The sequence below is a fragment of the Hibiscus syriacus genome, unplaced genomic scaffold (genome assembly GCF_006381635.1).
Source record: "Hibiscus syriacus cultivar Baekdansim isolate YM2019G1 unplaced genomic scaffold, ASM638163v2 tig00117034_pilon, whole genome shotgun sequence".
NCBI lineage: Eukaryota > Viridiplantae > Streptophyta > Magnoliopsida > Malvales > Malvaceae > Hibiscus > Hibiscus syriacus.
The window spans coordinates 10,303,564-10,447,742 of NW_024063533.1; the positions used below are offsets into that span (position 1 = coordinate 10,303,564).

The 144,179-nt window shown below is 34.2% G+C and overlaps 2 protein-coding genes across 2 annotated transcripts; one reads left to right on the forward strand and one right to left on the reverse strand.

Annotated features, from left to right (window-relative positions):
* Positions 1-25,858: 25,858 nt before the first annotated feature.
* LOC120196596 (pentatricopeptide repeat-containing protein At5g61400-like) lies at positions 25,859-27,907 on the forward strand. Its single transcript, XM_039198366.1, has one exon. The coding sequence runs from the start codon at positions 25,863-25,865 to the stop codon at positions 27,876-27,878; it is 2,016 nt and encodes a 671-aa protein (XP_039054297.1). The 5' UTR covers positions 25,859-25,862; the 3' UTR covers positions 27,879-27,907.
* A 21,139-nt stretch (positions 27,908-49,046) lies between these two features.
* Positions 49,047-69,622, reverse strand: LOC120196949. The gene is made up of 20 exons (XM_039198617.1): positions 69,437-69,622; positions 69,242-69,311; positions 68,987-69,029; positions 68,526-68,603; positions 68,307-68,391; positions 68,134-68,216; positions 67,064-67,121; positions 66,584-66,694; positions 55,744-55,801; positions 55,418-55,514; positions 54,571-54,606; positions 53,440-53,576; positions 53,194-53,264; positions 53,030-53,083; positions 51,809-51,951; positions 51,293-51,433; positions 50,523-50,753; positions 50,320-50,379; positions 49,733-49,993; positions 49,047-49,343 (listed from the first exon to the last, which is right to left on the reverse strand). The coding sequence occupies exons 1-20, from the start codon at positions 69,555-69,557 to the stop codon at positions 49,218-49,220; spliced, it is 2,064 nt and encodes a 687-aa protein (XP_039054548.1). The 5' UTR covers positions 69,558-69,622; the 3' UTR covers positions 49,047-49,217.
* Positions 69,623-144,179: the final 74,557 nt, after the last annotated feature.

Genomic DNA, 144,179 nt, shown 5'->3' on the forward strand with positions numbered 1-144,179 from the left:
GAACTTAATTTTTTGTTTAAATTTGCATCCATTCAATCATACTTATTTAACAATTCTCATCTTGAAAAGATTAAATCATTTCATGAAAAGGTTAAGCCATTTCATTAAAAAGATAAGTCATGTAATCAAAAGGTTAAGTCCTTTCATCGAAAGGTCTTAATCCTTAAATCCATTTCCTCCTCTATAAACAGGCTAGTTAAGGCACAAATCCTAGAACAATTCACAATGTTGAATTAGGAAGACACTTAGAAAATTCCTTCCAAATTCATTCTTTCCTATGATAAAGAAAGACAAAATTATGTTTGACTGATCACTACGGTTGTGTTTATTGTTGTGATTGTTTGTTGTTGTATCCTGGGAGACCGACGTCCAACGTTACTCAAAGTACCTAGGAGAGGACGAATGTATCTTAAGGAAATTGTTCATACAAACCTTAACAAAAAATCCTTCATCAATTTATCTTACTTTACTCATCTAATTCAGTGTTTACATACGAGTAAACAAATCACGTTCCTTTATTTTAATTCTTTATTTATTTGTTTCATTCGATTATGTAATAATATTTATTTATCGTTATTATTTTTATCTCGGATTAATATTTTGTCTAACATGCCTCTCGTGGATGTATCAATTATGTCTTATAAAGGATGATGTTTCACGTATAGGATTCGAGAGAACATACCAATAACTATATGCTGCAGAGAGGAAGCTGAGGCTTCTCAACTCTTTTATTGACCATTACTATAAAAAGGATTAGGGTAGAGGTTTCTCTAAACCTTTAGTGAGAGAGGAGGTAACTAAACAGCCTCGGGGAGGTCCAATTGATGGGTAGAGACATCTTTTTCATGGTGAAAATAAGGGGAAAAGCCAACTCTCCCCTTACCTGGGCAAAGGTATCTTGAAATCGCAACAGAGGCATCTCAACAATCTTTGAAGGTAACTTCGAGCTATATCGGTAAGATTGATAGGTGTCCCTACATCAATCGGGCTTCTAGAGGCATCTAAATAGATTTAGGGTTGGGCCATCTCAACATTAGTTAGAGTGGAGGATCTTAACTCTTATGGCTGGTTTATAGGATGTAATCCAACAGAAAAGCATGAGGCATCTCAAAGTTCTTCGATCAGGTAGAGAAGGAAACTTAGTCTACAAAAATGCACTATGGTAGGGGTGGAGGCATCTCAATGTCTACCATTCAGAACAGGTAGAACTGAGGCATCTCAACACTCTTTGATCAGGTAGAGAAGACAAATTAGTCTACAAAAATGCACTATGGTGGGGGTGGAGGCATCTCAATGTCTACCATTCATAGCAGGTAGAATTGAGGCATTTTAACGCTCTTCAATTAGGTAGAGAAGACAAAATAGTGTACAGAAATGCATTATGGTGGAGGTGGAGGCATCTCAATGTCTACCATTCATAGCAGGTAGAACTAACGCATCTTTGTCTTGGCAAAGGCATCTCACACCAAAGTGGAGGCATCTTAACCCCTTGGGTAAATCTATAGCCGTAAGCTATGGTAAAGGTAACTCAACACCCTTATAGGCAATTCACATAACTTCAAAGGTAAATCAACAATTTTACATTTAACAGATGAAGTCTTATCCGCCTTCGGAGGTATCTAAACATTTTTTGCCAGTCACTAGTGACAACCATATTTAAGTACATGGGAGAGTGAAGACACCTTAACACTCGGAGAGGAGGTAGCTCAACGGTCTTAGCCAAAAAGAGAGGCGTTCATACTATAACAACACAGAGGAGGCATCTCATGTTGTGGCAACACATTGAAGGATAACGAAAACTTGTTAAAGTGAATGTATCAAAAAAATCAATACATGCATGTATTAGATGTTCAAATATTGCATGTTGTTTTAATATGAGGTTTTTATTAGTACCTGGGCTAGAAGTACCTTGACAGTTTTTTGTGGGGGGTATTTCTGCTAGAACTAGTTAGTTAGAAATTATTATTGTTACCTTCTTGTAAGACGATGCTCTTGAGGTGATGAGGAGGGTCGTTGTAGAAGCTTTCCATGCTTTCCCATGTTGCCCTCAACTAGATTTCGTCTTTCGAGGTGTGTCTCCTTGTGCTTCCAATGGCGTTCCCTTGACACTTTATTGATTCTCAAATGAGACAACATCAGTCACTTCTTGGATGACATGCTTTGTAGCAACACAGACTCTCTATTCATATACTCGGACCTCTGGACATGCATAGGTGTGCTAGGTCTGAGCTGGAACACTCATTTGAAGAGGGGTCTTGGTAAAAGGGACAGACAATATCACTCGTATTATCTCTTTTTTCCTTTTCTTCTCTCCATCATATGCTTGTCTAACCCTCTTAAATGGACTGACCAGAGAAGTCAAGTGCATTTTGGATATTTTGGGAAGAAGATGAAAGCTAAGGATGGTTGTTTTGATTTTTAGGGTAAATCTCGATTGATTCTCTCAGTTGTGAGGCTTACCAGAATCAGAGTTTTGTTGGTATTTTGGTTGAGGAAAATATTTACAAGGGTGATCAAAGGTGTCATAAAAGGCCAAAAAGGCTTCATAATATACTAGGATGTTTGTGTTTTGATGTAGCTCTTTAATGGATTTAGAGAATGACTGATTTAAAAAATTCAATGCGACTGATTCTCCTCTAATGGGATAGTCCACGCTCATCGCGTCAATTTTTAATGAGAACAAATAAGTTGCATCTGTCGTTGACAATTCATTCCTTCTTATTTGGGCGGAGAGCCGCAATCGATAAAGGGACGACCATTGGTTGGTTGTTTTCCATGGAAAAGATGAAGACATAAAGGAGACTATCCGAGTGAATGAGGAAAAAGTGGAGACGGATCTCCCCCTCAATCGTGAATGAGAGATATTTATTGTGACTCTAGTTGATGATGCTAGACGTAGGGCCATTATGACTACTCCTAGGCCAACATACTAAATAGATCTGGTTGTAAGATTCTTAGTTTTTATTTTGATAGATTATGTGAACTTGTCAGAGTATCTTGTTTGTGTACTTTAGGTAAATCAGGAACTATGATAATCATATTCTCGAAGGGTATGAGTTCCTTGGAAACTCCAGTAAACGAATGAATTTATGCAAAGATATTGATTGACGATGAATTAACGATTTTCGAAGAGCACCTCCAAAAATATTACGGACATATTTTGGACAAAAATATGGTTTAATTGCCATGACATATGTTAAAGTCTGTTCATATGTCAATAAATCCCTCAACTATGGCCTCATCCTAATTTGATAGCTACAAAGTCCACATTCAAAGCTTTACCATTAATTTGGTTTGTTTAATATAAAATAAATAAATTACATTAATTTTATAAAAAAAACATGTTAATTACAACATTAGTTTTCATTAATTCAAATATCTTAATTTTTAAAAAATATACTTATATATTTTAAGTTAGAAAAATTAAAAGAACAAGGAGAACGATATCTTTTTTAGGACGCATACATTTGTATTATTACTATTTATCATTTTCATTATATGTATAAAATAAATTATATTTTTAATATATTTAACTAATTTTATAAATTATATTATAATTAATATATATTTTTTTATAAATTTAATGTAATTAATTTCAACTTTATTTTAAGTTATGTATATATATATTCAATCATTTAACAATTTAATAGTTTGGTGCAATAGATAAGCTTTAAAGCTGGGTTTTGAAACTTATGGATTTGAACTCTAACACCAAAAAGTAATTTTTCTATTATTAATTTAAAATATGAATAATAATTTTAGATCTATTATACAATCAATTTTAAAATGTTTAAGAATTAAGTTAGAAAAGATTGGACTCAATATTATTTATTTCAATTTTTACTAGTTGACTAAAAATTGAAAAAAGAGTAGATAATATTTCTTTTAAAATATTCATGATTATAAGATAATATTTGTTGAAAATTTTTCTTAGGTATTAACAACGAACACTCTGCGGAGGCAATTGTTTAAACTCAAAATCTTTATGAAAAATAACTCTTTATTACTACTAAGATCACTCAATGAATTTAATGAATATGAATTTTTATTAATAGATAATGGATGATGTGTGTATTTTAAGTTGTTAATGTTATGGTTGAAAGGTAGTATTTGAAGATGTTTATGGGTGTTAAAAGTGTTTTTCCACCCTTAAGTTTATGTCAAAGACCCAGGTTAGTCATAAAGTCATGGTTAGAAAAGTGATTTTCCACCCAACCGTGTAAGCTAAAAATTTTAGCTTTTGCTGTCAAAAATCATTTTTGGACTACAATTATATTTCTATCCCAAATTATTTAATTTGTTGCGATTAAATATTATGCAAGCATAATTTATAGTCCAAGACATTTTAATTACTTAGAAATATTTAAACATATTAAATTCGCGCAAAAAATAAAAAAAAATTAAAGACTAATTCTTCATTTATATCCATATTCATATTAAATACCTAGAAATATTTAAAATTTATATTTTATATTAACAGTTATTAATGAAATGTGTTAATTTTTTAATACTTTATTATAATTTAACTTGATTTATTTTATATATCACATACGTTTTTTTTTTTGAGGAAGGGGAATTTTGCTTCTAGTGGTATTGAACCTAGAATCTAGGGGGAGAAGAGGTGTCAACTTATAGTTTTTAGACACTTATTCTAGAGATTATTGAGAAGTTAATTTCTTATTAATTTAAAATATCATGTTTAAAATGAATATTTTAACCTTTCAAAAGTATTTTTTTAATAACAATACTAAACACCAAAATTCTAAAGGATAAATTACTTGAATGAACACTTAACTGTGGGTAGGTGTCGAAATGACCACCATTTTCAAAATTTCGTCAATATGACCACTTAACTAATTAGGTTCAATATAGCCACCTGCCGTAAATATTTGATGGAAGTACTGACATGACAGTTAATAAATTGGTATAATTATACAGTTGGTCCTTAGTGCTTACATATTTTATCAATTTAGTCCTAATTTTAATTTAATTCAAAAATTAACCCTTCAATCAGGATATATCATGTGTCAACCGTTTATTGAGACATATTTTGATAGTGACATGTGTCATAACTTGGTTGGAAAGTTTTTTAATTAATTTTAATATTTTAACTAAATGAATTTTCCTACCAATCATGTGGCGAGACGGTCATCACTTGTTTAAAGGGAAAATACAAAATATTGATGCTAGGGGAATCAAACTTGGGACATAGGATTCAAGGTGGGCACACCTCAACCACTAAGGCAAACCCAATGTTTTTTATTTATTTGTCAAAACTTTTATATATCTTGTTTTACATTACACATAAAAAAAAGAAATAATAATATTTCAATAAATAAACTAAATACATTTTTACAATTACTTTTAAATGATTCAAAATTTTTAATAAATAAATTAAATTACTTTTTACAATTATTTTAAATAACTCAGAAATTCTAATAATTAATTAAACTATTTTTCTGTTTTACAATTATTTTTAAATGATAAATGAATAACAAACATTGTAAAAAATAAAAAAATAATTTAAACTCATTTAAAAATAATTACAAAAAAGAAAAAATAATTTAATTTAAAAATATAAAAAATTAAAATCATTTTTATTTTTAAACATTGCTGTAACACCCCAATTTAGGGGCTAAAATTAAGAAATTATAAAGTGGCGGATTTAATTGATATTTTGAAAGAAATATTGGGGATTAAATTGTAAAGTTTTAAAGTTGGCAGACCGTTTTATAAAGTGCAGGAAATTCAGTGGCTAAACCCATGATTTAACCATTTCTTATATATGATGAATTATAAGCTCCTCCCCGTGCGCAGGTTTCATATTTTCCAGATTTCCCTTCTCCAACAACCCAACTTCCAACTCCGATCTACTCGCCGTCCGACCTCCAAACGACGAGCCGAAACCACCATCGTGTTTGTTGTCAATCGAGGAACAAAACCCCTCAAACCTTTCATCGTGAATCATCACCGTTCGTCGTGAATTTCAGTCGGAAGTATCATCGGTAATAACTCGATTTTAGTTAGTTTTTCATCGATTCACGACGATCGGGTCATCTGTTTACGACACCTCCCACACCATCGTGTTCGTTGCATCGTTCCGAGTTTGCCGGTGTCATCCTTGGTCTCCGTCGACGGCGGAGCGTGAGGAGATGAAGCGGTCAAAGTTTCCGATTTGTTGAAATCGAGCTCTCCGTCGTTCAAAATTGTGAACCGAACTTTGTAAGTATCTCGAAATCGCTCAAAATAATTTCTAGAAATTTTTCTGGGATTTTAGCACTATTCACGCGCCCCCACGCGCCGCCACTACGCGTGGGGAAGAAAAAAATGACCGATTTGACCGGTTTTGGTGCATAGTTGACCGGTTTGACCGGTCACAACCCGACATCACCCGTTGACCCGACCCGACCCGTTGACCCGACCCGTTTACCCAACCCGACCCGTTGACTCGACCAGTTGACCCGTTGACCGTCGTTGACCACTGTTGACCAAAACTTTGACTGACTTTGACCGGGCATTAAACGATCTTCGACTTCGACCGAGTATACCTATCCTGACATTTTTCGACGTTCCCAATCCGATTCTGCTGTCCGTTTTTTGAAATTTGAACCCGAAGGCCTCGAAATTGCCGGTCAAACCCGTTGACTTTGATTTTGACCTAAAATTCCAAATTTCTGAAAAGTCACATTTTATGCTTTCGACGTCCTGAATCCGAATCCGAAGTCCGTTTCGCCAAATTCGAACCCGGTAAGCCGTCTTTCACTGATTTATCACCCGATTTGATCCGTTTATCGTAATTAAGCTCCGTTTCTGATATAATTTATGTTGATATGTATCTGATGAATTATTTGAAGTTGAATTGAAGATCAAAGGCATTCGAATGGAATTTTTATGGTCGATCGGTATTGCACGGAAATCGAGGTAATACTTTACTACCTCTTTATACTTTATGGAACATGTTGATATTGGTAAATGCATGAATAAGATAATGTTGGTCACTTTTGTGGAGTTGAATCATTTATTCACTCGATATGAATGTGGTAGAAATTCTGTAACTGAATACGGATCGAATGACTAAGATAAGAGATTGATAATTGTTAGAATTAAATTACAAGTTTGTGATTGGTGATAAAGAAATCAGCTCTGGATTTGTAACTTATATTTTATATCATCAAGGGTTAAATGTTAAAGATACTTGGATGAAAAATTATGAGAATACTCCGATATGGTAAAATTACGAAATTACCCTTATGTTGGAAAATGATAAGAATTGCCACTGGAAGTTGGTTAATAACTCTGAAAAGACATATTGATCCGATATAACTACTGATGTGCATAAGAAATGTTAGTTTTATTTGGAAATTATGGATAACCGGTTTTAATCCTATGAGAGATTGTGAAGGAATCATTTCAAAATCAAAGAATGTTCGGGAAAGTAATTGATCATAGGATCTCTAAATTATAATTATTTTCGTTAAGAGCTAATATTGAAATTACCTGGTTAAGAAATTATGAAAATGCCCTTGAGAGATAAAATAGTCTGAATTGACCCTGAATGAGAGAGTACTTTGAGGATTTGTACTTAACTCGATTAAGTATGAATTTAATTGTTAAGATCCTGTCTTTGTATAGAAAAAATTTATAATATTCCGTTTGTAAAATCTGAGAAGACACTTGACCCGAAAATATTCGAATAAGGAGTAAATACTTGAAGAGTAATTTATCAGAGGTATTCTGCTGACAGAATTGTTCGAAATGACTGAAGTAAATGATAAGATTGAATTAAATAATAAGACCGGATGGAAGGAAATGATTGAAATATTCTAGAATTACAAAATGACCAAATTACCCCTGGAATGGAAATGACTCAAGAATGTCACCAAGCTCAGGAATGAATGGATATACTCAAGCTTTGAAATGAATAGAAAAAAATGTTAAGCACCAAAATGACCAAAATGCCCTTATGACCTAGAATAAGTAAATGTCTTGGATTAATTAAGAAATCCAAATAAACATGGATGTTGTACTACCAGTAAAAGTTGTGGAACGCAACTTAAGTGATTAACCAACGTTAGTACTATATCATTACCTGAATGATATAAGTATCACTTGAATGTTTGTTCATCTTCTCAAATTTGGATCGATGATAATTCTGGAAGTACTTGGCGCAGCTCAACTCTAGAGCGCATACAGTACTAATAAGTGGGTAGTCATTAGTCAAATCAACCACGAATACCAGAATGACTTTATTATATGAATAAATTGAAATGAAATGAAGTACAACGTGTATTTGAAATTCAGAAACGTCTGAATTATTCTGGAAAACTTTAAAGTAATCGGGATAGACTTGCTTACTAAACAAACTAAGTAACATCAATGACTAAGGATTAAATAGGTGATTTGATGAGTTTGAAAACACTGTTGAACTTACATGATGAATTGTCATTATGGGTTATGAGCCATGGATCAAGTACGTCAGTATTTCCTGATATTGTTATCACGTGGAAATGAAATAAAGACCGTTGGAAGATTTATTCAGTGATGATTATGGGGATGATCTATGGATCTGCACTATGGTATTAAAGAGTGAATACACTGGAAGGATAATGAATTGACTTGTTGACATGCATCAGTTTGAGAGTTGTGTAACTCGAGTTGTTTAATAATATGATCGATAGTCGTAGATTGTAAATGACTTGAATCTTCAATTCTATATTTCATCTAAAATCAATTCGATCATGTTTGAAAAAAAAAACAAGTAACGCAGATGGAAAAGATTCTGAATATCTCATTTGGTTCAATTGGGCTGAAATCCTATGAATTTAAAGTATATTCCTGAATACCCCTGATTGTTTGGGTAATAGAATCACTCGCAGTAAATCTGAATTTAGAATTATTATGTATAAAGGTTCCTGAACGTTTTCCTAAAGCACACGAAAATATAGTGGGATTCTAATGTATCAACATTAAATGTCTGGCTAGATCGATTAGTAATCGATTCTCCTCAATAGGACCTTGTTCCAGGAATTCGTTCAAATTTCATAAGTTTCATGTTATCCAAAATGATAACTACAATGGCCTCTGGAAATACTTGGATTCTCTAGTGTGTTCCCTACTTATTACTGAACTGTTTTATTGGTTTTAATATGTGGTACACCGAATTCATTGGTTATTGTTTTATGGATGCACCAATTTAATGTGACAATTTATGGAATATGGCTGCTATCTAATTTTTGTTTTGAAATGGTATATGATTACCATGTTTTTGGATTTATGGAATTTATGTCACGGTGCAATTGAATTTTGGAATTGAATTACGATGGAATAGCTCTGATCAAGCTAAATGGGCCTAATGTGACTCTTGAGGGCCCCAAGATGTTTCATTAGGTCAGCTTTCCTTTGCTGTGTGCTTAGGGTAAGCTATATGGACTTATTGACTTGGGCTTAAGGATACAAGCTTCATAGCCTATCCTTAAGTCGGCTTTCTTTTTGCTATGTGCATAAAGTAAGCTATATGGAAAATAATTTTTGGGAACTACTGATGGTGTACCAGAAAAGGGTTTAAACTATGATTTTCAAAAGTTAAACTCTTTTACGAAATTGTGAGATTTACTGGACTATGATTTGTACCTATTATGATTTTATTATACTATTGGAACACACTAGACATCCTATTCGATCTCCTGAAAATGTCATACTTTGAAAGGTTTCTTATGAACTGAGATTCATGGCTTCACTCGATGAACTTCTAAGGGAACCCCAAATTATTCTGCAAGCTGGTATACGTATGATTCAATAAGGAAATTATATGGCTTTCCATTTATCTACATGTCATGTAGCATCATCTGGTAGTTCTGTATTACTGAACTTTCCAAAGCTCACTCTATTACTCACCTTTTCAGGTTAAAACAATTGTACCAGTGCATCTATCGACTTCAGTAAGGGAGTTCTTCCGGCGTGGTTGCAGAGTATGGTACTTGTAATTAGGGGGCATGTAATTGTATTTTGATTTATATACGAGTTTGGAAATCTATTTTATTTTTAAATAGTGATAAATGATTTTATAAGTTTACATGTTCTGATAAAAAGTTTTAAAATTTCCGCTATTTTTACGGTGGGTCGCTCCGGTGGCCCTAATGTGACTTCCCGAATCGGATCGGGCTACCCGCATCGGTTTGGGGTGTTACATTTAGTGGTATCAGAGCTATGGTTTAAGTCAAAATTTTTCAAGATAGACCGGCCGGTCGAATGTCAAAATATGTCTGATCAGTACATGCCCTAGACTGCAATCGTACCTCTCTGAGCCGGAACTCCAGGGTTGAGTCCCTATCTGTAATGAGTAAACCAAAATTTCTATCTGTTAAGGTTATTCTTATACAAAAAGGAATATCAGTAACATCTGTCTAAACGTTGTGAAGTACCTCACGATCCATGTAAGAGTTATTTATTTGAAAAATTCTGACTTGACTCCGGAAATGAAATTGGGATATGCTGCTGCTCTATGAGCCTATTCACGTAACCAAGGCTGAATTGATTTCACAAGGATAAAGTTGTTTTGATTATTTACTTGGACTGAGGGAGAATTTTGATGAGATTGATTACTCGAGGAAATTTTCGTTCGGATTCTTTTATTGAAATGAGAGAGAGGTCTGATGAGAATGTATACTCAACTGGTTAAGGATTAGTGGAGAATCCGTATTTCTATAAAAAGCTACTCGAAGATATGGAAGAGTTGATGAAAGTTTCATTTCTACAATTATGTGACATGAATGAATTTCGAGGACGAAATTCTTTTAAGGAGGGGAGAATTGTAACACCCCAATTTAGGGGCTAAAATTAAGAAATTATAAAGTGGCGGATTTAATTGATATTTTGAAAGAAATATTGGGGATTAAATTGTAAAGTTTTAAAGTTGGCAGACCATTTTATAAAGTACAGGAAATTCAGTGGCTAAACCCATGATTTAACCATTTCTTATATATGATGAATTATAAGCTCCTCCCCGTGCGCAGGTTTCATATTTTCCAGATTTCCCTTCTCCAACAACCCAACTTCCAACTCCGATCTACTCGCCGTCCGACCTCCAAACGACGAGCCGAAACCACCATCGTGTTTGTTGTCAATCGAGGAATAAAACCCCTCAAACCTTTCGTCGTGAATCATCACCGTTCGTCGTGAATTTCAGTCGGAAGTATCGTCGGTAATAACTCGATTTTAGTTGGTTTTTCATCGATTCACGACGATCGGGTCATCTGTTTACGACACCTCCCGCACCATCGTGTTCGTTGCATCGTTCCGAGATTGCCGGTGTCATCCTTGGTCTCCGTCAACGGCGGAGCGTGAGGAGATGAAGCGGTCAAAGTTTCCGATTTGTTGAAATCGAGCTCTCTGCCGTTCAAAATTGTGAACCGAGCTTTGTAAGTATCTCGAAATCGCTCAAAATAATTTTTAGAAATTTTTCCGGGATTTTAGCACTGTTCACGCGCCCCCACGCGCTGCCACTGCGCGTGGGGAAGAAAAAAATGACCGGTTTAACCGGTTTTGGTGCATAGTTGACCGGTTTGACCGGTCACAACCCGACCTGACCCGTTGACCCGACCCGTTGACCCGACCCGACCCGTTGACTCGACCCGTTGACCGTTGACCCGTTGACCGTCATTGAGCAATGTTGACCAAAACTTTGACTGGCTTTGACCGGGCATTAAACGATCTTTGACTTCGACCGAGTATACCTATCCTAACATTTTTCGACGTTCCAAATCCGATTCCGCTGTTTGTTTTTCGAAATTTAAACTCGAAGGCCTCGAAATTTCCGGTCAAACCCGTTGACTTTAATTTTGACCTAAAATTCCAAATTTCCGAAAAGTTACATTTTATGCTTTCGACGTCCTGAATCCGAATCTGAAGTCCGTTTCGCTAAATTCGAACCCGGTAAGCCATCTTTCACTGATTTATCACCCGATTTGATCCGTTTATCGTAATTAAGCTCCGTTTCTGATATAATTTATGTTGATATGTATCTGAGGAATTATTTGAAGTTGAATTGAAGATCAAAGGCATTCGAGTGGAATTTTTTTGGTCGATCGGTATTGCACGGAAATTGAGGTAATACTTTACTACCTCTTTATTCTTTATGGAACATGTTGATATTGGTAAATGCATGAATAAGATAATGTTGGTCACTTTTGTGGAGTTGAATAATTTATTCACTCGATATGAATGTGGTAGAAATTCTGTAACTGAATACGGATCGAATGACTAAGATAAGAGATTGATAATTGTTAGAATTAAATTACAAGTTTGTGATTGGTGATAAAGAAATTAGCTCTGGATTTGTAACTTATATTTTATATCATCAAGGGTTAAATGTTAAAGATACTTGGATGAAAAATTATGAGAATACTCCGATATGGTAAAATTACGAAATTACCCTTATGTTGGAAAATGATAAGAATTGCCACTGGAAGTTGGTTAATAACTCTGAAAAGACATATTGATCCGATATAACTACTGATGTGCATAAGAAATGTTATTTTTATTTGGAAATTATGGATAACCGGTTTTAATCCTATGAGAGTTTGTGAATGAATCATTTCAAAATCAAAGAATGTTCGGGAAAGCAATTGATCATAGGATCTCTAAATTATAATTATTTTCGTTAAGAGCTAATATTGAAATTACCTGGTTAAGAAATTACGAAAATGCCCTTGAGAGATAAAATAGTCTGAATTAACCCTGAATGAGAGAGTACTTTGAGGATTTGTACTTAACTCGATTAAGTATGAATTTAATTGTTACGATACTGTCTTTGTACAGAAAAAATTTGTAATATTCCGTTTGTAAAATCTGAGAAGACACTTGACCCGAAAATATTCGAATAAGGAGTAAATACTTGAAGAGTAATTTATCGGAGGTATTCTGCTGACAGAATTGTTTGAAAGGACTGAAGTAAATTGTTGAAAACATTTTGATATTTCGATATAACAAATTAAGTTAAATGAATTTTAAGATTTTCCAAAATGATTTTCTAAGTATATTCGATATAATTATTCGAATATCAAAACATTACTCAAAATATTTCAAAAATCATTTTTAATCCTTACTTAAGTGTAAAATTAAGTTTTAATCTTAAAAAAATTTCAAAATAATCTTTCAAAGTATTTCGAACCATTTCAAAGCCAAAAATTCCAGATTGCTAATAGGGAACCGATTCCCCCCCAAGGGGGTACCGATTCCCCCCTGAATGGTTTGGCTCCGAGATTTCCAGAATGCTCGGAGGGAACCGATTCCCCCATAGGGGGTACCGATTCCCCCCTGTTCAACGGTCGAAATATTTGAATTTTACACTTAGGGACCCGATTCCCCATAGGGGGTACCGATTCCCCCATGCTCCAAATTGTTTTATTAATTGTTTTCACACTAAAACGGCTATATGATCTTCACTAATCATCCCCAACGTTCAGAAGAGATTCAAGGTGTATTTAAACAAGTTCTGAAGCCCTTGATCAAAAAGAAATCATAGAGAAACAAGAGAGAAAGCATCAAACACCAAGTTTGTGCAAATCAAGCCAATTTTCCTTTCAATATTCATTTTGCTTTCAAGAACACCATTTGTGCTCATTTGTAATTATCTTTGAGTGTTCTTTTCTTGTTCTAGAATTGTGCAAACATCTTACCTTATGAGGTTTTCTTGTAAGTTTGCAAATTTGTAATCTTCTCTTTGGGAAAAAGAGTGTTCTCAAGAGTTGGGGTATACTCTTGAGGGATTTTGTAAGGTTATCTCTTTGGCCTCAAAAGAAAGAACAAATTAGTGAATTTGTTAGAAAATCCTTAGTGTGGATAGCTAAGGTAGTGGACGTAGACTTTGTTTGAGAAAGTCGAACCACTGTAAATCGCTATGCAATTACTTTCAATTTTTCTGCAAAAGCTTCCACGAAATTTTTAATTGCCAATTCACCCCCTCTTGGCCGATTCCGTCGATCGATTAACTCAACAATTGGCATCAGAGCCTAACTCATTTGAAGGTTTAATCGCCTCTTGAGTCGATTCGGGAAGAGTTATATCGATTATTAAAGTCATCAATGGCCTCCGATTCAAACTTCGACTCTGGTCTCGATTCGATGCCCGTCAACAAGCCTCCTTTCTTCAATGGAGCTAACTATGCCTATTGGAAGAATAGAATGATGTACTTCATTCAAGCAAGTGACATGGGAGCATGGAATACTGTAGAAGAAGGATACATCAAACCTCTCACTCATCCAATGTTGTGGAGTGAATGAGAGACAAGAATGTTCCAGCTCAACTCCAAAGCATCCATATTATTTTTTGTGCTCTTAGACCAGATGAATACGGAAGAGTTTCATCGTGTACAACCGCCAAAGAAATATGGGACAAGCTTCAAGTCACACATGAAGGTACAGATGAGGTAAAGAAATCAAAAATTAGTATTCTAACGCATAGCTATGAAAATTTCAGGATGAAACCAAATGAAGACATCAAAGCTATGACGGATAGATTTTCAACGATTGTCAATGGTCTCAAATCATATGGAGAGATCATCTCAAATGAAAAGCTTGTGAGGAAGTTAGTCTACTCCCTCCCAAAATCATGGCAATCAAAGAAGACGACAATCATCGAGTCTAAGGACCTATCGTCCTTAACTCTTGAAGAACTTATCGGTTCACTCCTCACTCATGAGATGATGCTTGAAGATGAGGTGAACCTTGATAAAGTTGAAGAGACACCAAAGGAAAAGGAGAAGAAGAAAAATATTGAAGTTGCTCTCAAATCCATAAAAGATGAGAGTGATTCTAATAATGATGATGATGACGAGGAAATGGCATTGTTTGCCAAACGGTTCAGAAAAATGATGAGACCTTACCAAGGAAGAAAATTCAAACAAAACGAAGGCCTCAAAAATGAACCAAAAGAGATGGACCCAATCATTTGCTATGAATGCAAAAAGACGGGGCATGTCAAATATGATTGCCCATAATTAAAGAAAAAGGGTCAATCAAAGAATAAGCACAAGGCTCATGTGGCTACATGGAGCGATGAAGAAAGTTCCGATGAAGAGTAACAAGAAGTAACAAACTTGTGCTTGATGGAATTCGGGGAAGATTCTAAGGTAACCTCTAACTCATCCGATTTTGATGATTTATCTTATGATGAGTTATTTGAGGAGTACAATGGGTTGGCTTCGGATTATGAGAAATTGTTTTTAAAATATAAAAATGATGTTTCAAAATTGAAAAATGAAAACAAACTCATATCCAAAACCAACAACGATCTTGAAAGTAAAATCAAAGATTTGCAAATCAAACTAGAAGAGTTTGAAAAGAAAAATTTAGATTTGAAAAATTTACTTTCAAAGATCAATGATGATCATCAAAAGAAAATTGATGATCTTAAAACTTCTTTTGATAAAGTTGGAACAAAACATTTTGAAAAATGTGGAAATTCAAAATCCAACTTTGTTAGAAAAAGTTTTAGAAACTACAATCATAGAGGTCCCCAAAGAACCTCTAATGGAAAAATCATTAGAAGTATGTGGGTTCTTAAAGAACTCATTACTACTAAAGATAAAAATATCCTACACAAATGGATACCTAAGGGGACTAGGATTTTGGAAACTAATGAATATGGACCCAAAAGAATTTGGGTACCAAAAATCAAAAATTAATCTATGTTTGTAGGGAAAGGAGCATTGCTACAAGGCACGGGAAACAAATTCAAATTCATGGTACCTTGATAGTGGATGCTCAAGACATATGACCGGAGACAAAAGCCAGTTCATTGAGCTTAACGCCAAAAATGGAGGAGAAGTGACTTTTGGAGACAATTCAAAAGGTCACATTGAAGGTATTGGTACAATAGGTAATACCTCTTCCATACAAATTAAGAATGTTTTATATGTGAATGAATTAAAGCATAATCTATTGAGTATTAGTCAATTATGCGATAAAGGATTCAATGTCTTATTTGAAATTAATGGTTGTAAAGTCATTGACATTGCATCTAATCGGATTATGCTTGTTGGTCATAGAATAGGAAACATTTACATGGTGCATTTATATTCTATTGATATGACTAATTTATGCCTAGTTGCTAAGGATGAGCATGATAGTTGGTTATGGCATAGGAGACTAGGTCATGCTAGTATGAGTGTTTTGCAACGGTTAATTCAAGGAGACTTAGTAAGAGGGTTGCCTAAGCTTAAATTTGATAATGATAAATCTGTGATGCATGTGCTAAAGGAAAACAAAAGCGAGTTTCTTTTAAATCTATTAATGATGTATCAACTAGTAGAGTATTACAATTGATCCATTTAGATCTTTTTGGGCCAACTAGAACTACTAGCTTGGGAGGAAAACAATATGCATTTGTCTTGGTAGATGACTATTCTAGATACACTTGGGTTCTATTCTTAAGTACTAAAGATGAAGCATTAGAAAATTTCATCACATTTTCAAAAATAATCCAAAATGAAAAAGGTTACTCTATCACTAGTGTTAGAAGTGATCATGGAACTGAATTTGAAAATCTTGGATTTATTGAGTTTTGTAATTCTAATGGTATTAGCCATAATTTTTCAGCACCTAGAACCCCTCAACAAAATGGAGTTGTTGAGAGGAAAAATCGAACTTTAGAAGAAATGGCTAGAACCATGCTTTGTGAAAATAATTTGCCAAAATATTTTTGGGCGAAAGCCACAAATACCGCTTGTTATGTTGTAAATCGAGTAATGATTAGGCCAATTTTAAAGAAAACTCCATATGAAATTCTCAAAAATAAAAAGCCTAACATTAGCTATTTTCATCCTTTTGGATGTAAATGTTTTGTTTTAAACAACGGTAAAGAAAACCTTGGCAAATTTGATGCTAAAAGTGATGAAGGAATTTTTTTGGGTTATTCCTTAAATTCTAAAGCTTATCATGTATTTAATAAAAGAACTTTAGTTGTAGAAGAGTCTATACATGTTGTTTTCGATGATAATCCCCTTCCGAGGAAGGATTCTTCTGTTAATGATGATGTAGGTATTGTACAAGCAAATGACGTTAGACATGACGTTGGAGAATCATCATCAAAGGAAGAAACAAAAGATGAGGAAACTCATGATCCCCTCGAGAATCCAACCAATGAAGAAAGGGAAGTATCTTTTCCAAGAGAGTACAACTATGTCAAGGATGGTGAAATTATAGGTGATCCATCAAAAGGGATAACTACTCGATCTTCTCTTAGAAATATCTGTAATTATGTTGCATTTATTTCATGCATAGAGCCTAACAACATCAAAGAAGCATTAAAAGATGAACATTGGATTATGGCTATGCAAGAAGAATTAAATCAATTTGAGAGAAGTAAAGTATGAACATTAGTTGAAAGGCCTAGTAATAAATCTACTGTAGGTACTAGATGGGTTTTTAGAAATAAACTTGATAAAAGTGGTAATATAGTGAGAAACAAGGCTAGACTTGTTGCTCAAGTCTATACTCAAGAAGAGGGCATAGACTATGATGAAACATACGCTCCCGTAGCTAGGATGGAAGCAATTAGAATGTTATTAGCATTTGCATGTTTCAATGAATTTAAATTATATCAAATGGATGTTAAAAGTGCATTTTTAAATGGTTTTATAAAAGAAGAAGTGTACGTGGAACAACCTCCAGGTTTTGAAGATTCAAATTTTCCGGATCATGTTTTAAAATTGACAAAAGCTCTTTATGGTTTAAAACAAGCTCCTAGAGCTTGGTATGAAAGATTGTCAAATTTTTTAATTGAAAAAGGTTTTTTAAAAGGAAAGGTTGACACTACATTGTTTTTAAAGAGAAAAGGTAAAGATTTATTAGTAGTTCAAATATATGTTGATGATATAATATTTGGTTCTACTAATGATGTTCTTTGCCAAGAATTTTCTAAGCTAATGCAAAGTGAGTTTGAGATGAGCATGATGGGGGAGCTCTCATTTTTCTTGGGACTCCAAATCAAGCAAAGAAAAGATGGCATCTTCATTAATCAAGCTAAGTACGTCAAAGATATGCTCAAGAAGTTTGGACTGGAAAATGGGAAACCTCATAACACTCCAATGAGCTCTTCAACAAAGCTTGACTTAGATGAAGGAGGTAAATGTGTAGATGTTAAATTATATAGGTCAATGATTGGCTCTTTGCTTTATCTAACCGCAAGTAGACCGGATATTATGTTTAGTGTTTGCTTGTGTGCTAGGTTTCAATCATGTCCTAAAGAATCACATTTACTAGCTGTTAAGAGAATCTTTAGATACCTTAAGGACACTCCTAGTTTAGGACTTTGGTATCCTAGAGACTCTAGCTTTAGCTTGCATGCCTTTTCTGATGCGGATTATGGAGGATGCAAATTAGATAGGAAAAGCACCTCCGGTTCTTGCCAATTCCTTGGAAATATGCTGATTTCTTGGTTTTCAAAGAAACAAAATTGTGTTGCATTATCTACCACTGAAGCGGAATACATTTCAGCTGGTAGTTGTTGTGCACAAGTTTTATGGATGAAACAACAACTTTTTGATTATGGAATTGAAGTAGGTACCATTCCTATCAAGTGTGACAATACTAGTGCTATTTGTCTCACTAAAAATCCCATCCAACACTCTAGAACTAAGCACATTGAAATAAGACATCACTTCATTAGAGACCATGTCACTAAGGAAGATGTAGTTCTAGAATATGTTGATACTTTGCATCAATTAGCGGATATCTTTACAAAACCCTTAGACAAGGAAAGGTTTTGGACACTTAGAAGAGAATTAGGTTTAACTAACCTATCTTCACTTAGTGTTTAAAATAATTTAGCACTTTTAATAAATACTGAAAAATGCTTATAAGAATAATTTTTGATTGCATTCTTGCTATTAGTTAGGGGGAGTTTATGATTCTTAGTGAAAATTAATTTTATGTTCAAATAATGTTTAAAGATTAATTTAATTGTTTGAACATAATTATTTTTCAATATATGAGTTGCCTATACCACTAGAGAAGATTAATTTAGCATTTTATGTGCTTAAAAGTCGGATTTTAGCATTTTGGTGCAGAGGGAATCGATCCCCCCATGAGGGAACCGATTCCCCCTTTGAAGGGGAACCGATTCCCCCCACAGGGGAATCGATACCCCCCTGGGGTTCTGTTAAAATCGGGCAAGAACACCCAAAACCCAAAACCCCAAAACCTATTCCGCCATTTCTCTCCCTCAAACACTCAAATCTCCATTCTTGCCTCAAATCATTGATTTTAATCGGAAATCACTTCAAATATCATCTCCTAAACTTGCAATCATCATTAAAATCATGCAAACAACATCTAAATCCCCTCAATCTTCATCTTTCAAGGTAAATTTTTCTAAACTCTCTATTTCATTATTTTTGAACATAGGATTAGTTTTAATTAGTTCTAGGTTGAAATAGTGATCGGGCATTGATTGTTTAGTGATTAGAAACTAGATGTTACAACTAATTTCATCAAAAACACAAGAATTTTCCAAAAATTAAAAAAAAAATTTGTTGTTTTTCAAATCATTGTGTTTTGATTAAATTATGTTGTTGTTATGAAAACTATACATATATTATTTCTCAAAACCATATTTTTCAAAAGTTTTTCAAAAACTTTGCCCATTAGGATTGATTTAGAGAACCTTGAAATATTGAGGACTCAATTGAGTTTTGGGATTAATTAAATTGCATACATTTGATTTTAAAATTGCAGGTTATCCAATCTATTCCGATTTCCTTCACCATGTCTAATCCTAAACGTGCTAGGTCTTCATCTAGTCGTTCACACCGACAACCAAATCCACCTCCAAATCCTCCACCTATTCCAATTTCTAATCCTAATCCTATTGATCCTAATTTGACTATCCAAAATTCTTGTTTCAATCATCCTGGTCCTAGAAATCATCGTTTTTGGTATTATCAATATTTCGACTCTTACAAAATCCGGGAAGAACGTATTCCTTCTCGTCAAGCTATGTTAGCTATCAATTTTAAATATCTTCCTCTTTTACAAGAGTGGAAATTTGATAAACTCTTTGACATTGAACCCATCGTTTACCATCAACTTGTTCGTATTTTCTATTCTAATGCCGTTTGTGTTAAAGACCAAACTGAAACCGAAACCATAGGAATTCATTCCTACCTTCTAGGACAATTCTTATATATTGACTCGGCTTACATAGCCAATACATTCAGATTAGATAATGAAGGGATTTCAAATGAAAAACAGGTTTTAGGATCTCGTTATAAAAGAAGGGATAGTGCAAGTGTCCTAGACCTTCATGAACGTTTTCTTCATCTAATGATTTCTTGGTGGTTTCAACCATCTGGAGGTCGTTATTCTACTCTTAGAGCCTTAGATCTTTGGTGGTTACATTGTTTCGAAAACAATATTAAAATCAACCTACCTCAGATTATTTTTGCTGAAATTGTTGAAACCGTAAATCTTGTTCCTAATAAAAAACTTTGTTCATCTCTTGTTTACGGTTGTATTTTGAGTAATCTATTTTCCAAAGCTGGGCTTAGAGTCGGTCTAGATGTCGTTTTTCCTCTTAAGAAACAAATTAACCTTCTTTCCTTAACGAGAGCGGGATGGATTAAGGATAAGGAAACCGGGGAATGGGTTCGATCTTCTGCAACTACTCCGGGAGCTAGTTCTTCACAAGCTCCACCCGAAGCTGACGAAGATCTCGAGCTTGAGCAACTAATGCGAGACATCGATGAAGCTGAAGATGAACCTGAGCAGGCCGAGGAGCAGCCCGAAGAGCAAGCACAACAATCGACTCAAATGCCTCCATATTTTCAATCTTTTATGGAGACATTTGATTACCGATAGAGTCCCATTTATCCACAATGGGAGCTCAACAATTAGAAATTCTTCGGGAAATGTGTGCAAATAATGAAGCAACCAATGCACGTATTAATGACCTCACTAACAAAATGGCCGCTATGCGAGCTCGTTTTCCTCCTCCTGATCCGGATATATGATTAAATGTTTTACTTTGTTTTCTAAACTTATTGTTTTAACATTTTGAATATTTTGGGATGTTTGAATTTGAGGATTGTGAATTTGTTTGGATTTATGGATGGTTTGAACTTATATGTTTGGTGTGATTTATTTATTATTGCATCATTTACATCATTATTAGCAATATGACCAATTTTGCCATATCACATTATTTATGAATATTGATTACGGAACTAATGGCTAACGTTTCTCTTAATTGTGATCTTAGCAGCTTATGCATACATATACCTAATCAATTGGCTTAATATTTTTCACGTTTATTTGAATCTTTTTGATTTAACAAAAAGGGGGAGAAGTGTGTTTTAAGTGTGTTTTTAAAATGATAAATGGGAGAAGTGTTAAAGTAAGGGGGAGTAATTTCAAAACTTGATTTCAAAATCTTAAAATTACTAAAATGTTTTGTTATATCAAAAAGGGGGAGATTATTGAAAACATTTTGATAGAACAAATTAAGTTAAATGAATTTTAAGATTTTCCAAAATGAATTTCTAAGTATATTCGATATAATTATTCGAATATCAAAACATTACTCAAAATATTTCAAAAATCATTTTTAATCCTTACTTAAGTGTAAAATTAAGTTTTAATCTTAAAACAATTTCAAAATAATCTTTCAAAGTATTTCGAACCATTTCAAAGCCAAAAATTCCATATTGCTCAGAGGGAACCGATTCCCCCCCAAGGGGGTACCGATTCCACCCTAAATGGTTTGGCTCTGAGATTTCCAGAATGCTCAGAGGGAACCGATTCCCCCATAGGGGGGTACCGATTCCCCCCTGTTCAACGGTCGAAATATTTGAATTTTACACTTAGGGAACCGATTCCCCATAGGGGGTACCGATTCCCCCCACGCTCCAAACTGTTTTATTAATTGTTTTCACACTAAAACGGCTATATGATCTTCACTAATCATCCCCAACGTTCAGAAGAGATTCAAGGTGTATTTAAACAAGTTCTGAAGCCCTTGATCAAAAAGAAATCATAGAGAAACAAGAGAGAAAGCATCAAATACCAAGTTTGTGCAAATTAAGCCAATTTTCCTTTCAATATTCATTTTGCTTTCAAGAACACCATTTGTGCTCATTTGTAATTATCTTTGAGTGTTCTTTTCTTGTTCTAGAATTGTGCAAACATCTTACCTTGTGAGGTTTTCTTGTAAGTTTGCAAATTTGTAATCTTCTCTTTGGGAAAAAGAGTGTTCTCAAGAGTTGGGGTATACTCTTGAGGGATTTTGTAAGGTTATCTCTTTGGCCTCAAAAGAAAGAACAAATTAGTGAATTTGTTGGAAAATCCTTACTGTGGATAGCTAAGGTAGTGGACGTAGACTTTGTTTGAGAAAGTCGAACCACTGTAAATCGTTGTGCAATTACTTTCAATTTTTCTGCAAAAGCTTCCACGAAATTTTTAATTGCCAATTCACCCCCCTCTTGGCCGATTCCGTCGATCGATTAACTCAACAATGATAAGATTGAATTAAATAGTAAGACTGGATGGAAGGAAATGATTGAAATATTCTAGAATTACAAAATGACCAAATTACCCCTGGAATGGAAATGACTCAAGAATGTCACCAAGCTCAGGAATGAATGGATATACTCAAGCTTTGAAATGAATAGAAAAAAATGTTAAGCACCAAAATGACCAAAATGCCCTTATGACCTAGAATAAGTAAATGTCTTGGATTAATTAAGAAATCCAAATAAACATGGATGTTGTACTACCAGTAAAAGTTGTGGAACGTAACTTAAGTGATTAACCAACGTTAGTACTATATCATTACCTGAATGATATAAGTATCACTTGAATGTTTGTTCATCTTCTCAAATTTGGATCGATGATAATTCTGGAAGTACTTGGCGCAGCTCAACTCTAGAGCACATACAGTACTAATAAGTGGGTAGTCGTTAGTCAAATCAACCATGAATACCAGAATGACTTTATTATATGAATAAATTGAAATGAAATGAAGTACAACGTGTATTTGAAATTCAGAAACGTCTGAATTATTCTGGAAAACATTAAAGTAATCGGGATAGACTTTCTTACTAAACGAACTAAGTAACATCAATGACTAAGGATTAAATAGGTGATTTGATGAGTTTGGAAACACTGTTGAACTTACATGATGAATTGTCATTATGGGTTATGAGCCATGGATCAAGTACGTCAGTATTTCCTGATATTGTTGAAACGTGGAAATGAAATAAAGACCGTTGGAAGATTTATTCAGTGATGATTATGGGGATGATCTATGGATCTGTACTATGGTATTAAAGAGTGAATACACTGGAAGGATAATGAATTGACTTGTTGACATGCATCAGTTTGAGAGTTGTGTAACTCGAGTTGTTTAATAATATGATCGATAGTCGTAGATTGTAAATGACTTGAATCTTCAATTCTATATTTCATCTAAAATCAATTCGGTCATGTTTGAAAAAAAAACAAGTAACGCAGATGGAAAAGATTCTGAATATCTCATTTGGTTCAATTGGGCTGAAATCCTATGAATTTAAAGTATATTCCTGAATACCCCTGATTGTTTGGGTAATGGAATCACTCGCAGTAAATCTGAATTTAGAATTATTATGTATAAAGGTTCCTGAACGTTTTCCTAAAGCACACGAAAATATAGTGGGATTCTAATGTATCAACATTAAATGTCTGGCTAGATCGGTTAGTAATCGATTCTCCTCAATAGGACCTTGTTCTAGGAATTCATTCAAATTTCATAAGTTTCATGTTATCCAAAATGATAACTACAATGGCCTCTGGAAATACTTGGATTCTCTAGTGTGTTCCCTACTTATTACTGAACTGTTTTATTGGTTTTAATATGTGGTACACCGAATTCATTGGTTATTGTTTTATGGATGCACCAATTTAATGTGACAATTTATGGAATATGGCTGCTATCTAATTTTTGTTTTGAAATGGTATATGATTACCATGTTTTTGGATTTATGGAATTTATGTCACGGTGCAATTGAATTTTGGAATTGAATTACGATGGAATAGCTCTGATCAAGCTAAATGGGCCTAATGTGACTCTTGAGGGCCCCAAGATGTTTCATTAGGTCGGCTTTCCTTTGCTGTGTGCTTAGGGTAAGCTATATGGACTTATTGACTTGGGCTTAAGGATACAAGCTTCATAGCCTATCCTTAAGTCGGCTTTCTTTTTGCTATGTGCATAAAGTAAGCTATATGGAAAATAATTTTTGGGAACTACTGATGGTGTACCAGAAAAGGGTTTAAACTATGATTTTCAAAAGTTAAACTCTTTTACGAAATTGTGAGATTTACTAGACTATGATTTGTATCTATTATGATTTTATTATACTGTTGGAACACACTAGACATCCTATTCGATCTCCTGAAAATGTCATACTTTGAAAGGTTTCTTATGAACTGAGATTCATGGCTTCTACTCGATGAACTTCTAAGGGAACCCCAAATTATTCTGCAAGCTGGTATACGTATGATTCAATAAGGAAATTATATGGCTTTCCATTTATCTACATGTCATGTAGCATCATCTGGTAGTTCTGTATTACTGATCTTTCCAAAGCTCACTCTATTACTCACCTTTTCAGGTTAAAACAATTGTACCAGTGCATCTATCGACTTCAGTAAGGGAGTTCTTCCGGCGTGGTTGCAGAGTATGGTACTTGTGATTAGGGGGCATGTAATTGTATTTTGATTTATATACGAGTTTGGAAATCTGTTTTATTTTTAAATAGTGATAAATGATTTTATAAGTTTACATGTTCTGATAAAAAGTTTTAAAATTTCCGCTATTTTTACGGTGGGTCGCTCCGGTGGCCCTAATGTGACTTCCCGAATCGGATCGGGCTACCCGCATCGGTTTGGGGTGTTACAATTGCATTAACTAATAATTTATTTATTAGAATATTATTATTTCCTTTTTATGTATAATTTAAAACAAGATATATAAAAGTTTTGACAAATAAATAATAAACATTGGGTTTACCTTAATGATTTAGTCGTGCCCACCCTCAATCCTAGGTCTCAAGTTTGATTCATCCAATCAGGTGGTGAAATATGTTATTATTAAATTATGTCGTAATAATCATTTGACACATGACACATCTTGATTGGGGTTAATTTTTTGATTAAATTAAAATTAGGACTAAATTGATATAATATGTAAGTATTAAGGACCAACTCTATAATTATACCAATTTTATTAACTGTCACGTCTAGGGGCGAGCATAGGTCGAGTTGACTGACCCGACCCGACCTGACTCAAAAATTATATATCCTCCACCCGACCCGACCCGACCCGACCAGAAAATATACACCCTCCACCGAACCCGACGTTTTGAGATAAAATTCGAACCCAACTCAACCCGAACTCAATTTTTTAAAAAAGAATCTGACCCGATCGGGTCGGATCGAAACCCGTCAAGTTCAATTCTCATGCTCATCCCTAATCACTTCAGCACTTCAAATATTAATAGCAGGTGGCTATATTGAACTCAATTAATTAGTTAAGTGGTCATTTGACGAAATTTTTCTAATGGTGGTTATTTCAATACTAATCCCATAATTAGGTTTCATTCAAGTAGTTTACCAAATTTTAAACTAAACTTTATATAATCACTTTTCAAAATATTTTCTAACAGCGCTTTTAAAAAATATTTTTCAATGTAAAATAAAGTGAATTTGAAGTTGGTGCACATTCAACGGCTTCGCGCATAACCCTATCAGCTGCGGCAGGTCCTGGATTCCCAATGCGTCATGTAAAATACCAATTCCACTGCTAGGATTTTTGCCATTTAAATTTATTGAACAATGTTGAAGCTATTCCAGCGTAAACAATCGTCATGTCTTTGCACCAAATACCCTTCAAATCTTTGTAAAATACCATCATTCTCATCATCATCATCTCATCGTCTGAATCTGACAAAGGATATCCTCAATACCCGAAACCCTCAACAAGCTCTCAAGCTTTTCAATTCTAATGCCAATCTCTTAAACCCTTTGAAGAATCTCGAGCCTTATTCAGCCATGATTCATGTCTTGACTGGTGCTGGACTTTACGCGGACGCCAGGTGTTTGATAAAATTCCTACTCGAAGCCCTCCAAAGCTCTTTGAAACCCTACCGTGCTTGCCCCTTGATTTTCAACGCCCTTAACAGATTACAAACCTCAAAATTCACTCCCAATGTGTTTGGATCCATAATCATTGCATTTTCCCAGATGGGTTTAATCGACGATGCATTGTGGGTTTATAGAAATATCAAAACTTTCCCTCAAATGCAGGCTTGTAATGCACTTTTACATGGATTAGTTAAGTTGGGCAGGTTTAACTCGATGTGGGATCTTTATAAGGAATTTCTTTCACGGGGGTTTTTGCCTAATGTTGGCACTTATGGGGTGTTGATAAATTGTTGTTGTTATCAAGGTGATGTTTTGAAGGCACGCGACTTGTTTTACGATCTGTTGATGAAAGGATTTCCACCCAATGTTGTCATCTACACGACTGTCATAAAGTTTATTTGTAATGAAGGTAAGATGCTGGAGGCAGAATGCATGTTTAGATTGGTGAAAGAGTGGCATTCCCTTCCAAATTTGTACACTTATAATGTTTTGATGAATGGATATTTCAAGATGAACAACGTCAAACGAGCCTTTGAAATATACCAGACGATGATTACTGATGGTTTGGTGCCAAATATTGTTACTTACGGTATCCTGATTGATGGACTTTGCAAGATGGATGAATTGATAGTAGCAAGGAGTTATTTGGTTTGTATGCTTAAGTATGGTGTTTTGCCCAACATTTTTGCATACAATTGCTTGATTGATGGCTACTGTAGGGCAGACAATGTATCTGAAGCAGTGGAGTTGATCTCAGAAATGGAGAAGATGAAAATTTTGCCTGATGTTTTTACATATAGTATACTAATTAAGGGTCTTTGTAGTGTTGGAAAAGTGGACGAAGCGAGCTTTTTATTGCAGAAAATGAAGAAAGGTGGAGTTTTAGCTAATTCTGTGACTTACAATTCCCTGATTGATGGGTACTGCAAAGTAGGGAACATGGAGAAAGCTTTGCAGATATGCTCTCAAATGACTGAAAATGGTATAGAACCGAATGTCATAACTTTCTCTACATTGATTGACGGTTATTGCAAGACTGGAAACATGGAAGCTGCCATGGGTTTTTACTCCGAAATGATTATCAAAGGTCTTGTTCCGGATGTGGTGGTGTACACAGCTTTGATTAATGGATATTGTAAAAATGGTATTATTAAGGAGGCATTCCGGGTGTTTAAGGACATGCTGGAATCAGGATTAATGCCCAATTCTTTCACGTTAAGTAGTTTAATCGACGGCCTTTGCAAGGATGGAAGAGTTTCGGAGGCTTTCAGCTTTTTGTTGGAGAAGACTAGAGCTGGTATCAGCGAAAACGAAACTGATGGCTTGTTTTGCTCCCCAAATCATGTGATGTATACAAGCTTGATTCAGGCAATGTGCAAGGAGGGACAGGTATTTGAAGCAAGTAAAATTTTCTCAGATTTGAGATGCAGCGGTTTGATGGTAGATGCAACCGCGTACATTGTCATGTTAGAGGGCCATTTTCGAGCAAAGCATATGATCGATGTGATGATGTTGCACGCAGATATGATAAAGATGGGAGTCATGCCAAGCATTGCCATCAACATTATCATAGCCAGGGGATATCAAGAGATTGGAGACTTGGGATCAGCTCTAAGATGCTCTGAGGATCTAGCATTTCAGAGGAATCTAGGTGACCAAAAACAACCTAACTATACAGTTAATAAGGACAGTAGAATGAGTTTGTGATTAGAGATTGACTGTTTGGCGGGTGAATTTTCCGGCTCTCTGACTTCGAAGCCAGAGATGAATCGAGGGAGGACCGGTGGGGATAGTTGCTCCCCTTGAAAATATAAAATTATCATATATTTATTTTTATGTATTTTCTACTGAAAATATATTTTTCCCTCACCTAGAATTTTATAAGTTCTGTCCTTTTCCAAATTTTTAAAGTTCATCGCTTAACATAAAATTTTACGTCCGTCCTGGCTTGTTTACTGCTTAGATTAGAGGGGAAGTTCTCCAACTAATTATGGTTGCTGCCAGTGACCATAATTGAAATTTCTGGAACTGAAGAGTTTGCGTACCAATTACTTGATAAAGTTCTTTAGATTTCAATTTCTTAAATGATAAGCTTCTTTATTATGCATAGTTAATATAAAGGGTAAAACTATTAAAAATGGTCCTTTTTTTTTCTTTTATGAAATTTAAAATAAGCCCCTAATATTTTTTATTTCATCCCATAAAAATATAGTAGTATAAAAAAATTAACACAAATGGCTGAGAAAATGTTATTGGGAAAAAGAATTCTCAAAATAATCTAACTCGGGGATTATTTTTCCATCTAAGGTGAATTCTACAGTAATCACGCAAAGACTCTAGGTGTTCCACGCGTCATTAGAAGCCCTTGGGACTGCATGGCGTCTTCAAACTAAATTTGAAGACCCCACGACTGCATAACGTCTTCAGGCCAATGGAGTAGACTTTAGGAGAGCATAGTATCTGTAGACAAATGGGAGAAGGTTCCAGGACTACATGGCGTCTTCCCATCACCCTCTGCATGTCCTTACATGGTAGCACCATTGACGCCAAAGTAGCTTCAACACGGGAATAGGGGAAGACTAACAACACGGGGAAGAGGAGCAATAATGCTTACATTATTAGGTACTAATAATGGTGCCATTATTTTGCACTAATAATGTAGCATGGTTGGGGTTTATAAAATGTGAGAATTGGGTTTTGGGGAGTAGCATGGTGAGATGAGATAATTTTGGGAGCAGCCGGGAGAAAAAATAGAAAAAGAAATAAAGGGTTTTGGGGAGCAACATGGTGAGGTGAGAAAGAATTTTGGGGAGCAGCCGAGAAAAAGTTCGAACGAAGGAAGAAAGAAACCGTACTGAGTTGTCTAGTAAGTTTAGTGTAAATTTTAGGGTTTTATTTTTACTTTTTATTTTAAATATAAATTAATTAGATTTTTTTTTTGATTTTATAGATAAAACTTTTCGAGTGATTTAGTAAGTTTAGTTTATTTTTTTTATTTTAAATATATATTATTAGACTATTTGTTTTGATTTTACATATCAAATCATATTTGGGTGGTCTGGTAAGTTTAGTTTAAATTGTATTGTTTATTTTTTATTTTAAATATAAATTATTAGACTATTTATTTTGATTTTACATATTAAATCGTATTTGAGTGGTCTGGAAAGTTTAGTTTAAATTTTATTGTTTCATTTAATGTTTAATTTTAAATTTAAAATTAATTAGACTATTTATTTTGATTTTAGAGATTATTTTGTTTAATTTTTAATTATTATTATTAATATTATAAATTAAAATATTTTTTTACAAATTTGTTGAAACATGACAGAACGAAATGTTATTTTAATATTAGATGATCGACATATTTCTAGTCATTTAGGAGCACTGGTATTATTATTGAATAATATATTTTATTTGAGAACGATGAATTAATTCTAATTCCATGGATTAATTAATTGCAGGATGACGAATAACGAGTCCTTCGTAGTCAAGTGAACATTTGTGATAAGCTGCATTATCTTATTGTCCATAATTTGCCAATGGCTAGCTTTTACAATATAACATTTGTAAGAAAATATAAGTTGGTCCCCAATTTGATCAGTGCATTAATTGAACATAGAGACCATAAACTCATACATTTCATCTTTCATGCGGAGAATGCACAATCACTTTAGAGGATGTGGCTTTGCAACTCGAGGTCCCAACAAATGGGATGACAGTGGTGGAGAAAAATGATCATAAAGTGATTGAAATTTACGAGGTGTACCTTGGGAAAGCACTAGAAAAAACATTTACCAAAGGGTCACGTTTGAGGTTATCATGGTTAGCGAATGAGTTTAAGCTCGATCGTTATAGTATTGAACAAGACATTATATGCAAATCGAGTATATATATTATAGTTGATCGGGTGAGTCTTAATGTTGGATAAATCCGGTAATATTGTTCATATACAATATCTTTCGTTTTTGGATAACTTTTTGAATACACGTCAATATAGTTGGGATCAGCAATATTGACGTTCTTGTACCGCGAGATGTGTAAGGTGTCATTACTTGTATATATTACGTGTACGTTGGAAATTGGTGGATTACTGATGTTATTACAATCATGTGCTTGGCACAAACTTCCATGGTTAACACCGATTAACCGAACTGCATTTAACTTTCCTCTTGTCGGAAGGTAATATTTTGATTTAAAATCTTTTTATCTTAAATTAATTAACGAATATTTTTATAGGAAAAATAATTAACAAATTTTATTTTGATTGGTATACAAATTGAGGCATAAAATATAAGGAACGGGGTTGGTGCACAATAATGTGAAAGAGTTTAGATTTAAGATGAACATTAAATGCAAAGTTAAGGTATATAATATTATTGATGAAGTTTTAGTCTCTTAGATTGTTTATTTATTTAGTTGAATTTTATATCTATTTAATTAATTTATAATTATATAATTTTGTTTTATAGTTTATTTGGAGGTCGTATGATGATGGAAAAATTATATTGTGTATTCCACAACATGTTTGGGAGGGTTTCAATATTGGTGTGTTGTTACACCATTGATCCATTTCGCTTTTGTTGAGTTCCAATTTTTTGATAACGTGTTGAGGCAGTTCGGCTTCCACCAACCTATTCCATAGATTCCAGAGAATCATGACGCTCTCCATAGATTAAATGGACATGGTAGGCGCAGTGAGGATTGGGCTATGAGTCATGCCAACTATATCAATCTTTGGAACAACAGGGCTTCATCATTTCCAACTCTCACTCCCAGTCAAGAGGATGAAATTGATTTTCAGAAATTGGATTACTTGAATTATTATTGAGAAAATGGAAAGTCGTTCTTCACAACGAACATATAAAGATGACAATTTATACAATAAAAGAAAAAATTTGGTAAAGCAGAAAAATCAAGACTGAGTGGGAATGAGAGTTCATCTCACCATGAATCAGAACAAGCGTCGATGAATAATAGCCCATCAGAACCTTTTGTAGTACAAGATCATTTCATAAAGTGTTTGGTGATTCTGATGTTACGACCTACATACCAAAGCTTATTCCTCATCAATCACCCATGTACTCTCCCATGTTTGGACCAAAATATGATTTTGATCACATGACATCTATGATGTAAAATACGAGTATCTGTCATCCTATGTTTCCACCAGAGATAGGAGAGCTAAGTGGTAGTATGCATGTATTTACAACACCGGATCATATGCCCTCGATCAATGAGAAGGTTGATTATGATGAACAAACTTGAGCAATTGCAACGGCTACAAGGAAACCAAACTGCGCCTCGGTATTATCATTCAACAATACCCTGGCACTGACAGGAGTTGTAAACGCTTTCTTATTTTTGTAAGAAAATTAATATTAAATAAATATTTCTTCAAATGACGGTTTATATGTTTAAATTGATAAATTCTAAGTTGAAACTGAGATTGAAGTATAATTATGTTGATTTGAAATTATTAAATTCATTTTTAGCCATTTTTGACAAATATATTTTAAGATGTAGATCAAGTCAAAAACATTTGGAAACCATTTTATAAGTTTTATGGCCTTTGATTTTTTTTTGAATAAATTCAATTAAGTTCAAAAATGTTTTTCTCTTATTTGTAATATCGAAATATAAGTTCAACAAATATCCATCACGTTCATTTAAATATGGATATTAATCACATTCATTAAAATATGGCTATCCATCACATTCATTCAAATATGGATATTAATCGCATTCATTCAAATATGGTTATCCATCACATTCATTCAAAAAATAAATAGACAAAACTATACATTCATTAAAATAAAAATATGTAAGAAATTCAAATATTCGTTCAAATAGAAATAAGATTATTACTGAGCCTTGTACCATGGTAGGTTTGGACAATATTTTTTAAATGACCTTCACCTCTACATAATTCACATCTCTTCGGTAGGCTTTTCTCTCTAATATGGATTGTAATATCCCAAAATCCGGCTAGTGACTAAAATGAGAATTTTTGAAATTTGGTGATAAAAGTAGAATAGTCAAATAGTTCAATGACTTATAGGAAATATAGTTGAAGGTTTTTTAGTAATTATTGAATGAATTAAAGGGTAAAATGGTCAATTGACAAGTAATAATTTTATTTTCCTTTATAAGATAAGGGAACCACGTGGAAAGGGAGAGATTTCTCCAGAGTTCTATTCTTCTTTTTTATTTTCTTCTTCACGTGGAAGCCAAAAAGCAAAGGTGAGTTTCTGGTTAATTGATTTCTTGTTGAATTTTAAGTTTGGTTTTGATTATCAAGTGACTCTTAAGCTTAAGGGAAGCTTAATTTGCCACAAAACAATAAGAGGAAAGGTATAGAAATGATTAAAGGAAGTAAGTGAATAAATGAAATCTTGGTAGAAAGTCATTTATGAGATTTCCAGACCAAATTTTACTTGTCAAGGGTCTATTTAAGAAGTTAGAAACAATAGAATTGAATTTGGAACATGTTGAAACTTTAGTGTAATTCTTGAATTACATATGGAGAATAGGATTTTGATGATAAAGAGGCGATGAATGAATAGAAATGAGTTTGAATATGTGTATGTGAGTTAAGAATATAAAAAGGGAGGAAATATGAAGAGTTGAGCTAAAAAGAAAGTGAATTTCGTGCTCTAACTGGAATTTCTGGGTTATGTGCATCGATGCACATTCATTGTGTACCGATGCACTCTCAAATAAATGAACATCGAATGCAATTAGTGCATCGATGCACACGGAGTGCATCGATGCACTCCCCTTAAAATGAAAACATCGAAGGTGATTTGTGTATCGATGCATGGATAGTGCATCGATGCACATGTTAAAGAATTCATCGATACACTGTAGAATATATCAATGCACTTCAAGGGGAAAATAGAATTATACCTTTCTTTTGGTTACATCAATTGGATACTGATATGTATCAATGTATGATTATATAGATATCGAGCACGAACAAGTTCTGAAACGATTATCAAGTTACGATTCGATCGAAATAGAGGAAATCATAAAAGTGGATTGAAACGTAGTGAGGCCAAGGTGAGTGAATACTAGTGACCTGTAATGTTTAATGGAAATAAGACTTGCGATGAGTCTATTTCCTAAAGTAATATGCATGAAGTCATGAACATGATTATGTGGTTGTTATGATTATATGTGATTATATGTATTACATTAATTGTATGTATGCATGACTAAAGATATTGATATGCTTTGTATATGCTATATGATTTGTGTAAAACATTATTATGTAATAATGGAAGAACATGAAATAAGTTATATGATAAAGACATAAAGAATGAAATGAACATGTGACATAAGCTATAAGTTAATGAACTATTGATATATATATATATATATATATGTGTGTGTGTGTGTGTGTGTGTGAGCATAAGATAACAAAGTATAAGTAATATTATATGGTATAAGTGATTACACGAGAAAGGTTAAGTGACTCTATGAGGATAGTATAAATTTGAGGGCATAAACATAAGTAATGATACATAAGTTATATATGGAAGATTTATATACTTAAAGTAAACTACGGGTTATGAGTTATAAAGTGAAGAATTATAAAACTTTCTGAAAGAGTATTATAGAAGTCATGGAAATTGAATTAAATAAATAGATAAAACTAGTATATAGATGATTTATGTGAGTGAAAGGGGAAGTGAGATAAGATAAGTAGAAACTATGTATAGGATAGAATGAGACTATTTGAACTGGTAATATAAACTTTATAAAGAAAGACTTAGGTAAACTCAGTATATGATACAAATATACAACATTACTATACAAATTATATTAAAGAGTATATATGAGTATATGAGTAAGTTTAAAGGTTAATGATAGGACATATAAGATTATATAAATGAATGATAATATGGAAAGGGAACTAAGTTTAATGATGTTGAACCCTATGAGTAGAAGTTATGTGATTATAAGTAACATGATCACAAGATATGATATGTGACATGAGATTTATGAAAGAGAAAGTATATGTCATATGAAATATTATATGACTATGTGATTATATGAAAAAGAATACAATTATATGTGATAAGCTTTGTGATATGTGAATCATATGAAAATGTTCTACGCATAAGTGAACCATGTGTCTATATGTATATGTGATATGTGATTTATATAAAAATGAGCTATGTGAAAGAACTATAAGACTATGTGTATATGTGAATGTATGATAACATAAATATTAATGCCCATGTTGTGTGACATGAGAGCTAGAGGTATAGTTGGCATGCCAAGAGTCGAGGGTCTACGCGGTCCTTCGGGACATATATGTATTCTTTGGAACATGTGTGAGGTATTTTGAGACACATATTTGATCCTTGGTATATGTATATGATTCTTAAGGAATTTTCTACGTGGTCCTTAGGGACAACCTTATATAGCACTTCGGTGCATTTCTATGCGGCACTACAGTGCAATTCTACGTGGCACTTCGGTGCATTTATTTGAGCTGTGGTGACAACATTAGTGCACAACCTCTATAGACTCACATATCTATAGTTCTCACATATGTACATAGGCTAATAAAGAGATAATTGTGAAAACAATGTCTGTAATATATGTATATGATGTGTGATATGAATTGTATGACATGATATATGTGTGATATGGGTGATTGCATCTGTTACATAATATACATGAATATATTTGGATGTATATGTGAATGAGTATAAATGACTTATATGATGATATAAGAATTTGTATAAGATATAGAATATGAACGTAAAAGATCATATGAACAAGAAATAAGAGATATGAAGTATAATAATATAAGAGTATGATCAAAATATAAATGATGACATGTATGTGCACAAGTATGTAATTGTTATATGTAGAAAAATATATGAGTTGTATGATTTGGTAGCATAAAACAGTCATGCATGATTAGTGGACATGAATTTCATTAGATTTGTTTTTTTATGCCTCACTAAGTCATAGACTTAGCGTGTGATTGTTTCACACGTAGGTTAAAGAAGTGAGAAGAGTAAAGAGCAATGTGGAGCAAGACAAGTCAGTTCTCCTTATTGAAGGTCAGATCAGAAGAAAGGTGAATAATATGTATTTTAATATATAAAGTCCTAGTTGGAATGTATTCAAGATAATATATTGTATAAGCTCTGAATATTTCTGTAAATATTTTGAATAAGTTATATGTTATAAAATTTTTAAATTATTCACTATTTTATATAAGTAAATGTTTTGAAAATTCAATGTGACACCTCGGACTCGTATTCAGGTTGAATACGGGTTTGGGTGTTACATTTAATGGTATGAGAGCTAAGGTTTAGCCGATTCTAGGCTTAAACCGAAGTTAAATGAGTTGTAAAATGTGTACATGCCAACACCAAGTCAATAATTTTTGATCTGATAAGTGTAAGAAGTGTATTGTCTTGCTAATAGAATAATATTAGTGTGATATAGTAGAAGTTTGATTATAATAGTTCGAAGTGAAGTGAAAGGCTGATATTCCTGATTGTGATGGCAATTCACCTGCCCTGGCCAGGCAGGAGGAAGAGCGGACACCTCAAGAAGTGCCTCATAAGATCAAAGACTGATTTCAGAAAGTTGAAATCATATTAGAATAGTGATAGAAGGTTTTCACTGATTTGAATCAGAAAAGTGATATGAAGTATTCTTATTATTTCGTGGATAAGATAGAATATGGTGAACAAGTGTCACCATAAGAAAGTTAAAAGATATAATGATATGGATAAAATAAGGGTTTGATTTTAGATGGAAAGAATTACCGTTAACTTACCAAGATTATATGATGGAAAATGTATAGAAATTTAATATTTTGAGTTGTTTTCAGGATAAGACTGTTAGGACCGTCGACGCATCCCATGGCGCGGCGGAAACAAAACTCGACGGTCTCACCAGCAATCCAAGTACGAAAAATCGAAATCAGGAGGAAAGGATGCGAATACTTACAGCGGTTTCCTTAAAAAACAGCAAGAACAGTAGTGAATACTGATGGTGTAGATCGATTCGAATCGAAAGCCTTCACGAAATCACGTCTCGACCTCTACTCAGTTCACCCGATTGAGAGCAATATTTGTTTTCCCCAAAATTGTTTTGAGAGAAAACGGCTGAAGAGTTTGTGTGTGTGTTACGAAATGGCTGCTAGACCTAACACACCCTTTTATATCCATTACCCTAACATCTTAGGGTTTTTTAAAGTTGTTTTGAATTATTAAATAAAATATTATTTAATTAATTCAACTTAAATATACATTAAAGACTTATAATCAGAATTACAATCTTTAATGTTTACTTAAAACATTTATTTAATTATTTCGAATTATATATATATATATCAATTAAAAGAGTTGTAATATAAATTACATTCTTTTAATGCTTACTTAATATATTCGGGATAATTAAATTCATATGTATATCAAATATACATATCTTAACTTTAGATATATTTTAGTAACGTACAACAAATTGTACATCTTTGCTCATTTCAATCCTAGGGTGTGACCCTATAGGTTCTTGTAACGTTAGTAGTAATTATTAGAACAATTCTAAAATTACATACAATGAGTGACATCTAGCAATATATCATTGTCACCTAAGTTACAAGAAAATATGATTCGACATATCATCTTGGTGATTAACTCTTTTATGTATTACATCCTTATGTCCTTTATATCTAGAATAGGCACAAGTCTTGGAATAGTCACACTTGTATAGCCCATCTATTGTTTCTTGATATCTAGAGTAAACTTTAATTAACGAATAGTTTATGATATCTCATATCAACTTATTCAAGCATGGCCATGCGTTTCTAGTCTCACTCAATTAAGTGGCCTGTGATATATTTCTTATTATGTAGGAATGACAAATCATATCTTAATCATACACACCCACTACATACATTGAGATATATTCAATAAAAGTCTTTATAGAGAAACCAGTTACGGAGCTTGTTTAACTGCATCAAAACATACAACAATATATGTTGGGATAATATTGATCTCAAGTCTGAGGATCATACATATAGTTATCACCATGAGCAATGTTATGACTGTCACATAATAATCCAAGACATATGCTCATGGTGGGTCAATCCAATACATTGTTCTCTAACAATATAATCATGTATCAATTCTGACATCTCTATGTCAATGACAACTCATTGTCATCAATCAATAACATGTTAGTCTTAAGCGTATTATTATTGTCCATGCCCATAATAATACTTGACTAGGGATCTTTTAATAATAACAATTATGTCATTACATGGACTTTATTATCTTCTAGTTTATGTTAAACACATATATATAACTGAAAATAATAGTGGAAATGCCTTTATTCAATAAAATCGGTAAATAAAAGTATTATTACAATCATCATATGATTGGTCTTTGGGCATACTCTAACAATCTCCCACTAGCACTAAGACCAATCACTCACATATTTAATACCGAGTGACTCAGTGTGACGATCATGCCTCTGTTGTGTAAGAGGCTTTGTCAAGGGATCAATAATATTGTCATCCTTGTGTACTCTACATATTTCCACATCTCCTCGATCAATGATCTCTTGAATGAGATGAAAGTGCCTAAGAATATGTTTGGATCGTTGATGAGATCTGGGTTCCTCTGCTTGTGCAATGGCTCCATTATTGTCACAACGGAGTTCTACAACATCTGATATACTGGGAACAACCCCTAATTCCATTATAAATTTCTTGATCCAAACAACCTCTTTTTCTGCTTTATTGGCTGCAATGTATTCAGCCTCTATTGTAGAATCAACTACTGTGTCTTGCTTCGAACTTTTCCAGCTCACAACACCTCCATTAAGACAAAACACAAAACCTGATTGCGATCGTGAGTCATCCTTGTCAGTTTGGAAGCTGGCATCAGTATAACCTTTAATACCAAGCTCTTCCTCCCCTCCATAGACAAGAAATTTATCCTTAGTTCTTCTTAAGTACTTAAGGATATTTTTAACCGCAACTCAATGATTTTCACCAGGGTTCACTTGATATCGACTCGTGATGCTTAAAGCATACGATATATCTAGTCGAGTACATATCATGACATACATGATAAAACCAATTGCCGAAGCATATGGAATCTTATTCATTTGTTCTCTTTCTTGTGGAGTTGAAGGACACATTTCCTTCGAAAGAGAAATGCCATGTCTCATAGGCAAAAATCCTTTCTTGGATTCTTTTATACTAAATCTTTTCAACACTTTGTCTATATATGTACTTTGACTTAGACCTAAAAGTCGTCTTCATCTATCTCTATAGATCTTAACTCCTAAGATGTACGCTGCCTCACCCAATTCTTTCGTAGAAAAACAACTACTTAACCAAGTCTTAACAGACTGTAAAGTAGGTATATCATTTCCTATGATGAGTATGTCGTCTACATACAAGATTAGGAAAGAAACAATGGTCCCACTAGCCTTCTTATAAACACAAGGCTCTTCTTCATTTCTGATAAAACCAAACTTTTTGATTGCATCATTGAAACAAAGATTCCAGCTTCGAGAAGCTTGCTTTAGTCCATAAATAGACCTCTGTAGCTTACAAACCTTTCCAGTATTTCCTGGAAAGACAAAACCTTACGGTTGTGTCATATACACATCCTCTTCAAGTTTTCCATTAAGGAAGGCGGTTTTGACGTCCATTTGCCAGATTTCATAATCATGGAATGTAGCTATTGCGAGCAAGATCCGGATGGACTTAAACATAGCTACAGGGGAGAATGTTTCATAATAGTCTACACCATGAACTTGTCGAAAACCTTTAGCGACTAATCTCCCCTTGCATGTTTGTATATTACCATCTATGTCGGTTTTCTTCTTGAAACCCCATTTACACCCTATAGGTTTAACCCCTTCAGGTGGTTCAACCAAAGTCCACACTTGGTTTACTGACATGGAATCCATCTCAGATCTCATGGCTTCAAGCCATTTCTCAAAGTCTGGGCTAGACACTGCCTCTTGATAAGTCATGGGCTCATCTTGATCCATAAGAAGAACATCTCCATGTGTCGTAACGAGAAATCCAAATCTCTCATGTGCACGATGTTCTCTTGTGGATCTACACAGTGATTGTGTTTCTAAATCTGTTGAATGCTCCTCAACAACTTGTGAAACATGCTCAACTTCAGGTTTATTTATTTGTTGCTCTTGAACTTCTCCAAGTTCAATATTTCTACCCTTCCCTTTCTTTGAGAGAAATTCTCTTTCGAGAAAAACTCTTGTTCGAGCAACAAACACTTTGTTCTCGTTAGGGTTGAAGAAATAATATCCCTTAGTTTCTTTAGGATATCCAACAAATATACACTTATGAGATTTAGGTTCGAGCTTTGTAGACATCTGATGTTTTACATAAGCTTCACAACCCCAAATATTCATAAAAAACATACTGAGACATTTCCCAGTCCATATCTCGTATGGTGTCTTTTGAACTGATTTAGATGGAACACGATTTAGTGTGAAAGAGGCTGTCTCAAGTGCATGTCCCCAAAAAAGAAGTCGAAAGATCACTATGACTCATCATCGATCGAACCATGTCTAACAATGTTTGATTCCTTCTTTCAGAAACTCCATTCCACTGTGGTGTACCAGGTGGTGTAAGCTGTGAGACAATCCCATATTCTTTTAGGAGTTCATCAAACTCTATGCTTAAGTATTCTCCACCTCGATCTGATCGAAGTGCCTTAATACTTTTGCCTAATTGATTTTGTACTTCATTTTTAAATTCCTTAAACTTTTCAAGGGCTTCAGATTTATGGCGCATAAGATAAATATACCCATACCGACTGAAGTCATCGGTAAAAGTAATAAAGTAATGGAATCAACCTATGGCTTGTGTATTCATTGGTCCACATATATCACTATGTATTAACCTAAATAAATCACTTGCTCACTCACATTTACTATTAAAAAGAGCTTTAGTCATTTTTCCCAACAAGCAAGATTCACATACATCATATTATTCGAAAACAAATGAATCTAAGAATCCATCTTTATGGAGTTTTGATATGCGTTTCTCACTTATATGGCCTAAACGACAATGCCAAAGATAAGTTTGATTCGAGTCATTTTTTTTGATCTATTAGTATTTATGTTATAAATGTTGTTTTTTTGATCCAAAATATAGAGACCATTAACCAATTGTGCCGAACCATAAAAAACACTATCGAGATAAAAAGAACAACAATTATTCTTAATAATAATCTCAAAACCAATCTTGTCCAAACAAGAAATATAAATAGTGTTCTTAGTCAAACTAGGAACATAATAACAATCCTCTAAATTTAAATCAAGTCCACTAGGCAAAGATAAAACATATGTCCCTATAGCTAATGCAGTAACTCTTGCTCCATTTCCCACTCGTAGGTCCACGTCTCCTTTAGCCAAATTCCTTCTCTTTTTCAATCCCTGTACAAAAGTACAAATATGAGAACCACAACCGATATCTAATACCCAAGAAATAGATGTTGGCAAATTAACATCAATAACATAAATACCTGAAACAAACATTCCGTTTGCTTTTGCCTTCTTGACCTCTTCAAGGTAAACAGGGTAGTTTCTCTTATAGTGTCTGGACTTTGCCACTACCTTTTTCTTTCCCTTTCCTTTGCCCTTGTGGACCATCAAAATGGTCTTCGGTCCAACCTTTTTCATGTTACTTTCAGCAGTTCGTAATATGCCAAGTAACTGTGGCAAAGTCTTGTTAATTTCATTCATGTTGAAATTAAGGACAAATTGGCTAAAGCTATCTGGCAACGATTGCAGGATAACATCGGTAGCCAATTCAACTTTTAGAGGAAATCCCATCTTTTCCAACGTTTGGATGTACCCCATCATCTTGATGACATGAGCTCCTACAGGAGTTCTCTCTTCCATTTTGTATTGAAATAGAGCTTTAGAGGTCTCATATCTCTCTTAACGTGCTTGCCCTTCATATATTTCTTTGAGATTTTGAATCATCTCATATGCAACCATGTCCTCATGTTGCTTTTGAAGCTCAGGAGTCATGGTGGCAAGCATTAGACATCCAACATCTAACATATCATCCATATGTTTCTTGAATTTGTCATTGTCAGCTTTTGAAGCATTAGCTGTCGGTTCATCAGGTGCAGGTTCCTCAATGACATATTCCTTTCTTTCATGTTTGAGAACAATTTTCAAATTACGAAACCAGTCAAGGAAGTTTATGCCATTAAGTTTATCCTTCTCAATGAGTGATCGCAGTGATAAAGTGTTGTTTGTCATTAAATCTACAACAATGGAAATATTAAAGTAAGTGAATTTACCGAATTAAAATTTATAAATAGGACTTTATTTAAAAATTACTCCCACTATTTTATTCAAAATTAAAAACCCTATATGTTTTAATTTCGGAAAAATTCAACGAAATTTTTTCTAGTGGGTGAGGATCCATAATACATCAATTTCCTAAATCAGCTTTGGCTTTTCTTTTAGGATAATGATTATTTAGGTAAGTAACACTTTACTAGTTACATCTTATGTAACTCCTCATTTTGGTGAACAACTTTTGTTCAAGTCATCTCATGACTTGTCCAAATATTTAACCTAGCTAAGTTATTACCAATATTTCAACCGGTGAATATCACTTGCTTATTCTTTGCGTTTAACCAAGATAGATTTATGGGCCAATGCTTTGGTAGAGCCCACACAATATCGATCAAAGCCTTAACGAGGGTAAATATCGGACGGTTAAGTTAACTTAGATTATAAAGAGGGATTTGTGTAATTATCTCATCATTATTCGTTTTAATATTAGGCCCTTATTGATCTCATCAATATTTATTCTTATTTTATCATTTGATCCATTGCATACATATCAAATATAGCAATAAATAAGATGCAATGGTTATAGCCCAAAATAATAACTAAGGTGGCCCATCCCAAGCCAATAGGACAACCAAGAACCCTAAAGCCTAAGACTACTCTCTAGGCATCTTCTCGCCATTCTTCTGCTCCTTGTGAATCTTCATAGGTTTACAATTTTAAAAGAAACTCGTTTTACATATGAGGGAGTAAGATGAGAAGAGAAATACAACAGAGATATAGAAAGGCACTGCTCGCAGACCATATTTCAAAATAAACCATTGTAAATTGAACAAGGGCTATAACCATGCATATCAAACACCGTGCAAAACAAACATATCATATATATATATATATATATATATATACACACACGTTGTTACGCCTTTGTTAAAAATATTAATATGGGCTATAAGTTAATGAACCATTGATATATATATATATCCATATATATATATGTGTGTGTGTGTGTGAACATAAGATAACCAAATATAAGTAATATTATATGGTATACGTGATTACACGAGAAAGGTTAAGAGACTCTATGAGGATAGTATAAATTTGAGGGAATAAACATAAGTAATGATACATAAGTTATATATGGAAGATTTATATACTTAAAGGAAACTACGAGTTATGAGTTATAAAGTGAAGAATTACAAAACTTTCTGAAAAAGTATTATAGAAGTCATGGAAATTGAATTAAATAAATAGATAAAACTAGTATATAGATGATTTATGTGAGTGAAAGGGGAAGTGAGATAAGATAAGTAGAAACTATGTATAGGATATAATGAGACTATTTGAACTGGTAGTATAAACTTTATAAAGGAAGACTTAGGTAAACTCAGTATATGATACAATTATACAACATTACTATACAAATTATATTAAAGAGTATATATGAGTATATGAGTAAGTTTATAGGTTAATGATAGGACATATAAGATTATATAAATGAATGATAATATGGAAAGAGAGCTAAGTTTAACGATGCTGAACCCTATGAGTAGAAGCTATGTGATCATAAGTAACATGATTACATGATCACAAGATATGATACGTGACATGAGATATATGAAAGAGAAAGTATATGTCATATGAAATATTATATGACTATGTGATTATATGAAAAAGAATACAATTATATGTGATAAGCTTTGTGATATGTGAATAATATGAAAATGTTCTACGCGTAAGTGAACTATGTGTCTATATGTATATGTGATATGTGATTTATATGACAATGAGCTATGTGAAAGAACTATGAGACTATGTGTATATGTGAATGTATGATAACATAAATATTAATGCCCATGTTGTGTGACATGAGAGCTAGAGGTATAGTTGGCATGCCAAGAGTCGAGGGTCTACGCGGTCCTTCGGGACATATATGTATTCTTTGGAACATGTGTGAGGTCTTTTGAGACACATACTTGATCCTTGGCATATGTATATGATTCTTAAGGAATTTTCTATGTGGTCCTTAGGGACAATCTTATATAGCACTTCGGTGCATTTCTATGCGGCACTACAGTGCAATTCTACGTGGCACTTCGGTGCATTTATACGAGCTGTGGTGATAGCATTAGTGCACAACCTCTATAGACTCACATATCTATAGTTCTCACATGTGTACATGGGCTAATAAAGATATAATTGTGAAAGCAATGTCTGTAATATATGTATATGATGTGTGGTATGAATTGTATGACATGATATATGTGTGATATGGGTGATTGCATCTGTTACATAATATACATGAATATATGTGGATGTATATGTGAATGAGTATAAATGACTTATATGATGATATAAGATTTTGTATAATATATAGAATATGAACGTAAAAGATCATATGAACAAGAAATAAAAGATATGAAGTATAATAGTATAAGAGTATAATCAAAATATAAATGATGACATGTATGTGCACAAGTATGTAATTGTTATATGTAGAAAAATATATGAGTTATATGATTTGGTGGCATAAAATAGTCATGCATGATTAGTGGACATGAATTTCATAAGATGTTTTTTTATGCCTCACTAAGTCATAAACTTAGCGTGTGATTGTTTCACACGTAGGTTGCAGAAGTGAGAAGAGTAAAGAGCAATATGGAGTAAGACAGGTCAGTTCTCCTTACCGAATTTCAGATCATAAGAAAGGTGAATAATATTTATTTTAATATATAAAGTTCTAGTTGGCATGTATTCAAAATAATATATTGTATAAGCTCTGAATAGTTCTGTAAATGTTTTGAATAAGTTATATGTTATAAAAATTTTAAATTATTCACTATTTTATACAAGTAAATGTTTTAAAAAGTCAATGTGACACCTTGGACTCGTATTCGGGTTGAATACAGGTTTGGGGTGTTATATGGATATTCATACTGGTATGAATATGAGTGGACTCAAGCAACCCATTGGATTTCTATTAAGAATTGGATTTTACAATCATTTATCATGATCCTTTTTCAACCTATATGATTCATTTGGGATCTGTCTGAACTCATGGTTTTAGACATTTAATATCTTCTGCAAGAGAAAGCACTCATCAACATAAGTGTATGTGTTTGTTCCAGTATGCATACATGCAGTGACTGTATGAGTACATGAATATCTCCATGCCTGAAAGCAACCACAATCACACCATCTTTGATGTAAATTAAATCTAAATGTTTCTCGTTCTCCTCATTCGTTGCGACGTATTCATGCAATGACAACAAAAGTATGTCCAATTCAATCGAAGTCATGAACAAACATTTAGCTTGCCAATCACTCATTTGCTTTCGTTGCTTCCACCGCTGTCTCAGTCCAGATTTTACCTCAATTTATCAGACACTCAATCTCTTTCCCTTTATCAGACCAAACTTTAGCCAACTTAAAGTACATCTCTTTCACCACAGTCATTTTTGGGAGATGACATGTACCTTTTAGTACTTAATTAATGGCCTCATCAAGGTTTGTTATCATGTGTTCGTATCGTCGACCACCATCGTATGCTTGTGACCATTTTTCCCACTCGATTTTCAAAGCCCACTTCCAAACTCGCTCATCTGTGACCTTCAAATTTTATAATCTCTTATCAAAATTTGGTTAGCGTAGTTCATATCTTGTTTCATAATATATATTGTGTTAACGTCAATTAAAAAAAACACATAAATTGATACACATGTTGAAAATAAAACGTACTCATGCTGACTATCTCACTATGAATACGGTCGTTATAAAACTTCTCAATACAATTCTTACCAATATGGCAGATACAATATGCGGGATATGTGTACGGAGGTGTCCAATGACTTCCTAATCGTTCAATTGCTGCCAAAACATTTTTTTCCTCGATCAAATATCAAGCAAACTCCATCTTATCGGACGACGTACTTACGTAGATTAGTCAAAAAGAAATCTCAAGCCTTTGTCGTCTCTCCTTCAATAATGACAAATGCAATCGGTAATATATTTCGTTGACCATATTGTGAAACTGCTAACAATAATATATGTTTATATTGACCGTACAACAACGTACCATCTACTTGGACCATACGTTTGTAAAATGGAAATCATTCTATGCATGACTTGAATGCCCAAAAGAGTCTATGGAATATTCTCTTCCCTTGAAGAAGTTTACCTTCTAGGTTGTATGCATGCATGGTTTGAGACTTCACTATGGTTCCTGGTATGAATTGTTTCATAGCTTGTAACAAATCAGGTAGCTCATTGTATGGTGTATCCCAATCGCCATATATCAACCTCTTTGCCTTTTCTTTTGCATGCCAAACCGGTATGTATTTTACATTTTATCTGAACTGGTCTCTAATAGATGTAGCTAACACTGGACAAGGGATCCATGGATTTTTTTCAACCAACTCCTTCACATATTGACATATTACATCGGAGTCTAATTATCGGTGGTCTTGTTCGATAGAGTTTCGCAAACATGTGTGTGGAGCATTGGACTTTGTGATGACCCAAACTTCTTGCCTCTACATTTTGGACACTCTGATCAGTCACTTACACTCGGGTTCATATTTAACACACTTCGCATATATAGTTTTCTGGATGGACTCTACAACCTTGCAATCTATAGGCCTTTTATACAATACTCTTTAATTGCCAATGTAGCTTATTTTTTTCCTCTAAATTGCTTCCCAACTGATAACTCACTAGAATTTTCGGATGATTCAGTCATGTGGCATCTCTGGGAATTCAGTTGCCCTCATCGCCTCATAATTTATCTCGTACATGTGAGGGGTAGGTTGATACAGTGTCGGATATTCATCAATGATCATATCAAGTTTATCACCACCGAAAATATCACCATCATCAGCCAAAACGGGTTCCCCAGTTTCTTCATCTTCGCTAGAATCATAATGTATTTCTCCTCAGTGGTTTTTAGCGCCAACATCAATAGTCGATTGCGGATGATGTATCTTCTTGCCCCATACTCTGCTGTTGCAGATGTTCCAACGACTTCATTTGCACTTTCCAACATCGTCACAAAATTGTTTATCGACCTATATATCGGGTTCTCAAACTCACTTTCGAAAGTCATTTGAGATGAAGTTCCAACCACATTTCTTGATGACCCAGGAACATCAAATATGTTACACACCTCAACAAATAACTCAATAATTGGAATATTTGTTGAGTCATGTAATTCAATCATAGTTGTAATATCATCATCTTCTTCAAGTGGTACTGCAGCATACTTGACTGGATTGAGACATATCATAAACGTGTACCTCAAACCATCAATTGTAGCTCAGATTTTTCTTTCTATCCTCTCCTTCATTTATGCAAATGTGATGTCCCTTTTAAACATTATATTTATATGTCTTTTAGACTGAAAAATAACTCCGACCTCATTTTTCATAATCTGTCCATTATAATGGACAATTATGAAAAAGTTATTGCTCATTTTCTCTACATATAAAAAATATATATTCAGAATAAATAAAAAATAAAATAAATAAATAAGAAAATTTGTGACATATTTTATATATTAAATTAAATTTATGATTAAAATAAAAATAAAATAATTACTAAAAATATTATTAATACAATAAATACTATTAAATTTATTATTTAATAATATTTTTTAACATTTGTACTACAAATACTGTTAAATTTATGATTAATAAAAATATTATTAACTATAATAAATACTATTAAAGTTATTACTAAAAATAAATACTATTAAAGTTATGATTAAATTTATTAATAATATTTTTTAACATTTCTATTACAAATACTAAATCAATACTGTTAAAATTATAATAATGATTCATAGGTAAAATGTAACTAAAAATGTTATATATATTAAATCAAAGTTATGATTAAACTTAAAATAAAATAATTACTAAAAATATTATTTATTATAATAGATACTATTAAAAAGTTATTCTTCAATTTCAAATTGTTCGTCATTTTTTAAATATGTTCATCGTCATGTGAACTGACTTATGATAAAATTTATTAACAATATTTTTTATAACTATTAATGATCTAATTATTTTAATATTTCTACTACAAATACTAAATCAATACTGTTAAAATTATAATAATGATTCGTAAGGAAAATGTAACTAAGAATATTATTAAACTGATATTTACATAACAATAAATCATAAAATACTTTAAATAAAATATTTTCACACTTACTTAAGAGTTTCTTCCGACAACTTGATTTAAAAAAAAATATTTCAAAACTTCTTACTCAATCTTTACATGCAAAAGAACACAACATATTAAAAATAATATTTTTAAATTAAATAATACAAGATAAAGCTGAGAAATTTTATATAAGTTTTTTGAATAATACTTACTCAAAATAGTGAAAGAAAATTTTGAACAAAATTTTCTGAAATACTTTTCTTGGATGCTCCCTCTTCTAATTGCTCTCTTCTCAATCTGCTCTTTTTTGTGTGTTTCAATCAGTTTGTTCTACCCCAACTCATAAACATATATAGCTGAAAATATTGAACTTTTTTATTAAACGAGAATGTTGCATGGGAAAGAAGAAGAATAAGTTGCATAGGGAATGAATTGTTTAACCGACCTTCACCTTGGCTTCAGAATCAGTGCCATGCATGCAGAGGGCGTTGGGAAGACGCCATGCAGTCTCGGAGCCTTCTCCACTGGCCTGAAGACATCGTGCTCTCTTGGAGTCTTCTTCATTGGTATGAACACGCCATGAAGTCGTGAGGTCTTCAAATTTGACTTGAAAATATCATACAATCTCAGGAATTTCTGAAGACGCGTGGAACACCTGACGTCTTTATATGATTATTGTAAAATTCACCCTAAATAAAGAAATAATCCCGAGTTGAATTATTTTGAAAATTCTTTTTCCCAATAACATTTTCTTAATCATTCTGCCACATAAATATGGATAGCGATTGTCTGTCCTTTCAACCGCATTTTATCGTACCGTACCCATAAAATTCTCAAAAAAAAAAAGGCGTGCGAATTGCCAACAAAATGGGAAGCATTTGGAAAGGTATACGCGGAAATAAATTCACTTAGCTTACCTTTAAGTCATGTGTACGGTACAAACTTTAGATACCACACCAGCCTTTTAAGAGTTGAACTGTTTTATATAAATTAATTTATTTAATACAGATTTTAATTTAAAATGTTATCATATTCAGTTTAAAAGATAGATAAATTTATAACATTTTAAATTACAATAAAAAGTATTACGAAGAAGATAACATTTCCGATTTCAGCATAAAACACTACCTTGTCCATGTTAAAAAGTTACGGTTTTAATGAGATCTTCAATTGCAATCGATTTTTTTTATAACCTTATATTAAGTTGTATTTTAAATTTTTCGATTTGCATGAGACAATATTAGTAGAAACCTCGATATTTGACCAGATTCAGATTTTTTTTGGCCAAGTATTATCTTTCAAACAAGCAGAAGTCCAGTTTTCGAAAGTCAAAAATATTTGAAACATATGAACCCTAATTTACTTTCTCATCACAATATATATATAACCCAAAACAGTTTCAAGGTGCAATGGCTACCAGTGGTCAATGCATGGACATTTAATCAAGTATAAAACTAGATTGGTATGACAGCTCAACAATCTCTATTATTGATGGCTGTTCTATTGCATGTTTTTTTAACTTATAAGCTGCATTTTTTCTGAAGCTACTTAATCCGAGTCCGACAATGGCATCTGGTATGAATCTCTTGGTTCGAAATCAGTAACTGAAGGAGGTAGATTGTGTTTTGGTACATTTCTTTCACGGCGGCGTCTCTCTACCGGTCTCAATTTATCCTGAAAAAGCATATAGGGAAGATATAGTTACAAGAAAAGGGATACTTTATCTGCTAAAAGAAAAATATACAATGAACTAAACATCTTCCTATTCTCTTTTCTAAACAATCATGTATTTGGATCAACAAAGTAGAACTAATCAGCAAAAATTTAATGAAGACCTTATAAAAATGAAATGTAGTCGGTACTATGATTTTTAGAAATCAGTTTACTCGATGCTTTGGGGTATGATAAGCAAACATGAAAATTTGAGACCGCATCAGATTGATGTGTATCCGACTAGGTAACATATATGTTAAGGGTCATTATTATGGATTCCAGTTAGGGGCATGAAACAGCCAGCATTACTTCAAGACTGTAAAAGAGATGCATTCTTAAATATCACTTACATTGTTCTCTGCTTGGCTTGGTCGACTTGACTTAACCTTATGATTCTGTTGATTCTTCATCAACCAAATGGTACCATAGGACATCAAGGATCCCAGAAGCAATGCCGGACCAATCCTCGGATCACCAAGATAATCATATATGTGGATTATAATGCTTTGGACTTTTTGCTTAGCTCCCATGCTTTTGGAAATTATTCCTTGTGGAGCCCTTGACCAGAAAGGCTCTTCATCCTCAGGAACTAGCTCTGGTGTTTTCACCCTCTGCAATGGAATTAATCTTAGTGCTCAAGTGGTAACTTCAAAGTTTCAAAGGCGATTGATAGCGCAACTGTATGCTGGGAAAGCAAATTGTCTCTCTAAAACATTTCACGAACAGATTTGTTATAGGAAATATAACTTGCTGAAATTTTCTGAATGGCCCGAGAAACATTGATTACTAAAATAATGTAAAGGTTACCTATAGGGTAGATTTTGCCCAAAACCATAAGTTCATACAAAGAAATGGAAATAAGAGTTGACATAAAAGAAATGAAACGAAGGATATGCACAAATATAAAGCTTTCTCAAAGAAACAGTATGGTGCTTACATAGAATGGGAGTTTCCTGGAATCACCATCCTTAATTATATTTGATATCCACCTGATGATCTGTGCAAATGTGGCAAACAACATTGAAGAACAATTAGGAAATAGCTATATTGGCTTTCATAGGGTTCGAATATCTCTCATCTCTTACAACTGAAGGATGAAAGCATCTGACACCGTAGATAAACATGAGATAATGCTTATACCTCGGAAACTTCAGCTGAACCATTGTAAGTTACTGAAAGCTGTGCAGCAGGATCAACTTCTTGTTGGTGGAATTCCCATATGCTTTTTGCTTTATTCTCAGCCTTAAAAGTATCTTCAGTAGCATTCCTTTCGTAGCGGATAATGAATAACCGGGGGACATCAGTTGGAACTCTCCTTGGTCCACATGTTTCAACACTACTTTCAGAATTAAGGTAGAAAAAACAATAGTTCTGGATAACACAAACAAATTAGAGGTTAGAAATATATAAAATGAGAATAATAGTCTGCACAAAAGAAAAATACTTAATGCTTAGGAGAGAAAATACTGATGTGGACATTCTAAGATATAATGACTAACTATCATGGTATGAGAGCCCACATGGCCAACCAGTCGAACTTTTGAAATCTGGCATCCATTTTCATGTTAAGAATTAATTCCAGCAAAATAAAGTGATGGTTTAAGCTTGTATCAATTGCAAACCCCAATGGGCTTGCTCATGTAAATTAGGGAGAGTGATATGAGTTACAATGTCAGTTCGATAACTCATTGTCTAAAGCTTTGGTAAAAGAAAGGTTGGCTATCTCTAATAATTAATATAGTTTCAGCTTTTCCAGGCTTGCTTTCAAATTTTGATACAAATAACTGTATTTGAACCCAGGCTTGGGTCAGCCATCACAAGGATTGCCATCTAAATTTAGAACTTATTATAAGCCCTTTTAAGTTCTCAGGGATTCTTTTTTGAAAATAGTAATAATAATAAAAACACACCTTTTGCATTTCCCCATCAAGCCAGCTTAATGTCAATCGCTTGCTTTTTAGAGCAACAGAAGCTGTTATAGAGTGCTCATCTGCTGTAGCTGCATTCAACTCGCTAGATTTTGATAATGTGTCTTGAACCCTGCGTATGGTCTATAATCTAAATTAGTTCAACCCCATTTCCTAAAATCAAAGAGAAGCTGGTCATCATATTATTCTCCTCTGAAATGCTAAATACGATTATATATCATTGTATTACATTGAAAATAGATACACAACCCAATTGAGTAACAATAACCAGAGTGTCACTTGAATATATAGAATAAATGAAAGACGAACAGCTAATCCTATTTTCTAAGAAAAATGATGTCATATCATATCCTACAAAGTTGATTTATTTCCTTCCACAGGAAGAAAACATGTATAAATTAAATACAGAAAAACTCAATTCTACGAAGTTAGAACTGTAATAAAGAAGTTGAAAAAATGCTGAGGCAGATGATGCAACATGAGTGCAAAGAAGCTTACTTCTCGCATGTTATCAAGTTCTGGACCCAGCCTTCCAGCTAAGATAGCACAATACCAGGTCAAAGTATCATGTCCAGCACGAGAATAGCCACGAGCATCACAACCTAGTCCCTCTGAAGTCAAACTCCTTAATTGAGGAAGCTCTGAAATAATAAAAGAAAAATATATAAAGCCCTTAAGAGGGGGCGGGGAAGAATTAAAAGATAGCTAAATAGAATCTTGGAAAGTACTGCTAAGATCAGTCTTCTTTTTCTGAATTTCACACCAAGTAAACCGGTGTCTATCTGAAAAGATAGCTAAATTTGTTTTCCTTACCATTTACAAACTAACTTCAGTAATATAATATTCCATGCTAAGCATGGAAAAACTCCAACATTTCATTACATGCTTAGAATTATAATGAACATCATTTCCTAGATGATATCTATCTGAAACATTAGATCTGCTAAGTAATAGCAGAAAACAGCCATTTATATTCTGATTTTACCATCATAGTTCAACGGAATAATGGTCTTAACATAATCTATTTAAGTAATTAAACCAAGCAGCCCTTTCATCCATTTAGCACTTTAAATGGACCCATTAATTTCCTAAAATGTAGAACTACATGCAATTTTAGAACCTATTGCAAAGTAAGTTTCTATATAAACAATTGCTCAAATTTATGTAACTGTGCAATCTACTACTTGGCTATCCATTTATCATTTTAAATGGACCCATTAATTTCCTAACATATAGAACTACATGCAATTTTATAAACTGTTGCAAAGTAAGTTTCTATTAAACTATTGCTCAAATTTATTTAACTATGCAATCCCCTACTCGGCAATCCAGCGTGGACCAGTTACACCACCGTGCAATCTAAAACTACTGGCTTGTGGTCCTTAGATGATGTATATAGGATAATATGCTTGGATATTACAAAAACTAAATATTATAACAAATAGAAAATAGATTTCGGAATGCCTTCACTCCTTCTCAGACTGCGAGTTAATGGTGTCTCGAGTTCTTGCTATTAAGATTAAAAGAAATCTTTAAGATACCATTCAGAATATTCATTTTACTTATATAAGAGGAGTCAGTTTTATATTTTTTATTGAGAAATAAATGCATGCATGTTATGAAAAAATTATAAAAAAAACTATTTTTTAATTCTTCAAAATGTTTGTTTTTATATATCGAAATACACGTCTTCCTAGTATAAGTAATGCTCAAGTATACCTTGCTGTTTGTTCTGTTCCAAGACATCCAAAAACCATGAATCATTCATTGATCCTGCAAAGAGAACTCATAGCTCAAGCTTCATACCTGATTCAAGTAATTAAATTGAACTTCTACTGGCATAAAAAACTGATAAGAAATAGAATAAACGTGCATTAACATACCATGATACACAAGAGGTTTTAGACCTGGATCTTTCAAGAACACGACTGCAGGGGCAGACTCTACTCCAAACCTGTTATTAGTTTATAAAAATCTGTCAAGAGAGATGCTATCATAGAAAATGAAAGAAGACTAACACTACATATTGCATTAAAAAATACACAAACAAAGATATAGTTAACTGTATACAGGCTTCATCTCTAATTTATATACAAATCAAGTGCAAAAGAGAAACCAAAACTACATACGCAGTCCACCAAACAGAAAATTCCTCTTTACGCCATAGGACACAAGCAAAAGTAGCATAGTTCCAATAATCCTTTGCAGCTTGACGAATTATCGGAGTTGCACGCTCCCCTGTTTTTGAGAAGAAAATTACTTTTACCTACAAGTCAGAAACATAGAACAATCAATTGTCACAAAGGAACACATGCAAATGAAAGGCAAATTAACAAAATGGAAGTATTCAATATTCAAAATGTTTAGATGTTGATAACATTTATATTAAGAGGGGGTTGGGAGGAAGAATAAGAGTGACATTGTCGATATCTTACATTACACATCATGAACATCGGCTGTGAAATATACATAACACATGACTAGTAACATATATCAATAATTATAGCATATAAATTTATGCTATTCTAATAGACTTCTAAAAAAGGCTCTGAAGAAAATAATGAAATGATATCCCGATTAATGTTACCGGATCACCAAAAACTTATAGATAGCCTTCAAATAAAAGCTAAAACATAATGGAAGAATACATAATACAAAAAGGAACAACTCATACACCTAGAACCTTCTCTGGCAGAAACTTGTGTATAATTTGTCTATTCAAGACACCTTAATTATCGATATGTAAGTACTCTAGCATTGCTTCACTACATACATGATTATCAGGTTCCTTCTTGTTCTTATAGAATATCAAATCCAAGAATGAACTAGGATATTTATCCTTTCCTTTTTGTTTGAAAATTTTCTTTCTACCAGATAATTAAGGTGTAAGATTAATATGATATAGCAAAGAGGTAAAACAGGAATTACATGGATAGTTTTTCAATAAAGAGTATTGAATGGAAAAACCTTACACATACAGACACAAACCACTAGAACAATTTGAATAAGAAAATGTGGTGAACTGCAAAAATTCTCCAAGATTTTTAGGTCCTCTATGAAGATAAAACTGCAATTTGCAAATGATCTTACTAAATAACTGAAGCCCAAACTACTTTGGTATGCACCAAATAACAAACTAAGAAAGCAATAAACTGTTTAAAGTCACAAAACACAAGCTATTACAATAACCAGAAGAAGTTGGAAGAAAAAAATAGAGAATAAAGAACAATGAAACCAGACAAAAGAAGGAAAAATCATACCTTATGGGGACTGCTTTTTGCCAGAAACCTTGGCCCCTGTTATGATAAAGAAAAAAAACATAGATTTTATCCAATAGTAAACAAAAAGCAGTAGGAGACAAAGAAGACAATGTTAAACAGAACTCAAAAGGCAAAATATAACATGAAATGCAAAAATCTCGGTCTCATTCAAACACAGAGAAATAGAAAAGAAAAGGATAAACACTATTGTTTTGACAGTGAAAGGAGTTTGTTGACCTGAGATATGGCAGGCCATCAAGTTCCAGTATGCCAAGTATAACACTGACCGTAATGAACTCAAAACAAATGCATAATTTCAAAATAATTCTTTTCATAGACTTCAAATGGACAAGATTAAGAATCCATTCCAATATTTATTTAAGAACAAAAGTGGCACATGAAAGTGACACCAAACAATGTGTTACTAATGTTATGACTATGAAGTCAAGTGTCTCAAACGAACAACAAAGACAATAGACGGTTCATCTTACTGATGCATTCCACTAGAACAGATTAAACTCCAAAAAGATAAAAATTGTTTTTTTCCGCATAGGAACTTATTTTGCCAGTGAAATCAGAAAACATATTATGGATTATTAATATATTAAGGCACTCTTTTCCTCCTTCCGCTATTTGTCTCTTTACAAGAGGCAACTATGAGGGAGGTTTTTAATGAGGCCTTCTATTCCTATCAAAAAAAAGAAATCAGAAAACATATTTAGTCAAGAACACTTCAATGAATATCAAATTTGAATAATGATTTAGAATTGTATTTACCAATATTTTAAAAATATATATATTAAGAACAAAAAGACAGATGATGACGCAAAGAGATGATACACATTACCAATGATTCCTTCGTATAATAAAAGATGCGAGGAAAGTTAAGTACAGCCATTGCAAACCAATCTGTAACTGCATCAACAGAGAGCACTCCCTCAAACCTGTAAATTATTATCAATTAAAGATATCAGCACAGCACAAAAAATGTAACAAGTACAGAAGACATTCAAATGCAATACCCGGAGAACAGTAAAATACCCAATGTACACATAAAAACAAATATATTTATTTTCTCTATGTATAAAAAAAACTGTGCTTCATGTGTTGCATTTGTTTTATTAGTATTTATCTTTTTAAAAAAAAAAAAATCAAACCTCAAATGCAACTTACCTGATAAGACAGTCTGAAGTTTTACACCCTGGTGGGAAAGCAACCACTGAAGGAAGACCTATATGCATTATTAAGTTAGACAGGTCGTGCTGAAGTTTAAAAAATTCAAAAAAAAGAAAATAAAAAAATGCAGTTTCTAGTGGCATAGCATCTAATTGGAGGGAGAAGATAAGTACTACTGATATTAAAGTAACCGATAACTTAAATATAAATAATATAGATTTAGATTTTAAAACAAATTTTGAATTTTGATAAATAATCTAGAAGGTTAGGTGTTTTTGGTGTTATCGCCAGTTCTTAGGCGATTATCTGCCGTCATCCGCCGCCGCCGATCATCGTTCACCGCCGTCAGCCGCCACACTCCGAACATCATTCGCCGTCGTTTTTCTCAGGGAAGTTCATCTCGTCACTGTGATTCTAATTTCGAACATAGTTTTGCCAAAAAAATCCTTCAATCGGTGCAGATTGAAAGTCGATTTTTTAATTTTCCCCTGTGACTTTTGGAGGCCATTCTCTCGACACCGCCAGCACCAAGAGGTACTCCGTGCGACGATTGGCTGATCTGGAAAGACCGGTCACCAAACACCATGCGCGTGGAGTTCACGCGCAGCCACAAGGTTCGTTCACTCCTTCAAGCGCCGGCGCGTGGTCAACCATTTCCAACACTGGTTTTTTTGCCGCTGTCTCTGAGTGATTCCGACCGAGATCATTTCGGCTTGGAATGTTTCGATCTCCTTCGACAGCCGTTGGATCGTCTCGGATCCGAGGTAGATTGCTCCCGGGGTTATATTATGCCTTCTCACCTTTGGGATTAGCCAGCGGAGAGGCCAGACTATGGTTAATGGCTCCGCACGAGAGATCTGACTCAAAGATGGCGGCTAGGAGGCGACTACGGGTTCTCCAATCACAGCCGGGAAACAAAACTTGCATCGATTGTAACCAAAAGAATCCTCAGTGTGCTTCGGTTTCCTACGGTGTTTTCATGTGTCTATAGTGCTCCGACAAACACCAAGGCTTAGGTATCCAGATATCGTTCGTTCGATCCGTTACCATGGATTCGTGGTCCGACATTGATGTCAAGAAAATGGAAACCGGTGGTAACGAGAAGCTCAACGCTTTTTAGGCACAATATGGTGTTCCTAAAGAAACCGATATCGTTACCAAGTATAACACAAATGCCGCGAGTATTTATCGTGATTGTATCCAAGCCCTCGCCGAGGGCCGTGTATGGAGGGATCCACCTGTTGCGAAGGAAACTGACAAAGGTGGTTCTCGTGGTAATCGGAAGCAGCCGTTGAGCGGTGGAGGTAGCCGGGGTCAAATGAAGTTGAGGCCGAGTAAGGATATGCATATGAGATACTGATTGGAGGCTTCGTCGGCGAATAAGGAAACATTTTTTTGCGAGAAAAATGGTGGATAATGAATCTAGGCCTGAAGGTTTGCCACCTTCACAAGGAGGGGAATATGGGATTGGGAAGCTATCTTTATTGGAGGCATCACCAGCTCAATCTGCCGCAGATGTTGTCCACGATGGAACCAAGGAGTTCACCACAAAGGGGTGTTGTGATGACAAGTCTGGTGAAGTAAGAGAGTCTCTAGAAGAGAGTTGGACTGTATTCGTTGATAACCTAAGTAAGAGTCTCTAGAAGAGAGTTAAGGAATCTATGTCTAGATCAGGGTCATGTGGTGAGAGTCTTCAAACCACATGAGACGAATAAACCAAAGTATAAATCTTCCACTTTTGCTTTTGTTCAGTTTGGTAATGAAAAAGGAGTGAGAAATGCAGTCGAAAATATAAACAGGTTGTGGATAGATGGGAGGAAAGTATTTGTTGGAGTTGCAAAATATCAGGATCGACCAAGGGTTGCAGGTACATCTCGGTCACTATTTGATGTTTTGGAAAATTTTACAGATGGAAAATCTAAGCCATGTGAGAAGGCTGAGTTTCCGAGAAGTATAAGGGATGACAGATCATATATGGATGCCTTGATGACGAGCAGTACGCAGAGGAGGGATTTGGAGCAGAAGGAATATAGATATGATAGTTTGGACAAGGGGAGAGGTATGAAAAATATTTGGGAGATGCACATTCCTACTGAAAGCTCAACCTGGGTGAAAAGATCTCTAACGGGTATTGTCAAACAATCTTTCGATTTGGAGCTGGTTCAAAGAGCCCTGGCAAATGAAGGTTTTGAAGTTCAAATTGCGAGCTGGGGGTACGTCTGGAATTCTTGTGTTGTTATGTTCAAATCTGAGGAAAATATGGAGGCATGGTTGAATAAAAGAGAGGAGTTATGGTTCTGGTTTGACCGAATGGCAACTTTGTTGAACGAAGCTGGAGTGCCAATGGCTTTCTGTCTGGTTGAGTTGTATGGTGTTCCTTTGTTATGTTGGCAAGAAAATTTTCTGGAGAAGTTAGCAGGGAGGTGGGGGATAATGGATAGCATTCAGAAATCAACAAAAACCAGGGAAGATCTCACGACGGTGAAAATGTTGTTAAGGGTGGCTAGTCCGTTTGACGTCCCAGAAGTGATAACTTTAGGGTTGTATGGAAGATCTTTCAAGGTGAGCACTAAGTTGAGATCGACTTCTACGGTTTCAAATTTTTTTCTTGGCAACACGCCGGAGAATGATTCCGATGAAAGAGTCACTGTCATAGAGTCGTCGTCGGAGGAAGATGACAGTATACACTCTTCTGACAAGTCAGGTCCTGTTCGGCTTGTTCAGGAAGCTCGTCAAAAGGTGGATTGATCGGGGACTTTCTTCAGGATTTGTTGGAGTTGGTAAAGGATACCATTTTTCAAAAAGTAGATTGGAAAGTCAAGGCATTAATGAAGGGGTGACAGATTTTCCCAGCTTTGGGAGTAGTGAAAAGGGAGTTTGCTGGGCTGGGCATTAGAAACAAAGAGAATTCAAAAGGTAGCATTTAGGCCCAGTCATTGGGGAGCAGTGAACCCGTATCTTCCACAAAGAAAATAATTCTTGCATGGTCTAGCAGTAAACCTTATTAGCCTCGATCATGCTAGTCAAAAAATAAATCAGAATTTTTCCAGCAGATCAGGGGAAGAGGGTAAAGGTTCGGAAAGTCAACATGATTTAATAGTAGAGGTTGATTAAAGGATCCAACAAGGAATGAAGATGCAGTGGGATCCGTTGAAGGTTTTCAGGTGATAAGCTGAAGAGGTGGTTCGCAAATTCATTCTGTAAGCTCATTGTCCATGAAGAGTGCCTCGGTTGGAAGAAGGTTGATCAGAAGTTATAAGAGAGTATACAACATGTCTAGGGAGAGGAATATTTGGCTTCCGAATGTGAAGGGTTTTAATGATGTATCAGAGGGGGAATTGAGAAAAAAGATGGGAAGTGCTTTAATCTCAAGAGGATGTCATTCTGAAATTCCAGAGGCTGCTGTTACTGAAGAAGAGGATAGTGATGGTTCAAGTAGGAGGAGATTCAAAAGATCCCTCATTAGGGATGCTTTAGATCAAGTTAGCATTTCTACAATATCCTCCTCAGCTTTTCCTTTGTTGTTGGAGGAAGCTATTGCTACCTGGAAATTAGCAAGATATTGGGTATATCTTTCAAGGAAGGAAAGAAGGCTTTTCTGGAAAAAAATAATGAATTTGGAGAAAGGTTTGAGTAGGGTTAGCTGAGTTGGCAAGTAACTCCGGGGACTGTTTGGTATTATTGAACTAAATATGATGCCAAAGCTAGTCATTATGTCCTTGAATATTAGGAGATTGGGTAAAAAAGAAAAACGAGCTGTACAAAAATAATTTCTGAGAAGAAACTAACGTTCCTTTTTCTGCAAGAAACAAAACTAGAGATTATTCCAAGTTCCTTTTTGAGGAGCAGTGGTTTGAGTAAGATGCAAGGTTTCGTTTATTCACCAACAACAGGTTCTTCAAGGGGTATCTTAAGTTGTTGGGATGATAGTATTTTTGAGTTAGAAGATCACCATATTCAAAGGAGGTTTGTTACCATTTTCCGAAAAATTAAATCCAATCAATTTAGGTGTGGCTTCATCAACGTTTATGGCCCATCTGTGGAAGAAGAGAAAGCTGGTTTTTTTAAGGAGTTGGGTTTGCTTTTAAATGGGTATAGTATACCTTGTTGTATGGGAGGGGACTTCAATGCTTATTTACAAGAGGGTGAAAAGGAAGGTGAGCTCAAAACAGGAATTCTATGGAAATTTTTAGGCTCTTTATTCTGCAAACGGGGCTGATTGATATGCCTTTGATTGGGGGAAATTTTACATGGAGCAGCAATCGGTTAATCCAACTGTTGTTAGATTGGACAGGTTCTTGGTGGACGTTAGTTTCTCATATGCTTTTCCTGTTACCACTCAATCTCTACTTCCTAAATCTATTTCTGATCATAATGCAATTATTTTTTAGAGTGGGGGAGATAATTGGGGCAAGAGACATTTAAGGCTGTTTAATTATTTAATGAATGAGGAAGGTTTTGAGGAGAAGGTTGTAGAGTCTATCAAGGAGTACAAGAAGGACAAGAGAGGAGTTGGAATTTTGAACATTCTAAGGAACACGAAATTTTCTATTAAAAGCTGGTCTGGAAAAAGAAATCATTTTCCACGCGATGTAATTTCTGTCTTAGAAGAGAAGATACACCAATTAGAAAACAGGATTCAGCAGAAGCAAATTTCCAATGCATGTGACAGTGTAGCAGAGTTGAGGCCGTTGAGAAATGAACTGTGGAGACTTTACAGAATTGAGGAGCAAATCTGGTTCCAAAAATCAAGAGAGAAGTGGGTTAAAGATGGAGACCGGAATTCAAAATTTTTTCACACGTGCTACAATTAGGAGGACGAATTCTTTTAATGCTCTCAATTTTAAAGGTAAAATTATTAAAGATCCAGTTCTTATCAAGACAAGTGTAAGAGATCATTTCTTTGAAGCTTATAATTGCCGAACAACTTTGAAAGTGGAGGATATTAAGCTGAATTTTTCAAGAATATATATGGAGCAGAGCCTTATGTTAGAAAAGGAGTTTACGGAAAAAGAGATTTGGGATACATTAAACTCGTGTGATAGTAACAAAGCTCCTGGGCCAGATGGGTTGAATATGGGATTTTTTAAAAGATTTTGGTCTTACTTGAAAGTTGATATTCTGAAATTTTTTCACAATTTTTCTTGGGAAGAGATTGGGAGCATGGTATTAATCACTCTTTCATAACTCTTATTCCGAGAAGGTTGAGAGGTTGCATCAACGATATTATCAGTGATTCGCAATTTGCTTTCATTCCTGGAAGATAAATTTTGGACTGCGCTTTTATTGCTAATGAAGGAATTGACTTGTGGAGAAAGAAAGGACTCAAAGGTTGTGTGTTCAAGGTGGATTTCAAGAAGGCTTATGATACGATAGATTGGGATATTCTCTTTAAAGTGATGGTGAAAATGGGGTTCGGAAGTAAATGGTGCAGCTGGATTCGGAAATGTGTTTCAACAGCTTCGGTGTCAGTGCTCGCCCACTGCTGTTTAATTTCGTTAGAGAGCTGCTAAACCTATTGCTTCTTAAGGCGGTTTCTTCGGGACTGTTTTGTGGTTTGGTGTTAGGCAAAGATGAGGTTTCTTTTAATTTATCTCACCTGCAATTTGCAGATGATCTCATTATTTTTTGCAATGCATCAAAGACATATTCTAAATGTGAAGAGAGTTCTACGAGTATTCGAAGTAATGTCTGGCCTACAACTGAATCTCATTAAAAGTAAATTATTTGGCATTAACATCGGTGATAAAGAGGTAATGCAGTGGGCGAGCACTATTGGTTGTTCAGTAGGTCATTTCCCTTCGAAATATCTTGGGTTGCCGCTTGGTGCTAAGAGAAATTCTTCAGCTTTGTGGGATCCGGTTGTGCAAAAATTTTATAAAAAATTAGCCGGCTGGAAGGCTAAAACACTTTCAATGGAAGGGAGATTGGTCTTATTGAAGGCAGTTTTGTGCTTGTTACCTACCTAATTCATGTCGCTGTTCAAGATTCCTACTTCGGTGATTGTTAAACTCAATTCCATCATGGCCAGATTTTTGTGGCGAAGAGGGGTAGAGGTTAAAAAAATTCACTGGGTGAATTGGTCGACTATGTACTGATAAAACTGCTGGTGGTCTTGGAGTTTTGGACCTCAGTTACATGAATATAGCTCTACTAGGGAAATGATCTTGGAGGTTTGCTAATGATAGGGAGACTGTGTGGAAGAAGGTGATTTGCAACAAATATAATCTGGACCCTAGACTGTTGCTATTCAAGAGCAAACTTCCTGCGCATGCTTCTTGGATATGGAAATCAGTAGTCAAAAGTCATTTTAAAGAAGATCAGTTCGGTGCTAAGTTTCGAAGCATGTTTAAAGTCCGAGTGGGTAATGGAGAGAGTATCAGATTTTGGGTTGATAGTTGGGCGTTAGATTCTACTCTTAAAGTTGTCTTCCCGAGATTGTTTGTTCTTTCATTAAACAAGAATGGGAAGTTAAAGGATTTTGGTGAGTTTCGGTCATCAGGTTGGTCTTGGCGTATCAATATGAGAAGGAATTTGAGTGATTGGGAACTAGATCAATTTTTTGATCTAATGGCTATAATTCATAATATTAGTCTCTCCTATGAGCTGACAAATGGTTTGATATGGAGAGGGAATGGGGAAGGTATTTATTCTGTTAAATCGTGTGTGAAGTTATGCTGCCCTGCTTCGACAGCCGAGTCCTTTTGGATGAAAAACATTTGGAAGGGCTTGGTACCTGCTAGAGTGGAAATCTTTATGTGGCAGGTGGTGTATCAGAGATTGCCAGTAAAACAAGAATTACAAAGGAGAGGGGTGTCGGCTATTGTAGACTTTGCATGTCCTTTTTGTAAAATGGAGATTGAATCTTCATCACATCTATTTTTCACTTGCTTCGTGGCGTGGTCCCTATGGAATAAATTTCTGAGATTTTGGAAACTTAGTTCGGTTCTACATAGCAATGCTCAAAATTTTATTTTAGCTTGGGAGGATATGGTTCCTTACTCGTCTATTTGGTCTCTCATTCCGGGAGTGGTTCTTTGGATCATTTGGAAATTTAGGAATGCCATTGTGTTTGAAGGGGGAAGATTAGATCAGATTGATCTATTCTTTATGGCAAGATTTAGACTCGCAACTTGGTTCTTAGCCAAGTTCAAGGATGTGTCTATTTCGAAGGATTTTCTCATTACTGATCCCTCTCTTAGGGGATTATTGCTCTCCTTTCAGGAATTCAATTATCAAAATTGTGTCTTTGTCTCCTCCTCCAAAAGGTTTTATAAAACTAAATGTATGCAGCTGTGAGTGGAGATTGGAGGAAAAGTGGTGTTGGTGGCTTACTAAGAGTTGAGGATGGCTCGGTGATGGGTTCTTTCCAAGAGGCTGCTGGTCCAGGTCCTCCTATTTTGATAGAGCTTAAGGCAATTAAGAAGGGTTTAATCTTCTTTGATTCGTTCCAACAGCGGTTCAAGGAATGTTTGATTGTTGAAAGTGACAGTAAACAATGGATTGGGTTAAGAATTACGATTGTTGTCCCTATGTCTATATAGATTTAGTGAAAGACATTGTTGCTTACTCAAGGGATTTGCAGGGTGTTATTAGATGGGTTGCTAGGTCAGCCAATATTGAGGTTGATTGCTTAGCTAAGGCTGGTATTGGTTAGTTTCACTGTTTTGTTAAGGATATTTTTTATACTAGGGGTTGGTCATTGTAAAGGGAGTGTGTATGTTTGCTTTTTTAAACATTATGTAACTTTCGGTTATTAATGAATTCTAAGGCACTCTTTTCCTCCTTCCGCTGATTAAGGAGCACATTGTGATTCATTAATCATGAAGGGGGTTTTTCCAAAGGGTTTTATAAAACTAAATGTGGATGCAGCTGTGAGTGGAGATTGGAGGAAAAGTGGTGTTGGTGGCTTACTAAGAGTTGAGGATGGCTCGGTGATGGGTTCTTTCCAAGAGACTGCTGGTCCAGGTCCTCCTATTTTGATAGAGCTTAAGGCAATTAAGAAGGGTTTAATCTTCTTTGATTCGTTCCAACAGCGGTTCAAGGAATGTTTGATTGTTGAAAGTGACAGTAAACAATGGATTGAGTTAAGAATTACGATTGTTGTTCCTATTTCTATATAGATTTAGTGAAAGACATTGTTGCTTACTCAAGGGATTTGCAGGGTGTTATTAGATGGGTTGCTAGGTCAGCCAATATTGAGGTTGATTGCTTAGCTAAGGCTGGTATTGGTTAGTTTCACTGTTTTGTTAAGGATATTTTTTAAACTAGGGGTTGGTCATTGTAAAGGGAGTGTGTATGTTTGCTTTTTTAAACATTATTTAACTTTCGGTTATTAATGAATTCTAAGGCACTTTTTTCCTCCTTCCGCTAATTAAGGAGCACATTGTGATTCATTAATCATGAATGGGGTTTTTAATAAGGCCTACACTTTTTATAAAAAAAAGTAGCAAAAAATGGGAGAATCGAGTTTAATAATTGGTGGAAGGAAGGCCATCCAAAAACCAGTAATGGGTACAAAATTGGATGCTACACGTTATTTATTGAAAACATACCAGAGAAGATCCATTGGAAGAGGTTTGGATCTTTATTTTGCACCCACGGTCGGGTAATTGATGCTTTCATTCCAAACAAAAGAAATTCAAAAGGGATTTATTTTGGGTTCGTTTTGGGTTCATTCGTTTTGCAACAATCGAAGAAGCAAGGAAAGCGATCTCAAAACTGAATGGTTCTTATATTGACGGCAGCAAAATTTGTGTTTCTTTGGCTAAATTCAAACCTCGACAGTCTTATTTGAGAAAGTACTCGACAGCTGTTCACTGTAAGTCTGAGATGGAAGTTTATTTCGAGGAATAATCACTGTGAAGTTGAAGGTGTGGTGGACGAAGATAAACTTCACGTGTTAAGTAAATGTCTAGTGGGATGGTGCAAGAACTCTATCAAAATCGGTAATCTTGCTAGTCAAATACAAGCCAAAGGCCTCGCTGGTTTCTCGTTAATGAGAGATGTTGAAAATGTAGTTCTAATGACTTTTGAAGATTTTGCTTCGTTGAGAAGTGTGAAAAACGATAAAGTAGAGACTCTTGCAAAGTGGTTTTCCAGAGTTGAAGCTTGGTCAGAGAGTCGTGTGTTGGAGTGCCGTCGAGTGTGGTTAGCTTGCGAGGGGTTCCTTTTCACGCTTGGAATTGGGATACTTTCAAAAGCATTGCAGATAAGTGGGGTAAATTATTAGCAATCGACGAAAGCTGCCAGTTTCCATCATCTTTTGATCGAACAAAAATTCAAATCCTCACAAAGGCTCATGTGAGAATTGATGAGTCGTTGGAGTTGAAGATCGGTGCTAATTTCTTCAAAATCATGGTGCATGAAATTGAGCCTTCCTTCAAACCAAAGTCTTGAGTCCCTGACGAAGTCGGTAACTCATTAGATCTTGTTTCTTCAATTGGGGCTTCACCGGACAATTCTCAATCAAGGTTGTCGGTGTACTCCTCAGGTTTAAAATGCTCCGAAGAAGATGTTGACATTGAAGCAACCAACCTTGAAAAAGTTTCATTACTGAAGTGTGCCAAAGATGTTGAGAATTCGAATAAAAACTAGATTTAGGGTTTCATTCAACGGAGGCTTTGGATCATTCAAACATAAATTTTGTGAAGCACCCAATTGATAAATCAGTTGACCACTTTGATGGAGTCAACCCCCATGCCTCGGAAGATGTTCTTATTATAAGTCTTTTCCCTTCTAATGGTATATCTGGGGACGCAATACAACTATAGGAAGGTACTTCAAAAGTGCCCCCTCCCCCTGGGAAACTTAGAAGAAATCGTGTGGTTAAGAAATGCAAGCAAAAGAGATGAGTTTTCAATAAAGTTGCAAGGACAGATTAATTGATGGTCCGAAGAAGATGTTGACATTGAAGCAACCAACCTTGAAAAAGTTTCATTACTGAAGTGTGCCAAAGATGTTGAGAATTCGAATAAAAACTAGATTTAGGGTTTCATTCAACGGAGGCTTTGGATCATTCAAACATAAATTTTGTGAAGCACCCAATTGATAAATCAATTGACCACTTTGATGGAGTCAACCCCCATGCCTCGGAAGATGTTCTTATTATAAGTCTTTTCCCTTCTAATGGTATATCCGGGGACGCAATACAACTATAGGAAGGTACTTCAAAAGTGCCCCCTCCCCCTGGGAAACTTAGAAGAAATCGTGTGGTTAAGAAATGCAAGCAAAAGAGATGAGTTTTCAATAAAGTTGCAAGGACAGATTAATTGATGGTCCAATTAGTGTTCTATTCAGAAGCGTTTGATTTAGTTTTAATAGTTGTAGGTGTTGGTTTTCTTTTCTGTTATGTCCTTTTGCGTTGTTTTTTTCCCTGTTACTGGAAGTGTAACTTAGAAATATGGTGGTTGTCTCTGGGGTTTTGTGGTTGAGGATGTGAGAGTTTTAGGTGATTCTTTTTTTGCAATTGTGTATATCCCATATGATGGTATTCCGTGTTTTCATATGTATTGGGTGTTATATTCAATAAACTATGAGGTACTCTTTTCTTCCTTCCAATGTTCGTTAACATACTTCTTAGTATGTGGACGAATACGAAGGGAGTTTTTAATGAGACCTCCAACTTTTATCAAAAAAAAAACTTAAATATAAATAAGTTCATAGTCTTCACAGAAGAAAATTGCACAAAGTCTTTCCGGGAATTCTCTTTATATTCTAGAAATCATTTTAAAGAGAAAATAGCATGTGGCCAAAAAGAAAGAGTTCATAGAAAAAACAGTGTCAGGAGGGGAGTTATATATCAGCTGGTCATATTTGTAAATAAAACACCACTAACCATTCCTGAAGAAAAACTGGCCCATTGGTTTTCTCTCAGCAAGGTAGGCTGCAATTTGAATCTCACCAAGCTCAACCATACCAATGTTCGCAACCCCATTCAATAAAGCACCTGAATATGAAGAGAAGGCATTAATTCATTAAAATATTAAAGAAATAACCATGCTTTGAACAACAATCTCTAAACAATTCTGCTACCTGAGAAAGCAACAACCTACACAAATTATACTACTGAATTCTAATTCTTATTTTCATTGAAATATCTTTTTTTACACCTATTTAGAGAAACAGGGAGATGAAAGAAGATGAAATTAGAAGAATCATATTATCTTAGTATCTGAGTTGAAAATCAATATATGTAATCATGCTACAATCTATATCTTTACCAAAGTGCATAGTTAACTAACAACAGTAAATCCACATTGTAATGAGCAAATAAATATTCTTCACATGACCCCAGGCTTTCAGCAAAAGAACATACCGATTTTTTTCCAAGAATTAGCAAATTGAGCGGAGCGATTGCTGCCAGATGAATATACCTAAATGCAAATATCATTAAAAGAAAAACACTTGAAAAAATCCATGAAAAAATTGCATAGGCACTTACAGGTAATAATAAATCTAGTCCATAATCCAAAAGCAAATAGAACGCATATTCACATGCGTGAAGGCCGAATAACCAATTCTATGGTTTATGGCTGGTAATATGTCAAGGACATATCATTCCCTGAATGTGACACATACCATAGTAGACTATGGAGAAAGAAAGGATTTTTCTGCACTAAAGCTCAAAATAATGGAAATATTGGATGAAGAAGGTTCTTTGCCTTTCCGAAGGGCTGATAACTATTTGAGCAAGTGTACGTATGGAAAGATAACGTACATAACTTGTATGAATGAGGTAGTACTGCTCTGGTAGTATCAAACCAGCTAGTGAATTTCACATATCTAGGTGCAAACCAAATCTCTAATGATGACACGTCAATGTATTAACGTTTTGTTTACAAAGCAGAGAATGTATTATTGATACAGAAAAGTGTTTAAATTTTAGGAGCACATAGTTAACATGATCAACACTTTATCTAGGAATAAGAGTTAGCTGAGAGCTTGAGTCAACCCAAATTAAACATGGTACTAAAAGAATATAAGTTAGAGAGTTTCAAGGAGTTAGGTTGAGATCACCAATAAACAAAACAAATAAAAAACCAAAACATTAAGTTGTTGAATTGCCAAGTGAACAATCCAACATTGGTAAGTCCCAGCTTAGCATCTCTCTCTCTCTCTCTTTCTCTTTAATGTTTGAGCTGCTGAATTTGAACTCTTAGCTACCTCCATGAACAAGGAGATTGTTTAAACTAGCTTTTTGGATTTGAGCAGTAAGGTCTACCAGAGTATTGAATATTTGACAACCTCAACAGTGATATTTTTATTATGTAAAACATTTTTGGAAAGTTTTATTATGAAAAGGAAAAGAAATTGTAGACATGGAATAGGAAAATCTGGTTAAAGTAGAAATTCCATGCAAACATGTCAGTTGATGGTTGTATGTACCTGAAGTAACCATGGTTTGGAGTCTTGAAACATAGACTGAAACGCCTCGGAAGTAATAACATTAAAAGCATAATCTCCGGTATCTGCAGGAAGTACACATTCATTGACCTCGTGTTAACTTTTTAAAGCTTCACATACATGGAAAAAATGGTAAAAATTTGAAACTTCAATACCAGAAGCGTCAGCATTCAGTAATGGCAGCTCTACATTATAGAACTTTTCCCCAGCATATTGCTGCCTGAGTTTCTCCAGAACATGCTGCAGGCCACAGGAGTAAAACCCTTCAATTAAACAGCCCAAAACCCAAAATAGAGCTCTCTCTCACACACACACAGAGTTGTGACAAGGAGATAAAACTATAGACAGAAAGTAGTTTGCAGTAAAATACTTACATCTTGCTCATTAATTCTAAACACGTCATAATTCCTTTTCCATGTGGGATTTGTCAAAAGCTCATAAGCATACCGAATCTGAAATGAGATAAACACCATACTGATGGGATTAATATGATTTGAGCTGAGCATCTTCAAAACAGCCTACCATGTTCATTAGCTAAGGCTAAATGTGACTTCATCTAATTTCAATAGAGCAACATCACACTATATACAATTGTTGCTTTATCTGCTTGTTTTCTACGCCTTAGAAAAAGCTACTTAGAAGCAAATGGATGAAAGTAAAATCATAGTAATTGGTTTTTTACTTCCAAAAGCAAAAGCTAGTGAAGCAGCAAAGAAAGTAGCTTAACCATTATAAGTCAAAATGCTAGGAGCAATAAATTTACTACAAAAAAAACAACTCTTTTTCCTTTTTCCAGAAGCTAAAAGTTAAAAAGGATGAAGATTAACTAACCAACCTTGATAAACTCCATGGTTGTAGGAACCTCCAGTCCTGAATTCCTGAAACAAGAAATGCTAACTTAAAAAAAACGAACAAAGTCCAGCAATTCGTACATCTATGTAATGTTCGTATATTCTGTGATGGCATTATATTTTATATGAATTTTTATACTAAAATTTTAGACAATCAAAAGGCTATCTTCTTAATCTACTCCTTTAATGTGAAAATTTGGGAGGGGGGGGGAATTAAGCATAAAGAAAGGAAGAATTACCATTTGGATTCAAGATACTGGTACGCCTCTTTGACTTCTTCAATTGAACTATAGGTCTTTATTCCCAAAGCTACCACGAGTTAAAGAAGAAAAGATCACTATACTTCTTAAATTAAAAAATTTCAGAAAGTATTTTCCTAAGTAAAATATATGGATAGAAATACGAATATATGTATACAAAGAGTTGGGACTCACCATCGTAATGAGAAGGGGGGAAGGCACGAGGGAGAAGAACGAGCTGATATAACATGGAGAGAGAGAAGAGAACCACAGGCACCGCATAGGTTTTGGCTTTCGCCGCAAAATCTCCGGCCATCGCTTGCTTTATCCGATGATTCCTAGGCTGAAGAGCCGATTATCGAGTAATGCAGGATTTTTTTTTCCTTTTTAATGTGAGTAGTGAAGTTTTTAAATATTCTTTTTAATCAAAGGAGAAGTATTTGACCTAAACTCTAATCAGGTTAACTTTAGGTCTAGGAGTTTAATTTTTTTTAATAAATTATATATATATATATATATATATGAATATTTAATTATTGTCTTTTTTTTTACCATCGATTTTTTAGTTTTATCAATTGAATTACTTAGTTATTTAAGTGTTTCAATCAAATCACGTATCGTGTCGTTAATATTTAATGGAAGAATTAATGTGATAGTTAAAAAAATATATTTACACATTTGATTTTTATTATTTACGCATTTAATCTATTTAATCTTAAATTTAATTAAGTTCAATAAATTTAATTCTCCAATTAGATACTTACATGTGTCACCACCTAATTAGAATTTTTTATTTTTAATATAATTAATTTAATAATTTTTCAATCAAATTAAAAGTTGTCACGTGTCACCTTTAGAGAGAAAAATAAATAAATTTTAAGAGAAATACAGCCTAACGGGATCGTACTAAGGTTCTTAATTCCGACAGGATTAAGGGAGGTCATTCGTAGTTGGATAATGGAAGTAGGAACTCAATAGATTCTGTGCGTTTACTCTAGGCATAGAGACTAAACCTTGCACTTGGGTTTTATCAACCACACTAAACCAAAAGCCGATAGACATATAGAGACTTCAAGAGAAAGTATTCCTAGAGCTAGCTTTCAAAAGAGAGTTCGTTTTTAGATATTTAATACTTTACACTACAATAATTCTTGCACTAATGCAATAGCTAATCAAATCATATATTTTTATTTCTATGGGTTCGACATCTTACATTTTGGGTCATTTCATTACATTAGTTGACGTGTGTACTTGCACAAATTACAATAATATTATTACGATTTATTTTTAAAGGAATTTGAAAGATTTTAGATTAAGTTTATAAAGTTTAAGATATTTTTTGGTGAAACATATATTAAATTTGCGTTTAGGATGCCAATATAGGATCGAATTATAGAATCTAATGATTATTAGTGTGTACAATAGCCGGTGTCGAAAATCAATAATGACCGACAACGATGATGAACGGAAGCCGACGACATGAACTTTGATTGGATTTAAGGGTTACATTGTTATTTTATCTAAAGTTTGTGGGTTAAATTAATATCTAAAATTTAGGATTAAATTAACACACTATCTAAAATTCATGGATCAAATTCAAATTTAGTCATTTTAATAGCATGATATATCATCAAACTAACAAGAGTTAGCAATTTAATGATTAAAATATAATGAATTGATAAAATATATAATCAAAATATAATATTTTTAAAATCGATAATAAAAATAAAATTAATTGAAAACAAAAATAAAATAAAAATTCACATGTATTGTTCAAGAAAAGATCTACTTGTCTCCATTAGGCAAAGTTTTTAAACATTTGAACTGACAAAAGAAAAAAAACAAACATTGCTAATCGTCGATTATTATTATGCAATATAAATGAAAATGTGGTTACGGTAAAGAGATTTTCTTTTGACTAACAACAGTATAATGATTTGATTAAATCATATTCGATTTTTAATTATGAGAGGAGCATTATCTTCATCATGGTAAGTTTATAATCTTTTATTTAATCATCATTGATTTATTAATTAATTTTTTAGAACGAATTTTATAAAATTTATTTGGCGGTCATTTTTTCCCTGTAATATACTCAATTTATCATTTTTCGCCTCTATCGTATTTTCGCATCAATTTATCATTTTCTTATCAATCTTTTAGAGGTTATGGGGTTATGATTTAGGGTTATCAATTTAGGATTTTATATTAGGAGTAGGATATAGAATGGTGCAATTAAACAACTTTAAAGGCTAAATTGATGCGAAAATATAATAGAGACGAAAATGATAAATTTAGTCTACTACAGGGGCAAAAGTGACCTGTCGGAACGGTCCTTAAGCTCAGAAAGAGTCTCAACTTATTTTGTGAAAAAATTGATTTTTTGTAAAAGAAATGTTTTAGAGTCGCCATCGATCTTTCGGGTTAGGTAGGTTGAATACCTAAAAATTCTCCTTTTAAAAGAGGTTTAAAAACGTCATTTTAAAAGATAAGATCAGTCTATGTGTAATCAAGAATTCATTTTTTTTATTTTAAAAAAGGGTTCGGGGGTCGATTGCGTGTGGGAAAGGATAAACACCCCTAAAACGTCCAAAAATTGGTACCTCATCGATTATAAATGTTGAAAACATTTTGATATTTTGATATAACAAATTAAGATAAATGAATTTTAAGATTTTCCAATAAGGTTTTCTAATTATATTCGATATAATTATTCGAATATCAAAATATTACTCCAAATCTTTTAAAAGTCATTTTTTAATCCTTACTCAAGTGTAAAATTAAGTTTTAGTCTTAAAATAATATCAAAACAATTTTACAAAATATTTCGAACCATTTCAAAGCCAAAAATTCCAGATTGCTCAGAGGGTATCGATTCCCCCCAAGGGGGTACCGATTCCCCCCTGAATGGTTTGGCTCCGAGAATTCCAGTATGCTCGGAGGGAACTGATTCCCCCTGTTTAACGGTCGAAATATTTGAATTTTACACTTAGGGAACCGATTCCCCATGAGGGGAACCGATTCCCCATGAGGGGTACTGATTCCCCCCACGCTCCAAGCTGTTGTATTAATAGTTTTCACACTTATACTACTCCATTGACTCCACTAATCATCCCCAACGTTCAGAATCAATTGAGGGAGTATTTAAACAAGTTTTGAAGCCTTTGATCAACAAGAAATCATAGAGAAACAAGAGAGAAAGCATCAAACACCAAGTTTGTGCAAATCAAACCAATTTTCCTTTCAATATTCATTTTGCTTTCAAGAACACCATTTGTGCTCATTTGTGATTATTTTTTAGTGTTCTTTTCTTGTTCTAGAATTGTGAAAACATCTTACCTTGTGAGGTTTTCCTTGTAAGTTTGCAAATTTGTGTATTTCTCTTTGAAAAAGAGTGTGCTCAAGAATTTGGGGTATAATTCTTGAGGGAGTTGTAAGGTTACTCTTTGTCCTCAAAAGAAAGAACAAATTAGTGAATTTGTTGGAAAATCCTTAGTGTGGATAGCTAAGGTAGTGGACGTAGACTTTGGTTGAGAAAGTCGAACCACTCTAAATCGTTGTGCAATTACTTTCAATTTTCTGCAAAAGCTTCCACCAAACTTTTAATTGCCAATTCACCCCCTCTTGGCCGATTTCGTCAATCAATTAACTCAACAATTAGCATCAGAGCCTCACTCATTTGAAGGTTTAATCGCCTCTTGAGTCAATCCGGGAAGAGTTAAATCGATAAAGATGGCGTCTACTTCCTGTTCATTCTCCATGGAAGAATCCAGACCTATTGATGTGCCTCCACACTTCAATAGAACAAATTATTGTCATTGGAAGAGGTGTATGATGATATTCATCAAAGCATTTGATATGGAAGCTTGGATGATAATCAAGAAATGATATTACTCTCCTACTAAGAAGGCAAAGAAGTGGAGTGTTCAAGAACGGAATGAAGCTCAACAAAACTTAAAGGCTATGCACATGTGTTGTGCAATTGATCCTAATGTATATAAAGGAGTTTCTTCTTGTTCAAGTGCCAAGGAAATGTGGGATAAGCTTGAGATCTATAGAGACAAGGAAGAAGAAGAACCAATAAAAGTAATGTTTCTATTAGCTCTCACAGAGCCAAAGGTATCTTCTAACTCAAATATATCAAATTCAAAATCTTTTAATGAGTTACAAGATGCTTATAATAAATTATTTTCGGAGTTTGAGACCATGAACTCCAAATATAATAAATTAATTTCTAAATTTATTGCTAAAAATGATCTTCTTTTGAAAGCTAAAACAGACTTGGAAAATCAAAATGAAATGTTGAGAAAGGAGTTAGAGCTTTCAAAAATAAAATCTGAAAACTTTGAAAAAGAAATTTTCAAATTAAACAAACTTCTTCTAGAAATGAAAATTGATTTTGAAAATCAAAATGAAATATTAAAGAAGGATTTAGAACTCTCAAAAATGAAATTTGAAAGTATTAAAAAAGAAAATTTCAATTTGAAAGATAAGCTTGAATGTTTAACAAGAGAAAAAGAGATCATTCTAAATAATTCATCTAGTTCAATAATGACAATATGTTCACATTGTCATTATCATGGTCATAAGGAACATACTTGTCCTTTAAAGAAAGGAAAACGATTTAAAATTAGACAAGTATGGGTTCCAAAAGGAACAAGAGGCATTGAAACTAATGTTCAAGGATCCAAAGCAATTTGGATACCAAAATCTACTTAAATGTATCTTGTAGGTGTGTGAGAGCAATGGTGATAAATATGATGATATTCAAGATGCTCTAGCCACACATAAAAAGGGAATGGGTAACCTCTAAACTTAATGTTTTTATTGTTTGGTTGCTTATTTAGTTTATGCATGCATGAGGTTTTAAAATATTGAATTATGTTTTATCTCATGTATGTTAAAAAAAATATTGTATGATGAACATGGTAATTTTTTGTAATGTTTTATAAACTCTAGTTCATCATATTATTTTTTGGTCAAAATTGTTTTTAAAATGTAATTGATATCTCTTTAACAATTGATATCGATTTTTCAAGAACTTTGGTTTTGCAAAATTTTGACCTGAAATTTTTCTTAATATTTATGCATAGATTTTTGTTTAAATATTATAAAGTTTTAATGCATAACATTTTCAAAAACTGTATGCATGTACTTTTAATCTCTATAATAAACATTGCATAATGTTTTATATGTGAATGGGTTAAAAGCATAATCTTTTGAAAAATAAATTTGATAAAAGATACAATGTTTTATTTTAAATGATTGCAAAATTGATTGACATTGCATCTATTTTCGATTATGCTTGTTGGTCATAAAATAGGGATATATACATAATGCATTTAGATTTTATTGATATGACTATTTTGTGCCTAGTTGCTAGGGATGAGCATGATAATTTGTTATGGCATAGGAGACTAGGACATGCTAGTATGAGTGTTTTGCAATGGTTAGTTCAAGGAGAATTGGTTCGAGGGTTGCCTAAGCTTAAATTTGATAATGATAAAATCTGTGATGCTTGTGCTAAAGGAAAACAAAAGCGAGTTTCTTTTAAATCCATTAATGACGTATCAACTAGTAGAGTATTACAATTGATCCATATAGATCTTTTTGGGCCAACTAGGACTACTAGCTTGGGAGGAAAACACTATGTATTTGTCTTGGTAGATGATTATTCTAGATATACTTGGGTTCTATTCTTAAGTACTAAAGATGAAGCATTAGAAAAATTCATCACGTTTTCAAAAGTAATCCAAAACGATAAAGGTTACTCTATAACTAGTGTTAGGAGTGATCATGGCACTGAATTTGAAAATCTTGGATTTATTGAGTTTTGTAATTCTAATGGTATTAGTCACAATTTTTCAGCACCTAGAACCCCTCAACAAAATTAAGTTGTTGAGAGGAAAAAACGAACTTTAGAAGAAATGGCTAGAACCATGCTTTGTGAAAATAATTTGCCAAAATATTTTTGGGCGGAAGCCACAAATACCGCTTGTTATGTTGTAAATCGAGTAATGATTAGGCCAATTTTAAAGAAAACTCCATATGAAATTTTCAAAAATAAAAAGCCTAACGTTAGCTATTTTCATCCTTTTGGATGTAAATGTTTTGTTTTGAACAACAGTAAAGAAAACCTTGGCAAATTTGATGCTAAAAGTGATGAAGGAATTTTTCTGGGTTATTCCTTAAATTCTAAAGCTTATCGAGTATTTAATAAAATAACTTTAGTTGTAGAAGAGTCTATACATGTTGTTTTCGATGATAATCCCCTTCCGAGGAAGGATTCTTGTGTTAATGATGATGTAAGTATTATAAATACAAATGACGTTAAACATGACGTTGGAGAATCATCATCAAAAGAAGAAACGAAAGATGAGGAAACTCATGATCCCCTCGAGAATCCAACCATTGAAGACAGGGAAGTATCTTATCCAAGAGAGTACAACTATGTCAAGGATGGTGAGATTATAGGTGATCCATCCCAAGGGTAACAACTCGATCTTCTCTTAAAAATATTTGTAATTATGTTGCATTTATTTCATGCATAGAGCCGAAGAGTATTAAAGAAGCATTAAAAGATGAAAATTGGATTATGGCTATGCAAGAAGAATTAAATCAATTTGAGAGAAGTAAAGTATGGACATTAGTTGAAAGGCCTAGTAATAAATCTACTGTAGGTACTAGATGGGTATTTAGGAATAAGCTTGATGAGAGTGGTAATATAGTGAGAAACAAGGCTAGACTTGTTGCTCAAGGGTATACTCAAGAAGAAGGCATAGACTATGATGAAACATATGCTCCCATAGCTAGGATGGAAGCAATTAGAATATTATTAGCATTTGCATGTTTTCATGAATTCAAATTATATCAAATGGATGTTAAAAGTGCATTTTTAAATGGTTTTATAAAGGAAGAAGTGTATGTGGAACAACCTCTAGGTTTTGAAGATTCAAAATTTCCGGATCATGTTCTTAAATTGGCAAAAGCGCTTTATGGTTTAAAACAAGCTCCTAGAGCTTGGTATGAAAGATTGTCAAACTTTTTAATTGAAAAATATTTTTCAAAAGGGAAGGTTGATACTACATTGTTTTTAAAGCATAAAGGTAAAGATTTATTAGTAGTTCAAATTTATGTTGATGATATAATATTTGGTTCTACTAATGATGTTCTTTGCCAAGAATTTTCTAAGCTAATGCAAAGTGAGTTTGAGATGAGCATGATGGGGGAGCTCTCATTTTTCTTGGGACTCTAAATCAAGCAAAGAAAAGATGGCATCTTCATCAATCAAGCTAAGTACGTCAAAGATATGCTCAAAAAGTTTGGACTGAAAAATGGCAAACCTCACGACACTCCAATGAGCTCTTCAACAAAGCTTGACTTAGATGAAGGAGGTAAATGGGTAGATGTTAAATTATATAGGTCAATGATTGACTCTTTGCTTTATCTAACTGCAAGTAGATCGGACATTATGTTTAGTGTTTGCTTATGTGCTAGATTTCAATCATGTCCTAAGGAATCACATTTACTAGCTGTTAAGAGAATCTTTAGATACCTTAAGGACACTCCTAGTTATGACTTTGGTATCCTAGAGACTCTAGCTTTAGCTTGCATGCATTTTCTGTTGCGGATTATGGAGGATACAAATTAGATAGGAAAAGCACCTCTGGTACTTTCCAATTCCTTGGAAATATGCTGATTTCTTGGTTTTCAAAGAAACAAAATTGTGTTGCATTATCTACCACTGAAGCCGAATACATTTCAGCTGGTAGTTGTTGTGCACAAGTTTTATGGATGAAACAACAACTTTTTGATTATGGAATTGAAGTTGGTACCATTCCTATCAAGTGTGACAATACTAGTGCTATTTGTCTCACTAAAAATCCCATCCAACACTCTAGAACTAAGCACATTGAAATAAGACATCACTCCATTAGAGACCATGTCACTAAGGAAGATGTAGTTCTAGAATTTGTTGATGATTTGCACCAATTAGCGGATATCTTTACAAAACCTTTAGACAAGGAAAGATTTTGGACACTTAGGAGAGAATTAGGTTTGACCAACCTATCTTCACTTAGTGTTTAAAATAATTTTAGCACTTTTAAGACTAAATGAAAAATGCTAATTTTTTATTGCATTTATTGCTATTAGTTAGGGGGAGTTTATGATTCTTGATGAAAAATTAATTTTATGTTCAAATATCATTTAAAGAATAATTTGATTGTTTGAATATGATTAATTTTCAATATATGAGTTGCCAATACCACTAGAGAAAATTAATTTAGCATTTTGTGTGTTTAAAATCGGATTTTAGCATTTTGGTGCAAAGAATATCGATACCCCCATGAGGGAACCGATTCCCCCTTTGAATGGGAATCGATTCCCCCTGTAGGGGAATCGATACCCCAATGGGGTTTTGGTTTTAACACGGGCAGAACCCAATATTTGCTCAAACCCTCTCTTATTTCTTAAACGTCATTCATCCTCTTTTTCTCTCTAAATCTCCATTTTTGCCAAAATCATCAAATACAGGTCGAAATTAGATATTTCTTCAACTTCTAATCCTTGCAAACAACATCACATTCTCATAAAATCCAAATTTTCAAGATAATATTTCAAAATCCTCTATTTCATTGATTTTTGAACTTAGGACTAGTTTTGATTAGTTCTAAGATGAACATTACATCGGGCATTGGTTATATGATGATTTTACAACCAATTTCGTCAAAAACACTCAATTTTTCAAAATTATCTTTTAATTTAAAAAAAATAAAAAATTGTTGCTTTAATTGATGTTTTTGATTCAATTATGTTGTTTTCATAAAAACTATACGTATTATGATTTTCAAATATTATTTTCCAAATAGTTTTTCAAAATATTGCCCTTTAGTATTCGGTTTAGAGAAACTTGAAATATTGAGGACTCATTTGAGTTTTGGGTTTGATTATATTGCATATATGTGTTTAAATTTACAGGTTACATATTCTATTCTGATTCTTAAACCATGTCAAATCCTAAACGACCTAGGATATTGTCTAGTAGCTCAAGTCAAAATCGACTTCTTATTCCTCCACCCAATCCAAATAACCCAAATATGACCATTATGAACTCTTGTTTCAACTTACCTGGTTATGGACAAGATCTATACCATATGTATCATACTTGTTTTGAGTCATATAAAATTTGGGAAGAGTGTATCCCTTCGATCTAAGCTATAGAAGATATGGACTTCCAATATATTCCTGCTCTTAAATCCTAGGAGTTTGATAAACTCTTTAAACTCAAACCTTTGGTTTATCATCAATTAGTCCACATTTTTCTATTCTAACGTGGTATGTGTCCAAAACGAGCTCTGATCTGAAACAATAGGAATTCAATCTTATCTTTTAGGACAATTCATTTTGACTCCGGCACAATCGCTACCCATTTTGGACTAGATAACTCAGGTTTAATGAAAAAGAGACTGTGGATTCACCCTGTAAGTCTAAGGATAGTGAGAGTACCCTAAGAACTCATTGTGATAGATTCCTTCATTATTTGATCTCTTGGTGGTTTAGACCATCAGGAGATAGGTACTCCTCCCTTAGGAACATAGATATATGGTGGATATATTGTATCCAACATAAAAAGAAGATTAATCTGCCACAGATCATCTTTAGTGAGTTTCCATAAACATTGTTCCTTCTAAGAATATAAAAACCTTGGTTTATGGTTGTCTCCTTAGTAATTTGTTTATCAAACTCGGTCTTTGGGTTAATGGTTTATCGTCCTGAACTTAGAACTTTTAATTGTGAAACATTTTGATGTTCATGGATTGTTTTATTTTGGGTGTTTGAATTTGTTGAATAATTGGATATTTGAACTTACATGCTTATATATTTGGTTTGATTTTCACTTTCATTTTGAGCTTAATGTTTATTTTTGCATCATTTACATATTAGTTGCATTATGACCAATTTTTGTCATTTCACATTGTTTATGAATATTGGATTATGGAACTAATGGCTAATCTTTCTCTTGATTATGATCTTAGCAGCTTACGCTATATTTAGTTATCAATTGGCTGATTTTTTTTAAAAAAAACTTGTTTAAAATATTTTAAAGGTCTTTTTGATTTAACAAAAAATGGGAGAAGTGTTTAAAGGGGAGAAGTGTTAAAGTAAGGGGGAGTAATTTTTCAAAAACGTCGTTTTTGATTTCAAAATCTTAAAATTACTAAAATGTTTTGTTATATCAAAAAGGGGGAGATTGTTGAAAATATTTTGATATTTCGATATAACAAATTAAGATAAATGAATTTTAAGAGTTTCCAATAAGGTTTTCTAAGTATATTCGATATAATTATTCGAATATCAAAATATTACTCCAAATCTTTTAAAAGTCATTTTTTAATCCTTACTCAAGTGTAAAATTAAGTTTTAGTCTTAAAATAATTTCAAAACAATTTTACAAAATATTTCGAACCATTTCAAAGCCAAAAATTCCAGATTGCTCAGAGGGTATCGATTCCCCCCAAGGGGGTACCGATTCCCCCCTGAATGGTTTGGCTCCGAGAATTCCAGTATGCTCGGAGGGAACCGATTCCCACACAGGGGGTACCGATTCCCCCCTGTTTAATGGTCGAAATATTTGAATTTTACACTTAGTGAACCGATTCCCCATGAGGGGTACCGATTCCCCCACGCTCCAAGCTGTTGTATTAATGGTTTTCACACTTAAACGGCTCCATTGACTCAACTAATCATCCCCAACGTTCAGAATCAATTGAGGGAGTATTTAAACAAGTTCTGAAGCCTTTGATCAACAAGAAATCATAGAGAAACAAGAGAGAAAGCATCAAACACCAAGTTTGTGCAAATCAAGCCAATTTTCCTTTCAATGTTCATTTTGCTTTCAAGAACACCATTTGTGCTCATTTGTGATTATTTTTTAGTGTTCTTTTCTTGTTTTAGAATTGTGCAAACATCTTACCTTGTGAGGTTTTCCTTGTAAGTTTGCAAATTTGTGTATTTCTCTTTGAAAAAGAGTGTGCTCAAGAATTTGGGGTATAATTCTTGAGGGAGTTGTAAGGTTACTCTTTGTCCTCAAAAGAAAGAACAAATTAGTGAATTTGTTGGAAAATCCTTAGTGTGGATAGCTAAGGTAGTAGACGTAGACTTTGGTTGAGAAAGTCGAACCACTCTAAATTGCTGTGCAATTACTTTCAATTTTCTGCAAAAGCTTCCACCAAAATTTTAATTGCCAATTCACCCCCCTCTTGGCCGATTTCGTCAATCGATTAACTCAAAAATAAATTATCTCTAATAGTGAGAGTCTAAGAATTCAAATATAAATTTAAATTACGATCCTCTTATTCCAAATTCAATCATGCAATTTTATTTAACGGAAAATTCTAAGGAGAAAGAGAAAATATTTTATTATTTCTAATCGAAGAGAAAATAATCCTTAAAGTGCTTTAGGACAAATATTTCTCTTTCCAACTGAAACAAAAAAGAATATAGTAATTTCTCCCAAGAACTTGTTATTAAATAATTTGACCCAACCAAAATAAAAAAATTAAGCCAATTAATCCGAGTTACCTATTTAATTAGAAAAGATAAGGGATGTTCAATTATTTAAAAAGATCGAGACCAAATCCCTAATAAAAATTAGACTAATTGTCTCGACAAGTTTAAATAAAAGAACATTTCCTTTTCCTTTTAATCCTGATTAATTTTAAGCATACTTGATTTTTAGGTTTTACTACTAGGGTATTTATTTATTTTAAAATATCAGAATATGACATCTAGTTATCTTAAGATAACCCTTTCTTAATATTTTAAAATAAATAAATAGTATATTTTAATCCAATTATGAAATCGGTCAAGTTATGCTTATGATGTTATCATGCATATTAAAGATATCTAGGCCTAAATGCACAAACAAACTTACATATAAAAGGGAAAAATTAATCTCGATAAATTAAGGGATATATTACCATCTACTTAATATGGGAAATTAACTAAAGTAGGCATTGACATACATTTAACAATTCTAGAACTTAAATATGCTAGACAAGGTGAAGAAATATTTAAACAAATTTAATTAAGCATGCTAAATGATAAAAAAAAAAATCAACTTAGTGGCAAAAATATAAACATGATGAAAGCAAAGGATAAAAATAAATATCATACAGTATGGGTGATGAAATGGAATAAAATCATAAATGGCATAAGGACTAAAATGCACAATAACAGAATAAGGCATCCAATACAATAAAAATGTGAAATATATCTATATATATGCTCATGAGACTAAAATAAAGTAAACAGAAAATAAAATGCAATAACTAAAGGATCGAAATTAAATTACTGAAAAATAAAGGGCAGAAAATTAAAATAAATGGAATTTTATGGACTAAAATAAAATAAAGGAAAATAAAGGACACAAATTAAAAGGTGCATAAAAATTAAATAAAAAAAATAAAAGAGCAATAAAAATAAAATGTTAGTTTTAATTTTAATATTTAACTCGGATCGTAAATAACGCGAGTCATACCCCAGGACGGGTTGTCGCAAGGTTGTACCATAATTCAAACATAAAATTAGAAAAGTAGCGGTTAGTAGTTAGAGGTTAGAAACGTTAGGAGTTAATCGAGTCTGGATCATAATAATGCGGATCATACCTCGATTCGGGTCACCACAAGGTCGATTTGAATATTAGTGCAACAAAATAATTAAATAACAGTGGTTAAAATGCAACAAAATAAAATCAGTACTTAAATTCGAAGCAAATTAAAATAAGGAACTTTAGTGACCAATCTGTAGGGAGACTATTGCATGATTTTCCCCTAATTTAATGATTGGAATGTAAAAAGGCTCTAAACTATGGAGGACCTAAGGGTGATTAGCCCTAAAACTAGTGACAGGAATGTAAAGAGATACTAGGAGTCTAGTGACTAGCAAGAAATTTGACCCTAACACTAGTTATCAAAAAGTCAATACATGCTAAAATAAGGAGGGTCTATGGGTGATTAACCCTAAAACTCTTATAAAAAACTTCTTTTGCCTTTTTTATAATATGATATTATCACGGACCACAAACCCACAACCAAGGTCAGCCCATAAGAAGTAGCCCAAGACTACTTAAGTGGTGTTTTGAATCTTCTCGGATCCACGAAGACTTTACAACCATAATCCATTGATTGGTGGGATTTCATTTTGTATAGAAAACACAATCCCTTGATTGGTGGGATTAGGTAAAGTTCTTTCAATCTAGGTCGTCGATGTAATTAGATCTTACTCGTTCATTAAGGGGAGCTTCAACTATAAATAGAGGCATCCCTTCCTCATTTATACTCACTCCTTCATTTGAGAAATCATATAGAATTCTCTCAAACTTCTTCTCTTATCTTGTTTTGTGCTAGTTCTCTTATTTTTATTTCTATTAGGAATATAAGCATCTTTGCTTGGGTTGTTTTTAGGCTAACTTAGCCGCAATCATAATGAAGACGACTAAGATCGCACGTTCTGAGGCGTCTATATTCCAAAGGCGTGACTAATGGTATCAGAGCTAATTTTATGAGAAATGACACAACACAACCAAGACGATATCCCAACAGCCAGTGAAGCGATGGAGACTCGTGTTGTTGTGGCAAAGAAGCGTGGAAGCTCGAAGGATGTCGTGATATCATTTGATCAAAGAGTTAGTAGGCTTGAAGATCGATATAATGAAGTCAAGGAGACTCATGACTCGATTGAATCTTGCTTGGAGAAGCTGGAGTCTGTGGAGGAAGGATTTGGCCATGAAACTCAAGCACTCATCGACGATACGACAGATAAGATTGATGAGCATACCAGATGTCTCGAGAGCATGTACTTAGCCATGAGGGTCGAAATGATGCGAGAGGTAAAGGAGCTCAAGGGTGAGCTGCTTGTCTACAAGGTTACCGTGTTGAATGGGGTGATTGAGGAGGCGCAAGCACCAAGACCCAGGATCGACGTCCCTAAGCCGAAGGAATTCAAGGGGAGTCGAACTGCCCAAGATGTGAAGAATTTCATTTAGGGCATGGAGTAATTCTTCCGTGGCATGGGTATCAAGGGTGATACTACCGAGGTAAATATTGCTTTAAATTATTTTATTGATGTTGCTATATTATGGTGACGACGTAGGTGTTCCAATAGAGCAAATCCAGTCAGGACATGGGAAGAATTCGTGGGTGAACTCAAAGAGCATTTCTATCCGAAGAATGTTCCGCTCGAGGCTCAAGCAAAACTAAAACAGTTGAAACATGATCGTACCATCTTGGAGTATGTCAAGAACTTCATTGAGATCAAGATACAAATCCCAGACTTAGGTGAGTCAGAATGGTTCTTTGCATTCGTGGATGGACCACAACGTTGGGTCAACATGGTGACCCAGAGGAGAGGAGTAACTGAACTCTCCAAGGTATTGGATGCAGCCGAGGCCATTGCCCCGTTTGAAGTAAAGAAGGCCGACTCTCTTAAATAAAAGCTAAAACCCGAAGGTATTGGTGGGGAAAAGAATGCCAAAGGGGACTTCTACAAGACAACAGAGGGCAATGGGAAGCATAATGATTGACCCAAAAAGCTCTTCAATCCTTAGGAGAAGAAAGGTGAATTATCATGTTTCAGTTGTGGAGGAAATCACGTGAAGAGAGATTATCCTTAACTTGTGAAAGTTTTCACCATCAAGGAGAATGTTGGAGAGGAGAGCGAGACTCCCAAACTTGGCTCCATCCTTAGCACCATGGAGGTCAAGAAGGGTTGAAAGAAGAAGGGGTTGATGTTCGTTGACGTCAATGTTGCTGGCCAGAAATTGAGTGCACTAGTGGACACTAGTGCCTCGGAGTTGTTCATGTCCGAACAAATTGCCAAGACACTAGGCCTTCATGTGAAAAAGGCAAGTGGTTCCATCAAAATAATGAATGTCGAAGAAGTCTCGATTGCGGGGGTCGCAAAAGGAATTGAGTTAACCATTGGAGGTTAGTCCAGAAGAGAAGTCATCAAGGTAATTCCTCTTGATGACTTCGACTTTGTGCTTGGGTTAAGTTTCTTGGACCGGATCAATGCTTTCCCCATACCTTTTGTCGATTGCTTGTACATCCTGGATCCAAAGCAACAATGCATTGTTCTAGTGAGTCGAGGGCCCAGAGTATGGGCTAAAGTTTTATCTGCAATTCAATTCTCGAAGGTAGTACGCAAAAAGGAACCTACCTCTTAGTTGTCTTGGTGTATGATGAGCCAGCCACAACCAAGGAAGTTCCCGATGTGGTGAGTCACTTTTTGGCAGAATTCAAAGATGTGATGTCTGCCGAGTTGCCTAAGAAGTTACCTCCAAAGAGAGAGATAGATCACAAGATCGAGCTAATTGCAAATGCAAAGCCACCAGCCAGTTAAAGGAACTTCGTAGACAATTGACTAAGCTCATAGATACGGGGTATATCTGACCGTTGAAGGTACCCTTTAGTGCACCAGTGCTATTCCAGAAGAAACATGATGGCTTCCTCCTAATGTGCATCGACTATAGAGCATTAAATAAGCTCATAGTGAAGAACAAGTACCCAATTCCTCTCATCGCAGACTTGTTCGATCAGCTTGGTGGTGCAAGGTGGTTCACCAAGTTAGATTTACGATCGGGCTATTACCAAGTCAGAATAGTTGAGGGAGATAAATCAAAGATAGCCTGTGTGACTAGGTAGTGTTCTTATGAATACCTTGTGTTACCTTCTGGCCTCACGAATACTCCAGCCACTTTCTACACCCTGATGAATAAGGTGTTGCAACCCTTTCTAGATCGATTCCTTGTAGTCTACCTAGACGTCATCGTCATCTATAACAAGACGTTGGAGGAGCATGATGAACACTTGAAGTAAGTGTTTCTGGTGTTGCGAGAAAATGAGCTCTTTGTTAAAGAAGAGAAGTGCTCATTTGCCCAAACGGAGGTTTATTTCCTTGGCCACATTATTGGAAGTGGCAAAATCTGGATGGATAAGGACAAGATTCGAGCCATTAACGAATGCCAACCAAGGTGACAGAACTGAGGTCATTCCTAGGGTTAACCAACTATTACCGGAGATTTACCAAAGGCTACTCAAAAATCGCCACTCCCTTAACTGAGTTATTAAATAAAGATAAGGGGTGAAATTGGAGCCCGAAGTACCAAAGTACCTTTGACGAAATCAAGCTTGCTATGATAAGCGAGCATGTTTTGGTGTTGCCAGATCACACCAAATCATTTAAAGTATTCACTGACGCATTTGACGTTGCTATTGGTGGGGTCATAATGCAAAAGGGACATCCGGTTTCTTACGAAAGCTGGAAGCTCAATAAGACCGAGAGGAGATACACGGTCCATGAGAAAGAGACTATTGCTGTTGTGTACTATTTGTGCACATGGCGACATTATTTGCTTGGGTCCAAGTTCATGGTGTTTACCGACAATGTTGCCAACAATTACTTCTTCACCTAAAAGAAGCTATCTCCCAAGCAGGCTCGTTGGTAAGAGTTCCTTGCCGAGTTCGACTTTTCCATGGAGTACAAGCCATGGAAGGTGAAATGTGTTGCAGATGGCTTAAGCTGAAATTATGCCATCGAGACTGTGGAAGGAACTTTGCTCGAAAGGATCAAAGAAGGGTTGCCCTATGATCTTGTGGCCAAACGAATCATTGAGGGAGCTAAGCAGGGGAGAACTAGGGAGTTTTGACTCAAGGGAAAATTGCTTTATTATTGAGGACATCGTCTTTTTGTGCCTCGATATGAAAAGTTGCACAAGGAACTCATGATGGAATGTCATGATTCCAAATGGGAGGGACATCCGGGAGTTAATCAGACTTTGGCCCTACTTTCAGAGTAGTATTATTGGCCATACATGTCTGAAGATGTGCAGGCCTACGTGAAGACTTGTCTTATGTGCCAATAAGACAAAATCGAGGCAAAGAAACTGGTGGGACTGCTGCAACCTTTGCCCATTCCTGAGCACCCATGGGAGAGTATTTCCATGGATTTTATCATAGGTTTACCCAAGACTGATGGACTTTCTAGCATAATGGTTGTGGTTGACAGGTTTTCGAAGTATGCGACGTTCATACCAGCACCTAAGGTGTGTCCAGCCGTGGAGGTGACTCGACTTTTCCTCAAGCATATGTTAAAGTATTGGGGGATGCAAAAAACCATCATTAGTGACCGAGACACACGGTTTATAAAAATATTTTGGATGGAGTTGTTCAAGTTGATGAGATCAAGCTTGAACTTTTCCACTGTAATTCATCCACAAATCGATGGACAAACCGAACGAGTGAATTCTTTGTTGGAGATTTATCTGAGGCACTATGTGAGTTCCAACCAACGTGATTGGCCAAAGTTGCTGGATGTGGCCCAATTTTCCTACAACTTGCAATGGAGCGATGTGACAAACCAAAATCCGTTCGAGATCGTGATTGGGCAGCAACCGTTGACACCCAACATGGTTGTTACCAAGTATGAGGGGCCAAATCCATTGGCACACAATGTTGCCAAGGAGTGGCATGAGCAACATGACTTAGCCCGAGCTTGTTTGCACAAAGCGGGGAAACAGACCAAGAAGTAGGCCGACTGAAAGTGTAAGGACGTGAACTTTGAAGTTGGCGATCTTATCCTTACAAAATTGGCCAACATTTTGTGCCATGTAGATATGCATAAGGGGCTTGTGCGAAGGTACGAGGGTCTGTTCCGAGTTGTGAAGCAGGTAGGCACAATGGCCTACAACCATCCGAGCGCATCCCGTGATCCATATTAGTATACTCAAACCGTACTATCAGAATGTAGAGGATCCGAATCGAGGCAAGTCCCACCGAGCGCCAGTTGGAGTAGCGATATCCTATGACAAGGAGATCTAAGATATACAGGCGAAAAGAGTTATTCGACGACCAAGACATCACCTGAGGCATGAGTAATTTGTTTTGTGGAAGGGACAACCAGAGTATGAAGGGAGTTAGGAGCATGTCGAGGGACTTTGGCAATTCAAGAACAAAATAGACTAATTTCATGCCAGATGAGTGATGAGGGCATCACCAGAACCAGTGGGGGAGAATGTCACGGACCACGAGCCCATAACTAAGGTCAGCCAATGAGAAGTAGCCCAAAACTACTTAAGTGGTGTTTTGAATCTTCTCAGACCCACAAAGACTTTACAACCACAATCCCTTGATTGGTGGGATTTAATTTTGTATAGAAAACACAATCCCTTGATTGGTGGGATTAGGTAAAGTGCTTTCAATCTAGGCCATCGATGTAATTAGATCTTAGTCGTTCATTTAGGGGAGCTTCAACTATAAATAGAGGCCTCCCCTCCTCATTTGTACTCACTCATTCATTTGAGAAATCAAATAGCATTCTCTTAAACTTCTTCTCTTATCTTGCTTTGTGCTAGTTCTCTTATTTTTGCTTACGTTAGGAATCTAAGCATCTTTGCTTGGGTTGTTTTCAAGCTTACTTAGCCGTAATCACAAAGAAGGCGACTAAGGTTGCAAGTTCCGAGGTGTCGAAGTTTCAAGGGTGGGATAATATACTAACCCTAAAAAAATAAACCCCCCAAACATATCATCTTCTCCAACCATTCCCTCTCAAACTCAACCAGCTGGCACCCCCCAACTCGTACCTCCAGGGCTACTCCGGCTACCACCATGATAGCCCACTCTTACCTCAAAACCAACCATGGCACGAGGCCATCCCAAAAGAACCAAGGGAGAGCCCCCTTTCTCAACTCCCTTTTCTTTCTTTCTTTTGGCCGAAAAGGCCTCGCCTTTAATCGCCATAAACGGTGGCCTCCCAACGACCACCGCCCATGGTGGCAACCTAAACCAAACTAGGACCTACAACTAAATAAAACAACCCCTCTTAGCGCTCACAAAAAAAGGCCTAAATCGAGCCTAAAATCGAAACAAAATTCATCCCCCATGCCCAACCGAAATGGCCACCGGTGGCCACACGACCCGCTCTTCGGAGAGGGCTCTAACTTTTGTTAAAGTCTATTCTTATCCCCCTCACTATTACTTTCTTTCACGTATACTCAAAGAAAGAGTGATAGCAAGGTCAAAAAGCTCCAAAAATACATCTTGATTTTTCTTTTGGGTTGGATTTTTGAATACATTGTTTTTTTATTGCTTCAAATATGTGTTTTATTCATCGGTAAAAATGTTACACTTTTGTTTTTTTGGGTTATATACCCCTTTACAGGTTGGATGATGAACAAACATGAAAAGGTTTCCCTTTTTGCTTTCCCCTTAATGTCTACTGATTTTTTTGCCTGAACAGTCGATGACGGGGAGTACAAATTCCTGACATGACCATAAATGACCCAGATCTATTGTAATTTCTTCCCAGCTCGGTTTTGCATCGGCTCAACGATTGGCTTGTTTTAAGGAGGGAGCGGTGACGACGGTACAAGCTGGAGGCTTTATGATGTATTTTATTTAGGGTTCTTGAAACCCTAATTGTACATTGATATGGACCGTTGGATAGGTTTAGATCTGAAGGTTGGGACACCATATAGTTGGAAGTAATAATATGAAACCCTAATTTCCATGTGGGCCTTCACTTGTTGGGCTTGTTGAATTTGTAATATTTGGGCTTTGTAGATTAGACTTTTTTACTCATGGATTTGGCTTTATTTATTTTAATATTAGTTTATAATGATGATGATGATGATGATAATAATAATAATAATAATAGATAATAATAATAGTATAATGATAATGCTTAATAAATAACAAAATCTTAATACTAATATAAAAATGAGCGATAATAATAAGTAATAGTATAATAATAATAATAACAGATATAATAGTATAATAATAATAATCCTAATATAATATTAATAATAGTACTAATATTAGGTAATAATATTACTTAAATAGTAGTAATAATATTAGGATCGAAGATGTTCAATTAAACAACAGAAAAATGCAAAAGCGGTGAAATGGTAAAAACTTGTTTAGGGAGTAAGGATAATATAAGATAGAGAAATTGGCACAGTGATATATAATGGTTCGACTTCTCAACTAAGTCTACCGCCACTACCTAAGCTCCTCACTTAGGATTTTCTAACAAATTCACTAATTTGTTCTTTCTTTTTCAAGGAAAAAAAGATAACCTTTACACTCCCTAGTTTTTCACTTGGCTAAACTAGAACCAATCCCCTTTACAAAAGGTAAAAATAAGTAAACAAATAAAACCTCTAAAGGTAGGGTGTTTACAAATAAAAGCTCACAAGAACAAAATATTTACAAGAGAAAGTAAAATGAGAATGAAAAACTCTTCTCTTGTGTTGGAATGCTTGGATATATGTTCTAACCCTTCTTTAAGTGTTCTCAACTTGTATTTATATGTTGGAATGAAGTTGTGGTCGTTTCTAGACGTTGGGGATGTTTTTCTCTGCAAAACAAATCTGCCAAGAACAGAGGGTATATGTACTCCTATAGGGTGTATCGGTACTTCCTTTATATTTTTAAATGAAAATAGTCGTTAACTAGCTGTTGGACCTGACGGTATTGATACTAGGCTTATGGTATCGATACTACTATATAAAGTAGTATCGGTACCCCATTGGGTATCGGCACCATTTTTGTATTCTAGAATTTAAGCAATGTTGGTAGTATCGATACTACTTAGTGAGTATCGATACTTCGCTTACCTTTGGTATCGGTACCATATGAACAATATCGGTATTGTTCATGAGGTATCGATATTGTAAGAACAATATCGATACTTCTTGTCAAGAAAAACATTATGTGCTCAATTCCAAGTTAAATGGACTTTGAATTATTTTTGAAAACTCTAAAAACTTTGAATAAATTCAATTCAAGTCCAAAAACATTGTGCCATAAATTGTTATATCAAAATATAGTTCAACAATCTCCCTCTTTTTTATATAACAAAATATTTGAAAAATTATTTTTAACAAAACTCTCTTAATAAAATATTTAACGAAAAAGATACCAATTACTGGAAAAAAATATGGAAATGTTCACATCCTCTTTTTCATTAAGAAATTAATTTTTTTCAAACCATATTTCTCCCCTTTTTTGTTATATAAAAAATAATTCAACTTTAAAGTTCTAAAATAACTTTGGAGAGTAAATGAAAAACTTGACAATAAAAACATTTGAAAAAAAATCAAAGCTCTCCCTCAAAAAGTGCATTCCAAACAAAAATTTAACTTTAAAACCTTGACAGTTAAACAAAATTGAATTTCAACAAAGAATAAGAAACATGTTAGTAGCACATGAAATTCAAGTCTAAAATACTTTATGCAATACCAATTATTGAAAATAAGTGATTATGCATAAAGCCTTCCAAAAATGTTATGCATTTGAAAATTTTGATATCAATTGTTAGAGATATATCATTTGCATTTTTAAATTACATGCATAAACATTTAAATTTAGGTCAAAAACTTAAATTTTTTAAATCAAAGCATTTGAAAAATTGATATCAATTGTTAGAAATATATCATTTGCATTTAAAACTAATTTTAACCAAAATTCATTATGATGAACTAAAAAATTATGAAAAATATTAAAACTTTAAAATATTCATCATAAAACTTTTTCAAGATACATGAGATGAAGAACAATGCATAATCATTTAAGATCAAAACTCATGCATGCTTAACACAAATAGGCAACCAATTGATCAAAATAAAAGCATTAAGCTTAGAGGTTCCCCATTCCTTTTCAAGTGTGGCTAGAGCATTCTAATATCTTCACTTTCATCACAATTGCTCCCACACACCTACAAGAGACATTTAGGTAGATTTTGGTATCCAAATTGCTTTGGATCCTTGAATGTTAGTTTCAATGCCCCTGTTCCCTTAGGAACCCATACTTGTATAATTTTAAAACGTTTTCCTTTATTTAAAGGATAAGTATGTTCCAAATGACCATTTACATGGCAATGTGAGCATTTTGCCATTTTTAAACAAAATGAGTTGTTTTTAGAAATTAATTCTTTTTCTTTTGTTAAGATCTCAAGCTTAACTTTCAAATCAAAATTTTCTTTTTCTAAATCATTGATTTTGACTTTTAAAAGCTCTAAATCATTTTTCAAAGATTCATTTTGTTTTCCAAAATCAATTTTTTCTTTCTAAACCAAATCATTTTCAACTTTAAGTTTTGAAATTAATTTCTTATATTTGGAATTCATGGTCTCAAATTCCAAATACAACTCATTGTAAGCAACTTGTAACTCATCAAAATAATAAGAATCAAATTCATTTGAGTTAGATATTACCATTGAATTTTCTCCGATGGCCATGTGGCATAGGTTAGCTACTTCATCTTTATCATTTGAGTCATCTTCATCACTCCAAGCTGCCGCAAATGCATTTTTCTTACTTGATCCCTTCTTCTTTAGGAGGGGACATTAATACTTGACATGCCTCGTTCTTTGACACTTAAAGCACATCGAGGGATGACTCTTCTTGCTCAATTCATACTTCACTTCCTTGGAAGTCATGAATCTTTTGAACCTTTTGAAGAGCTTGACCATCTCTTCTTCTTCATCATCGTCTTCATCTACCTTTTCATTTGAATCTTGATAGCTCTCATTGGTGGACTTGAAGGCAATGCCTACCTAATTCTTCTTCTTGTTTTGCTTTTCTTCATCTTATTCCTCTTCCTTCACCATTAACTCACATGTGAGAAGAGAACCAATTAACTCATTGAGAATGAGAGACTTTAGATTCTTAGCCTCAATGACCGTCGTCTTCTTCGATTGCCAAGACTTTGGAAGAGAGTAGATCATCTTCCTCATAAGCTTCTCATTAGAGATTACTTCTCCAAATCCCTTGAGACCATTGACAGTCACGAAAAATCTATCCGTTATAGCTTTGATGTCTTCATCGGGTTTTATCTTGAAATTCTCATAGTTGTGGTTGAGAAGACTTATCTTGGTTTCCATCACTTCATCGGTTCCTTAATGAGTGACTTAGAGCTTTTCTCATATCTCGTTGGCATTGGAACAAGATGAGACTCTTCCATATTTATCCGAGCCTAATGCACAAAAGAGGATGTGCATAGCCTTAGCATGGTTGGAACTTCTTCTTCTCTCCATCACTCCAATCATCCATCTCACCGGGTGGAGTGGAGTAACCCTTCATGATTGAGTTCCAAGCTCCTAGATCATTTGCTTGAATGAAGAGCATCATCTTATTATTCCAATAGGCATAATTAGATCCATTTAAGTAGGATGGCTTGTTGACCAGTTGAGAATCTTCAATGTAATAAGTACCGGAGGCTGAAGTCATCTCTTTGTCAGTTGCGTCGGGAATTGATAGAGCTTCTTTGAGAATCGTCTCAAAGTGGTTAAGTTTTCTAATGAGTCAAACTTTGATACCAATTGTTATGATCTAAGAGGCTCAATTGAACAACAAAAAAATGCAGAAGGGGATGAAATGGTAAAAAACTTGTTTAGGAAGTAAGGAGAATGAAAGATAGAGAAATTGACATAGCGATTTATAGTGGTTTGACTTCTCAACTAAGTCTACCTCCACTACCTAAGCTCCTCAATTAGGATTTTCTAACAAATACACTAATTTGTTCTTTCTTTTTCAAGGATAAAGAGATAACATTTACACTCCCTAGTTTTTCACTTGGCTAAACTAAAACCAATCCCCTTTACAAAAGGTAAAAAGAAGTAAACAAATAAAACCTCTTAAGCGTAAGGTGTTACAAGTTAAAGCTCACAAGAACAAAATATTTACAAGAGAAAGTAAAATAGGAATGAAAAACTCTTCTATTGTGTTTGAATACTTGGATAGATTTTATAACCCTTCTTCAAGTGTTCTCAACTTGTATTTATATGTTGGAATGAAATTGTGGTCGTTTCTAGTCTTTGGGAGTGTTTTAGAGCCATTGGGGATGTTTTTCTCTGCAAAACAAAATTGCCCAGAACAGAGGGTATCAATACTACTATAGGGAGTATCGGTACTTCCTTTATATTTTTAAATAAAACTAGCCATTGGGCCTGACGGTATCGATACAAAGGCTATGGTATCGATACTACTATATAAAGTAGTATCGGTACCCCATTGAGTATCGATACCATTTTTGCATTCTGGAATTTGAGCAATGTTGGTAGTATCGATACTACCTAGTGAGTATCGATACTTCCCTTACCTTTGGTATCAGTACCATAAGAACAATATCGATACTGTTCATGAGGTATCGATACTGTAAGAACAATATCAATACTTCTTGTCCAGAAACATTTTGTGCTCAATTCAAAGTTAAATGGACTTTGAATTATTTTTGAAAACTTTGAATAAATTCAATTCAAGTCCAAAAACATTTTTCCATAAATTGTTATATCAAAATATAGTTCAACAAATAAGGTAGGGTAAAATATAGTGATTGCAGTTGCCCCTCTTCTCATTTTGCTGTGAAACAGGAATAGAGCAAAGATATGAATAACCTATTTTTATTTAACCGGATTACCAACAAGTTATAAGCTCAAAGTTTTTCTCATTTTGAATTTTTCACTATTCTTCGGACCAGTTCTTCTCCTTATGAACTCTTCCTAAATGTCGACTCACCTTATTCTATGATGAATTTGAAAGGAATCGAATAAGTTATTCTCATTATGAACGTTTTCTCATCGGGGTGAGTTCTTCTCATCATGAACTCTTCTGGAAATGTCGATCCACTTTCATCTGCGATGGATTCAAAATGAACCGAATAAGTTCTTCTCATTATGAACTTTTTCTCCTTGGGGTGAGTTCTTCTCATTATGAACTCTTCGGGGAATGTTGATGTAGACACCCATTTTTTGACTGGGCTTTAAAAAAATATTATATTATTATTATTATTATTATTATTAATTAAACAGTTTTACATTTTGTGCAGGCTACTCAAGCCCAGCAACCTTGTAGCCCATATTACATGCCCCAAATAATTACAAGTAGCCTAGTAACTCGACCCAAACTCGACCCAACTTAGCAACCCAATAATAATTAGGGTTTCTAAACTCTAAAACACTAAGCCGTCTTCAACAATCAAGCCGCCAACTGTCCTTCCAGATTCCATCGGTGTGCATGCATCACTATTCAGTCCCACCGGCATCGAGCCACCGAATGAAGCCATCACCGACGAACCATCAGGCCACCAAACATCTTTAATAGCAACCAAATCCTCACAAGTTAAAACAAAATCAGACCAAACCCACTAAACATTTTTTATATAACTAAAATCCTGAAAAATCGATATCATGCCTACCACTATTCAGATATCAGTGGAAAATCCACTACACAACAACTAAGATCCATTATAAATGGGGGCAACCATTCGACAGAAAGAGGGGAAGAAATCATATCGAAAAAAATCAGAAAATACCGAGGAAAAGGAAAGATAAAAGAGTAGAAACTTACTAGAGAATCGAAATAGTGAGGAAAGCTAGCGGTCGCCGATTTTCACCATATTCGAAAGGTATAAATGCATAGATCTAGGAATTTGGGGTTGTTTTTAAACTAAATAAAGTCGGTATATAGGGTGTTGAGGGCGAGAGGAAACTTTTGGGACCCTTTGGTCCCTACGGCCGTTGTACGCCGCCGATAGGGGCGATTTTTGCTTTCTGGCGAAGGAATTTTTGAGAGAGTTTCAGAACTCTCTCTCCTTCATTTTCTAAAATGGAGAGAAATGAAAGGGAGCTGAAAAAATGGCTTGTGTTGGGCCTTTTATATTAGACGCAAAATGACGCCGTTTTGCCAATGACCCTCTACGCATTTTTAACTTTTGGATTAATTACATTTTAGGTCCATCCTGTTATGTAAATTTTTATTTTAGCCATTAATTAAATTTATGATATTTTATTTTGAGCTTATATTTTTCATTACTTCCTTTTAAGTCACTAATAATATATTTATTTTGTAATGATTATATTGATGTTATAATTTGGTCATAATATTTATAAATGTTCCATTTTAGTCATTGATTTTAGATGTTGTGTACTTCCTTTGACATTTTAATTGGATCATGTTACTTGTAAGTTTTTTATTTTAGTAATGTGTGATTTGGTTTAATTAATGTGTGTTGCTTTTATGTTTAGTTCATTTTAGTCCAATGCTTTATTTATGGGTTATTTACATTTCTGGTGCATGTAGTATTTAATAGTTGCGATTTGAGGCCTTATTTGTTCATATTTGTTTATTTAGCCTTTTTAGTTTATGTTAATACCAGTTTAGTCCTTTAACTTTATTATCTTTTCTATTTTGGTACTTTAAGTTTTTATAATTATCATTTTGGGACTTTAAGTTTCTATAATTACCATTTTAGTCCCTTAAGTTTCCATTTTTACTATTTTAGTCCTTTAACTTTATGTTTTTGATATTTTAATCCTTTAAGTTTTTGTTTTTTAATTTTGGTTTTTATAAGCTTAAATATTTATTTTTGCTTATTTATATTTCAGTTTATAATATTTATTTGTTTTAATTTCAGTCCTTTGAATTTTCTCCTTAAATTAATAATTCAAAGCAAACTAAATTAACTTTAATAAAAGGATCACACTTTAATTGTTGATGTTGATTCATAATTTTTCTACCATTTACGATAACGTGTAAGCGACAGAATACCAATTTTGGGCGCTGTGGGGGTGCTAATCATTCCCCACGCGTAACCGACTCCTGAACCTATTTTAATCGAATCTCTAGTAAACACAGACCAATTTTTATCTTAAAAAAAATGTTTTTTCTTAAAATTATTTTTAAGACGTTTTTAGGTATTCGACCTACCTAACCCAAAGGTTGATGGCGACTCCTTTTCAATTTTATTCAAATTAATTCAAAATCATTAAATTTTCCAAAATTAAAGTCGTAACTGTTTTTAAACAATTAAATAATTGTTCCACTAAAAAACGGTTATGACAACTTGGCGACTCCGCTGGGGATTTTTTTAGAGAGTCAGACTGTTAGTCATTTACACCTTGTCGTTTGGTGGAAATTATGAGTTCAAGTCTTTAGATAACTTATGATTCATTTATTGAAGTTTTTTTAATTGCTTCATTTTTTGTCATACTAACATTTGAATCTTTGCTTTCAGATTTATTCAAGTTTTTGTCAAGTGGTTTCTCTTTCCTTTTGAATCAAAAGGTTTGAGAATTTCTCCTCACACACAACACGTACATTGCATAACATAAGCTCTATACTCGAGCTCTTTTCCCTTTAAGTGGGAGTGAAAGCGACGTCTTCGTGAGAATTTATTCTCCGTGTCAGACCTAGCAAGTAGCTTCCGAGGTTCAGATTCCCTATGTCTTCGTGAGGATTTATTCTCCGTGTCAGACATAAGAAAATGTGCCCTCTCGAATTGAACTCGATCCGCTTAAGCCTATAATGGGTGAGGATTGAGGGTCTGACTCGCTCAAGGGGGCGCTGACAAGGACAATTCGAGTACCTTTACTCCTATAACTGAGACCTTGCATATAATAAATCGTAGGAACCCACCCTATCTAAGACCATGTCGAAATTCTGTCCATAAGTATCCAAATAAGTGTACACAAAGGGAAAATGAACTCTAACCCTCATTTTTAAAATATTATCCTTTTTTTTGTAAATGCATGTGAATTAAAAAAATTATGCGATTTAAAGTTTATCATCTTACTTAAAGTAGATGTGTTAGAAATCATGTTTGGGTAGGATTGCTATTTAATAAAAAACATGTTTGGGTAGCTATCATGATGAGGTAGGTGTTTTTTCCAAAATTCATTACTTGTACTAACTCATTTTCTTTTTTGTGATTTTTTTTATTTTATTATCTGCATTGCATCATTCAAGATTGAGGGTGTTGATCTTCAGTTAATCGTCAAATTAGAAAGCTTTCAATAATGGACAAAAAGTATTTGAATCAAGTAGTTCAAAATTCTGAGGTACGACAGTGGTCTGAAGCACTGCAAAGACAGGAAGAGGATAGTTTTCAAGCTGATCATGTGTCAGATTTAGCGGGTTATGCTTCCGTTTCTCTTAAAAGAAATGACATCCAGGACTTACGAGACATTTGGGAGAAATGAGAGTCGAGTAAGAAACAGTAGTTTTGCCAGTGTTATGGGGAAATTTCCTATATGTTGATATAGATGATGAGTTGATCGAAGCCTTGATTCAATTTTGGAATCCAGGGTATAAATGTTTCACTTTCAATCAAGAAGACATGGTCCCTACCATTAAAGAATATATTGCCTTGTTGCACATAGAGGAGACTCAAGAGAATCAGATTTATTCCAAGTCCATCAAAACTCAACCCTTTAGAATCAAATTGGCAAAAATCGCAAGAGTGCGTGAGGAATGGGTGGTTGCTCGTACCAAATAAAAAGGTGAAAGCGAAGGCATTTCTTGGACTACTATTAAAGAAATCATTCAAAGTCATCCTAATAAAAAGGTGCGATTTGACCTCTTTGCACTGAGTATTTATGGCTTAGTCATTTTCCCGAAGGCCTTGGGATATATCGAGGCTGTAGTTGCGGATTTATTCGAGCAATTACAAAAAAGGTCAACCCTGCTCCTATGATTTTAGCAGAGACTTTTTGATTTTTGAATGCCTGTCGAAGGCTTGGAGGTGTTCGGTTTTCTGGATGTGCACAATTACTATATGTTTGGATCCATAGCCACTTCTGGAAAATTGAAAAAAAATCATATCATCGGTTTAGTACCAGTTACTCGCCTTTGATATAATTTCTAGAGCAAGATTGGCCAAAAGGAGTCACTAAAGACATATGGATAGGTGCCCTTAAGAATATACAAGACAAGGATATCGTTTGGTGCACCCCTTGGAAAATACAAAGTGAGTTCCTCTATAAGTGTGGTGACTATAATTAGGTGATGTTGCTCGGTTTATAGGGAGGAATTGGGTACGCACCACTTTTAGTTATGAGGCAATATGGTGGCCGTCAATTTATCCAGTCATTGCTGGACTGCACTCATCTGAGTTTGTGTTTCAGAGAAACAACTACAAGAAAAACATCTTGGATGCAATTAGAGGATGGAAGAAGACTTTCCGTTCTAGAGCTGATGCAACCAAGGTAATGTTGACGCCAAATTATGAGGAGTAGAGGTCTGTTAGAAAGAATGAAAATATTCCTCCACCTGACCAAAATAAGGATATCACTATGGAGGAACGAATTTGGATAGTCCTGTCGGAAATAGAGATCTTAAGAGAGGAGTTTAAAGCTGAGAAAGAAGGTTGGTTAAAGAGTTAGAAGAGATGCTACAAGACAAATTCATATTGAGTATCGATGTTGACTTTCATTCCGCACAATTTGAAATGCTAAGAAAGAGAAAATAAAAAGTAGATTCGGAGTTGAAAAATCTGAAAAAGGGTTACTACAAGTTGCAAAAATCTAGGATAACAGTTGGGCCAAGCAGAGCATTGGTATAGTTAACCAAAGAGTTAAACGCAGAGAAACATCGAATCAAAGATTTGAAGGCTAAAAATGATCATCTACTCAATAGCATAGAGAAAGAGAAGGAAAAAATAGAAGAGCTTGAGCTTGATAAGAGGGAGCAGATCATAAGATATAAGGTAGAGAGTCGTGAAGCTATGAAAGAACTAAAAAGGGAGAAAGATCATGTCAAAGAATTGGAAGCTGAAAAGAATAGCATTCTCGAGGGGTTTGAGGCTAAGAAGACCATCATGTTCAGGGGGTTTGAATCTGAAATGAATAACATGCTTGTCAAACTTGATATTAGAGGACAAAAAATTGAAGAATTCGATATTAAAAGGAAAATGAAGGAATTAGAAAAGAAACACTTCAATACTAGGCTTGAAGCAAGGCAAGAGATAACCAATAGCTGGATGAAAGGGTGTGGAGACAAAAATATACAAGTTCAGAGTCTCAATCAAAGGATGCAGGAAACAAAAACGAGACTTGAAGAGGATCTAGCTCAATGTCGAGCTAAAAACATATAATTCAGTGATTACATCCTGCAACTCGAAGAATCCTTGTTCCGAGAAAGAGTTCTTCTGGGATAGAATAACCTTCAAGAAAGTCATGACGAGAATACCTTACTACGAAAGTGAATTCAAAGTCTGGAAAGTGCACTGCGGAGTTGTCAAGTGCAAATCACTAAACTAGAGCGAACTCTCCAAGGAACTTTTGAATAGTGGCAAACATCGAATGATTTCTATGAAGAACAGAATGCATATAAAAGCAGCATGGTAGTCAAGGCCATAATACAGATGAGTGAAGTTGCTAGATACATTGGGGAATTAGCTGTTGAAGTAAAAGTAACCAAGCATCAGATCAATCTGACTTCTAAGTTTGGGAAGAAGATGTCTTGGTTGATTAATAAAGTTGTAGAGCTTAATCGGAGAGCTAAGCCGTATATGTAGAAGTGAACTATTGTGTAATGCAAACTTTGTGTTCCAATGGAAGTTGTTCTATGACAATTAACTTTTTGAGATCAATACATTTTGCATACATTCATTCTTCATTGCATTTATTTGCATTAAGACATGCATTCATTAATTAAAACACCAAAAATAATATAAAATATAATTTCCAACCATTTGTAGTTATTCTGGTATTCACCTCACACCTGTACGGGACTCGTAAAACAACCAAAAAATGGAAGCAAGAATGACCCAACTTGAACAAGACCAAAGACAAGCTCAAGAAGAAATGAGAGATAGACTAAGTAAGATGGAAGCAGAAATTACAAACTCGCAAGTCGGTCTACTACAAAGGATCTAAAAGATGTTTAAGAAACATGTTACAGGTAGAAAAGCTGCAGATGACCAACTAACGTCATCCGAGCAAGATCCCTCGTATCCTCCAGGGTTTGGACCAAGAGCATCGCATACTTCTGGGTTTATATCTGATCCCTAGCACCCACCAGGGTTTACACCAGACCCTCTACATCCTCCCAGTTTCACCCCAGTGCACACTAGCTCTACAGGAAGTTCGCCCAGGAGTCTACATGATAAATCAACAGAATCATACTGAGCCCGCATTTCAAACCAATTACCCATCAGATGCTAGGGTAAGACTTGTTGAATCAGTCATGGAGGAGTTGCCACCTGACTGTTAGGAAGTATCAGAAAAAGGAAAGGTTAACAGTGAAATAACCCAGCAGTTGAAAAACCTGGAGGAAAGGGTAAGATCAGTAGAGGTGGAGCCATTCTGCGGAATGGACGTAAGGGAGCTAAGTTTGGTTCCCGGTCTAATATTGTCCCATAAGTTCAAAGCACTAGACTTTGAAAAATACAATGGATCCACTTGCCCTTCATCTCATATTAATATATTTTGCCGGAGGATGGTTGGCCATGTGAATGATGAAAAGCTGTTGATTCACTGTTTCTAAGACAATCTAATTGGATTGGTAAACAAATGGTATAATCAGTTCACCAGATCCCAAATCAAATCATGAAGGGATTTGGCATGGGCATTCCTAGAATAGTATCATTATGTTACATATATGGTTCCTAATAGGTGGACTCTTTAAAATATGGAAAAAAGAAGTAATGAGACTTTCCGACAATATGCCCAAAAGTGGCTTGATGTCACCGCACAGGTCCAACCCCCTTTACTCGAAAAGAAGGTTACTGTAATTTTTGTCAATACTTTGAAAGCTCCGTACTTGGGGCATTTTCTTGGAAATACCACAAAAAATTTTGTTGATTTGATCATTTCTGGTGAGCTCATCGAAAATACTATAAAAAGTGGCAAGATTGAAGTAGCTGAGGGGTCTAGCTCCAAAAACCCGTGTACCAAAAAAGGAAAATAAAGTTAATAATGCAAGTGTCTACCACAAGAATACTGCAAATAGTGTCACAATAACCCAATCAAGGGCTGAGAGAAATGACATGAAAACCACCATAAATGATTCCAGGGGACCTCGCAAGGAGAGAGAGAGAGGTTGTCCTCCGCACCACTACCTATACCTTATTCAGAGATATACGCCTCGGTATTAAAGGTATATGTGGTATGCTCCTACCGTTTGACTCCACTTCACCCACCATACCCTCATTGGTATGACGCAAACACATATTGTGATTATCACGATGGAATTGTTGGTCGCTCTATTGAGAATTATTCAGCCTTCAAAAAGGTAGTGAAAAATATGATTAACACAGGAGGATTACAGTTTGACTCGCTAGATGTATCGACACACCCACTACCGAATCATAGAGGTAAAAGGGTAAACGCAATCCATGAGGAGAATGGGAGGAAGGCAAAGACAGATATTCATGAAATCAAATCTCCCTTCAGTTGGGTATTCCAACAACTCTATCAGGATGGCATGATTTGACAAGATCCTGAGCCAAAGGCAAATGAGTGTGGACATTATTGTAAATATCACCAAGAAGAAGGACACAAAATTCATCTTTGCCTTGAATTCAGGGGGTTAATACAAAAGTTGAAGGATAATAAGGAGATAGAATTCTTTGAGAAAGATGAGGAAAAAAGAGAAGAATATGTCTTCACAACAGAAAATTCTGAGCCTATTCATAGAACAAACAAGCCAGTGGTCATCACTGTGAAACCATCATCAATAAATTTTGGGCCAATAACACCAAAAGTTGTAATCACAACCCTTTCACCATTTCCATTTAAAGACACCCGCAAGGTGCCTTGGAACTATACTGCCAATGTTTCATTGATAAGGGAATCTGGTTCGCTAGAGAAAATAAAAGTAGTTGAAGAGGTAGCACCAAGAGGCAACTTGATGACTGAAATAGTGAGTGAAGTCGGGCACTTCACAAGAAGTCGGAGGTGCTATTCTCCTGAGATATAAAAAAAAATAGACAAAGTGAAAGCAAAAGGAAAAGTTACAGTGGTACCGCAAAAGATATTTAATGATTGACCCCCACCATTAATCAATGAGCCGGTAACTAAAACACAAGCACAAGAATTATTGAAATTTTTAAAACATAGTGAGTATAGTGTAGTTGAGCAGCTACACAAGTAACAAGCACGAATTTTGATTATGGATTTGTTAATGAATTCAGAAGTACATCGGAATGCTCTAGTAAGAGTGCTCAATCAAACATTTGTGCATGAGGATATACCAGTGAACAAGTTGGATAGAATTGTAGGGCACATAGTTGCTCACAACTACATAACTTTCACTGATGATGAAATTCCTGATGGTGGAATGGGATTGGTAAAAGCCCTCAATATCACAACTCACTGTCATGGTCATGTCTTACCAGGTGTTTTGATTGACAATGGGTCGACACTCATTGTTATGCCTATGGCGACATTACGAAGGTTACCGGTGGACAGCTCACATATAAGGGCCTACCAAAACATTGTTAGAGCCATTGATAGAACCCATCGGGATGTGCTTGGAAAGATAGAGGTACCACTGTTGATTGGACCAACTATCTACAATATTGATTTTGTGGTAATGGACATCAACCCCTCATATAATTTCTTGCTTGGGAGGCCATGGATTCATTCTGCAGGGGCAGTCCCTTCGTCCTTGCACCAAAAATTGAAATTTGTATAGATGGTCAGTTGATTAGTATTGGGGCAGAGGAAGAGATTATTCTCCCGTGACGACTAACGCCCCATATATTGAGGTGAATGAGAATGCCCTAGAGTGGTACTTCAGAACCTTAGAATTTGTCAATATTACTTTCATTGCTAAAGGAAAAAAGATTCCTCGTCCGCGTTTATCTGATTGCACTAAGATGGATGTACGAGAGACTCTAGGAAAAGGAGCCAAGATAGGAAAGGGTCTCAGTAAATGCTTGCAGGGGATTTTATATCCCAAATTTGTCATGATGAAGAGCGATCGTTTTGGGCTGGGGTTTAAGCCTGATTTTTAGCAAAGAAAGAAAGAATTGAATTGAAAAAGAGAGGTGAAGTAAGAAGAGCTGACTGAAAGGAGAGGACATTCCGTGGGAGCGTATGTCTTTCCCTCCCCTGGAGAGCTCTTTCAAGTTTGGAGGAGTGTATGATATAGAGCAACAGTTAGCTCGAGCAATTGATTAATGGGAGCAGATGAAAGACAAAGACTTGTTCAACGAAGCCATGGAGGGTTTGGTTATTAACATGATAATAGGGGATGATAAAGCGGGAAAATATTTTGCTGGAATCCGTCCTTGCTTCCCAGGGGAAATGCTGAAAAATTGGATTGTAGAGGATCTCCCTGTAGTTTTTAAGATTAATTCAGAGTAATACCCAATATTAATCCTTATACTTGTGCCCACAAGTATTAAGGAATTTTCGTAAGGGCAGCTATGTTAACTCTACTTGCTTTCAATAAAAGACATAGTCTTTTGTTTCTCAAAAGGTCATCATTATTTACATTTTCATTCTTCATTCTTTTTTCTTTACATTTATTTCATAAATTTTGGTCTCGTTCCAAATATATATATTTGATTCAATTTTCCCTTTGCAGGTGTCACAATATTAATAGCATGAATGTTTCTGAATTTAATACTGAGATAAACTTTGAGTAGTCCATATGTATAGAAGAAATCAATGAGTGTTAGGATGAGGTAGAATGTGATGTTCCTAACGAACTATTAAGATTGGTAGAAAATGAGGACAAACCGATCTTACCTCACCAGGAAGAAACTGAGATTATAAACTTGGGAACTGATGATGAAAAGAGAGAAGTACATATCGACAGCGCACTTTCTGTTGAGATAAGGCAAGACTTGATAGATCTACTCCAAGAATTCAAGGACATCTTTGTGTGGTCTTACCAAGATATGCCAGGGCTGAGTACAGACATAGTAGTGCACAAGCTTCCGATAAAGCCTGAGTGTAAGCCAGTTCAGCAAAAGTTCAGAAGAATGAAGCCATAAATGTTGTTAAAAATTAAAGAGGAAGTGATGAAATATATTGATGCAGGGTTTCTTCAGGAAACAAAGTATTCGGAATGGGTTGCCAACATAGTCCCCATGCCAAAGAAAAATAGGAAAGTCTGCATGTTTATGGATTACAGGTATCTCAATAGAGCAAGCCCAAAAGACAATTTTCCATTTCCTTAAATAGATACTTTAGTGGATAACACTATTGGTCATTCGTGGTTTTCTTTTATGGATGGCTTCTCGGTTTATAACCAAATAAAAATGAACATTGAAGACATGAAAAAAACCACATTTGTGACTATGTGGGGCATATTTTGCTATAAAGTGATACCATTTGGTTTGAAAAATGTTGGGGTAACTTACCAAAGAGCTATGGTAACTCTTTTCCATGACATGATGCATAAAGAGATCGAAGTGTATGTGGATGACATGATTTTCAAATTAAGGACTGAAGGCTAACACATTCAAAACTTGAGGAAGTTTTTCCAAAGATTGAGAAAATATAAATTGAAACTCAATTCAACTAAATGCACCTTCGGGGTAACGTCAGGGAAACTATTGGATTTCATGGTTAGTCAAAGAGGAATTGAGATCGATCCAGATAAAGTAAAGGCCATTCAAGATCTTTCATTGTATCATGCACAGAATGAAGTTCGTGGTTTCCTAAGAAGGTTAAATTATATATCTCGATTCATTTCACAATTAACTGAAAAATGTCACCCATTTTTTCAAACTGCTTCAAAAGAACAACCCCGAAGTTTGGAATGACGAGTGCCAAAAGGCTTTGGAGATAATCAAGGGATATTTTTCTAATGCTCCAATTCTGGTATCACCGTCCCTGGTAGACCATTAATCCTTTATCTAACGGTATTTGAAAATTTAATGGGATGCGTATTGGGGTAGCACGACGAATCTGGAAAGAAAGAGAGAGTCATCTATTATCTAAGCAAAAAGTTCACCGATTGCGAGATCTGATACCCTCCAATTCAAAAGCTATATTGTGCTCTGGTATGGGCTACTCGAAGGCTTAGGCAATACATCCTATACCACACTACTTGGTTGATATCTAAACTTAACCCATTGATCGCTTGTAAATGTATATGCTAAGGTAAGCAATTATGTGCAAGTATACACAATCGAATCAAGTAATATAGGGTAAGTGAGTTATCGTCTCCAGAGGGATTGGTCGAGAAATTTATCTTCACCACAACTAGAACTAGTGTCACAAACTAATTCCTACTAGGTTGTCAACTTAAGAACTAATATTAATAAGACAAAGAAGTGATATAATGATTGCAGAATAGCTTGGTCGATACAAAATAGGTATGCAGAATGCTGGAATAAAATAAAACAAGTGTTGATTTAAATATAATGCAACAACCTCACATATTCAGACTTATCACAGAGCACTTATGCTAAACTTTAGTATTGACAACAATTATTCTAAGTCTAGAATGAATTCTTATGACTTGCTTACGCTGCCCGATAGGATTACTAGGTATTCTTAGACGGTTGTTATGGAAATACTCCTCAGCGTTAACTACAACCCTTGGTTTGTCAGACTGTTGTTGTAGCAATACCTTTCAGCGTAAACTATAGGCGTTGTCTATCAAACTCTAGCGTCTATGCCTTTTATTCGATTGAAACTCTCTCCTTATCTCTAAGGTAAACAAGTTAGAACTTCACCATCCCGGATTCATTTCATTATTCACGTAGATCTATCTTAATTCTCTCGAATATAAGAATCACTATCTAGACAAAAGGCTATCTCTCGATGCTCTTACATTGCCAAGACATGTTTTACCAAAACCCCAGGCGATCTCTCGATGCTCTTACAATGTTAAGGAAAAATATTCAAACAATGAACAAAACAGTCATGAGCAAAAACATAATTCATCATTCATAAAATATAAAGTAATTGTTTAGGCAAAACAAAGTTTAACACCAAGTAAGATAGTCATGGTGCTATAAAACATCATCCAAGATTCAACGTTTAATACAACCTCAAATATATAAAGAATTTAAGAACAAAGGAAGAACGACTCCAAAAAACCAGGGGCTCTGTCGCGACAATTCTGATCATTACCGCGCCAGCCTTGGTGATCAGCCTCTCATGAGACCTGATCACCGCTCTGCTACAGCCTAGTTATGGAGGACACTAAGGAATGTTGGTTGGTAAACAGTGAGAAAGCACTACAGTTGCTCGCTCACGCCTTGGGTAAAGCTTTTCAGTCTTATTTCTTGCCTTCTCTTTTGGTGGCTACGACTGGTTATTTATAGAGAAGAATCTCCAAGGGCTTCTCATGCTTTAGAGATTCCTTAAATAGCCGTTGCAATATTACCAGGTTTAGAAAGGAAAGGAGGCTGGCGGATGTCAGAATAATTAAGGCTTGCTTGCACATGAAGTAGTCATCCAGCTGGCGTGTGACATAGGCAGTTTCGTCATACCCGCTTCAGACTCCTCAGATAAACCTTGCATCAGTGAGATAAATCTACTCCTCACGTTCTTATCTGTTCCACTGGCCCTTACAAATTTCATTATCGCGACTGAAATGTTCTTCCTATGTAAGTTTCCTGCACAAACACAATCCATACAACCCTTTTTCCTCAACAGCACCAGTCAAACCAAATAAATTTTGCCTAAGCAAAACTTATCCACCATAAGAAAATATAATCTACATGAAACTAAATGCAACTAAAATGTTGTGCATACTTTGTTTAGACGAGCAATAACTTAAGTGAAAAGACTAAAAATTGAGTCTTTTAACGGAGTTATCACCCATTGAAATATTTAATGGAATCACCGGCTTTAACTGGTAGATTGGCTAGATTGCAGATGCTGTTATCAGAATTTGGCATTGTATATGTAAACCAAAAAGCAATCAAAGGGAGTGCCATAGTAGATTTCCTTGCAAGTCGTTCCTCAAATGATTATGAGTCCTTAAACTTTAATTTTCCAGACGAGAATTTGATGTGCGTCGCAACCAAGGGGGAAACAATTTTAGAAGATAAATATTAGAGGTTGTATTTTTATGGGGCATCCAATGCTTTAGGACAAGGAATTAGAGCAGTATTGATTTCCTTCGAAAATGTATGTTATCCTTTTACAAGAAGATTGGAGTTATTTTGCACCAACAATATGGCAGAGTATGAGGCTTGTGCCATGGGGTTAAGAGAAGCTATAGAAAGAAAAATTAAAATGCTCCAAGTATATGGGACTCCTCACTAGTGGTGTATCAATTGTGAGGAGAATGAGAGACAAATGATCCAAACCTAGTGCAATACCGAAGATTAATCCTTGAATTGATAAAAGAATTTGAAGATGTCACTTTCAATAATCTCCCTCGAGAAGATAATCAAATGGAAGATGCTTTGGTCACACTTACTGCAATGTTCCAAGTAAATAGAAGAACTGACATGATGCCAATTAAAATGCAAATATATAAAACCCCGACACACTGTTATAACATAAAAGAAGAGGTAGATGGTCGTCCATGGTATTATGACATTTTGCAATACATCAAACATCAAACTTACCCACAACATGCGTCTGAGATTGATAAAAAAACAATAAGGAGAATGGTTGTCGGATATGTATTAGATGGGGAAGTTCTATACAGAAAAAGTAGTGATCAAGTTTTGATGAGATGCGTGGATGCCCGAGAAGCAAGAAGTATACTTGAAGAGGTGCATAAAGGGATATGTGGAACACATGCAAATGGGCTTTCTATGTCCAGAAAGATCATGAGATACGGATACTATTGGGCCACTATGCATTCAGACTACGTTGATTATGCAAGAAAATGTCATAAATGTCAAATTTATGGAGATAAGATCCATATATCTCCGTCATATTTGCACGTGATGACTGCACCATGGCCGTTTTCTATGTAGGGCATGGATGTCATTGGGGCAATTACACAAAAGGCTTCGAATGGGCATCACTTCATACTTATGGCAATTGATTACTTCACTAAGTGGGTTGAGGCTACCTCATATGCAAATATCATGAGATCTACAGTTTGCAAATTCATAAAGAAAGAGATAATTTTCCGGTATGGGCTGCCAGAAAGAATCATCACAAATAATGCCACCAATTTGAATAACAAGATGATGGTATAACTTTGTACTCGGTTCAAGATAAAACATTCTAATTCAGTGACCTACCGTCCAATGATGAATGGAGCAGTGGAAGCAGCAAATAAAAATATTAAAAATATCATCACAAAGACCATTGATACTTGCAGAGATTGGCACGACAAATTACCCTTTGCTTTGTATGCATATCGAACTACAGTGCAAACTTCGACAGGGGCAACACCTTTCTCTTTAGTCTACGAGATGGAGGCAGTCCTGCCAGTGGAAGTAGAAATCCCATCACTTAGAATTTTGAAAGAGGTGAAGTTGGATGAAGCTGAATGGGTTCAGGCTCGGTTTGACCAGTTGAATCTCATTAAAGAAAAGAGATTAAAAGTTGTTTTCCACGGTCAAATGTATCAGAAACGGATGATGATAGCTCATGATAAGAAGGTTCATCCAAGAGAATTTCGAGAGGGTGATCTGGTGCTAAAAAAGATCTTGCCAATTCATAAAGATTTTCGAGGAAAATGGATTTGGGAAGGTCCATATGTTGTCAATAAGGCCTTCTCTAGGGGAGCGTTGATTTTGGCAGAGTTGGATGGAGAAAAACTGAGAAATCCGGTAAACTCAGACTCTGTCAAGAAGTACTATGCTTGAAGAAAAAGGAAAAAAATAAACAGATGAAAAAAGGAAAATAAAAATAAAAAAAGAAAAAGATGAAAAAAGAAATGAAAAATGAAGAAAAAAAGAAGGGTTCGAGATGAAAATCCACAAAGAAAATCTTGAAACGAAAGGAAGACTTTGAGTTGAAAACCTGAAAATGCGGCTTAAAGACATTTTGAGATTAGGCATCAGGCAGCTAAATCCTCTCGAGAGTCTGATATTTTGAGAGAAACTTCACGTCTACAGACATTTTGGCAACCCTTGAAGTCCTCCAGACAGAAGCTCAACTCAATGCTCCAAGTTATATTAAGTGGATTGGTTCAGGAACACTCATGCTAGTGATCCATATGGACATCTGACATGTGGTTATAAATTTCCACTATTTATGTGATTGCCATAACTTTGTAAATTCAATTCCTTGTCAGTGAATTCGAAGTTTGTTATTTCAAGTCCCAATTATATTCATTCTTCTTATAAGTAGATTGACATGAGATTAAAAAATAAAAGAGTTCTTGGTATTACTCTGAACTAATACTTCCACAGCAGAGATTCTAACCCTAATACTCGAAGAGAGTAAGGTAAGACATGACCAAAGAAAATGCATGTGAGTTGAGAAAAAAACACATTGAAAACATTGATATTTTGGTATGCTAAGACAAAATCTTATCAGGAAATTATCTACCTGACAAAGATGAGCAATTCAAAAGGAATAAGAAAAGTATTTGTATGGGAACAAGAGAATTTGCATAAAATAGCCCAAGAAAAGTGTGGAGTGCAAACGAAAGGTCAAATGACGCATTTGAAATGAAGATTTACAGGACCACAGAGCTCACAATATTAAAACGACATCATACATACATCAGTAGGCATCTATAAATAGGAGCATGCTCACCTATTCATATTCATTGAAATGTTTTGAATGCTATGATCCACCGTAGAAGGAGGTGAACCAACATTTCCAGAAGAGTTCATAATGAGAAGAACTCGTCCTAAAGGATAAAGTTCATAATGAGAAGAACTTGTTCCTTTCAAGTCCACCGCAGAAGGAGGTGAACCAACATTTCCAGAAGAGTTGATAATGAGAAGAACTCGTCCTAAAGGAGAAAGTTCATAATGAGAATAACTTGTTCCTTTCAAGTCCACCGCAGTAGGAGGTGAACCAACATTTCCAGAAGAGTTCATAATGAGAAGAACTCGTCTTAAAGGAGAAAGTTCATAATGAGAAGAACTTGTTCCTTTCAAGTCCACCGCAGAAGGAAGTGAATCAACATTTTCAGTGGAGAGTTCATAATGAGAAGAACTCATCTAATGAGGGAGGAGAAGTTCATAATGAGAAGAACTTGTTCAACATTGGTTTGATTCCATCACAGAAGGAGGTGGATCAACATTTTCAGTGGAGAGTTCATAATGAGAAGAAGTCATCCAATGAGGGAGGAGAAGTTCATAATGAGAAGAACTTGTTCAACCTTGGTTCGATTCCATCACAGAAGGAGGTGGATCAACATTTCCAGTAGAGAGTTCATAATGAGAAGAACTCATCCAACAAGAGAGAAGAAGTTCATAATGAGAAGAACTTGTTCAATCTAACAAAGAAGGATATCCAAATAAAAAGCTATCAAGTCTCAAAATAAAAAAGAGGACCAGACAAAAAACTGGTTGTCTTTTACATCTTTGCCCTATTCTTGTTAACACGAGAATGAGCAAAGAGGGGCAGCTGTAGACACCCATTTTTTGACTGGGCTTTTAAAAAAATATTATATTATTATTATTAATTAAACAATTTTACATTTTGTACATGCTACTCAAGCCCAACAACCTTGCAGCCCAGATTACATGCCCCAAATAATTACAAGTGGCCCAGTAACCCGGCCCAAATTCAGCCCAACTATGCAACCCAATAATAATTAGGGTTTTTAAACCCTAAAACACTAAGCCACCTCCAACAATCAAGCTGCCAACAGTCCTTCCAGATTCCATCGGTGTGCATGCATCATCATTCAACCACACTGGTATCGAGCCACTGAACGAAGCCATCACCGACGAGCCACCGAACATCTTCAACAACAACCAAATCCTCACAAGTCAAAACAAAATCAGACCAAACCCACTAAACATTTTTTATATAACTAAAATCCTGAAAAATCGGTATCATGCCCTACCACTATTCAGACATCAGTGGAAAATCCAATACACAACAACTAAGATCCATTATAAATGGAGGCAACCATTCGACCGAAAGAGGGGAAGAAACCATATCGAACAAAATCAGAAAATACCGAGGAAAAGGAAAGATAAAAGAGTAGAAACTTACCAGAGGATGGCAACTAGTGAGGAAAGCCAGTTGTCACCGATTTTCACCATATTTGAAAGGTATAAATGCATAGATCTAGGAATTTAGGGTTGTTTTTAGGCTAAACAAAGTCGATATATAGGGTGTTGAGGGCGAGAGGAAACTTTTGGGATCGTTTGGTCCCTACAGTCGCTGTACGCCATTGTGCCGACTGCCATGGGCCACCGTTGGTGCCGCCGATAGGGGCGATTTTTGCTCTTCGGTGAAGGAATTTTTGAGAGAGTTTCAGAACTCTCTCTCATTCATTTTCTGAAATGGAGAGAAATGAGGGGGAGATGAAAAAAATGGCTTGTGTTGGTCCTTTTATATTAGATACAAAACGACGCCATTTTGTCAAGGACCTTCTGCGCATTTTTAACTTTTGGGTCAATTACATTTTAGGTACCTCATGTTATGTAAATTTTTAATTTAGCCATTAATTAAATTTATGATATTTTATTTTTGAGCTTATATTTTTCATTACTTCCTTTTAAGTCACAATCTATTTATTTTGTAATGATTATATTGATGTTATAATTTGGTCATAATATTTATAATTGTTCCATTTTAGTCATTGATTTTAGATGTTGTGTACTTCCTTTGACATTTTAATTGGATCATGTTACTTGTAAGTTTTTTATTTTAGTCACTGTGTGATTTGGTTTAATTAATGTGTGTTGCTTTTATGTTTAGTTCATTTTAGTCCCATGCTTTATTTATGGGTTATTTACATTTCTGGAGCATGTAGTTTTTAATAGTTGCGATTTGAGGCTCTTATTTGTTCATATTTGTTTATTTAGCCTTTTTAGTTTATGTTAATACCAGTTTAGTCCTTTAACTTTATTATTTTTGCTATTTTGGTACTTAAGTTTTTATAATTATCATTTTGGGACTTTAAGTTTCTATAGTTACCATTTTAGTCCCTTAAGTTTCTATTTTTGCTATTTTAGTCCTTTAACTTTATTTTTTTTGATATTTTGATCCTTTAAGTTTTTTTTTTGGTTTTTATAAGCTTAAATATTTATTTTTGCTTATTTATATTTTAGTTTATAATATTTATTATTTTTCATTTCAGTCCTTTGAATTTTCTCATTTAAATTAATAATTCGAAGTAAATGAAATTAACTTTAATAAAAGGATCACACTTTAATTATTGACGTTGATTCATAATTTCCACCATTTACGATAACGTGTAAGCGACACAGTACCAATTTTGGGCGGTATGGGGGTGCTAATCATTCCCCACGCGTAACCGACTCCCGAAACTATTTTAATCGAATCTCTGGTAAACACAGACCAATTTTTGTCTTAAAAATGATTTTTCTTAAAATTATTTTTAACACGTTTTTAGGTATTCGACCTACCTAACCCAAAGGTTGATGGCGACCCCTTTTCAATTTTATTCAAGTTAATTCAAAATCATTAAATTTTCCAAAATTAAAGTTGTAATTGTTTTTAAACAATTAAATAATTATTCCGCCGAAAAATGGTTATGACAGTCGATCCACCTCATTTTGCAATGAATTTTAAAGGGCTAAATTCTTCTCATTTTGAATTTTCTCTTTTGAGGTTGTAGACACACATTTTCGTCCGATCTTTTGTATATAATATGTTGAAAACATTTTGATATTTCGATATAACAAATTAAGTTAAATGAATTTTAAGATTTTCCAAAAAGATTTTCTAAGTATATTCGATATAATTATTCAAATATCAAAATATTACTCCAAATCTTTCAAATGTCATTTTTAATCCTTACGCAAGTGTAAAATTAAGTTTTAATCTTAAAATAATTTCAAAGTGATTTTACAAAATATTTCGAACCATCTCAAAGTCAAAAATTCCAGATTGCTCAGAGGGAACCGATTCCCCCCCAATGGGGTACCGATTCCCCCTGAATGGTTTGGCTCTGAGAATTCCAGTATACTCGGAGGGAACCGATTCCTCCCCCAAGGGGTACCGGTTCCCCCTATTTAACGGTCGAAATATTTGAATTTTACACTTAGGGAATTGATTCCCCTTAAGGGGTACCGATTCCACCCATGCTCCAAACTGATTTATTAATTGATTTCACACTAAAACGGCTATATTATTTTCATTAATGATCCCCAACGTTCAGAAGTGATTCAAGGTGTATTTAAGTAAGCTTAGAAGCCATAGATCAATAACAAGAAACATCAAGCAACTAGAATCAAGAGAGAATCAAAGAGAAAGCATCAAACCTCAAGTTTGAGTATTTCAAGCCTATTTTTTATTCAATATTCATTTTGCTTTCAAGAACACTTATTGTGCTCAATTGTATTCATTCTTGAGTGTTCTTTTCTTTGTTCTAGAATTGTGCAAACAATCTACCTTGTGAGGATTTCCTTGTAAGTTTGCAAATTTGTATTATTCTCTTTGGGAGAGAGTGTTCTCAAGAATTTGGGGTATAATTCTTGAGGGTTTGTAAGGTTACTCTTTGTCCACAAAAGAAAGACAAATTAGTGAATTTATGGAAAATCCTTAGTGTGGATAGCTAAGGTAGTGGACGTAGACTTTGGTTGAGAAAGTCGAACCACTCTAAATCGCTGTGCAATTTCTTTCAATTTTCTGCAAAAGCTTCCACCAAAATTTTTATTGCCAATTCACCCCCTCTTGGCCGATTCTGTCAATCGATTAACTTAACAATTAGTATCAGAGCCTAACTCATTTGAAGGTTTAATCACCTCTTGAGTCGATTTGGGAAGAGTTATATCGATAATCAAAGTCATCAATGGCCTCTACTTTAAACTTCGACTCTGGTGTCGATTCGATGCCGTCAACAAGCCTCCTTTCTTCAATGGGGTTAATTATGCCTATTGGAAAAATAGGATGATGTACTTCATTCAAGAAAGTGACATGGGAGCATGGAATGTCGTAGAAGAATGATACTTCAAGCCTCTCACTCATCCAAGATTATGGAGTGAAAGATAGACAAAAATGTTCCAGCTCAACTCCAAAGCCATCCATATCATATTTTGTGCTCTTGGACCAGATGAATACGGAAGAGTTTCATCTTGTACAACCGCCAAAGAAATATGGGACAAACTTCAAGTCACTCATGAAGGTACCGATGAGGTAAAGAAATCTAAAATTAGTATTCTAACGCATAGCTATGAAAATTTCAGGATGAAACCAAATGAAGATATTAAAGCTATGACAGATAGATTCTCAACGATTGTCAATGGTCTCAAATCATATGGAGAGATCATTTCAAATGAAAAGCTTATGAGGAAGTTAGTCTACTCCCTCCCAAAATCGTGGCAATCAAAGAAGACGACAATCATTGAGTCTAAGGATCTAACATCCTTAACTCTTGAAGAACTAATCGGTTCACTCCTCACTCATGAAATGATGGTTGAAGATAAGGTGGACCTTGATAAGATTGAAGAGACACCAAAAGAGAAGGAGAAGAAGAAAAACATTGGAGTTGCTCTCAAATCCACAAAAAATGAGAGTGATTCGGATGAATATGACGATGACGAGGAAATGGCATTGTTTACCAAATGATTCAGAAAAATGATGAGACCTTACCGAGGAAGAAAATTCAAACGAAATGGATTCCTAAAAAATGAACCAAAAGAGAAGGACCGATCATTTGCTATGAATGCAAAAAACCGGGGCATGTCAAATATGATTGCCCACAACTGAAGAGAAAGGGTCAATCAAAGAATAAGCACAAGGCTCATGTGGCTACATGGAGCGATGAAGAAGGTTCCGATGAAGAGGAACAAGAAGTAGCAAACTTGTGCTTGATGGCATTCAGGGAAGATTCTAAGGTAACCTCTAACTCATCTGATTTTGATGATTTATCCTATGATGAGTTATTAGAGGAATATAATGGGTTGGCTATGGATTATGAGAAATTGTTTTTAAAATATAAAAATGATGTTTCAAAATTGAAAAATGAAAATAAACTCATATCCAAAACCAACAACGATCTTGAAAGTAAAATCAAAGATTTGCAAATCAAACTAGAAGAGTTTGAAAAGAAAATTTTGGATTTGCAAAATTTACTTTTAAAGGTCAATGATGATCATCAAAAGAAAATTAATGATCTTAAAACCTCTTTTGATAAAGTTGGAACAAAACATTTTGAAAATAGAGAAAATTCAAAATCCAACTTTGTTAGAAAAAGTTTTAAAAAACTACAATCATAGAGGTCCCCAAAGAACCTCTAATGGAAAAATTATTAGAAGTATATGGGTTCCTAAAGAGCTCATTACTACTAAAGATAAGGATATCCTACACAAATAGATACCTAAGGGGACTAGGATTTTGGAAACTAATGAATATGGACCCAAAAGAATTTGGGTACCAAAAATTAGAAATTAATCTATGTTTGTAGGAAAAGAAGCATTGTTACAAGGAACGGGAAACAAATCCAAATTCATGGTACCTTCATAGTGGATGCTCAAGACACATGACCGGAGACAAAAACTGGTTCATTGAGCTTAACGCCAAAAATGGAGGAGAAGTGACTTTTGGTGATGATTCAAAAGGTCACATTGAAGGTATTGGTACTATTGGTAATACCTCTTCCATACAAATTAAGAATGTTTTACATGTGAATGGATTAAAGCATAATCTATTGAGTATTAGTCAATTTTGTGATAAGGGATTCAATGTCATGTTTGATATTAATGGTTGTAAAGTCATTGACATTGCATCTAATCGGATTATGCTTGTTGGTCATAGAATAGGAAACATATACGTGGTGCACTTAGATTATATTGATATGACTAATTTGTGCCTAGTTGCTAAGGATGAACATGATAGTTGGTTATAGCATAGGAGACTAGGACATGCTAGTATGAGTGTTTTGCAACGGCTACTTCAAGGTGATTTAGTTCGAGGGTTGCCTAAGCTTAAATTTGATAATGATAAAATCTGTGATGCTTGTGCTAAAGGAAAACAAAAGCGAGTTTCTTTTAAATCCATTAATGACGTATCAACTAGTAGAGTATTACAATTGATCCATATAGATCTTTTTGGGCCAACTAGGACTACTAGCTTGGGTGGAAAACAATATGCATTTGTCTTGGTAGATGACTATTCTAGATAGACTTGGGTTCTATTCTTAAGTACTAAAGATGAAGCATTAGAAAAATTCATCACATTTTCAAAAGTAATCCAAAACGATAAAGGTTACTCTATAACTAGTGTTAGGAGTGATCATGGCACTGAATTTGAAAATCTTGAATTTACTGAGTTTTGTAATTCTAATGGTATTAGTCACAATTTTTCAGCACCTAGAACCCCTCAACAAAATGGAGTTGTTGAGAGGAAAAATCGAACTTTAGAAGAAATGGCTAGAACCATGCTTTGTGAACATAATTTGCCAAAATATTTTTGGGCGGAAGCCACACATACCGCTTGTTATGTTGTAAATCGAGTAATGATTAGGCCAATTTTAAAGAAAACTCCGTATGAAATTTTCAAAAATAAAAAGCCTAACATTAGCTATTTTCATCCTTTTGGATGTAAATGTTTTGTTTTGAACAACGGTAAAGAAAACCTTGGCAAATTTGATGCTAAAAGTGATGAAGGAATTTTTTTGGGTTATTCCTTAAATTCTAAAGCTTATCGAGTATTTAATAAAAGAACTTTAGTTGTAGAAGAGTCTATACATGTTGTTTTCGATGATAATCCCCTTCCGATGAAGGATTCTTGTGTTAACGATGATGTAGGAATTATAAATATAAATGACGTTAGACATGACGTTGGAGAATCATCATCAAATGAAGAAACGAAATATGAGGAAACTCATGATCCCCTCGAGAATCCAACCATTGAAGAAAAGGAAGTATCTTATCCAAGAGAGTACAATTATGTCAAGGATGGTGAGATTATAGGTGATCCATCCAAAGGGGTAACAATTCGATCTTCTCTTAGAAATATTTGTAATTATGTTGCATTCATTTCATGCATAGAGCCTAAGAATATTAAAGAAGCATTAAAAGATGAACAGTGGATTATGGCTATGCAAGAAGAATTAAATCAATTTGAGAGAAGTAAAGTATGGAAATTAGTTGAAAGGCCTAGTAATAAATCTACTGTAGGTACTAGATGGGTGTTTAGGAATAAGCTTGATGAGAGTGGTAATATAGTGAGAAACAAGGCTAGACTTGTTGCTCAAGGGTATACTCAAGAAGAGGGCATAGACTATGATGAAACATACGCTCCCGTAGCTAGGATGGAAGCAATTAGAATATTATTAGCATTTGCATGTTTTCATGAATTTAAATTATATCAAATGGATGTTAAAAGTGCATTTTTAAATGGTTTTATAAAGGAAGAAGTGTATGTGGAACAACCTCTAGGTTTTGAAGATTCAAAATTTCTGGATTATGTTCTTAAATTGTCAAAAGCACTTTATAGTTTAAAACAAGCTCCTAGAGCTTGGTATGAAAGATTGTCAAATTTTTTAATTGAAAAAGGTTTTTCAAAAGGGAAGGTTGACACTACATTGTTTTTAAAGCATAAAGGTAAAGATTTATTAGTAGTTCAAATTTATGTTGATGATATAATATTTGGTTATACTAATGATGTTCTTTGCCAAGAATTTTCTAAGCTAATGCAAAGTGAATTCGAAATGAGCATGATGGGGGAGCTCTCATTTTTCTTGGGACTCCAAATCAAGCAAAGAAAATATGGCATCTTCATCAATCAAGCTAAATACGTCAAAGACATGCTCAAAAAGTTTGGACTGGAAAATGGCAAACCGCATGACACTCCAATGAGCTCTTCAACAAAGCTTGACTTAGATGAAGAAGGTAAATGTGTAGATGTTAAATTATATAGATCAATGATTGGATCTCTACTTTATCTAACTGTAAGTAGACCATATATTATGTTTAGTGTTTGCTTATGTGCTAGATTTCAATCATGCCCTAAGGAATCACATTTACTAGCTGTTAAGAGAATCTTTAGATACCTTAAGAACACTCCTAGTTTAGGACTTTGGTATCCTAGAGACTCTAGCTTTAGCTTGCATGCTTTTTCTGATGCGGATTATGGAGGATGCAAATTAGATAGGAAAAGCACCTCCGGTACTTGCCAATTCCTTGGAAATATGCTGATTTCTTGGTTTTCAAAGAAACAATATTGTGTTGCATTATCTACCACTGAAGCCGAATACATTTCAGCTGGTAGTTGTTGTGCACAAGTTTTATGGATGAAACAATAACTTTTTGATTATGGAATTGAAGTTGGTACCATTCCTATCAAGTGTGACAATACTAGTGTAATTTGTCTCACTAAAAATCCCATCCAACACTCTAGAACTAAGCACATTGAAATAAGACATCACTTCATTAGAGACCATGTCACTAAGGAACATGTAGTTCTAGAATTTATTGATACTTTGCACCAATTAGCGGATATCTTTACAAAACCTTTAGACAAGGAAATATTTTGGACACTTAGGAGAGAATTAGGTTTGACCAACCTATCTTCACTTAGTGTTTAAAATAATTTTAGCACTTTTAAAGACCAAATGAAAAATGCTTGGAATAGTAATTTTTGATTGCATTCATTGCTATTAGTTAGGGGGAGTTTATGATTCTTGATGAAAAATTAATTTTATGTTCAAATATCGTTTAAGGATTAATTTAATTGTTTGAACATGATTAATTTTCAATATATGAGTTGCCAATACCACTAGAGAAAATTAATTTAGCATTTTGTGTGTTTAAAATCGGATTTTAGCATTTTGGTGCAGAGGGAATCGATACCCCCATGAGGGAACCGATTCCCCCTTTGAAGGGGAACCGATTCCCCCTAGGAGAATCGATACCCCCTGAGGGTTCTGGTTATATCACGCCCAGAACGCTTTCTTTGCCTCAAACTCTCTTTTCTCCTTATTCACGCCGTTCTCCTCTCCACTATCACCCTATATCTCCATTTTGCCTCAAATGAACGATTTTAATCGAAATTCACTTCAAATATCATCTTCTAAACCTGCTAGAATCATTAAAATCGTGCAAACAACATCAAAAATCCACTAAATCTCATATTTCAAGGTAAATTTTTCTAAACTCTCTATTTCATTGATTTTAAACATAGGACTAGTTTTAATTAGTTCTAGATAGAAATAGTGATCGGGTATTAATTGTTTAGTGATTAGAAACTAGATATTACAACTAATTTCATCAAAAACACAAGAATTTTCCAAAAAAAATTTGAAATTTTCGAAATAAAAAAAATGTGTTTTTCAAATTATTGTGTTTTAATTTGAATTATGTTGTTGTTATGAAAACTATACATATATTATTTTTCAAAATATTATTTTTCAATAGTTTTCAAAAAAACTTTGCCCATTAGGATTGATTTAGAGAACCTTGAAATATTGAGGACTCAATTGAGTTTTGGGATTGATTGAATTGCATACATATGTTTTCTAAATTGCAGGTTATCCATCTATTCCGATTTCCTAAACCATGTCCAATCCTAAACGTGTTAGGTCATCATCTAGTCGCTCACACCGTCAACCAAATCCACCTCCAAATCCTCCTCCTATTCCTGAAATTTCAATTCCTAATCCTAATCCAGTTGATCCCAATTTAACTATCCAAAATTCATGCTTCAATCATCCTGGTCCCATAAATCATCGTTTTTGGTATTATCAATATTTCAACTCTTACAAAATTAGAGAAGAACATATCCCTTCTCGTCAAACTATGTTAGATATTAATTTTAAATATCTTCCTCTTTTACAAGAGTGGAAATTCGATAAACTTTGTGACCATGAACCTATAGTTTACCATCAACTTGTTCGAATCTTTTATTCTAATGCCGTTTGTGTCAAAAACTGAGCTCAAACTGAGACCATGGAAGTTCGTTCCTACCTCCTAGGACAATTCTTACATATTAACTAAGCTTACATAGACAAGGCATTAGGATTAGATAACGATGGTATTTCAAATGAAAAACAAATTTTAGGTTCTCATTATAAAAGAAGGGATAGTACGAGTGTCTTAGACCTTCATGAACGTTTTCTTCACCTAATGATTTCTTGGTGGTTTCGACCATCCAGAGGTCGTTATTCAACTCTTAGAGCCTTGGATCTTTGGTGGTTACATTTTTTCAAAAACAATATTAAAATTAACCTACCTCAGATCATTTTTGCTGAAATTGTTGAAACCGTAAATCTTGTTCCTAACAAGAAACTTTGTTCATCTCTAGTTTACGGTTGCATTTTGAGTAATCTATTTTCTAAAGCCGGGCTTAGACTAGGTCTAGATGCCTCCTTTCCTCTAAAGAAACAAATTAATCTTCTTTCCTTAACGAGAGCGGGATGGATAAAGGATAAGTAAACCGGTGAATGGGTTCGATCTTCTGACAGCTAGTTCTTCACGAGCTCCACCAGAAGCTGACAACGATCCCGAGCTTGAACAATTAATGCGAGACATCGATGAAGCCGAAGATGAGCCTAAATATCCCGAGGAGCAAGCACAACAAACGCATCAAATGCCTCCATATTTTCAATCTTTTATGGAGACATTTGATTTCAGATATGCTACCATGGATTCGCGCTTTACTTCTATAGAGTCCCATTTATCCACAATGGGAGCTCAACAATTAGAAATTCTCTGAGAGATGTGCACAAACAACGCTTCGATGAATGAACGTATTGATGCACTCTCACATGAGATGGCTGCTATGCGAGCTTGTTTTCCTCCTCCCGATCCGGATGTTTGATTCTGCGTTTAGCTTTAGAACTTTGAACTAAAAGATTATTATTTCAACATTTTGAATATTTTGGAATGTTTGATTTTTTGGATTGTTAGACTTTGGATTTGTTTGGATGTTTGAACTTATATATTGTGTGGTTAAATTTATTCATTATTGCATCATTTACATCATGTTAGATATATGACTAATTTTGCCATGTCACATTAACTATGAATATTGATTATGAAACTAATGGCTAACGTTTCTCTTGCTTGTGATCTTAGCAGCTTAAACTATATATAATTGGCTAAATGATTTGAAAACCTTGTTTAAATTCTTTTAAAATGTCTTTTTGATTTAACAAAAAGGGGGAGAAGTGTTAAGTGTTTTAAATGGGAGAAGTGTTAAAGTTAGGGGGAGTAATTTCAAAAATTGATTTCAAAATCTTAAAATTGCTAAAATATTTTGTTATATCAAAAAGGGGGAGATTGTTGAAAACATTTTGATATTTTGATATAACAAATTAAGTTAAATGAATTTTAAGATTTTCTAAAAAGATTTTCTAAGTATATTCGATATAATTATTCGAATATCAAAATATTACTCCAAATCTTTCAAATGTCATTTTTAATCCTTACTCAAGTGTAAAATTAAGTTTTAATCTTAAAATAATTTCAAAACGATTTTACAAAATATTTCGAACCATCTCAAAGCCAAAAATTCCAGATTGCTCAGAGGGAACCGATTCCCCCCGAAGGGGGTACCGATTCCCCCTGAACGGTTTGGCTCCGAGAATTCCAGTATGCTCGGAGGGAACCGATTCCCCCCCAGGGGGTACCGATTCCCCCCCTGTTTAACGGTCGAAATATTTGAATTTTACACTTAGGGAACCGATTCCCCTTAAGGGGTACCGATTCCCCCCACGCTCCAAACTGTTTTATTAATTGATTTCACACTAAAACAGCTATATTATCTTCATTAATGATCCCCAACGTTCAGAAGTGATTCAAGGTGTATTTAAGCAAGCTTAGAAGCCATTGATCAATAACAAGAAATATCAAGCAACTAGAATCAAGAGAGAATCAAAGAGAAAGCATCAAACCTCATGTTTAAGCATTTCAAGCCTATTTTTCATTCAATATTCATTTTGCTTTCAAGAACACTTATTGTGCTCAATTGTATTCATTCTTGAGTGTTCTTTTCTTTGTTCTAGAATTGTGCAAACAATCTACCTTGTGAGGATTTCCTTATAAGTTTGCAAATTTGTATTGTTCTCTTTGGGAGAGAGTGTTCTCAAGAATTTGGGGTATAATTCTTGAGGGTTTGTAAGGTTACTCTTTGTCCTCAAAAGAAAGACAAATTAGTGAATTTGTGGAAAATCCTTATTGTGGATAGCTAAGTTAGTGGACGTAGACTTTGGTTGAGAAAGTCGAACCACTCTAAATCGCTGTGCAATTTCTTTCAATTTTCTGCAAAAGCTTCCACCAAAATTTTTATTGCCAATTCACCCCCCTCTTGGCCGATTTCGTCAATCGATTAACTCAACATAGTATATTATTATATTCTATTGTGTATCTATATTATTATTATAAACATATATTATTATATTATATAATACGTAGCGATATATATATACATATATATATACATAGTATATTTTTATTATATAGTACATTATTATATATTACTATTATTATTTTATTAAATTAATATTTATAATTCTTTTGTTCTTTGTTAGGTACAACCCAACCCGAAAATAATTACAACACAGGCCCATCGTTTCCAAATAGCTGACCAGGACCCAATTGAAGCCCGACCGCTTATAGATAACATTACAACCCAACTACAACCCATAATAGATCTGACCCGACCCAGTCAATACCCTAGGGTTTCTAAAATCCTATAGAGCCAACCGTTACCTCTTAGCTTTTGCTGCCAGTGTCTCTTCCGTTGGATCAAGATGGGATCCAATGGCCTAAAACAAATATCAATTTCATAGATTTCTAAACCTAACAACCCTCAATTCGTGCAGTTGCCTAGCAATCCTCAAGAAATCTCTTCCCTTTGATGGAGGATTTCAGTGGCATTTTCGTTAGAAACAGGCCCAACAAAGGGTGAAAGCTAGAGATGCAGTCAATCGAGATTTCTTAGAAAAGTAAAAAAAAGTAGCTCGTCACTTGCACGGTTTAGCGAGAGAAGCTGGAGTGGTCCGACAAGGTATTCAACCAGTGACAGATGAATGAAGAAGACTTGTCAACCTGTTAGAAGTTGTTTAGGGTTTAGAGAACTTAGTCAAAATGTACTTTTAAGATGTTTTTGTCTCTTAAAAAAATAACACTTTTGTCTCAATAAAGATTATTTATAATAACAAACACATTTTTGGATCAATGCCTCTAATTCTCATGCATCATGCATTTTTTTATACTTTGCATTTTATTTTTATTTTCCATGTTCTTACATTCACATTAACTAACAGAACATGTCTCATCAGAAGAGGGAACAAACATCGGGTATACCTCCACAAGCTTTGGACACGCATCATCCTCACAACACCCATACAAAGAAAAGATAAATAGAAGATAAAATTGCTCAGCTCGAAGAGAACATGTTGAGGATGCAAAGGGAGTTGGAAGAAAAAATAAGTCAGAATAATCAAAGTACTCTAGAAACGATCACTAAAAGTCAAGAGTCTTTGGTTGACCAAATTGTTGCCAAGTTATCTGGCTTAAATCAAGCAAGTGCACCTGGGGCGGGGTCATCTGAAGGGATAGCTATGCCACCTACCCTGTAGGTGGTTATCTCACCTGGAATTTTACCAAGACTGCAAGGGGACTCATCCGCTGCAAACGCGAAGGCCTCGTCTACTGTAAAGGTACAGACTTCTCTATCCAACCCTGAGAATAATCCGGATGATTACCATATTTCGGATTTTGATGAAGAAGACAAGGAAAAGAAAATTGAAGAAAAAATCAAGCTGCTGGAGGACCAAATGAACATGGTTAAGGGGGACCATTATTACCATGGAGTCGATGCCTTAGAGCTAAGTTTGGTCCCAAATTTGGTGTTTTCACCAAAATTCAAGGTCACTGAGTTCGAGAAATTCAATGGGAACAGTTGCCCTTCAGCTTACATTACCATGTTCTATCAAAAGATGACATGATATGTGGGAAACGACCAACTCTCGATTCATAACTTCCAGGAGTGTATGTCTGGTTCAGCCATCCGGTGGTACAATAAGCTAAACCAATCTCATATCAAGACCTGAAAAGATCTAGCCAAGTCATTCTTGGAACAATACAAACAAGTAAATGATATGAGGCCAGATCGAGTTCTGCTGCAAAGTATGGAGAAGAATCATAACGAAAGTTTCGGACAATATGCACAGAGATGGAGGGATTTAGCTGTACAAGTTCATCCACCATTGGATGAGAAAGAAACCAGAAAGCTCTTCGTGCAAACACTGAAGGCTCCTTACTTCGGGCGCCTGGTTCCAATCACATCTGTATTTTTTTTACTTAGTTATGGCCGGGGAGATTATAGAAATTACCATAAAATAAGGCAAGATTAAAGTAGGAGAGTCAAACAAGAAACCTCATATGAAGAATAAGGATACAAATATTAATAACATCAACACCTACAATGCCAATAAAGGTGTTACAATCTCCAACTCAAAAACAACTACAACTCTACCATCAGGTACTTCTAGACAAAATCTAAGGGAACCTAGGAAAGAAAGAGAAATGAACATTTCGATCATATTCTCATGACGTACAAAGAACTTTATCAACAACTTTTTGATACTCATGTAGTGTCACCATACCTGGTGGAACCTATGAAGCCCCTATACTCTAGGTAGTATGATGAGAACACTCACTACGAATATCATTGTGGTGTTTCGGGGTACACTATTGAGAATTGCCTCGCATTCAAGAGGATCGTGCAAAGAATATGCAATAAGAATTAGATCCATTTCAACTCAGGAGCACCAAATGTTTCACAAAATCCTTTTCCTAATCTTCAAGAAACTGGGATTAATGCAGTCATTAAAGAAAAATACAGGAAATTTAAAATTGATGTTTCTGAAATAAAGTCTCCTTTGGCTTGGGTATGGAGACAGGTGGTGAAAGCAGGATTTCTTGCACCACATTCTGATACATCAAGGTGTAAATATGGTAACAACTGTTGTTACCATAGTGAAGAAGGGCATTATGTGCAAGATTGTTCAGAGTTTCAAGCTTCGATCCAGCTCATGATGGATAGGAAGAGCTGGAATTCTATGAAGAAGTCCAAAACTCTCCATAAGCAGCTGTTTGTGCCACTGGAGATTCACCCAAAAGTGGATATGGTAGGGGTTATCCTTTGGTAATTACCCCTGAAGTAAGGATAGTAGATAAAGCACAAGTAAAGGTGGTGATCACAACACCCAGACCTTTTTCCTACAATGAAAACAAACGAGCCAATAAAGAAGGAAGATGACAATAAAATGGGGTATACCGTGGGGGAAATACTACTCCCAAGAGGCTAAGTCCCCCCAGAGACCACTTGAACCAATCAAAGGGGACATGCTGGCAATAAATGAGCAAATAAAGAAAGAAGAAGCTATAGAGTTCCTGAAATTTTTAAAACACAGCGAGTACAGTATCATGAAACAATTACATAACATGCAAGCATGTATTTCAATGTTGACACTGCTCCTAAGTTCAGAGGCACACATGGAAGCACTTCTAAAGGTCCTAAAAACCAGACATTTTTGCCGCAAGACATACCAGTCAGCCAAATGGATCTACTGATTAACAACATTCAAGCTGATAATCTCATCTCATTTTCTAACGATGAGATTTCGTCTGATGAAAGAGGTCGAATGCATTACACATCACTACCCATTGCAAATGACACGTCTTTCCGAGTGTGTTAATCAAAAATGGTTCTACCCTAAATATGATACCTTTGATTAATTTGAAAAGGCTACCAATGGATACTTCCCATATGAGAGCATGCCAGAGTGTGGTCTGAGTATTTGACGGAACCAAGAGGAAAGTAATCGGCAAGATTGAGGTACCCTTAACCATTGTACTTGCTACTTACAATATCGAATTCTTGGTGATGGATATTATGTCTTCCTACAATTGCCTTTTGGGAAGGCCTTAGATCCATCAAGCTGGAGCAGTACCGTCTACGTTGTACCAGAAAGTCAAGTTTGTCATTGACGGGGCTCTTGTAATTGTTAATGCCGACGAAGATATAGTATCGAGTGTGACTACTGATTCCCCTTACATAGAAGTGAGTGATGAAGTGATAGAATGTTTGTTTCGCTTTTTGGAGTTTGTGAATGCCATATTTGTGGCTGAAGGAGGAAATATGTCCAAACCCAGGCTCTTTGAATGCACTAAAATAGAGGTCAAGCAAACTTTGGGAAGAGGTGCCAAGGTAGGAAAAGGATTTGGGAGTCTGTTGTAAGAAAGGTGATCGTTTGTAAATGTATATGCTAATGCAATCAAATCTATGAAAGTATACACAGTCGAATCAAGTAATAAAGGGTAAGTGAGTTATCGTTTTATCAGGGATTGGTCGGCTCTTTTAAGTTTCACCATAACTAGAACTAGTTGTCATGAACTAATTCCTAAAGTCTTGTCAAACTAGAAAACTGTTATTAATAATAACTTAAACAAAATAAAGCAAGAATATATAATAAAGTATGGTTGTGGAAAAGTTTGGTCGAGGTAAAACAAATATGCAAAACTATCGAAATAAAATAAAAAGGCAAAAACAAACGTTGATTAAAATATATTCAAAACAACCTCACATATTCATACTTTTCACAGAGCACTCATGCTAATATTTTGTTATGACAAGCAATTATTCTAATTCTAGAATGATTTGTTATGATATGCTTAAGCTTCCCGACAGGATTATTGAGTATTCTTAGACGGTTGTTATGGCAATACTACTCATCGTTAACTACAACCCTTGGTTTGTCAGACTGTTATTGTAGTAATGCATCTCATCGTGAACTATAATAGTTGTCTATCCTACTCTAGTGTCCATCCCTTTTAGTCTATTGAAATCCTCTCCTTATCTCTAAGGTAAGCATGTTAGAACATCACCATCCCGGATCCATTCAATTGTTCACGTAGATCTATCTTAATTCTCTCGAATCTAAGAATCAATATATAGACAAATGACAATCTCTCAAAGCTCTTAAAGTGTCAAGACGTGTTTCACCGTGACTCCAAGCAATCTCTCAAAGCTCTTACAGTGTTAAGGAAAAAATTTAAACAATGAACAAAACGGACATGAGCAAAATCATAATTCATCATTCATGAAACAGAAAGTAATTGTCTCGGCAAAACAAAGACTAACACCAAGTAAAGTAGTTCACGGTGTTGTCAAAAAGTTAACCAAAGTATCATCGTTTTAATACAACCCCAAGCAAAGTAAAAAAATTAAGAATAAAGGAAGAATGACTCCCAAAACTAGGGGATCTTTCGTGACATCTCTGATCAACACTGCGCCTGTCCTGGCGGCCAGCCTCTCTCGAGGCCTGACCACCGCTCTACTATAGCCTGGCCATGGAGAACACCAAGGAAGGTCAGGTTGGAAAAAGGTGGGAAAGCACTGTAGTTGCTCGCTCACGCTTCAGTTAAAGCTCTTCTTGCTTCCTTGCCTCCCCTTTTTTTTGGCGGTTGTGACTGGGTATATATAGAGGGAAATATCCTAGGGTTTTTCACAAGTGAAGATTCCCTAAATACCCGTTGTTTTCTTGTCCAGGCTAAAAAAAGGAAAGGTGGATAGCTGTTGTCAGAATCTTGAGGGATTTATTGCACGTGAGGGTAGTCGTACAGCTGGCATGTGACATAGGCAATTCGTCATATCTGCTTCAGACTTGCAAGATAAACCTTGCCTTGGAGAGATAAATCTGCTCCTCACTGTCTTTATCTTCTATATTCCACTGGCCCTTGCAAAATACCTTGTAGCGACTGAAATGTTCTTCCTTAGTTAATTTCCTGCACAAACATATTCCACACAAGCCCTTTCTCCTCAGCAGCATTAGTTAAACCTAATAAATATTACCTAAGCAAAACTTATCCACCACATGCAATTATAAGCTAAATGCGACTAATATACTGTGAACACTTTGTTTAGACGAGCAATAACTTAAGTAAAAATACTAGAAATATAGTCTTTTATGGAGCTATCAGAAGGATCAACCCCGTTCTTCCTATAACAAAGTTAGACCAGTTCGGGCTTGGTTTTTAGCCCAGTCGACAACAGAGGAAGAAGGAAATTCAGAAGGGCCGAGAAAGAAGGTTGGCCAGATTAAACGAGAATGAATTTCAATGGGAGCCCATGGTTTTCCCACCTTTTACGACACATTTAAATCTAGTGGCTATGTGTTTGAGACCACCTTACCATATTGGGAAGTTACTTTGAAAGATTTGAGTATCAACGCCATAATCACAGAGAATGCTAAATATTTGGATATATCTAGAATCTGTCAATTTCCACTTGGGTTTGTGCTCAATAACTGGACAGTTGAAGAACTACCTGTGGTTTTCAAATATCTTTAAGAGTAATACTCAAACTCTCCCTATTCGCTTATACCCGGGGCAATAGGTGATATTTTATAAGGGTGAATAAATGGTTTTTATTGTTATTCAATAAAATATGCAGTTCTTTCACGACAAACATTTCTTCTTACTTCATTTCCTTTTGAATTTAATTTCCTTTCATTCTATACTTCATTTCATCTCCGTTTTAATTTAATTTTCTTTCATTTTGTGTGGGATGTTTACCACTCGTATATACACATTTCTTTTATCCTCCCTCTTTCAGGTCCCCAGATGTTAATGATGTGGGCATTGCTGATCCTAACCCATAGGTGGATTTTGAACAGTTCTATTATCTTGGGGAAATTGATGAATACGACAATGAAGAAGAGTGTAACTTGCCTTCCGAATTATTAAGGATGGTAGAAAGAGAGGATAAACAAATACTGCCACATGAAGAGGAAATTGAGGTCTTGAATCTGGGAACAATAGAGGAAAGAAAGGAAGTTAAAATTGGTACAATTCTCTCTGGTGAAGCAAGACAAAACTTGATAAACTTACTTCAAGAATACAAAGATGTGTTTGCATGGTCGTATCAAGACATCTCTAGGCTAGATACAGATATGGTAGTCCACAAACTACCTATCAAACCATAATGTAAACCTGTACAGTAAAAGCTAAGAAAAATGAGACTTGAAATGCTCCTTAAAATAAAAGAAGAAGTTCGATGCTGGCTTCCTTTAAGTGACCAAGTATCCGAAGTGGGTGGCTAACATAGTGCCAGATCCAAAGAAAGACGGGAAATTATGTATGTGTGTCGACTATCGAGACCTTAACAAAGCAAGTCCTAAAGATAACTTTCCCCTTTCGCACATAGACACTTTGGTGGATAATACAGCAAGGAACACTTTCTTCTCGTTTATGGACAGATTCTTAGGATATAACCAGATTAAAATGCATCTTGATAACATGGAAAAGACCCTATTCGTCACAATGTAGGGAACTTTCTGCTACAAGGTGATGCCTTTCGGATTAATGAACGTTGGGGTAACGTATCAAAGAGCTATGGTGACTTTGTTTCATGATATGATACACAAGGAAATTGAAGTTTATGTCGACGACATGATTATCAAGGCTCAAATCAAAAACGAACATGTCGAGAATCTGAGAAAGCTCTTCTAAAGATTAAGAAAGTTCCAGTTGAGACTAAACCCCAACAAGTTTACCTTTAGAGTAACATCTGGAAAGTTGTTAGGCTTTATGGTTAGCAGGAAAGACATCAAAGTTGATCCAGATAAAGTCAAGGCCATCTAGAATTTACCTCCCCCGTAATCACAAAAAGAAGTTTGAGGTTTTCTGGGCATATTGAATTATATTACACGGTTCACATCTCAATTGATCGACAAGTGTGACCCAATTTTTTGCCTTCTTCGAAAAAAATAGCTCTGGAATATGGGATGTGGATTGCCATAATGTATTCAAGAGAATAAAAGAGTATCTATCACGCACTCATGTTTTAATGTCTCTTATTCCGGGCAAACTTTTATTCATGTATTTTTCTATCTTTGAGAATTTAATGGGATGTGTCTTGGGCCAACATGATGAATCCGGAAAGAAGGAAAGAGCTATTTACTACCTAAGCAAGAATTTCACTGATTACGAAGTTAGATATTCACCCATTGAAAAACTTATTGTGCTTTGGTATGTGCTACACGTAGACTCAGATAGTACATGTTGTACCACACTACTTGGTTGATTTCTAAGTTAGATCCACTAAAGTACATGATGGGTGTGCCTTCTCTCTCCGGAAGGTTATCCAAAATAGAAATTGTTATTATCTGAATTTGACATTGAATACGTGAGCCAAAAGGCTATAAAGGGAAGTGTCATATCTGACTTTCTGGCAAGCAGAGCAGCTGAAAATTATGAGTCACTGGACTTTGACTTCCCAGATGAAAACTTGATGGCCATGTCTCTAGAAGAAGAAAGTAATTCTACATGTGATTCCTAGAAAATGCATTTTGATATTGCATCAAATGCATTAGGACTTGGTATTGTGGCTATATTAGTCTCACCGGAGGGAAGTCATTACCCGTTCACTAGCAGATTGAACTTTGATTACACCAACAACATGACAGAGTATAAAGCTTGTGTTTTGAGGATTCGGGCTGCTATTGGACAGAATATAAAGACCATGCGGATATATGGAGATTCGGCCTTAGTAATCTATCAGGTCCGAGGAGAATGGAAGAAAAAAGATGTAAAACTGGTGGATTATCGAAATATTGGATCTACTCGAAGAGTTTGATGAAGTCACCTTCCATTACGTGCCTAGAAAAGAGAATCAAATGGCTGATGCCTTAGCTACCTTGGTAGCAACATTCAAGGTTGGCTGGGAGTCTGACATGATGCCAATTGACATGCATTCGTATGAGTACCCGACTCATTGTTACCAAATCGAAGAAGTAAAAGACACTAAGCCCTGGTACCATGACATTCTGCAATACATCAAAAACCAAAGTTATCTAGAGGAAACTACCAAAACTGATAAAAAAACTATTAGAAGAATGGAGGCTGAATATGTTCTTGATGGGGAAGTCTTATACAAGAAAAGCCATGATCAAATCCTATTGAGATGTGTAGATGTAGGAGAGGAAAAGATGATATTAGAATATGTACATGACAGAGTTTGCGAAACGCATGCGAATGGACATATGATGTTAAGGCAAATTATGAGATGCGGATATTTTTGGTCCACATTAGAATGCGACAGCACCAACTATGCTCGAAGATGTCATAAATGCCAAATCTACAGGGATAAAATAAATGTTCCACCTAAACCTCTTCATGTGATGACGACACCATGGCTCTTTTCTATGTGAGCATGGATGTTATCAGGCAAATCCATCCGAAGGCTTCAAATGGTCATCGGTTCATTCTTGTAGTAATTGACTATTTTACCAAGTGGGTGGAGGCTGCGTCCTATGCCAGTGTCACTCAGTCCACCATTTGCAAGTTCTTAAAAAAGGAGATCATATGTCGGTATGGTTTTCCCGAAAGAATCATTACCGATAATGCTATGAACTTGAACAATAAGATGATGGACGTTGCTTGTGAATAATTTAACATAAAGCATCACAACTCTACTTCCTATAGACCAAAGATGATTGGAGCAATAGAACCAACAAACAAAAAATCAAGAAAATAGTGGAGAAAACAATTGAGACATACAAGGATTGGCACAAGAAATTGTCTTTTGCTTTGTTTTCTTACCGAACTTCGATACGAACTTCGACTGGGGCAACCCCATTTTCTTTAGCATTTGGGATAGAGGTAGTATTGCCCATTGAGGTGGAGATTTCGTCAATCTAGGTTTTGTCAAAAGTTAAACTAGATGATGTAGAATGGGTACAAACTCGATATGACCAGTTGAACCTAATAGAAGAAAAGAGGTTGAAAGCCATTCATCATGGTCAACTCTATCAAAAGCGAATTATTCGAGCACATAATAAGAAGTTGCGCCCAAGAGTATTCCGCGAAAGAGATCTGGTGCTAAAGATGATTTGGCCAATTCAAAAAGACTTCAGAGGAAAATGGATGCCAAATTGGGAGGGGCCTTATGTCATAAAAAAGGCCTTCTCCGAAGGAGTACTTGTCCTAACTGAAATGGACGGGCCGGAACTACCTAATCTCGTTAATTCGGATGCAGTCAAAAAATAATTTGCTTAGGATGAAAACCAGGGAAGGCGTCCTAAGTTGAAGTAAAAAAAAGAACATTTAGGGTGAAAACCCGAAAGGGCGCCCTAAATTAAAAAAAACAAGAAAAATAAAGTGAGTCCAAGATGAAAACCCACAAAGGGAAATTTGGATAATGATTCAAGAAAAGTCCCAGATTAAGACAGTAAATCATCACAACATCCAAATCTTTTGTATACTTCATGATTCGGAGGAATGTTGCACTCTCCCAAACATTATCAAATTTTCGAAGTTCCCTTGACAAAGGTTGTACTCAAAATTCATCTAACATTGTATTAGTTCAAAAGCGCTCACATTGTTAAGATCTAAGGCATCTACTTATATTTCTTTTTATGTATTGACTTTCTAGAATGTTTGTCATGTACTCTTTGTTCCTTTTCCCTTATAAATAAATATGGCCATTTCTTTAAGACAATTCCCTTCAGACATCTTAGATTGAATTTAAATAAGAATGATTTATTCACTTTTCAAAAAGATAACCACGTATTATTGTGCAAAGATTTTTCAGAAGGTACAGGTGGCCGGAAGCCGATAAAGGTTGTTATACCACATTTGAGATAATGGGTTCTAGTTTATTGAATCGACGTTGGTTAATCAAAACTAGAGTTAAAGCATATTTTACAAAGCTACCAGAGTAGGTGTCAAATCAAAGATCAGAAATCAAGAATCAGAAAATCAAGTTTGTCAAAAGTCGAAAGTCATCAAGACCAACACCAGGAGATTGAGATTTCTCTCTAAACCCTAAAATAACATGTTCCATATACATTTTAAGCATATATAAGGACATTGCGTCCATAGCAACACATACGTGCATAATTTTGCAGATTCTTGTCAGAGTCAATTTCAAGAATACCGGATTCAAAGGAAGCTCGAAATTAAAAACAATACAGCCAATTCAAGTTAGGATTTCAACTTCACAATGAAGGATATCTAGCTCAAGGCAAATTCATCTGGACTCAACTTCACAACAAAGCAGTCGCCCATGATTTTGACTTCATAACGAAGGATATCGTACCCAAAAGATTGACCCAACTTCACGATGAAGGAGTCATCTGTAACACGACAATGAAAAAACATTTTGATATCAAAGTCTTCAAGTCAAATTTCAGCTTCACGATGAAGAATATTGGGCTAGAAGACGATTCAGGAGCTATTTTCTAATACTTTGAGCTCGGTTTCAACTTCACAATGAAGGTTATCATGCTCAAGAGGTCCACGATTTCAACTTCACAACGAATGATACCATACTCAAGATATTTGAGTTCAACTCAACTTCACAGCGAATGAGTCAACCATGATTTTAACGTTATGATGACAGATATCATGCAAGCCACACTCATCCGTAGTTCAGTCCAAGTTAATAAACCAATCATAACATCGAATTTCAACTCTGTGATAGAGGATATTCGATAACATGGAAATCAACCCTCATAACGGAGGATGTTACACCTGGTTATCCATTCATGATGGACGAAAATAGTGTCTTTTAATCTTTGCCCTATTCTCGTTACACGACTATGGGCAAAAGGGGCAGCTGTAGACACACATTTGCGTCCGATCTTGTGTATATAGTATATTATTATATCCTATAGTATATCTATATTATATATTATAAACATGCATTTATTATATGGTATAACATACATATATATGTTATATTATATAATATGTAGCTATATATTTATATTGTATAGTATATATACTTATTTATTACATAGTATATTTTTATTATATAATACATTATTATATATTACTATTATTTTATTAAATTAATATTTATAATTATTTTGTTCTTTGTTAGGTACAACACAACCCGAAAACAATTACAACACAAGCCCAGTGTTTCAAGACCCAAATAACTGACCCAGAACCCAATTGAAGCCCGACCGGCTTACAGATAACAGGATAACCCAGCTACAACCAGAGCAGATCCGACCCGGCCCAGTCAATACCCTAGGGTTTCTGAAACCCTAGAGAGCCAACCGCTGCCTCTTGGCTTTTGCTCCCAGCCGCCAGTGTCTTTGCCATTGGATCAAGATGAGATCCAACAGTCTAAAACAAAGATCAATTTTATAGGTTTCTAAACCTAACAACCCTCAATCCGTGAAACCACCTAGTAATGAGGGACTCGGCTCCACAACCACCAATTTTTTGGTCGGTTTTGAAGAAGTTATCCCCTAGTAGGAAACTATTTTCGGAGAATCAAGCCAACGACCAAAAGCCTAAATGAATCTAACCTAACTAGGACTCTAAACCAAATAAAAAGAAGGGAGTATTAAGTCTATAAATCTCTGCAAAGTCAAAGAGAAAAAAGGAGGTTAGATCGAAGTAAGAAAGGCACTTGTAATCTTGAACAAAAAAACCAATAAAAATGTATTATTTTTACCTTTCTTGGTTCGATTCTTGAGGTATTTTTGGTTTCGACTTTGGGTTTTTGTTGTTTATTTTTCTTTTTGGCTCGAAAAACCCCCATAGAAAGAAGAAATCGATGATTGGATAAGGGACATGCGAAAGATCTTTCTTAGATCTAGCCCTCCTTGAGGTTGTTTTATAAAAACGGTGGGGATATTTGGAAAGAGGAAGAGAAGGGCTTTCAAATGGTGTAAAAAGATGAGGGTTTCACCGCCGATGAGGACCGGCACTAGTCGACGAGGCGGAGCACGGCCAGAATATGGGTTCTCTATGAACACCGACCGAGTGTTCTTCATTTGCGAAGAACATTTCATAGGTTTTTTTAAAAAAAATTGTTTTGGTCAGTTTTGAGGGAGAGAGGAGAAATGAAGTTTGTTTCTTTATTTTGGGTTTTATAGTTGACCCGAAAACCCACTCAGATCTTTTGAGGATCCGCGTGTTTTGTCGTGGGTAGGGTCTAATTGTATATTCAGCCCCTTAAAGTTTTATTCAAATTCCATTTGTTATACTACTACGTTTTTTATTTTTTTAGCCCCACACTTTATTTTATTTTTGCAATTTGATCTTTTCTTTATTTATTACATGTTTTCATTTGATTGTTTTTAAAAGGCCACTACACTTTACGAGTTCTTGATCCGATAATAATCGTTTTTTTTGTTTTTTATTTTAATTTTTATTTAATTAATTTTTATTTTTCCTTGTTTGTATTTGATCTTGCAATTGACATTTTATTTTTATTTTAATTTAATTAACTTTTTTCTTTGTCTCGTATTCTTCATCACTTCGTGTTTTTTAATCTGTGTGATCTACTCTATTATATGGCATGAATTTGTTTCATTTATTTTTGGCATTTCCTTCTGTTAATTTTATGTCCATTTATTTTTTTTCTTTTTTTGCATGTATGTACATATGTATTTTTTCTTTATTTAAAGTATTAATTTTTTTTGTTAATTCTTCCTTTTGAATCACTCAATAGTTTATTTTTACAATCTAACCTCTTTTTAACTTTTTTAGGGGTACTTTAAATCGATTAAAGGTAAGTAATTTGGATCAGATTCTTAGTTTTAATTTAACTTTTATTTTTCGCAATTAAGACGACTGGAAATTAAATTAGTATCGAAAGGACAATACAAGGGTGCTAATCCTTCCTTGATTGACTCCTGAACCCGACATATTTTTGGTCAGATGTGGATCAAGTAAGAGAATAAACTGAGGTGTCCGATCAACCTAATTTTATTTTTAAAAATAAATGATCAGTGGCAACTCTAACACACTTATTTAAGTCTAAGCCTAATTCTAGATCCACCTGAAGGATAGTTACGAAAGAGGTTAGTTCTTCACATTATGAACTCTTTTGGAAATGCAATTTGCCTTCTCCTGTGGTGCATCAAAGTCATTATTGACTCTCTCTAAATTCATGTTGAAATATTCAAAACATTTTAATGAATATGAATGGGTGAGCATGCTCCTATTTGTGGATTTCTACTGATGTATGCATGATGTCATTTTAATATTGTGAGCTCTGCTGTATTGTGAATCTTCATTTCAAATATTTCATTTTATCTTTCGTCTATACTCCATATCTTGCTTGGATTATTCTCTGTAGGTTCTTGCTCCTCTTATTCTCGAACGACCACTTTTTCTGATTCCTTTTTGAAATATTCATCTTTATCAGGTAAATAATTTCCTAAAAAACTCTATCTTGGCACAAACTGAAATGTCAGCATTTTCCTTAGTCATGCTTTACCGTACACTTTTCAACTATGAACATGAGTGTTAAGGTCTTGGCTTACTTTGGACTCTTGCACTGGAAATATTAGTTCAAAGTAATACCAAGAAATATTTTGTTTTCTTTTTAATGTTATGTCAATCGTCTTATAATATATTTATATATATGTAAAAAATTAATAGAATTGGGGCTTAAAATAATAAACTTGGAATTTACTGACAAAAATTTGAATTTACAAAGTTATGACAATCATAGAAATGGTGGAAATTTAGAAATAAAAGTCAGATGCCCCCATGGATCACTAGCATGAGCGTTCCTGAGCCAATCCACTTGATACAACTTGGAGCATTGAGTTGAGATTATGTTTGAAGGATTTCAAATGTTGCTAGAATGTTTGTAGATGTGAAGATTCTCTCAAAATATCAGGCTATCAAGAGGATTTTCAACTCAAATCCTTCCTTTGGTTTTAAGATGTTCTTTGTGGATTATCATCGGACCTACCCCGTCCATATATATCATAGAGATAATCATGATTGCATGGAATTTATGGAAGCCAAACTACCTCAACACCCTATCTCCAAACTAGAACTCGACAACACAAAAGTGAATCATTGGTGTAACAGTACACGATAAATTAGAATCCACCATCAAATAATCTGGTACATCTGCCAATATGTCATCATTGTTGTATGGCCTCCAAATAAACTGTAAAAAATAGATATAAATGATTACAAATCAAAGTAATCTATAAATAAATAATATGTGAAAATAACTTTTCATTCATATACATGATCTTTGCAATACAAATCAATCATCGATCTAAATACTCTGACATTGTTATGCACTAACTTCGTACCTTCTTTTTTCTCACACCATCTGCAAACAAATAATATATGAAACAAACATTTATTTTATATAGATGAAGAATATTTTAAAATAAAGTAAATAAATTTTAAATTAAAATCAAAACATCACCTTCCAATAAGAGGAAAACGAATCAAACTTCGGATAATCGGTGTAAAAAATGGCAATCGCTGCCAAGCCCACACTTGCAATAACAGTAGGCATCCATTAGCTCCCATTCTCTTTTGACCATTTTCTAACAAAGAGGCCTTGCACAACTCACGATACAAAAACGCTAATATTGCCGATCCCCAACTATAACTGGTAGTTTCCAAAAACTCATTCATAAATTAGAGATACTGTGTATGAACCATATTACTAGAATTATATGGCATCAATATTCTTCCAATGAGTTGCATAAGATATGCTCAAGCTCCAAGCTTAATCTTATCTCCCATACTATAATCGGTGATGTTAAATATTTTCTCCAACCAAGTCATTTTTATACGATAACCTTTTATATCTCTCTCATATAGTACCTTCCCTAGATATTTTAAAAAAGCTCCTGAGCATTAAGATCAATATGAGCAATCAATGGCTTCCCATTTACCGGGACCCCTGATTTGCATGACCACGTCTTCTAGAGTAACTGTGCATTCTCCACATGACAAATAAAAAGTATGTGTTTCCGGTCTCCACCTTTCAATTAATGCAGTAATCAATCCAAGCATTAATTTGTAGCCACGAATAAATGTGGCATGATAAAATCCTACCATATCCAAAAATGGAACAATAAGCTTGTGTATGTGATTATTTCCTATCCCTCGATGTCGAAATATTTCCATAATATCCTGCAATGAATACAAACAACCTTAAATAAGATCGTATGAGACATAAAACTACACAATTTATTTCTTAATAAATAAATAAACAAAAAAAGTATACCAGTTCATTTGATATAAGATTACTGATGTGTTTATTTTTGTAACTTCAATAGAGGAGGTTGGTCTGCTTCTAACTCTACATTACAAATATCAATATTTTTATAAAATATTAGCAATAAATAACAAATATTTATAATAATCAAAATAAAAAGGGTTTAATTAATTAATTAATTATAACATATTTTATTCAAATTATAAATATTTATATTACTTAAATTAAAATATTAAAAATTTAATTTACTAATTGACAATTTTTTGCTACAAATAATTTCATCAAATTTGCTTTAAATCTCCCTTCTTTTTTCGCTCTAAATTATATTAATTAACCATCATTAATTAATAAATCACTTTTAATTTTAAACAATTCTATAACATGCAATTTAAATTTAAATTCTAGAACTTCTTTTATTACAAATGAGAATATAATAATCGAATCTAAATTTAAAAAAAAAAAATTAGCATGTAATTTATTATATATATTCGGAAAAAGTGAACTAAAGTACACACTTAATCCCTAAAGGTTTAATAAAATAAAAATTAATCTTCCTCCGTTACATTTTAAATACAAAAAAAAAATTATCTATATATTATCTTATCTTATATACCTTTTATTTTTAATGGTCTAATAATCTAATTATAAGTAAGTTGAAATTAAAAAAATATAGATAATTTTTTATTTAAATTTAATTTTGTTGCTCTATCTTTTTAAGAAATTTAAAATTTAAATTCAAATTATATAAATTAACTTTTTTATGTTAGCCAAAATTTGTTTTAAATCTTACATCTCCCTTTTTCTCTATATCTTCTCAAAATTACTTGTATTATATTAGAATAAAAAAAATAAATTACTTTAATAATAAATTTAAAAAATACACTGCTATATCATAAATATATATATATATAACTAAAAATTCACCAAAATTATAACATGCAAAATTTTCTACATTAATACAATTTACTAAAAAAACTTAAATATTTAATCCACTTACAGTTTGCACAAAAAACTTTCACCAAAATTGTTGTAAATTTTCCTTACTCTTCTTTCTTTTTGCTCCAAATCTTCTCAAATTACATGCATAATATTAAAATTATATTAACATTTCTCAACAATCAAATTAACTATAATAATCATTTAAAAATTAAAAAAATTAATGATATAATATTAATTAGTTAAAAAAATAAAATATACATCTACTTGCTATTATTTTCTCATTCTTCTTCCTTCTTCTTCTTCTTTTACAATTTTTTCCTTATTCTCAAATTACATACATAATATTAAAATTATATTAACATTCATCAACAATCAAATTAACTATAATATATAATTTAAAAATTAAAAAATAATGATATATTACTTAATTAAAAAATTAAAATATACATCTACTTACTAATATTTTCTACTTCTTCCTTCTTCTTCTCCTTCTTCTTCTTTTTTTACTAATTTTCATTCTTCTCAAATTACATGCAAAATGTTAAAATTATATTAACATTTCTCAACAATCAAATTAACTATAATAATCATTTAAAAATTAAAAGTTAATTAAAAAAATATACATCTACTTACTAATAGAAATTTCTCTTTCTTCTTCCTTCTTCTTCCTTCTTCTTCCTTCTTCTCTTCCTTTTCTTCTTCCTTCTTCTCTTCCTTTTTCTTCTTCTTTTACAAACTTTTCCTTCTTCTCAAATTAAATGCATAATATTATTAAAATTTTAGTAACATTCATCATCAACAATCAAATTAACTAAAATATATAATTTTAAAAATGAAAACAAAATTAACAATATAATATTACTTAATTTCTACTTATTACTTCTTCTTCTTTTTAAATTAACTTCAATCAATTTCTCCTATTTAATACAAAAATTTTAAATTTCAACCGCATATTTATCCATCCATCAATCCACAATCATTCTACACCAGCTTTTCAAATTTTTGATGACTGCTGCCTACCCCTGCTGCTGCATGCTCCGGCTGACAGTTTTTTATAAACAGTGGAATTGAAAGTTTTTTTTCTTTGAACAGTAAATACCATACCTGGCCCTTACTGTTGACTGCTCCCGCTGAGGCTGACTCATGTAAGTTTTTTCCCCAGTTAACAGTGTATAAACAATTGAAAGTTTTTTTTTGTGAACAGTGAAGACGGGTTGTAATCCTACCGTCTTGATTGTATTTTTTTTTTGTAAATAGTGAAGACGGGTTGTAATCCCACCGTCTTCACTATAGTTTTTTTAGTGAATAGTGATGGATTGTATACCAACCATCTTTAATTTTTTATTCAAAAAAAATAAATGAACAGTGAAGACGGATTGAATTAAAACCATCTTTCAATTTACTGTTGAAAGTACAATATATTGAAAAATAAAATATGGTTTACTATATTTTGAAAAAAAAATCCAATTACAATATAAGAGTAATTTACACATAAGTGAAATGGGTTGCACTGAGTCAAATTCAGCACGGCATGGATTTTTGTAGAACCAAATTGCGGTCCGACTTCTTTTTAAAGGAAATCATTCATTAAATGTAATGGCGTCAAGAATTACAACGTCTTTGATATATTTGGGTTCATCAAATAAAAACAAAAAATTATTTGTTATCGACAAGGCCTCAGTATATACACAAATCGATTTGCCTCACGATATACGTACTGCACTTCAATATTCGCAGATTTCGTGAGAATATCCCGTGCCCTGTTAAGTAACAATCTAATCACCGAAATGTCCATTTGAGGGTTAGCAAGTCTATTAACGATTGAGATGACATATCCGTCAACTATTAACTTGTTCCCATTCCTGTTCGATCGCCAGTCGCAATCCCCCGGTGAAGGCAGCAACCTCTGTTGATTCGACTGTGTGGTCCACAAAGTTTGCGGGTAACTCCAGCCACAACCTTCCTGAGTAACCACTCCTACTGCTGCTTCTCCAGTGTTTAGACCTTGATTGTTCCATCAAGTGGTTTAGACCTTGATTGTTCCATCAAGTGATTTAGACGGTTAGTTTTGCGGTGTGCGGCGCCTAAAAAACGGTTAATATACGGTGTGACCGGTTAAACAAGTGACCGGTTAAAATTTAGATCGATTATGTTATATTATTTAACCAGAAATATTATAAAGTACAATAACATATTAGGTAGCGCTTATATAATGTAATAGGTAGCGCTTATATTGACCTATTTTATAAGTAAACCGGTATATATATACCGATAACATTACAAATTTACCTATTACATTATAATATGTTGAAAGTGTCCATACTTTTTTATAAAAAGGATCGATACTTTTTTAAAGTTATGTAATTTATGTTTCAATTTTTTAATAGTGTTTCATGTTTTCCACCTACAATATTAATTTAATAATTTCATTTGCACAAAAAATTATTTAATTGTTTTGATATTTTATAAAATTTAGAATTTAAATTTAACAATATTAACCAAAGATAATAATAAATATGAAATATATATATTTTTTGTTTTTAATTTAATAATAATATATCGTAACGTAAAAAATAAATCATTAGACGTCTATAATTACTAAATTAATATCTTAAAACTCACTCAAAAGATAACCTTAAATTAATGTTTTCCACAGTGAAAAAAGTATGGACACTTTTATAAAAATGATAGATACTTTACAATTTAAACACTACCTATTACATTATATAAGCGCTACCTATTACATTATATAAGCGCTACCTATTACATCATATTTTTACCTATTATATTGAAAGTGTCCATACTTTTTATAAAAAGGATCGATACTCTTTTTTAAAGTTATGTAATTTATGTTTCAATTTTTTTTAATAATGTTTCATGTTTTTCACCTACAATATTAATTTAATAATTTCATTTACACAAAAAATTATTTGATTGTTTTGATATTTTATAAAATATTATTTAGAATTTAAATTTAACAATATTAACCAAAGATAATAATAAATATGTAATATATATGTTTATTTTTTTTAATTTAATAATAATATATACCGTAACGTAAAAAATAAATCATTAAACGCCTATAATTACTAAATTAATATCTTAAAACTCACTCAAAAGATAATCTTAAATTAATGTTTTCCATAGTGAAAAAAGTATGGACACTTTTATAAAAATGATAGATACTTTACAATATAAGCACTACCTATTACATTATATAAACGCTACCTATTACATTATATAAGTGCTACCTATTACATCATATTTTTACCTATTATATTGAAAGTGTTCATACTTTTTATAAAAATGATCGATACTTTTTTTAAAGTTATGTAATTTATGTTTCAATTTTTTTAATAGTGTTTCATGTTTTCCACCTACAATATTAATTTAATAATTTCATTTACACAAAACATTATTTGATTGTTTTGATATTTTATAAAATATTATTTAAAATTTAAATTTAACAATATTAACCAAAGATAATAATAAATATGTAATATATATGTTTATTGTTTTTAATTTAATAATAATATATACCGTAACGTAAAAAATAAATCATTAGACGCCTATAATTACTAAATTAATATCTTAAAATTCACTCAAAATATAACCTTAAATTAATGTTTTCCACAGTGAAAAAAGTATGGACACTTTTATAAAAAGGATGATACTTTACAATATAAGCACTACCTATTACATTATATAAACGCTACCTATTACATTATATAAGCGCTACCTATTACATCATATTTTTACCTATTATATTGAAAATGTTCATACTTTTTATAAAAATGATCGATACTTTTTTTAAAGTTATGTAATTTATGTTTCAATTTTTTTAATAGTGTTTCATATTTTCCACCTACAATATTAATTTAATAATTTCATTTACACAAAAAATTATTTGATTGTTTTGATATTTTATAAAATATTATTTAGAATTTAAATTTAACAATATTAACCAAAGATAATAATAAATATGTAATATATATGTTTATTGTTTTTAATTTAATAATAATATATACCGTAACGTAAAAAATAAATCATTAGACGCCTATAATTACTAAATTAATATCTTAAAACTCACTCCAAAGATAACCTTAAATTAATGTTTTCCACAGTGAAAAAAGTATGGACACTTTTATAAAAAAGGATAGATACTTTATAATATAAGCACTACCTATTACATTATATAAACGCTACCTATTACATTATATAAGCGCTACCTATTACATCATATTTTTACCTATTATATTGAAAGTGTTCATACTTTTTATAAAAATGATCGATACTTATTTTAAAGTTATGTAATTTATGTTTCAATTTTTTAATAGTGTTTCATGTTTTCCACCTACAATATTAATTTAATAATTTCATTTGCACAAAAATTTATTTAATTATTTTGATATTTTATAAAATTTAGAATTTAAATTTAACAATATTAACCAAAGATAATAATAAATATGAAATATATATATTTTTTGTTTTTAATTTAATAATAATATATCGTAACGTAAAAAATAAATCATTAGACGTCTATAATTACTAAATTAATATCTTAAAACTCACTCAAAAGATAACCTTAAATTAATGTTTTCCACAGTGAAAAAAGTATGGACACTTTTATAAAAAGGATAGATACTTTACAATATAAGCACTACCTATTACATTATATAAACGCTACCTATTACATTATATAAGTGCTACCTATTACATCATATTTTTACCTATTATATTGAAAGTGTTCATACTTTTTATAAAAATGATCGATACTTATTTTAAAGTTATGTAATTTATGTTTCAATTTTTTAATAGTGTTTCATGTTTTCCACCTACAATATTAATTTAATAATTTCATTTGCACAAAAAATTATTTAATTGTTTTGATATTTTATAAAATTTAGAATTTAAATTTAACAATATTAACCAAAGATAATAATAAATATGATATATATATATTTTTTGTTTTTAATTTAATAATAATATATCGTAACGTAAAAAATAAATCATTAGACGTCTATAATTACTAAATTAATATCTTAAAACTCACTCAAAAGATAACCTTAAATTAATGTTTTCCACAGTGAAAAAAGTATGGACACTTTTATAAAAATGATAGATACTTTACAATTTAAACACTACCTATTACATTATATAAGCGTTACCTATTACATTATATAAGCGCTACCTATTACATCATATTTTTACCTATTATATTGAA

Excerpts from the sequence above, each read along its gene's own strand:
- LOC120196596 (XM_039198366.1), top strand. The coding sequence starts at position 25,863 with ATGTTGAAGCTATTCCAGCGTAAACAATCGTCATGTCTTTGCACCAAA.
- LOC120196949 (XM_039198617.1), bottom strand. The coding sequence starts at position 69,557 with ATGGCCGGAGATTTTGCGGCGAAAGCCAAAACCTATGCGGTGCCTGTG. Across the intron at positions 54,607-55,417 it reads ATTATACGAAGGAATCATTG|GGGCCAAGGTTTCTGGCAAA; the intron begins GTAATGTGTATC and ends TTATCATAACAG. Across the intron at positions 50,380-50,522 it reads GTTCAGCTGAAGTTTCCGAG|ATCATCAGGTGGATATCAAA; the intron begins GTATAAGCATTA and ends ACATTTGCACAG.